Source organism: Armigeres subalbatus, chromosome 2, assembly GCF_024139115.2.
Source record: "Armigeres subalbatus isolate Guangzhou_Male chromosome 2, GZ_Asu_2, whole genome shotgun sequence".
NCBI classification, from domain to species: domain Eukaryota; kingdom Metazoa; phylum Arthropoda; class Insecta; order Diptera; family Culicidae; genus Armigeres; species Armigeres subalbatus.
In genome coordinates, this window is record NC_085140.1 from 215946798 (window position 1) to 216090976 (window position 144179).

Genomic DNA, 144179 nt, shown 5'->3' on the forward strand with positions numbered 1-144179 from the left:
ACAACTTGCACAGTCGGATAGTCTATGTATTTCGGAAATGAAAAATCGGAGAGCTTGAAGATCGATTAATTCGCCGCGAATGTTCTTAAATAAGATTTTATCAATATTTCAAAAGAGTCGACTGTGTATCAACAACAATGTACATACCGCCAGTGAGTCTGTGTTGAAATCTCGTAAATTTGTTTAGTTTTGATTGTGATATGGCGCTAAAGAGACGAGGGGACCAAGTTTCCTTAGTATCCCCTACAGTTAGTCTAGAAACTTTAGCATTGATATGAGATTCCCTTTGATAAAGCAAAGTAACTAACAGTGTTATAACACCACACCGAGATGTAAAAGCACCATACACGAATAGAGCATACTTACAATACATTCTAAAGATTTTGTGACAAGCTTTCTGACCTTTCTGGTGAGTCCGCATCTGATCGTGTTTCCTTCAATACGCAGAACGATCGCGCGATCTTTGAAATAATTTGTTCTACTTTGTGCGGATGAGTAAATTAATCAGTAAGTTTTTCTTATATCACGCAGATCAATCGCGCTATCATCCAAATTATTTGTTCTGCGCTACGCGGTCAGTAATTTAATTAATTAGTGCACGTTCGATTATTAGTTTATTTAACTTCGATCAAAATACACGCTACACCCGGCATACCGTTTACCAAAACGAGCCCTGCTACACTTCCTACCCCATATATCCAACATCCCTGTGATTTCTCGTGGAAGTGCAGATGACTCGTCGGCTTCCATTAAAGCGAGTATCACGTCAACATTTTCCTACCTATTCCCTAATTGACCTGCATTCGGACACGGCCGGCGTCGGTATTGCCTTAAATTTTTGGTTACCAGTTTTTACACATTGAGGATGATGTTAGTCCCAAACATCATCTGTTGGTTCTCTGTGTAATTACAGCTGACCTGGCAATAACGGAGGAGCAACCGTGGGCGGTCAATCATGATCATGATCATGATCATGATCAAGTACTTTATTGATTGTTTTACATTTTTATTAGCAAATATTGCGAATCATTCGACATCCGGATAGAACGGAATCCGTGATATCTATGAATAGTGGTTGCTTTTGTAACAGCTGTATTCAGGGAGAGTTTCAATGAGTTGGAAAGGCGTACTCTTCGAAGTACTTCGTGTCAAGTACGAGACTGTATTTTCCTGACCTCGTACTCCAATTGGACAGCGGCCAGCAAGTTGAACAATCCTGTGGGTTTGGATGCTTTGATGTCCTCGAAATGCTAGAATTGTGTGCATTACATTTATGGACAACAATCGTGACATAACCAGACTTACCGAGTAATGAGGCGATGAGAATTTCATCATAGAATAAAAAGCATCTGGATATTGGTGGGTAACCCCCAGCATGGAATTCAGCAAACGAATCGCTGGATCCTTGCTCCAATTTTGTAACTCCGTGAAGCTCCAATAACATTGGCGATCCCAATCAAATATTTGACGATCTCTACAGCTAGATTGCTGAAATCCGGTGGGAATCGGTCTTTGGTTAAACGCGCGAAGTATTAGTCTATCAGGACACTCGAGAAACAGTGACGTTATGAGCTGTAGTCATCGAACGACCATTAAACCACATTAAACGACCGGTGGTAATCGGATTTGTTCTAGATAGATCTGATCTTGTTCTAGATAGACCTTGGTAGATCTGTTAGGCGCGTTCCAGTTCCGAGAACGTGGGCTCCGAGAAGTCTGGTATGTATTTGTAAACTTTCGTATTGAGATATCCTATACCGATGTATATGTCGTAATATAGAAACAGCTCGTTGTTTCTGAAATAGTTAACAATTCGATAAGTGAAACAAGAAGCAAATATTAGGTACTTTGTGTATGTGGCAATATGGGCTTGCAAAACTAAAAATCAAAAATATAATTGAGGCAATTTCAGAAGCAGCCTTGGAATAATTTTTTGGCCCAAAAATATTGAGAAAAAGCCCATATTAATCCACCTAGCGGTGATGCAGCCTTTCTCGTGTGTAATAAATATAGTATTTTGGCCATAACTTCTAAGTTCATAATCGAATCCGGTCGATTTTCAATACGAAACAATGAGACAGGTTAAAAAAATTATTTTGATCTTTTTAGTGGAATGTCTTCACTTGTCATAAGACGAGTTTGTACTATCCCATTTAATTCCACCACTTGCTTGTATCTCAACAGATACGTATTTCGACCTCAACAGTAAGGTCGTCTTCAGCGCCTCGTACTTGACTCGACTAGTGGAAGTCAAGTACGAGATACCGAAGACAACCTTACTGTTGATGTCGAAATACGTATCTGTCAAGATACAATCAAGTGGTGGAATTAAATGGGATAGTAGAAACTCGTCTTATGACAAGTGAATGGGATAGAATTCTGCGTCGAATGCAACATCAACAAAGAATGATTAAATCTAAACTATAAAAGTATACTCACCTTCCAGTATCTCGCATACAGTAACTTCCCATTACCGCAGGTACTTGTCTCGGGTAAAGTTTTGTTTTGCACTTCCGAAGCAAAGGTGTCAAACTTTAACACATTCACGTTCAAATCGCACAAGCCTTGGCGTAGCGCTATAGTAGCTGGTACAGAGCTGGGTGGTACGAATATAATCGATTTTCTTATCAAACTGAAGCCAAAATAGTCTATTATGCCGGAGCCAAACATTGAAGATTGTGTTTATGTTCGTTTCAGATCAGATTGAGAAATATTGTTATTATTTGGGAATAAAATAAAAATAAATTATGTTTAAGTTTTGTATGTTTGGTAACAACTATTTTTCCATTATATTTCGAGCGATGAATTAGTAGGGAAACAAATAAAAATCCCTTGTTACGAAAATGTACGAAATCCAACAGTCAGTTAAAGCGGGAATGCAAGCAAACCATAGTTAAGTCATGTAGAGTCTCGCGCATTTGTGTTCCATCATGCAGCATGAAAAGAGAAATTCGAAGAGCGGGAAATGTTTGACAGCCAAGTAATTTCAAACTAATTTTGCTTATGGGATTGGTTTCAAAATATCCCTCTACTCGCTTGACAACAAAAAAGCGTCTCTTTCCGCAGCACCCAGGTACAGAGGGGTTCGTGCAGTGGTTGCTCTGGTCCAGTTCGCACGTAAGAAATTCCGTGTCAAGTGACTTCGCCAGCATAATTTCAACGTCCACCACTGTGAACCATTTCGGGGGTGGCCGTTTCTTTGTTCCTTATTTCTTGAAGCTTCGGATACAGCGATAGTTGTTTAATGTAATTGGTTTCTGGAGTGAGTCCAACGGTGGATGCTTCCGCTTCAAATATTGGAGCCGACGGAGCAATCGCTTCTACAGATGCAAGTCTTTCTTCGCTATCCATCCAATGCCTTATGATTATTTTACTTATGAAATTATAAATTTGTCCTACAAAAAAAAAATTCATAGCACAAATTGAATAAAGTATGTAATTCCAGAACATCTCTGAACAATTGGTCGGGGTTCAGCCAAACCGCACCAAGCGGCTTTTTGACTGACTTGTAATATTTTGTTCACACAAGGAAAACCGGAATCATTTCATATCAATTCATACGTATATTTGATGTATGATATCCTCAGTAATGGGATTGGGGAATATTCAATATGATTTGCGATCAATTAAATCCACTAAACGAAAGCTTGGGCAGAAAATTGGCGATTTTTTTGTTGGCGCTTGGTGTGTTTTGGCAGAACCCCGATCAATTAACAAAGTGGCTCCAACACATTGTCTAAAGTACTAGTTGTGCTAATTCATTTAAATAAAAAAAAATCCTACACTACAGCAGGACTACCCCGAACTCGGAGATTATACTGTTATTTTCAGGTACTTACCATTTAAAACCGTCTTTCCTCACCACTTCGAAAGTGAAGTTGGCCGGAATGTGAACAAGGAAATACGCAGCGTCATATGAAAAACAGCGTCACGTACAATCAGAATACTTGAAAATAAAATAAGTTTTACTGAATTTAATTTAAACTTTAGAATATGGCTTATTATATTTATTTACGAAATTTCGGTGATTTTGATATTTGAACAATGAAAAAAGGGCAAAAAAATCTGTAAAATAATTACCAAACAGTTCTGCTATTGAGTTTTCGGTGAAATTTCTTGAATTATTTATTTTTCTGTTTAATGTTTCCGAATCTTATTGTTGGTAAATTTCTGCTTCTTCTTGCAACTTGACATGCGCGATTGCAGCCTCTCGTCTTGAAAATTTATACTTGTCCATAGAAATACGGAGCCCCCATTCGAATATTAAGATACTGTCAATAAATTCTGTATACTTTTAAAATAAAAAATCTATTATGAAATATTTTGTTATTTTCTAGCTCGAGTGACGATATATGACCTTTCAAATATATGCTAAAAATATGATTATTTGCATATTACTCTATCATATGACGCTTAGGGCATTTTTGGCACATTGTGAAAATTTAGAATCAGTTCAAAAACATTTTTTATTTTATTTTAGATTATTTTATGGAAGAATATTAAGATTGATTTAAAAAAAGTGATATCTCATAAAAACCTGGGGTCTTCCCATATTCCTCCTACAAACACCTTTTGCAATATGTGCATCACACGAGCATGGAGGCGCATGATTACTTACTATGGTATTTTTAGAGCGGCCAATCAATAACATTATTTTTAGAAAATTGTATATTCGTAACGGCTTATCCGACATCAGACATCTAAATCGCCGTGATTCGTGAATGGAGCACTAACAGCAACAGCTTTCCAGCGTCCAGCAAACTACTGGTTTCACGACACATTCGGTTAAAGTGTCTATGTATTACTTGTTACATGTTTGTGATTTTTCTGCGTCTCGTATGAGATAAGGCGCTTCGAATGAAGTGAGAATTGTCGATATATCCCATTTGAAATATACGGTCGTCTTACGTGAAACGTGTCAAAATCGACAATTCTCGAGTCATTCGAGACGTATAATAAGCGCATTGTGTGAATGAACAATACAAATATACATGATATTCATGTTATTTTATCTGTGGATGAGCTAGGCAATTATATGTCCTTATGAGGCATGTGAGGCGCGGATCAAAGACTAAGCTAAAGGACTAGACTAGAACTAGAAGTTTTGTCCTGAGAATTTCACGAGATGGTAGTTTTGAAAAAAAGTGTGTTGTAAAAACGATCGATTTGTTTTCGACAGACTAAAGATATAGTGATTACAAATATTTACCCTTTGGAAGGGTTATCAGCATCTACGAAACACCAAGGTTCGAAGTGCTTCCAGCATAATCTTCGATGCTGGAACTGACTGACTTTTCGCTCTCTTGCTCGTAGATCTTCGTCACATAGAACAAGCCATTTTCCCTCCTGTAAAAATAAAATAGGTTTTAATACGCTTATATTATACTTCTTTATCTGGGCAATTCCATATGGTAGTGTTGAGCAAATTTAGAGGATTAAGAAACATTAAAGTTAAAGTGGCAGATCATTCTACTCAATAAATATTGTCAACATCAACCGTTGGCATTGCACACGTTGCGCCCTGAATTTGAAACTCGTAATTCGGGACTGATTTGCGATTTGGGCGTAACTTATTTTGTAAACAAACATTGCTTCATGGATTCCGGAGAATTCAAGCGTTTTCATCCTAAACTAATTCCCTTATCTGGTAGTGGAAAGCTTAATCTGTCGGATCCATACCGCGGTTTCCTCATGAAATGCTTGTTTTAGCAGGAATTCGCCTTCCAATGTTTGTTTACAAAATAAGTTACGCCCAAATCGCAAATCGGTCCCGAATTAATAGAATTCAAGCTACGAAGTTCATGATTGATGAAATATGGTTCATTAAAACCGATTCACTTCATCTATTGAATTTATAAGTATGCTCAGGGACCCTATGTTAAGCCTTTCCAATCGACTAACAAAATATACCAGAATTTATTAGGGGAGATTACCTCACAGGATCATGCGGAAACCTAAATAATGAGCCTGGTGCTTTCTGGTTGCATCCAACAGCCGCACATATTTTCCCCATCGTAATCTTCGGAAAGTGCTTCTGCTTCTAGAATAGTACACACTTCTGCAGAGGAATTCGAATTTTTCTCTTGAAAAGGCAACAGATGCCAGCAAACATTTTCGTTGTTTATTATTGTAAAATGTTGCCATGACAAACCTTGTACTAAAGTGCGTTCATAGATTACGTATCGTTTGTTGAGATGACATTTCTGGGTACCGAGGATGGTCCATAGCTTGCGCAACTGGAACCACGAAAAAATCGCTAGTTTCTAGTATCACTCCCACTAGTATCACTAGTATCACTCAGTGATAGTCACTCCCACGCAAACCAACACCACCAATAGGTAGCCGAAGGCTTCCCCTACCTGTCTGTGGTGATGGTTTGCGTGGGAGTGCTATCAGATTGGACAAATCGACGTTTGGATCTTTGTTTACAAAATCACATACGTCCTTTTGAATAAGTACCCGAGATTTTTGTATATATATCGTTTACATCACTTAAGCGGGGGCCACAATGCTGCGTCAGCGTTGACTTCAGCGTCAGCGTTAACTGACAGCTCAGTTTGAACTAATGCAATTTAATGCAGCAACCCACAATGGTGCGTTGCGTTAAACGCACCCATGTACTAATAACGCTGACGCTGTGCTAAACTTTGAAAATATTCAAAGTTGACGCAGCGCCAAATGCGAAGATCGGTGTCAGTTTCCGAAATTTATAAATTAAAAACAAAAAAAATGGCTTCTTATGAAGAAAAATTAATTCAGCTGGTCAAGCAAGAGCCATGCTTGTATGCCAAATCTACCAAAGCATATAGAAATAACAACTTAAAAGAGAAAGCATGGGCATCTATTGCTTCAGCTTGTGACAAATCAGGTAGGTGAAAATTTAAAAATATATGAACTATGTCTTCCTAACATCATGCTTCTTCGCAAGTCGATCAAGTGAAAAGTCGCTGGAGGAGCTTGCGGGACCGCTTCGGGAGCCTGAAACGCAAACTGTCCAATGAGTCGCGATCAGGGGCGGCTGCCTCATGTAGTCCTGGATGGCCACTTTACAATGAATTAGTGTTTCTGGATTCTCATATGGAAGCACGGCCGTGAGTATCTGCGTTTACTATTTATTTCGTGAGGTCATAGTTTCGAATCCCTATTCCTATATTCTTCCTATGAGATTGAAATAGTGATCCAAAAAAATATACGAAATTGTTTTTTTTTATTTGCAGAACTTCATCGAACTACTCTTCCCCGAGCATTTCCCAGCAGATATCGCCATCGATTGATGAAGAGGAGACGGAATATGTGGAAGATGATACTGATGTCAGCATGCGAGCCGATAACAACCAAGATACCGCCAACGAAGCTACACCGCACAATAAAGAGGCGCATCAAAAACGGAAGCACGTTTCGGATGCAGTGGACGCCCAGATGAACAACGTCTTGAAGACTGTCCAAGAATGCGTAGAGAGCTGGGGAAGAAAACGTGGACGACACGAACGCTTTGCACTTTATCTTGGCGAACAGATGGAGCAGTTGCCGGTGCAAATTGCTCGTTCGTTAGAAGTAGAATTTATTGCCAAAGTAAATCACATGAGTACGAGAATTTGCAGTTCGATTCAATTGAAACAACAACCTAAAATGAAATACTAATCACTAATCCTTGAAAAACTAATCACTAATCCTTGAAATACTAATCACTAATCTTATCATCAATAAACTATAGCATATTTTTTCGAAAAAAAAAAACAATGCTAAAATCTTATTAATGTATAGCCTTGAATCATGCTTGCTTGAATCATCGAAAACAATATAATCATATGGTACTTTCTTAAATATTATTTCTTCCGGAAAAGTTAATAGGAATGTGTTCTGAGAGCATTGGGTCCCCCTGGTCACATTCCGGAACATTCTGGGTTGCTGCTTCCGCTTGGGGAAGTGGCCACTTTTGATCAGTTCTGAATCTTGGCTTGCGACGTGTCTAACCTCATGATTTTGTGAGAGAAATTCATTGGAATGTATTCTGAGGGCATTTGAATCATCTGGACACATTCCGATTGGATTGCTGGTTTGCTGAGAGAAGTAGCCACTTTTTCATCAGTTCTGAAACCTGGTTTGCGACGTGTCCAACTTTATGATTTTGTGGGAGAAGTTCATAAGAAAGTGTTCTGTGGACATTTGTCAATCTGGCCACATTCCGGGATACCCTGAATTGCTGTTTCCTTCCGAAAGTTCCTTCAGGAATTCATCCAGAAGTTCCTTCCGGAATTCCTCCGGCAGTTTTTAAAGGAGTTCCTCGAGAAATTCCTTCTCGAGGAATTCCTTAAAGAAACTGCCGGAGAAATTCCTGAAGGAACTTTAGGAGGAGTTCTTGGAGGAACTTCTGTAGGAATTCCTGACGGAACTTCCGGAGGAATTCCTGACAGAACTTCCGGAGGAATTCCTGACGGAAGTTCCGGAGGAATTCCTAACGGAAGTTCCGAAGGAATTCCTGACGGAAGTTCCGGAGGAATTCCTGACGGAACTTCCGGAGGAATTCCTGACGGAACTTCCGGAGGAATTCCTGACGGAACTTCCGGAGGAATTCCTGACGGAACTTCCGGAGGAATTCCTGACGGAACTTCCGGAGGAATTCCTGACGGAACTTCCGGAGGAATTCCTGACGGAACTTCCGGAGGAATTCCTGACGGAACTTCCGGAGGAATTCCTGACGGAACTTCCGGAGGAATTCCTGACGGAACTTCCGGAGGAATTCCTGACGGAACTTCCGGAGGAATTCCTGACGGAACTTCCGGAGGAATTCCTGACGGAACTTCCGGAGGAATTCCTGACGGAACTTCCGGAGGAATTCCTGACGGAACTTCCGGAGGAATTCCTGACGGAACTTCCGGAGGAATTCCTGACGGAACTTCCGGAGGAATTCCTGACGGAACTTCCGGAGGAATTCCTGACGGAACTTCCGGAGGAATTCCTGACGGAACTTCCGGAGGAATTCCTGACGGAACTTCCGGAGGAATTCCTGACGGAACTTCCGGAGGAATTCCTGACGGAACTTCCGGAGGAATTCCTGACGGAACTTCCGGAGGAATTCCTGACGGAACTTCCGGAGGAATTCCTGACGGAACTTCCGGAGGAATTCCTGACGGAACTTCCGGAGGAATTCCTGACAGAACTTCCGGAGGAATTCCTGACGGAACTTCCGGAGGAATTCCTGACGTAACTTCCGGAGGAATTCCTGACGGAACTTCCGGAGGAATTCCTGACGGAACTTCCGGAGGAATTCCTGACGGAACTTCCGGAGGAATTCCTGACGGAACTTCCGGAGGAATTCCTGACGGAACTTCCGGAGGAATTCCTGATGGAACTTCCGGAGGAATTCCTGATGGAACTTCCGGAGGAATTCCTGACGGAACTTCCGGAAGGATTCCTGATGGAACTTCCAGAGGAAGTCGTGGCGGAACTTCCAGAGGAAGTCGTGGCGGAACTTCCGGAGGAATTCCTGACGAAACTTCCGGAGGAATTCTTGAAGGAACTTCCGGAGGAATTCCTGAAGGAACTTCTGGAGGAATTCCTGACGGAACTTCTGGAGGAATTCCTGACGGAACTTCTGGAGAAATTCCTGAAGGAACTTTCAACGGAATTACTGAGGGAATTTCTCGAGGAATTCCTTGAAGAAACTGCCGGAGGAATTCTTGAAGGAACTTCCGGAGGAATTCCTGACGGAACTTCTGGAAGAATTCCTGAAGGAATTTTCAAAGGAATTCCTGAAGGCATTTCCTAAGGAACTTCCGGAGGAATTCCTAAAATCCTTAAAGAAACTTCCGGAGAACTCTCGAAGAAACAATGGAATTCCTGAAGGCATTCCTCAAGAAACTGCCGGAGGAATTCCTTATATCCTTAAAGAAACTGCCGGAGGGATTCTTGAAGGAACTTCCGGAGAAATTCCTGAAGGAACTTCTGGAGGAATTCCTGACGAAACTTCTGGAGGAATTCCTGAAGGAACTTCTGGAGGAATTTCTCGAGGAATTCCTTAAAGAAGCTGCCGGAGGAATTCTTGAAGGAACTTCCGGAGGAATTCCTGAAGGAACTTCTGGAGGAATTTCTGAACGAATTTCTGGAGGAATTCGTCTTGGAATTCGTTAAAGAAACTGCCGGAGGAATTCTTGAAGAAACTTCCGGAGAAATTCCTGAAGGAACTTCTGGAAGAATTCCTGAAATCCTTGAAGAAACTGCCGGAATTCTCGAAGGAACTTCCGCAGGAATTCCTAAAGGAAGTTCTGGAGGAATTCCTGACGGAATTTCTATACGAATTTATCGAGGAATTCCTTAAAGAAACTGCCGGAGGAATTCTTGAAGGAACTTCTGGAGGAACTTTCAAAGGAATTACTGAAGGAATTTCTCGAGACATTCCTTAAAGAAACTGCCGGAGGAATTCCTTAAAGAAACTGCCGGAGGAATTCTTAAAGGAAATTCCGGAGGAATTCCTGAAGGATCTTCTGGAGGAATTCCTGACGGAACTTCCGGGGAAATTCCTGAAGGAACTTCTGGGGAATTTCTGGAGGAATTCCTTTAAAGAAACTGTCGGAAACTTCTGAAGGAATTTTCAATGGAAGAATTCTTGAAGGAATTTTCAATTCCTGAAGGATTTTTTGATGGAATTCCCGAAGGAACTTCCGGAGGAATTCCTCCGGAAGTTCTTTCAGGAATTCCTCTGAAAGTTTCTTTAGGAATTTATCCGGCAGTTTCTTTAAGGAATTCCTCAAGAAATTCCTTCAGGAACTCCTTTTAAAGTTCGTTCAAGAATTCCTTCGGAAATTCCTTCAGGAATTCATCCAGAAGTTCCTTCAGGAATTCCTTTGTAAGTTCCTTCAGGAATTACTCAGGAAGTTTCTTTGGGCATTACCTCAGCTATAACCAACCAGATAACCAGGTAGGTATATATATAATAATTACCTGTGGAAATTCATTAACATTTCGTGTGATGATACAGAAAAGATAATAAAACAGTTTTAATTTGCTTATAAATATATTTAGGACATATGCTTGCAATTCGAATTCAATTAAAATGTATGCCAATTAAATGTGTTTTATTATGCAATTGGATGGTTGAAAATGTAATTTGCAAGAGCATCACGGTTTCCAAAAGCAGATCTCTCAGCGTTGTTACCTTTTTGTAAAGACGATGCTGGGATGCCTCTTAATGGCTGTTCCACGAGAGTGCGCCATTCACCCGGGACGTCAATATTGCCATCTCTATCAATTATATCAATGAAACCTGGCGGGCAATACTCAGAAGAGGCATGTCGTTTGACAAAGTTATGTAGAATGACGCATGCTTTGACAACTGCTTCTGCCGAGTTGGGTAACATGACTAATGTATTTTTAAGAATCCTCCACCTGGCGACAAGTACTCCGAAGCTGTTTTCTATAGTCCTCCTTGCTCGAGACTGGCGTTTATTGAACGTTTCTTGTAATGGAGGCAGGCGTAAACCGGGATATGGACGAATGAGATTTTGCTTCAACGGGAATGCCGCATCCCCCACAATATAGTGAGGTAACATTTCACTCGAATCAGGCAATTCACAGGGAGGCGGGAAATGGAGCTGGTTACTCATCAGTCGTTTTCCAAACTCGGAGTTGGCAAATATGCCTCCATCGCTATTGCCGCCGTAGCCTCCTACATCAATAGCTATAAAATTATAATTGGCGTCGCAAACTCCCAGTAGGTTGATCGAATGGAAATGCTTGTAGTTGAAATACAATGACCCACTGTTTGGAGGGCATTGTATAGCTACATGTTTGCCATCTATTGCACCACAACAGTTCGGGAAGTTCCATAATTCATAGAACTCACTGCTGTACTTGTTCCAACCATTTTCATCGACCTCGGGCATGTAATCAGACACCAGACACTCCCATAGGACACTACACACTTCAAGAGATATCATTCTGACAGTGGAGACACCCATACGGAATAGTCTAGAAATGACGTATACCGACGAACCGTGCGCGAGATACCTGTAATAGTAATAAAAATAATATAAATATATATTTTTCATTCAATACTGCATTGAACTGATTAGTAGTTCTTAGGTTTAATCTGCGTTTAATAAGTGTTAAATGAAATCATATCTTAAAGGAATTAAAATAGATGTTAGTGCTTTTAAAGTTCAATTGCAGTTTAGTTACCTGCAAGAATTGAATGTCAACTGTATAATAATCTATATATTAGCAAACATATTAAAACTATGCATAGCAAAATAGAACACTCACATCAATGTCATAAACAGCCTGCATTCCGCAGAAATAGGTGTACGAAAGGAAAACTTTTGAAGGCGGTCGCCAACTTTGCTCAGAAGCAAGTCGAATGATTCCGGATTCATTCTAACTGACTTTACGAAGTACTCCGGGTCTCTTCTCCTCATGAGCTTGTAGTCGGTTTCAAAAAACCCCTTCTTGTCCCGGTCTTCATTGGACGGTCGGACCCACCATCTGCAATACGAAATTATCACGATAAATAAGACGGAAATAATTCCAGTAAAATTACTTACCTCCGTTGAACTCTGCTTGTGCCACTACGAATTAACTTCCGTAGCTCGTTCACCACGGACAGTATTTCAACAACTTGCGGCACCTCTTCAATGAAATCCATTCTTTTTTCGGATTTGTTGGATGAAATTAATTATATGTAAGCTAGGAAAACCTTTCCCAGTTTTTTAATAAAATTTTTAGAAATACTTTACGCAGTAAAATAGTTTGCACAAAATAATATGTAAACAACACAAGATGCGATGACAGATCAGCAGACAACGCAACGCAACATTGTGTGCGCTCAATACGTTAACGTATCCGTCAACGTTTTTAGTACTTTGAAGGATGCGTTAAAGCTGACGCTGAAGTCAACGCTGACGCAGCATTGTGGCCCCCGCTTTATAAATTGTTCTGCAGACTTTTTAATCTTGCTAATTAATTCAGTGAACAATTTTGTTTACTTGTGTACATTGTCAATGTTGTTTCACAGTCATTTTACCTCCTTATATACATTTCATTCGTAATATTCTTTGAAGTCAAATAATTTACCATCTTCGCAATATAGTGTTGACCCGATTTGGTCTACCCTGATTTTATCACATTTTCGACCCGATTTTACAACCCCATTTTTTTTTTTTTTTAATTTCAGTCGTTCTTTTTGTTTTCGTAAATAATACAATACCGTAAATAATACAAACAACAGTGATTTTCATGAAATAACTTTCACCGCTTGTGGTTAATTGTGATTCGTCTCTAAGTGCCTGTCCAGGATTTTGAAAGCATTTCGAGAAGAAAATACTGGAACCGTACACGCATTTTGCCTTTATAATGCATAAACTGGTTCATATTTGTAAAATGAATTAAAAATTGTTTTTTTTTTCGATTTTGTCACATTTTCTATTTTATAACCCAAAAATCGGGACATTACTGTATTATTTACGTTCTCATTTTATTTCTCATACAAATGTAATTCTCATCCATTTTGTAAATATATACATTAAATATTTTCCGTATACTCTTTACATCCATTTTATTCATGTATTTATTTTTATGACTCCAAAATCATTAATTCATTTTTTATTTACTTGTAGAGGATGTTTAATTTTTACCAAAGTTTTAAAGCTGGAGCTGAACTAAGCTGAACCGATTTGACTGCGGAAGCCACAACAGCCACAACGGCTACAGAAACTTCCATAGCTACGAACTCCAATCGAACCTTTGAAGCTGCCAAATCGGCCACAGTTAGTTATGTGGACCACTTCCGATAGAAGAAAAGAGGTACTAAACGCATTGTTATCATGTCATTGTCTCGGATATTCATGATGCGTCCTGTTCAATTTGGAGCTATTTTGATAGTGGATAAACTGGTGAGCATGTTCCAATTCTTTCTTTTCTTTCTTTCATTTCCTTGTAAATTTAAAAATTGAAAAATTGAACACTAAATACGTACAGGGCATAGTTTGTTACTATCGTCGCGAATATTGTAGGAGTCCCAGGTATCCAGTTCACGCTTTAGTTAGCAACGGTGGCTCTTCTCGACCTTCTATTCCCTGAGTAGTTAGTACGAATAAGGACGTCTTTGTGAAATTTTGCTGTACCTGTTATGAATAACTTACATGCCGTTCCCTTCACTTCCTGAAGCAACTTCTTGCTTCAGGGGTGAATCCTTTGTAGTACTGGTCTTCGTAATAAAAAGGGAACCATTACGGAGCATGAGATATGATCTAATTATTCGTAGTACTACTTGATCAACGCCCCAGTTGGGTGAGGGGTAGAGGATGACACACACACACACAATAACCAAAATAAAATGACACATGTACGTACAGGGGGAGAGGGGGGTCAGTGATTTGTGACAGTTTGTGACATGAGGGGGGGAGGGGGGTTGAAAATGCCGAAAAACGATGGACGTAATTTTTGAACGATCCCTTAATGATCTACACGGAAAAAAATATTTTAGTAACATCCCGCATAATGAAAAACGACATGCCATATAGTCAAAATTACATATGCGTTATAAGATATATTGTCACTATTCACTTCGTTGTTAGCATACAATTTTAAGCTTGATTCACCATACCAAGCCTACATCAACACTTACTGTTAATACATAACATGCTGTCGATGTGTAATTATATAGTTCTTGAATTGTACATCTACCAACTGATGTATGGTACATCGAAAATTTTGTTCGAAAAAACGACCAGATTTAAATGTTAATTATACTTAACCGCCCATTACTCATATGGTAGTTTGGCCGTTTACCATCTGAGCTACTGTTGAAACAGTATATGAGACTGTCTATTTATAGTTAACTACTATTAGTGAGACCATCGCTACAATACCACTTATTCTCTTCAATTATAACAGATGCGGTCTACGTATGGTCCATGATTATGCGGGATTATTCTCCATTCTCGCTGTCCGGAACATCTTTTGCTGGCGGGGAGGGGATCTATACGATTTGACAGTTAGATCTATACGATTTGACAGTTAGGTACCACGCATGTTTCGGACAGCAGATCAAAGGGAACCGAAGCGATAATCTTATCTGGGTAACTAATGTCGTTTTCGTTTATTCCGGACGGTGTACATTATTGTGCAACATTATTGCCACCGCAAATACGAACGGTTCGGGTGCAACTTTTTGACTGCCAACACATGTTTTCGATAGTGTTGGTGTTGTCGTCAATCAAATCCATCAAATATCATATAGCGAGTAAATATTATTGAGATTTATGCAAGGATGTAATATTTGTAAGGATGTAATATTTTTGTCTTGTTTTTAATGTTTTTTTTTCTAAATATCTACTTTATATTGCACAAAGTATTACACAAATTTTGTAATTTATTTTGCAAATTGAAAACGTATAAAGTAGTTTCTTATGCGTTTTGTGTATTGTTTGTAACATATTTAAATGTAGAAAAACCTTCAAAAAAACAAAGGGCCCTTGTAGAATTTGATAAATTGTGAATGTTAGAAATTCATGAAATCTAGCCGTTTATATTTATTTGAAAACTATTAAAAACGAAGATCGATTAATATACCGCCATCGGGGTTAAGTTGAGTTAAGAATGAGTCATCGCTGTTACTGGCAGCCAAGAGGTCGATAACAAATCGTTGGAAAACGACTCTTATGGTTAATTAGTTTTCTTGCTACTAAAAACATTTTAAGTTGTTGACAGTGACCTATTTTCAACCCCATTTGATTCTTTGTCACCCCCAATGACGGTATCAAAATCGGAGGTCGTAGGCCGTAAACTATTTGTTTGTGCGGTGTACATTCCTCCAGACCGAACTCGAGACTTGGAACTCATAGACACGCACTGCCGATCAGTCTTCTTTGCGTCGGAAATAGCGTCTCCCAACGATGAAATCATCGTTCTGGGCGACTTCAACCTTGCAGGAGTCGCGTGGGTTCCAACTCACAACGGTTTCCTACGCCCTGATCAGGAGCATTCCTCGTTTCACCCGGGAGTTCTCAGGTTGCTGGATAATTACAGTACTGCAACGTTATCTCAAGTTAATTGCATCGTGAATGAGAATAATCGCTTGTTGGATCTGTGCTTCGTCGGCGGTCGTTACACCGCTCCATTTATTTCCACTGCACCTGTTCCTTTGGTCAAGGCTTCCCCTCATCATCCATCTCTTGTCATTGGAGTTGATAATGATGACGTCCATGACTATGTTGGTACTTCAACGGCTGTGTCATATGTTTTTCGCAAGGCGAATTATTGCAGTATTGCCGAAGTGCTGTCTAACTTGGATTGGCAGAGTATCCTCGACCCGGCCGATGCAAATATCGCTGCACAGACTTTTTCTCATGTCTTGGCATATGTCATTGACAGACATGTTCCAAAGAAGATTGCCCATACCGACTCTAAGGTTCCGTGGATGACAAATGACCTTCGTTCGTTGAAAAGGACAAAAAAGGCCGTCTTGAAAAGATTCACAAGGTTCCGCACTCTTCCCTTGAAGCACCATTATGATAGGCTGAACAACGAATACAAACGGTTATATCGTTTCTATTTTAAACGTTACCAGCGGAGGATACAGCAACGGCTTAAAACCCATCCGAAATCCTTTTGGAACTACGTAAACGAGCAGCGTAAGGAAGTAGGTCTCCCATCGTCCATGGTCTACAATGGAGACATGGCTTCAACTCAACAAGAGATTTGTATAACCTATTCTCGGCCAAGTTTGCTAGCGTGTTTGTCAATGAGCGCCTCTCCAATGACTCCATAACCAGCGCAGCGGGTAATGTACCCTTAACGAATCAAACCAAGGGGTAAACCACTCGGCACAATGTGCCGGCGGCACATTCGGCACACTTTCGGCACGTCTGGGCACCATTCTTAGCGTTTTTCTATTTTGACAGCTGAGCTTTGTCAGCTTTGAAGTGTCAAGCAAGAGTGTAAAAGCAAACAAAAATAAACCATCATTCGCTCCTTGGCCGTTGAAGTAGCAACATCGTGAAATCAACGAGGCTTGTGAATTTGGTGCGCGAAACGTGATTTTTCCAAACAATCTTTTGAAATACCCAAATCTGTAAATAACTGTACATATTGTAGTGATAAGATCATATCGACATAATAGCAAGTAAGTTAAATATTCTCCATTTGTGATTTTTCTAAGGTTTAAGTTAGTGAGTAGTTATTGAGGTCAAGGTTAAGTTGAAAAAAAAAAGTACAGTCGCGAAAACACATGGTAATGAGCAGATGAATTGGGACGACGACGAAGATGACAATGGAGGAGATCCACAATTGATGGCTCCTCCAACAACTGCAATAGAAAAAAGGAAACTCCGATCGAACAAAACTTCAGGGAAAAACGACAGTGACGAGGAAACAAATAAAAGTAAACGAAACAAGACAACGGACAATGAAATGCATAACGGAAACAAAATGGCGGATTTGAGCAAGACCAAACGTGATCACTCGTTGAATCAAGCGACGGGCGCCATTGCAAAAAACACAGGGAAGATCGCTAGAGCAAACAAAGACAAAATAGACGGACAATACATAGACAACTGGACCAAGAACCAAGAATCTACACAACATTTATAATTGAAAAAAGAAAAAAGACGAAAATGGAACTGAAAAGGAATACAATCAGAAAGAAAAATACCCACACCCAATGGAAGTAGCAAAAATGCTGCAGAACATTGGCGTTAAGAATTATCGAGAAATGAAGTCAGTAGGACGAGGTCGATTTCAAATAACATATGACAAACCGCGAGAAGCAGAACAGTTAATAAACTCTAAATTGCTCACAGACGAATTCGGATACACGGTATTTGTTCCAGGTCGATTCAAAGAGAGTATTGGTGTGGTAAGAAATGTGCCCCCAACTCTCAATGAAGATGAGATCTTGAACAACATATCCTCCGGTAATATACAAATTCAGAAAGTGGAACGAATAAACAGAAAAGTAGCTGATAACAAATTCACTCCTACATACTCGATAAAAATTTACGCGAAAGGACAACATCTCCCAGATTCAATAATGATCTACGGAATACCGGCGCGATGTGAACCATACATTTTTCCATTGAAGGTTTGTAATAAATGCTGGCGATTTGGTCATGTGGAAAGATTTTGCAAATCACAGAATCCAAGGTGTAACAACTGTGGAAATGAACATACAGAAAAAGAATGTCAAAATGAAACAACTACATGTGTGAACTGCAAAGGCGAACATAAAGCTAACGACAAGGAATGCCCAGAAAGAAGAAGACAAGACAAAATCAGAGTTGACATGGCAGTAAACAAAACCTCATTTTTCGAAGCAACTAAAAAATACCCCAGAAATAACATAAGCACAGTTCAATATCGACTGGAATCAGAGAAACAATTTCCGTCACTCCCCGAAATTGAAAATGAAACGCTCTCAAAGAACTTTGCTCTTCCAAGAAAAGACAAAAAGAAAAACATACAACAAAAATACACATTTCCTCAAGCAGAAATTATCCCTGAACCACAACACACTTTCGAAGAAAACCCACACAGAACATCTGAAATAGAAAGAATCACACAACACATCCAAGAAGAAATAATCAAACAATTGAATTTGAAAAACATAGTAGACAAGATTAAAGCCATACAAAACAACATTAGTCAGAACACACAAAAACAGATACAATAGAACAAGATTTGTTAATAATAAATATCAGCAATGAACTAAATGCAATAATTAATCCAGAAATAAATATCTAAACAATCTAAAATGGACTTACAAAATAACAGAAAACTAACAATCATCCAAAATAACGTTACGAGTATCCGGCCGATGGATACTCGTGAAGTGATCAAACAATTTATGAACCAAGAAAAATTGACATTGCTATACTTAACGAGATATGGTTAAAACCAAATGAAACATACAAATTTACAGGATATACATTCATAACAGAAGTACGACCTACCGGTTATGGAGGTTGGATTCCTCATACATAAAGATATCAGTTTTAAGCAAATTAAATTACCGGATCTAAAACCAATTGAAGTAATAGCTATAGAAACTATAAATACAATACCTAAAATGCTAATAATTTCTATATACATCCCACCATTACCCGTTAATAATACCGATATAATACCGAAAATACTAGATATTATTGAACAAGTAAATAAACCCACGATACTAGCAGGAGACTTTAATGCTCATAACTTAATGTGGAATCCATACCATCCAAACTGCCCGAGAGGAGAACTTATAGAACATTTAATGGAAAATAGAGATTTGACTATACTAAATGACGGCACAAGTACACTCATTAAACCACCGGATACAATACCTTCAGCAATAGATCTAACTTTTGCAACATCAACACTAGCCAGTAAAATAGAATGGAAAGTACTGAACGTAGATTTTTTTAGCAATCATAAAGTAATCAAAATAGAAATAGAAAGCTCGAATACACCACAACAACACAATGCACAATATCTAAATAAGAATCAAGCAATAAACAAAATAAACAATCTACAACCGCAAATGATCCACACACCAGAAGATCTCCTCAACTCATAGAAGAAAGTATCCAACTATCAAAATTTACCATAGATAACCATAAAAACCAAACACACCGAAAAAATGGTGGACAAAGAAAATAGAACAGCTATGGAAGGATAAAAATCAAAAACTAGTAGATTTTACACAAACCATACATATGATAACCTATTGGAATTTAAGAAAACAAGAGCAATTCTTAAAAGAGAAATAAGAATCGAAAAAGAAAAAGTTGGAAAGAACTAACAGAATCAATTAATCCGGAAATGCACCAGAGAAAATTATGGGATACAGTAAAATGATAAATGGTGGTAGACCCTCAAAAATAATAATAACCTACTAACGGATAAACAATTGGCATCACAATTCATAACAACTAACTTTCCGAAGCTAAAAGAATTAAATTTCATTCCAACACCAACTAACAGACAAATAAAATAGATTTTTAGAAATCGATAAAATCATTAATAGCAAAAAGACCATTCAACTCCCGGAGTTGACGATTTTCTTTCTATATCTTGAAACGACTGAATTTGAACATGAAAATCAGAATAACAGAAATTTTAAACGAAGTATTAGATACCGGTAGAATTCCAATTGAATGGCGATCCATAAAAATAATTCCAATTTTGAAACCGGAGAAAGACCCGAATTCACATGAATTTTACAGACCCTTAGCAATGTTAAATATTCTCCTCAAGCTCATTAACAATATTGTTAAAATAGATTGGTGGATTTCTTAAATACAAATAATATAATACCAATCAAATCATTCGGATTTAAAAAACACACATCAGCTCTAACATGTGTCAACGCATTAATTTCTGAAATACATCAAGCAAAACGAGAAGGAGAAATTATCATAGCCACATTTATTGATTTGACAAAAGCATTCGATAATGTGAACATCAGTAAATTACTAATAGCACTGAAACAATATGAAGTACCAACTGAAATAATAAACTGGATATACTATTATTTAAAAGAAAGAAAAGTAATACTGAAATTCAATGATAACACAGAAATAACACAAATAACAAACTCCGGTCTCCCACAAGGTTGTCCATTATCCCCAATACTCTTTAATATTTACACAAAATAGTTAATACAATAGTTAGACAGGACGAAATTTTAATACAATTTGCAGATGATTTCACAGCAATGACAAAAGGTTTTAGTACAGGAGTAGCAGCTAACAGAATGAATAATTTTCTAAGACGAATCCACGAAGCGTTTAAAGACCTAGGATTAGAAATCAATCCAACAAAGTCTGCATCCATAGTGTTTAAAAACAAATTTGATCCTAACATAGACATCAACATAAATAACAGCCCGATAGCTATCAAAGAAAACCACAGAATATTAGGTATACTAATAGATCACAAGCTTAACTACAAAACACACATCAAATCTACAATAGTAAAGGCTAAAAAGAAAATTAATATACTGAAAATGATCAGCAGAAAGAAAAGTGGAGCACATCCGGAACAGATGTTACGGATCACAAACGCATTAGTCAGACCTCAAATAGAATATGGAATAACAATAATAGCAGCAGCGTCCAAAACAGAATTTAAAAAACTAGAAACGGTTCATCATTCAGCAATCAGGACCTCGCTGAGGCTATTGCAATCAACTCCTAACCATGTCGTTCTATACGAATCAGGGGAATTACCACTAAAGCTTAGAGCTGAACATTTAGCACTCAAAGAAATAGCAAGAACAATCTTCTATGAGAATAGTCCAATAGTATCTAATTTATGGGAAATAATGCATATGAATCACATTCCAAAACACGCCTCATACTTAGAAAAAACAGCTTCAGTAAACAATTATAACTTTTTACAAATGGGAAAAAGTTGAACTAAAACAGGAAAAAGATCAGATAAGGAATAAAATTATTGTTTACGACGAAATTAAAGGTCTAAAAAGAAAAACTTACCAAAAAGCATACAAAAACAATAGTATCAGAATTAATACAAACTAAATACAATACAGGTTACCATATTTTTACAGACGGATCAATAATAAATTCACTAGTAGGAATTGGTTACTATGATCCACAAGAGAAGATATCATACAGTGGAAAACTTAAAACAGGATTCACGATCATGAACGCAGAGATTGTTGCTATACTAAAGGCAATAGAATATTGTAAAGAAAAGAATATACAAGAACTGAACATTTTACAGATTCAAAAGTGCATGCACGCTGTTGAACAAGGAAAATGAAACGGATAATTACTTAATAGAGGAGTTGAAAAGTAAAATATTGGAATTAGAAATACAGACAATAAAAATTCAATGGATACCAGGACATATAGGTCATATAGGAAACGACAGAGCAGATAATGCCGCGAAATTGGGAATTACAAGGAATGTAGAAGAAAATTACAGCTACACTATAGGTGACATGCAACAAATATTCAAACAAGAAACATTAAGAATGTGGCAGGATAAATATTCACATGAATCAACAGAAAAGGGAAAATTTCACTATACACATGCCAAGACAGTTACACTAAAACCATGGTTTAAACACTTTGACCTCCAAACGTTAGATATAATAAGACTAACAAGAATTAGAACCGGACATACTGCAACTAAAGAACGACTTTACAGTTGGAATTTGATAAGAGACGACCGATGCGAACATTGTAACACGACAGAAGATTTAATACACATGCTGTATGACTGCTCTAAACATAGCTTAACTAGAAAATACCATCACATGCTTGAACAAAAAATCGATTTACCAGTTTTACTAGCTGACCTTAACGTTGATAACTATAAATCACTGGCCAAATACCTGAGAACAATCAACGCAAATGTTTGAGAAGTATAAATAAATAAATATACAAAAAAAAAACAAATGTAAATATTATCATTTATGTCGATAAAATGAGCTTATCGAAACAAAAAGTACAAAATTTGCCACATGGGATATCAAAAGTCGTGGTCGATATTCGATAAGTGTGACAGTTGATAACACATACATTCACAAGCCTTGGCTGTATGGATCGATAGGTCTGAGCCAAAAACGAAGAAAAGAAAAAAAAAAAAAATAAACCATCAGATTCAGCCGATTTAGCCTTAATCATAAAGGAAATTGAGGACTTCCATCGTATTGGTTAACCGTTGGCCACCTTCCCGGAGAAGCTTTGAAACCCCTCCCAACAAATATGTGGCTGATCTAACGATCTAACTTGTACCACCAGTTAGAAAATCAATCTAGTATTGATTGCAAGGGATCAAAGGACTGAGCTCTGGTCACTTCCATCAGCAACTTTAGCAGACTTTGGGTACCAGCGGATCGACGGAGAAGGAACTGGCCAATGCCAATGATAAGAATCAGTCGGAACCAAAGTGCAGCGAGCACACCTAGTAAGCAAAACGATGTTTTCAGACACCACCCGACATCAGTGCTGAAGATCTAAGTTGAAAAATAAAGTGTATCAGTAGGAAGATCGAAGAAATTAAACGGCCAAGCAGTATGAAGAAGTGTAGGGCAACAGATGGTACCAGATAATCCAAGCGTGTCATTGACTTCTAGGAGAACTACGACCCAGCGGAAGTAAGTCATACGGGTTTCGGACTAATCCTATCTTGAGAAATTTAAATCAAAACCTTGTGCTTTCTGTACTGGAGTTTGGTTTTAAACGATATACTGTTCTGTGCTTGCTGTTGCGTCAGTATCGAAGTAGTGTTTTAGTATTTTAACACACAATCAGTATAGAATTTAGTATTTTCTAGTTATATCCAAATGTATGTATTTAAATAAGCTATAAAAATAATCCTTAGTACCTAAATGCATTAAGTTTGGCGCGGCAACGCCCAACCCTGGACGAGTCCGTTTTTCTTGGTATGTAGTGGTTTTAGTGGCATGTAGCATAGATATGTACAAACGCAATGGTCTGAACCGTCACCTTCTGTTTTTGTCTTCCAGAAACAATCCTATGTTGGTATTATGTAGCAGACAGTAGCACAACAGGAAACTATGGAGGCACCGGATTTATTTATTGGAGGAATCAAAGTTTATTTTTTGGACACTATCCTGCTGATAGAATGGATTGTGCTATATACTACAATATGGAAAAGGCCGGATCAGGTAAGCAATCTTAGGTTAGATTAAGGAGGGAAGGCTATGTCATCACTATCACAGATTATTCGAAATCTGTCAAAGAAGAAAGGACAGAACATTTTCTACACACTTATTGTGAACGAGCACCCAAGATTGATATCTCTGTAGATCTACCGGATTAGGCAATTGTGAGTAATATTCAGCATGCAGAATAAAAGGCGTGGTTTGCTCAATCACTGCAACTGGACGAATTAGCTATCCGAATTCAGGCATCAGGTCAACTATCTTCGGGGGAAACGAAAAAGATTATCAGATCCCGAACACGTTCCTTCGTCTGTTTTTCGAATTGTATCTAATCCGATGATTTCCAATTCTACACCGGTATCTTCTGTTGTGACTCCTCGATCTCCGACAGAATCAGCAAAACAGTGGACGAAAGGGATGGCTATAACAAACTGCAGCAGCTGTTGATGCTCTTTTTAATATCATGGATGCTTTACGCAAGGCCGGAGAATAGTACACAAGCAACTTTTCGACAATAAAATTGAAGACCACGCTCAGTCTTGGAATGTTGGTAAACCACAATTCCTTTTGCTAGAAAACCGAACGAACCTGTATTTGGACAATAAAGGAGGTTCGTTCACCCACCAGGTCAACATCAGCCCGCTGAATGTAATTCTACAAATTATATAAATCTAGACAAAGCTGCAGCGTAGCCAAGCAAAGATGCAAACATCCGCCGGTAAAAAGTCTACATTGCTGTTATGGCTCCCATGGAACACACTAGTTGAGCAAATTACAATTCCTGGTTCCTGTCATCAGGAAAGCAAAATTTTATCTAACTTGTAAACGAAACTTCCCTTGAGCTGCCTTGCTGGTTACATTTAAACTGCGTAGGCCTTGTTAACTCTTCTTAGGTTAATCTTAAACCTGTAATATAATACTTGGGTTAATACTAAGATCACCATCCTGTGCTGGTTCACGACACAAATCATCATGAGGCCCCAAACGCGAAAAGGTTTTGGTAACGGCAGGGTTTCATGCCGATCCAAAGATCCGTCCTTTCAAATCAGAAGCTATGCACGCGTATGCTTATGGTTTCTCTTTCACATTTCTTTATTTCTTTCACAACGTGTAACAAAAAGGCTATATATAGCTATATATAATATAGTTTATTTTATTTCATTAATTTTATTGGTGGGTAGTCGGGTACAGGCTATGTTTGTGCTATAACTCCACTCCAGAAACGAAGTTTTGATTGAAGGCACGGATGCCCGACTTTATTCCAATCCACTTGTTCAAAAATCCTTATAAAAATTAAAGTTGAAAAATTATTGGATAGAGAATTGGCAAGAGAATGCGCTTGGTTTTTATTAAAGGTCATTAATTTCTTATTGTATTCCTGCCACAAGGGACGAATCAGATCCATAAACAAAATATATATATGGCTTTTCAAATTTCTCGCAGGATGTCTATCACTATGAATCCAGTAAATACTTAAAGTGTGATATGGAGTTGGGTAGTTGAAAATCATATTTTTGCGTAACGCAATGATATTTTTGATTTCGAAATTTTCTCATCATTCATAGGCATATAGTATTACACTCTTCCATTTCAACGAACAAGATTATTCGATGCATCGCTTTATTCAAGAACAAATCCTTATAAATCCTTCTTCTTCTTCATTGGCATTTTTTTATTGTCTTTATTAATGAGGTTTTCGGCCCTTGACCGGTTCACCTCAAGGTTCATTGGCATTACATCCCCCACTGGGACATTGCCGCCTCGCAGATTAGTGTTTCATTAAGCAAACTGCGAGGTTTCTAAGCCAGTTACCATTTTTGCATTCGTATATCAGGCAAACACGATGATACTTTCATGCCCAGGGAAGTCGAGACAAATTCCAAATCGAAAATTGCCTAGACCGGCACCGGGAATCGAACCCAGCCACTCTCAGCATGGTCTTGCTTTGTAGCCACGCATCCTACCGCACGGCTAAAGGGCAAGCCAGAGTAGACGCGACGAGCGATGCGACGCGACACGACACACGTAAAAGAATAACAATCATTATCAACAGGCTGTCAAATTGCACTGTCGCGTCGCATCGCACGTCGCGTTTACTCTGGCTTGCCCCTAAGGAGGGCCGTTATAAAACCTAAGCCTTTCTAAATGTTTTAAGTTTCCGCTTGGAAGAATTCGAATATGCCTTTTCAAGAAGTCCCCATCGTCATGGTTCCATGTTCGAATGATTCTTGCAACCGGGCGAGCTGTTAAACAACAGTGGTGATCAAGTATACAATCAGAGACTCCTCAACCTACTAGCCACTTTGGCAACATATTTTTCTTCAAAAGATCCTTTTTGAATTGTATGCACTTAACTCCTGGGCGGACTAATTGGTCGTCCTCTTCTCACCGACAAGATAGGTGTCACCAACAATGATGGACTTGGTTTCGAAAATGCCGTCATTAAAGAACATGATTGATAGATTGATGCATCATAGGTCCCATCCCATGATAAACGTTACGTTTACCATTGGCCTTCTTATCTAGACCGTAGGGAATTGCTTATTTGATGATACCTGATGATCATAGATGATCATTGCAGTAAGGCACTATCACAACAGCATTGGACGGCGTCATGTGCGAGTAGGTTTGGCTTAAGGCTGGAACTGATTTCCTCTGGCAAGTTGCATTTTGATTTGTCCATTGTACAACCTAGGTCCTTGGCTTTTCTTGGCCGAGACCACATCGTTTGTTATAACCGGATCCTTGCTGGTCTTTGTAATTTGTTTATTTTATTGGTCTTTCCAATCAGATGTTTAATATTGATGCGCTCCACGCATGGCACTTTGTTTTCTGGAAAGAAAATGTTTCCTTCTTTTAAGAAAATCGAAACACAAATTCTCCATAAAAAGATATTGCCGATTTCACTAATTTGAAGAGTTATGTGTAGATTGTGATTTGCCGGATTCTTTTCACACACTCATGGGCCATACACAATTGATACGTTTGCGTGCGTTTTGACAGTTTTCCCATGGAAAAACTGTCAAAACGCACGCAAACGTAATTGTGTTTGACCCATCACTCTCATTCAGGTTGATCGATTTTGTTACTGAAATTTACCCTATTATAACCAATTACTCGTGCGTCACATGTAAGCGTGTACACTAAATCGATTCCCGCCATGATTTGACGTCTGTTTGTTTTCAGATTGAGCACTCACACAAATATTATACACGGAAAATCAAACTTGTTTGAGTGTATTGAATGTGAGAAAAAGATGAGTGTGAAAAAAATCTCGCTAAACTCTTATAAAGTGCAAAAAGCGCAATAAACAAACAACATATTTTTTTTTCCGAGATGCCATATAAACATAAAAACCAGTGCAGCCAAAACAATTTAATTTTTGTTTCGGCACATTTCGGCACAGTATACGGCACACTGGGCACAATCAGTCATTTTTGAAGTGTGCCGAGTGGTTTACCCCTTGAAAATATCTTTTCTATAGATAGTAGAATCTATAGATGAGCGAAAGCATGGCTGAGTCGATTTTTTTGACTGTGCCCACGCGCATATGACGTCACAGCCCTTAACGTTTCCATTGAAATCGTGACGTCATGCTCGTTTGGAGACACGTTTGACAGTTCGTTTGGAGACAGAGGATTTATCTTCGCTCATCTACATATTCCACTATCTATAAGAAAAACTATGTTGAGCTTTTAGTGGAATTTGTTTACTTGTCATAAGACGAGTTCGTACAATTCCATTTAATTCCACCACTTGATTGTACCTTTGGCAGATACATATTTCGACCTCAACAGTAAGGCGTAGCACTGTTACTTGAATAATAACCATTCCATGAGTGTCCGATACAGTCGGGATTCGCTGGTTGGGATCTTAATAGATATACTCGATTTAGTTGAAAACCGGAATACGGGACTAGCGAAGTTGGATTTTTCTAGCTTGCGCACTACTAGCGACTAGCGCACTACTAGCGAAGTTAGGTTTAACGTACGGATTGTGAGAAAAATCCATCTTCTATAGTCCTCCATTTCGGTTTTCTATACTTGACTAGCGATCGATACTTGGGTCACTTTTTAGTTGGGCCTCCGCTGGTCAGTTGACCCAACTAAAAAACCGAATTCGTTAGTTGGGCCGAGGTCGTGGCCCAACCAGCGAATCGCGACTGTACTAAAAAAAACTGCACTAAAATGACATGCGTAGCGTGATTGAAATAAATAATATTTATTTTAATACCCCCGCACCCGTCTATGAGACGTTTGATTGAAACTCTATGTCCAATTTGTCTCAGTGTATGAAGAAGGCAAAAAACCTATTCAAAATATGATTAACAGTGTAAATTCTGTTTTCAAAATGTGTAAAATTAATTTTGCGTTTAAGTATGACATGTTATTTGAAATGTCAAACAAAATTTACTGCAAAATCTAGAGAAACATGTAAAAACGTCTACATATTATTTATTATGTTTCAATTTAAATAGGTATGATTTTTGCGTACGAGCACCGAGCAAGCAACTAATGTTTTAGTAGGAATAAATAATACACACAAGTATTACATAATAAACATAAATGAAAGTAAAAAAGGTAAAGCAAGTAATGACATAATTTATTGCGATTTTAATATTAATTGATACACTATATATTATTTATTGTTAGTCTAGTGTCGTTATTTGTTGCAGTTTTTGCAGCAGCTTTTTTGCTGGACGTTTGCTGTTTCATCGAATTCAATTATGATAAAGTTCTAATTATTTTGACTAGAAAAAGTGTTTTTATACCATAACGATTACGATAAATGTCTCTCTGTAATCGTACCTAGAGAGGATAATGAATTCCGTTGAAGAAGTAACCGTAGTGGACGTGTACGATTTAGCATCGGATGTCGGCAAAGAGTTTGAGAAAATTATCGACAAAAATGGACCTAATTCGGTGGCCGACCTAATCCCCAAAGTTATCAACATACTGGAACTACTAGAAACACTAGCGGTCCGCCGAGAGGGGGAGTGTGCGTTAGTTCAGGAATTAAATGATAAAATTTGTCAGCTTGAAAATGATAAACAGGAGAAGGCTGAGTTCAAGAAAAAAATCGATAAGGTGAGTTTGTCGATACGCAATCCATGAGTCAGATGTTGTCCTATTTATATACCTACTTTACTTAACTTGTTATTCTCTAGAGATATTGTGATTTCTATGGTGTTTGAGCATCGCCCACGTCGAGAATACTCCTTAAGATAAATGATAAATCATACAAATATGCAGGGCTGGAAGCGAGCAATTTTTGCAGCGGAGAATGAAAAAATACATATCAAAGATACAATATTACACATTTCTATCTTTGAAATGTGTTATTAAAATCGAATTGTGTTTATTCGAAGCAAGATTTTTCTTTTTTATTCAACCTTTCTATTGAAGGTAACGTAACGTAAAAACTGGAACACATAAGCAGTGCCATGAATACTTTTCAGTATTTGGAATGAATTAACGGTGCTATGTAATAAAGAACTTGGAAGATTTTGAATCCAAACTTCGAAAATAATTTATTAATAGCTGCATCACAAAGAAAAGATGGAACATTTGAGTCATGTCTTTCTCTCACAGTAAAAGGAAGTAAAAAAGCTAAACTAGTTCATAAGTTTAACAATGGGTTGGTTTGTGTTTGAATACCTGACTTGAAAACGGCTTTTTCATTCCTTCTACAGTGTTGTTCATTTTGTAATTTATTTATTGTCATAACGGAAGCCTACAGGTTACCCCATATTTTAGGTCAAGGAAGATACATTAATATTGAAAGAAACGGTCGGAATATAAGACAGAGTAGGAGTGCTAATACAGTAGTTTAACTAAATCTAGGTTCTGGTATCGGGTGTGTTATAGAGTCTAGCTTCTGTAATTGCGCGATCGCCCACGTCGAGAATACTCCTTAAGATAAATGATAAATCATACGAATATGCAGGGCTGGAAGCGAGCAATTTTTGCAGCGGAGAATGAAAAAATACATATCAAAGATACAATATTACACATTTCTATCTCTGAAATGTGTTATTAAAATCGAATTGTCACTTGTCATAAGACGAATTTATACAATCCCATTGAATTCCACCACTTAATTGTATCTTGACAGATACGTATTTCGACCTCAACAGTAAGGCCGTCTTCAGTGTCTCGTACTTGACTCGACTAAGTCGAGGGGGCACACCACTCGATACGGATGTAGAATAAAGATAATGTTACGAATAAAATAATGAAAATAAACTGATTTGTCGCTTAAGAATAATAAACATATTATTAGTAATAAATTAATTTATTACTAATAATATGTTTATTATTCTTAAGCGACAAATCAGTTTATTTTCATTATTTTATTCGTAACATTATCTTTATTCTACAACGGAGGCGGCGGACAACTGTAATTTTTGTTGATTCAGCTTTGCTACGTCGCAGCATGCGTGAAAAAATAAAAATGACAGTTGTGCGTTGCTTCCGTATCGAGTGGTGTGCCCCCGAAAACGCGAGCACTTTGAAACTTGGATTCTGTCAGGAGTGACCTTAACGAATAACTGTCCACAGATCTCTTCAAATTTTATCGATATCTGGCAATGTGGATAGCAATGGCTTACTCCACGATCGGGTGGTGATAATAAAAAGGGAGAGATGATGTTTTACGACAGCATAATTCTTCCATGCAGGGTTCCTGGTGACTGATTATGGCTGTAGATCTCCTATTTGGTAGGTACTTCGGTCAGCCGTGCTCTCCCTCGTCTCTACTGTAGCTACTCAGTGGCTATCTCTCTTAAGATATCAGATTGACGAACAATTGAAATCGGTCCAAGGTTCTGTTCTGTTGGGCTGTTCTGAGTGTAGTGTATTTGAACATGGTAAGCATTAGGTATATGCTTTTATTTTGTATGGAGACTGTGAGGTCCATTGATGCTCCCGTGATACAGTGACGGTCTTGTGTAAAGTTACAGGCTCTCCGGTTCGACTCTTTTGACGTCCACGCTTCTTGTTCGTAAAGGACCACTGGGGCCTCATTGCGCATCTCCTTCCGACAGCTCTTTCGTATGACAGTTTGCATGGTTTGCTCGTTTCGAGTCGAGGTGCGCAATGCCACCCCTGGTAAATACAGAGTGAATTTCAATACGTCTTTTCACTTCACGGGAAACGTCATTGTTACATGTTGTCACAAGCGTTCCAAGGTAAACAAATTCTTCATCAACTTCAAACACATCTTCAACAAGTACTACCTCAGCACCGACACCACTATAGGTCTCTCGCTATCCCCGAACAGGATAAATTGGCTAAATAATACCTAATTCTGTTATTGATACCATACTCTGTTATGAACTAGCCCTGCATAAAAGGTAAAATACCAAAGGAATAATACCAAAAACTAATATGCACAATACTTGAGCCATAACATACTCAGCTATTAAATTGAATTTCAATAACAAATGCGTAACCAATTATTATTCGTTTGGTATTGAAATACCTAAGCATATAAGTTTTTGGTATTATTGTTTGGTATTTTACCTCTTATGCAAGGCTAGTTCATACCAATTTCTGTTATCGAGGTCGTCGCTCCTGCTTCCTGCTTCCTGCTTCCTGCAACTATGTACTTTTTCTTAGGTAGAGTTAAAAAAATTGTAATTTTGTACGCCGAGTTCAGAAGGGTGATCGCTCTGTAATTCGCACACTCTAGACTGTGCCCTTTCTATAACAAACGAGGCCACCCAACCAGCCGGTATTCAGTTTTTCATGTTCCCATTTTTTTAATAATGTGGAGGATCAATTGATGCAGCTTCTCACTTCTCGGTTTAAGAAGATCGACAGGGATATCACCCTTCCCAGGAGCTTGACTGGTTTTCAGCTCATTAAGAACCTTCTTAATCTCATCTAGCGTATGTGGTTCCACGGCTTGATAGTCGCCGACTGTGTCCATCCTGCTCCTTAATACACCTTCGTTTTTAGCATTCTACAAATCTTCGAAGTGCTCCTTCCACCTGGCTGCCACCATGGTCTTATCTGTCAGCAAATTCTCTCTCGGTCATTACACATGGCGAACAATGCCGCAGTCTTATGGCGCTTGTAATTGGCAGTTGCCTAAAACCTCCGTATTTCGTTTGTAATCATGTTCTCTTGCCTTTCAATTATCGCATTCTCTTCGTCCTATCTTTTCTTTCTGCGGTGGATTCGTTTCTCTTCTGCGCTTGCTGAACGGGGCCGCTCTCTTTTGCTACGGGTATAAGCCACTAGCATTCGACTCCTCGCAGCATTTTTCTCGTCCGTTACTCGCTGGCACTCCTCATTTCGTGAATTCGTGACGTTGGATAATTTTTGCAACTACAAGGTAGTGATCCGAGTCAATGTTTGGGCCTCTGAAGGACTTTACATGTATAGCATCCAAGAAATGCCGTCCGTCGATTAGCACGTGATCTGATCTGTGAGCAAGTGTCGCTACTTGGATGCTTGCGGATATTCTGACGTGCAAAATAGTTGCTGCTGATTGCCATCCTTCTAGCAGCGGCAGCAAAGGTCACATAAGTCGTAGACCATTATCGTTGATAGCGTGACGAAGGCTTTCCGGACCAATGGCAGGGCGATAGCACAAGGCATTCGGTATGAGACGATGAGTCTACATGTCCTTTGTTAAGCTATCCCAATCTCGTTGTCATCTGAATAGAGATGCAGCCATCGAGGTCCTACTAGTGTTCCTGGCGCTCCATATGTCGTAGTATTTTGTATAATCCTTAACGACCATGGGTAAAATGTCTACGATTGCGCATGCTGCGTCTTGCAATACGGTGGGTATAGAAGCGCGTTTACAGGACGTATTATTCGTGGTTGCTGAATATGAGTTTGTAGTCGATCATTATCCCGAGTTGGTTCAGTGATCTCTTTGAAACTATCTTGCAATAGTCGACGTTAATCGACGTCTTCTACATCGACTTACATTACGATCGATCGATATGATACTGCTACCTGACTACGAATTCCAGGCAGACAGCCTATTGGCGAACAAACGTTGCATGAAGAAGAAGAAGCATAGAGATGAAATTCGAAAAAAATTGCACGGGGAAGCATAACGAAGAAAATTTTTAAACTCTTTTTAAAAAATCTAGAACCAATTTAATTAAAAACGGTTAGCAGTACGGGGTCGGAAATTTCTTAAACTGTGCATAAAGTGCAATATCACTAAATAAACTACCTGATGGTTTGGTAGCAGCACCATTTTCTACCACTTCAATATATCCGGCAATGCGCGTTCATTTAGGCATCTCTGTATGGCTTCCTTAAACATGTCAACATCGTTCGTCTCACTTTCTAAAAAAAGATCGTTTTTCAGTTCAGACACTATTCAGTCAGTTCAGACACTATAGTGCATCTTCCCTCGTCTTAATAATGTGCATATGATGCTACAATTGTCATTGGCGATCTTGCCCACTTTCCCTTATTAGGTAACCTAGAGACAGTTATGAGAACTAGAGCCATAAATGTACTTTAAGTAATAAACTGAAAAATAACTGCGATCAAATTATCTTGGAAAGTCCTCAACCCCTCAGATCAGAGGTCTTTAAGTACTTTTACAATTCATACTCTATAGTCCTGATTTGAGACCTCGTAACGAACAGCTAGGGCTGGTTTTATTTTCTATTTTTGGAAGATTTTTTTCAGTAACACTATTTTCTATCTTTATATCAGGAAATGGAGTCAATTGAAGAACAATGGCGCATCGAAACACGGGATTTGCTGCAATTGATAAGTCGTTTGCAAAATGAAAATCGGCGACTCATCAAAGCTCAAAGCAATGATACATTGTCTCCTAAAGGTTACCAAAGCGATACGCCGAGCGTTGATAGTCAATCAGGCAACATGTTTTGCACGACTTGTGATTCGTCTACTATATCTAAACTGAAATCGAAAATCAATGAACAAAGCGATGAATTAAAGCTTAAGGAAAGGGAATTTCATGAAAAACAGTCGGAAATTTCTAGCATGTCTACACAGATTGAAAGACTGAAAAATTCATTGGGAGAATGTCGCAGGAGACAAAAATTATCGCAAAACCAGATTATTAATTTGTTTGAGGAACGTGCCGATTTTCTGGCTAAGCTGCAGGATCAGAGTCATGAAATAACAACGCTGCGCAAGCGGCTTGGGATAGCAGAGAAGGAAAATGAAGACTTGACAGACTTGGTCAAGGAAGATGAAAAACCTCGCTTTTCAACTGTGGAGCTGAAGGAAGTTTTGACAGAGCGCAACGAATTGAAGCTGAGGGTCAACGACTTGGAGCAGGAACTCCTTGCGTGCAAACAACCAACTGTAGTCGATAGCGAAAACGACGTAAGTTCCACTTCAATCGAAGATCTACCCGTGCAGGGTCCATTGCCATATGAACCAGATGACGCTCCCTGGAAGAAGCACTCCGAAAGCGGCATCCGTAAATTGTAAGTATGATCTATAAACTAGCATGCTCTTTAAACTGGAATTTTTATCATTTGTAACTTATTTGTTTAGTTTCCATTATGCACATGGTTGTAGTCCTGGAACTACTGACTAATATATCCGCATATTATCTTGGTTCTAAGCTCATTTTGCTTTGATTCTTACACCATATGTTCTCGCTGTTATCAACCATCGTTTTTTCTGCTGAATTCCATCGAATTATTGATTCAATTATTTATTCCAGTTTATTGAAGACATACATTTTTGATATGTGCATATTGAGTAACGAAAGCATTGAACTTCAACAGTTTTGTACGTTTACAGCTTCCGAAAGTTGTTCTCTGATGTGAACACCGATACTGCAAGCTTCCCGCGCCGTTCGGTTTCTACTTTGACTAAAATGGCTTTATCATCTGGACCTCACAGTGACATTCCAATATAAATTATTTTATTACTACCATCAGTATTAGTAACTTGTTGTGATGTTCATTGTTTCGTTTGAGTAGCATAAGGTTATAACGTAGTGGAAGTAGAGGGATATCAATGTCAAAAACAAAAACGATATCACACTACAAGTGGCTTACCATTCGACTCCATAATAAGTTTTTTGTCGATAAGTCATGGTTTGCCACTTGAATGTTACGTATTCATTTATTGAGAAATCCTTAAAGAACTTAATTGACTGATATAACTTACTTACTTATGGATCCTGTACACCTCCGGTGGTGCAAAGGGCCGACTTGAAAGATCTCCATCCTGAGCGTTGCCCGGCTATCGCTTTAACCTGTTGCCAGGTTAGATTTCGGTCGACTTCTTTTATTTCTTTATTGAGGCTTCGCCGCCATGAGCTTCTGGGTCTGCCTCTGCTGCGATGTCCCGCTGGGTTCCAGTCTAATGCTTGTTTACAGATTTCGTTTCCGCCCCTACGTAGAGTGTGACCAACCCAGCCCCACTTCCGATCCCGAATTTCTGTTGCTATCGGCCTCTGGTGACAACGACGATGGAGCTCGTTGTTTGAGATCCAGTTGTGAGGCCACCATGCCCGAATTATATACCGCAGGCATCTGTTAATGAACACCTGCAGCCGTTGAGTGTTCTCCCACTGATACACACCATGTTTCGCTAGCGTATAACAGCACAGATTTCACGTTAGAGTTGAAAATTCGTATTTTGGTGCGTTCACTTATCTGCCTGTTTTTCCAGATATTTCTTAAACTCGCAAAGGCAGCCCTTGCTTTCTTGATCCGTGCGCCTATGTCGATCTTGGTACCGCCGTCTGACGCCATTTGGCTACCAAGATATTGGAAGCTTTCAACATTCTCCACTGGTTGCCCGGCTACTGTGAAACTGGAAGGAGTCACCGTGTTTACAACCAACGATTTGGTTTTGTTGACGTTGATGACTTGTTGAACCTGCTGAAGAGGAGCGCTCGGCAAGGTCGTTGAGCTTACTCTGCATATCAGAGCTCCGTTGCGCGAGGAGTGCAACATCATCCGCCAATTCGAAGTCATTTAGGTGCTCCATGGTTATAGGCTGCCATAACAGCCCGTTTGGTTCACGGTCAATCGCATCTACCAGAATCTCGTCGATTACGATGAGGAACAGTAACGGTGATAGAATACATCCTTGCGTCACACCAGCTACGACCCGGATAGGGTCGGACAAGACCCCATTGTGCAGCACTCTACACGAGAAGGCCTCGTACTGTGCCTCGATGAGGCCGATGATTTTCTCAGGAACTCCCTTGCGTCTCAGGGCGCCCCACATATTCTCATGATTGAGACGGTCGAAAGCTTTTTCGTAGTCAATGAATACCAAGTAAAGGGACTCTTGGAATTCGTTGACCTGCTCCAGAATGATGCGGAGCGTGACAATATGGTCCACACAGGATCTTCCGGCACGGAATCCGACCTGCTGCCTCCGGAGAGTTGCATCGATCTTCTCCTGAATCCGGACTAGGATAATTTTGCATAGAACTTTGAGAACGGTACACAGCAACATAATGTCTCGCCAGTTATCGCATACAGTCAGGTCGCCCTTTTTGGGCACCTTCACTAAGATACCTTGCATCCAGTCGACCGGGAAAGTTGCGGTGTCCCAGATATTACGAAATAAACGATGCAGTAGTTGAGCGGATGTCATGGGGTCAGCTTTGAGCATCTTGGCTGATATGCGGTCGACCCCTGGGGCTTTATTCGATTTCATGCTTTGGATGGCTGTTTGAATCTCTAGCTGTGATGGAGCTTCGGTATTGACGCGTGTTATACGTCGGATCCTAGGCAGATCATGCCGAGGTGGTGATGGCCTGGCTGGCACTTGAAAAAGTTGTTCGAAGTGCTCGAACCAGCGTTTCAGCTGGTCAGTTGGGTCGGTCAATAACTGATCATTCGCGTCTTTCACAGGCATCGTTGCATTCATCTTCGCCCCGCTTAAGCGTCGTGAGATATCGTAGAGGAGGCGAATGTCCCCGGTTGCGGCGGCTCTCTCTCCTTCGTCGGCCAAAGAGTCTGCCCACGCTCGCTTGTCCCGTCGACATGAGCGTTTTACTTCCTTCTCAAGAGCCGCGTATCGTTGACGGGCTAAGACTTTGGCTCCTCTGGTTTTCGATCGCTCTATCGCGGCTTTGGCTTCTCTTCGCTCCTCTATCTTTCTCCAGGTCTCATAGGTGATCCATTGTTTTCTCTGGGTGCGTAGTTCGCCTAGATTATTCTCGCTGGTGGTGATGAAGGCATTCATGATGGCGGTCCATTGGTCTTCCACGCTGCCACCTTCCGGAATATCTGCAGCACGCGTCTCCAGTTCTTCAACGAAGGACCGTTTCACCGTGGCATCTTCCAGTCAGCGTGTGTTGAATCGTCGCCCAACTCTTTCCTCCTGCCGACGAATCCGCGCAATGCGCAGGCGTATTTCGCCGATGAGGAGGTGATGATCAGACGCGATATCGGCACTACGTTTATTCCGTACATCAAGAAGGCTCCGTTTCCATTTTCGGCTGATGCAGATGTGGTCGATTTGATTTTCTGTAAAGTCGTCACGGGAGACCCACGTGATATAACATTGTTGGATATTTTCATTGTAGCTTCAGCATAAGGTTGAAACAAATATACATCCCTTATTTTGTCCTATACTGCCTATGATCGCATATCAATCCCATCTTTGCTGGCTTTCCTATTCACATGGGACAAATATGTGATTTTGGGCAGTATAGGGGTATAATAAAGGGAAACGGTGAAAAATCAAACCGTTTATTCTACACTCCACTGCGAAGAAACTGTCCTCGTAATTCGTACAACTATCCATGGTGGAACGCCGAGATTCGACACTGGCGTAACGTTCGTCGTAAAGCTCACCGACTTTTTCTTCGACATCGTTCTGATAAAAACAAGACAGTTTTTTGAATACTTGAAGCAGAATATGACGATTGTTTGTCCTCCTCTTTCCGTGAATACATTTTTCGTGTTGAAGATGCGGTTAAATCAGATCCTTCTTATTTTTGGTATCACATCCGTAGTAGGCAAAAAAAACAAACAACATATGCCGCCGGATATGTCTTTCGGTGACGAATCTAGCATATACGAATCCGACTCTGCCGAACTCTTCGCAAAATTCTTCAAATCTGTCTACAACACTGACTCTCCACGAAATCAGCAAATAAACATGCTTCCATCCTACGACATTAACCTTCCATGCCCATCATTCACCGTAGCAGACGTTGTCAGATCATTGAACTCTGTCGATGCTTCCAAAGGTCCGGGATCGGACAAACTACCTCCCGTATTCATTCAACGATGCGCAGATGCTCTCGGAGCTCCGGAATGCTTGTTATACAATCTCTCGCTGGCGGAATCATTTTTTCCGGATGTGTGGAAGTTAGCAGCCGTTACTCCTATACACAAAGCCGGAAACATTCGTCACGTTGAGAACTATCGTCCCATTCTGTGTTGCCTTGCCAAGGTGCTTGAGCTTTTTGATCCACGATATGATGTGCTCAGTTGCGAGACCTATAATTTCGTAATATCAACACGAATTTGTAAAAAACCGTTCGACCACATCTAACTTAATGGTGTATACTAGCACGCTCAACTGCTGCTTGGACAAACGTTGCCAGGTCGACAGTGTCTATAGGTGGATTTCTCCAAAACTTTTGAAAAAGTGCATCACGTTTTAACAATAAGAAAGCTCGAAGGGTTAGGGTTTCCAGCATGGCTTCTCAACTAGTTGCTCTGCTCTAAATTTATTTGGAAGCTCTGCCTACGTGAAACTAATGTCCACTGAGTCAAACCGCTTCGCCATTCCTTCCGGTGTTCCACAAGGAAGTCACCTTGGGCCTCTGATTTTCATTCTGTTTGTCAACGACCTGAGTTACTGTCTGCGCTGTCATCACCTAATGTGCGCCGACGACTTGAAAATCTACCGTGACTGTGCTGCTCTACAGCAAGACATCGATGTCATAGCTAATTGGTGTATTTCGAACGGGATGGAAATGAATGCAATGAAGTGCAAGGTTATAAGCTTTACCAGAAGTAGGAGGCAGCTGAGATTTAAATACGCTGTAAACGATGCAACATTGGAACGAGTATCATCCATCAAAGACCTTGGTGTAATTATGGACAGCACCATGCCAAGAAACGCACATCACTAGAATTGGAAGAGTTCAACGTTGCTTCCTCCGTTTCGCTTTACGACGACTACCGTGGAACAATCCAATAAGGTTGCCCCCGTACGAAAACCGGCTCCAGCTTATACGATTGGAGTATCTACGAAAACGACGCATATTTCTGCAAACAATGTTCGCCTTTGACACAATTAGCAACCGAATAGGCTGTCCCGATCTTCTACAGCAGGTGAATATCTTTGTTCTCGCTCGCCGCTCCCGCCAGCGTTTGCTGTTTTGGACAGCACGCCATCGTATAACCTTCGGACAAAACAACCCGCTTGAGAGATGTTTTGCGCCTCTGAACGGCGTTGAAGGCTATGATTTTAATGTGAGTAGAGTTTCTTTTAAATGTTTGATATTAGGACAAATAGATATGTAAGTTTTAATCAGTCTGTACATAGCTGAAGACAAAGTGAAAAAAATAAATTGATATATATCGAAGAAAACCTCATCAAATAATCTTGTAACTCTGAGCTTCTATATAAAGAAGTTGGAATTTCAGTCAAAAAGTCTAAAATAGGAAGCCGAAAAAATAATGTTCAATTTATTATGGACAACCGACCACATTTGCTGACAACCTCCAGGAAGCCCCGCGTGTCTGTCAACGATCAAACGCGCATAACTTCATTTCATCACCAACTATAATTTTCCATAGCAGGGTTGTCCGAAGCAGGCAGAGTTTTTGGAAATCCGGAAGAAGGCTTCAACCTTGACTGGGAATAAAACTGTCCCACCGGATGGATCTGCTCCGCTCTTCGTCATCGAGGCTATCGGTGTCGAAGTTATCACTTCTGTCGGCACAATCGCGCTCGTCGCTTTTCGAAGGGACATCGTTAAGTTAACGCGGAGGCAAGGTCAGTGCATCATTGCCGGTGACCTGAATGGCAAACATCTATCCTGGGGCAAAAGTCGTGGCAATCTAAATGGCACCATCTGGAGAAACGCAAGGGCGGAATGCTACTACACGATACTGAGCCCGGATTCCCCCAATCGATTGAGTCAGTCAGGAGTCCAAGCAACAATCGACCTGTACATAACAAATATGAACGACCATATTTCGTAGCCGGTCGTCTACTAGATGCTCAATTCAGGTCACTACCCGGTGGTTGCGGAAGTGGGCTTTTCTCTAAATCGGCATCAGCAGTCCCGGCGAAACTATCATCGAGTCGACTGGTGTCGGTTCCAAAGGTGCATGGACGACAACATGGATTACCAGCGACAGCGACATCCAATAACACCGGAGGAAATCGATGAGCACCTGCACGCCATCCAAGAGACGCTGTTCCAGGCCCGTAAACAACACTTTTCCACGCCTGGCCAGGTAAGCAACACCCTAACCATTCTCAACAAATAATGCTGAACAAGCTAGTTTTTTCTTACCTAAAGAAGGCTGCTTTTGATTGAATAAGAACTCTATCATCTTCCAATGTTTGTTGAGTTGATACACTCACCAAAGATTCGATCCGTCTACGAAATGTAACTCGCAGGCAGTACCAACGTTGCAATCGCTTGACAAAAATTATCCAGGCCAAAAGGGTGATAACTCCTGCAGATAAGGTCGCCGGAATAGGTCGTCATTTCGTTAGCTCACACAATCTTGAACAAGACATCGCTTGGCACATTAGGCAGCCGTTAACGAGTATGCGAACAACGTTCGTCTGACTCCCCAAGGCTACACGGACGAGTTGGACATCTCAGCTGGTGAAGGTGTAGGCTTCGACAGCATCCTGGATCTTGAACTTAAACGCATAAATGCTCCGCTTTTTGAGCACCTCTTGCTGGTCTCTAATCAGTGCCTTCATCTCAGCTACCTCACATTGTCCTGGAAGTCCGCCAACGTCATGTCCATCCGGAAGCCTATGGGAAGAATCCCTTCTTTCTCAAAAGTTTTCGTCCCATCAGCCTTCTCTCAAGGTCATCCGAGTTATTTGAAAAGGCAATTCACCCCCGTCTACTTGAGCTTGAGCCTGCCGAACATCGCAACATCTTTCTTGAGGGACAGTTTGATTTCTGACGCTGTCGATCAACCGTACACTAACTGACCCAAGTTACCAACGTCCTCAGACGGAACAAGTTTGTCTCAAAAACTTCCGCCATGACCGTACTCGGTGTCGAGAAGGCGTTCGACAATTTTTGACATGAAAGCCTGGTGTACAAACTATTACGCTACCTGGTACAAATCATCCACAACTACCTGTCGGCGTTCCTATGCGCACGACCTCGGGCCCTGGTTTTTTAACCTGTTTACCTTCGACATGATATAAGCTAAGAAAAGCGGCATTCTGTCTCTTTTTGCAGATGACATCTCTCTCGTCTACAAAGGTAGGATACATAGCGCTAGTGAAAAACTCAAATTGTATCAACGCGGCGAAGACCCATGTCATCATTCCCCAAACATGTTCCGCATGATGACTGTAAAATCACCCTTCATGGCACGACAGTGGATGGACCTCGGCCCTCGACAGCAAGCTTATTTTCAGGTGACAGGTTGACAAAACGGTGACAAAGTGTAACGTTTCGTTAAAACTACTGTACTCTTTAATCAACCGTCGGTCGTCATTGTCCCTGAAAAAATAATCTTGCTATCTACAAGCAAATCATACTCCAGAACGAAAAGAATAGTGTTGTCGCGAAGCTGGCATGTATGTGCATACAATTTTATGTTTTGGAGAAGTGAAGAGCTATCTGAGGTGTTATTGTTAAGGTCAAAAATGAACATTCTTTGCAATTTCATTCGACTGAGCATAGTCAGGAAGGTTCAGAGAGTCATTCCACGGGAGCTGTCGTAATGCGTATGAGCGTCAAAAATAAACATTCTTTGCAATTTCATTCGACTGAGCATAGTCAGGAAGGTTCAGAGAGTCATTCCACGGGAGCTGTCGTAAAGCATATCTGCGTATCTGCGAAAAGAGCGTTGAACTCTTTCCATTTGGAGAATTTGGACTGAATGGTTTTTTGCATTGAGCTCCATTCCGTTTTTCGTGAGCCATCTTTGAAGATCTTCAATATCATTCTGGAGAGCCTGGCACAGCAGTAAAGGAGGAAAATCTTCCATGTTTTTCCAGCTCAGAGGTCTCCACAAAAACCTGTTGACCGGAGAAGGGAACCCCCTCACAAAGAATAACAACTAGAGTTCCCTCTCACTCCACGGCAGGCTACTGACTGATACTTCTGCCAGCAGCTGCAGTTCTCTTTATTCAACAATAGGTATATACAATAATCCATAACAAATTTCCTTAATCTATACCAAAGAGCAACTACAACTAACCGGCGCCCGCTTCTTATCCATCTTCGATCTACAGCGAAGCGTCGCACAATACCTGATATTCCAACACTCCTTCTTAGTGTGCACGCCTCGCAACTCTTCTGGCTCCTTCTAACACCGAGCCTCCCGTCCAGAGCTCCTTCTCGCCGAACAATTCCTCCTGGCCCAATCCGTTGCCCGTACAAATGGCCTCTATCCGACGTTTGCACAGCACGCTCTGTTGACCAGCTCCTGAATGTTCCGACGCTCCTCCTGGACGCTGACCAGCCAGCATCCTACCGAACGTTCCAATCTCCTGATGAATTCCGTCCGGCGCTACCCAAGACTTACGTGGCTGATCCCACTGCGCCACGCGACCGATCCATGATCCCACTGCGATAACGTCGACGGCCATGACATCCCACTAAGATGGAGAACGGGAATCGTTCCTGGGCACATAACCTGTTGGCCAGAAAAGGGAACCCTCTCACGAAGAACAACAATACTAGAGTTTTCTCACTCCACGACAGGCTACTGACTGATACTTCTGCCAGCAGCTGCAGTTCTCTTTATTCAACAATAGGTATATACAATAATCCATAACAAATTTCCTTAATCTATACCAAAGAGCAACTACAACTAACCGGCGCCCGCTTCTTATCCATCTTCGATCTACAGCGAAGCGTCGCACAATACCTGATATTCCAACAAAACCTTCATGGTCTAATCGTCGGTTACGCGCTGTAAAACAACAACGATCAGCTACCCTTCGAGTACCGTACTACAAACGGCAATTCAAACTTGCATGTAATCGCTTACGTACCTATAATCTTCTCTGCAATGGCTCACTCGTTCAATTAGCCACCAGCTAAACAAGTGTTTCAACCTATTTGATTTTAATGTTTTTTCGAACGTATTTCATCAATGGATGCTCAATCTTGCACTGCTGATCGTTTTCTGTTAGGTTGAGTTTTATTCATTGTTTGTTGGATTCTAAATTTTATAAATACAAATAAATAATATGAATGTTTCGACCTGATAGCATATTCAGCTATAGAATATCAAGTCGAAAACTCAGATTAATCCACCTAGCGATGATGATGCCTTTCTCGATGCAATTGTTTGGTTTTGCCTTTAATGTGATACACATAAAAAATAATCGCCTACCTTACAGCTTTTGCTAACGCTTTATAGCGAATCATCCAACCAACCTTAAATGGTTTAGAACGTCTGCGTTACTTTCAAACGCAATGTCCGATCGTGATTATTTTCTAGGGTTTGTTCCCCGTCAAATGTAACTTGTTGCGAGAAAATCGGTTTAGAGTTTACTATATGAAAAGTGTGTTCTTTCGGTTTTCGTGTGCACACACATACATACACATGGGCAGACAGACATTTGCTCAGTTCGACGAGCTGAGTCGATTGATATATAACACTATGGGAAGGGAGCTAAAAAAAGCTCAGTTCTATAAAAAGTTTGATTTCGGAGTGAAATGATAGCCTTGTGGTAAAACTTTGTTGTACGAGAAAGACAAAACACGCAATCTGAACAGGCTATGAAAACATATTTAAGAATCAGTGATATTCAGTAAAACAACACATATGCATTAGACTCTTTAAATATGGTGTAAAATATTTATATGTATTTCATGGCTAAAATATAACTAGAAAATTTGGCATCGAAACTATTAAGTCTCTCTTGAATGTCAGTAACATTAAATTAATGAAATAAACTAGCATTACATCCAAGTGTAATATACATACATCTTAACATACAATTCTATGCTTTTTTCCCTATCAATAAACAAATTATAACAATAACAACATTAATTATAGATTTTACAGAAGATTTCCATTTAGAGATTCCTTCATTTTGTTGCATGCGGTTCGATGTAGACGACATAGTCGTAACGTCATTGATCGTCGGTAATCGTTTGATTTTCTCGTACATATTCCTTGGGGAAGAATCCAACCTTAAACGAAATGATGGTTAATATCTAGATCCTAGAATAACTGAAGAGCAGAATTTGACAAACCTTTTCTAACGTTTTCCCCCTCCACCAGCCTTTACTGTCGCCCTCCTTCCCTATTACAATTACGTGACACCCTTGCCGCAATGGCAGTTGATTAGGTTCGTTCGGTGAAAAATCGTACAAGGCCGTCGCTATAACTTCTTTAAAGGGCCATTGCAGCGATTGATTGAGCCTGAAAAATGGTTAAAAGATTGTTTCAATTTGATTGGTTAAATATCATTGAATATAATATGCCAGTGGAATGAAGACAACAAAACCATGAAATTATCTGAAAAACCTTGCCTTGATTGATATGTCCCATGACTAATTTCGGCGATTTCTATGAAGCAGCAAAGGAATTTCTTCGGACGGTGTCCATTTTTTTAGTTAGCAAACATCCGTTTAGCATGATTGGGTCCTGAGGTATAGAAGGGTAGTAGTACCTCTAACACATTTCTCGAATTGAATCTTCTGTACTACTCATTGTCATTTTCCACAAAATATTCATCATGTTCAAAATATTGCTAGATTGCTGATTATTAGCTGTAAGCTAGAGAATTAACTTTGGATATCAAGTGGCACTTCACCGGTTGACCAAACTCAACTATTACAACGACAGCTTCTTCTTCAATGGCTCAACAGATCCAGACATAGCCACTTTTCACAATTATTGATAGCTTGTCTGCCTGTCATTACATGAATATCATCTAATGGATATACTTTTCGCCCAAAGAGTCGGGAATGTTTCTTACAAGATCTTGCACGGTTTAAATTTTCGTTTATTGTTGACCACTCGTGGTCGGATGCACAAATCGTCAACGGAAAGTATTAAGATTAGCGGGCCTAGATGGCTACCTTGGGGCACACCAGATAGAGTTGCAAAATGGTTGGACGATGCTGTATCAAGTGTAGAATGAAGCAAATATTGTAATTCGTATAAAATACGGCAGACATCAGTGGGCTGGTCACTTAGTGCGAATGTCAGCAGAAAAAAGAGCGAAAATAATATTCAACAGAGAACCGGATAGAGGCCGACGACTTCGTGGAAGGCCACGAACACGCTGGCTGAACGCGGTGGAATCGGATCTGGGGACCCTAAACGTTCGAAGAAACTGGAAGAACTTCGCACAAGACCGACACGATTATTGTGCTCTACAATAAGCCAGGCATAGGTGTATAGACCCTGTCGCCAACCAGGTATCCAGGTTGGTATTCTTCAATATTTAACTCACTAACATCCACAGGAGCAGTCCTATTAATAGGACGCTGGGATAATATGGGTTAAACATAATTGGGAGGCTGACAACAATACTTATCAGCTGATGAATTATTACAACCCTTTGCCACCCACCGGTTTGTAAACAATGTTTGCAAATAATCATTCGTTTTGAAAACTTGTGACGGAGGTTTGCTCGGTAATACAACATCCACTAGTGCTGCGTTTTGACAGGGCAAGTGAATTGAGCAACTCAGCTCAATTCAATTTGCTTGCCAAAAGTTGACATATGTTCAACTTTATTTCGTTCAAGTTAATTGAATGAAGGTGTTTACACGTTCAATTCAATTGACTTGATCAATTCACTTGCCTTGCTTAAACATTGCATTATGCACATTTGTGTTAAGGCAACATTACACCTCGGGGATCTTGTTCACGAGTTATGTTCCTGTGTAATTTTATAGGGCGGGATTGACTCTACGAAAAATAAATAATTTGGTGCCATTTAAAATACACGAGCTTAAAAATCCGGAGAAAATTTTCCCGTGGTCAGGCTACCCCTTTATTCAACGTTTAGACAAGGCAAGTGAATTATTGACCTTTTCCGTCAAAAATTGTATCTCGTTTTATTGTCTCAGTCGATTGTTTGGCTTATTTGAGGTCAAATTTCCCAAAGAACCAATATTTTTTGAAGCTTCTAATTATTTTTAAAATCGAAATCAAAAATCGAAAAAGTGCTGTTTTTTTAAGATTGGCCCGATTTTGAACGAACATCGGGTGAATTTTTCAGGCCGGTTCACACGTGCAGCACTTTTTCGGTTTTTGTTTCCGATTTTAAAAATAGTTAGAGGCTTCAAAAATATGGGTTCTTTGGGAAAGTTGACCTTAAATAAGCCAAAGAATCGATTGAGCGAATACAAATGTTTGACGGGAAAGGTCAATTGAGCAAGTCGCTCGAGTTGAACGTGAATCACTTAAACTTCTTCTTATTTACATTAAATCTCCCATTGGGACATTGCCGCCTCGCAGTTTAGTGTTCATTCAGCACTTCCATAGTTATTAACTGCGAGGTTTCTAAGCCAACCTAAGCTAACCATTATTGAATTCGTATATCATGAGGCTAACATGATGATACTTTTATGCCCATGGAAGTCGAGACGATTTCCAAACCGAAAATTGCCTAGACCGGTACGGGAATCGAACCCAGCCACCCTCAGCATGGTCATGCTTTGTAGCCGCGCGTCTTACCGGTGGGCTAATGAGGGCGTAAGGAGGGTTGCCTAAACACTTGTAAAAGAGGGGGAAAACGTGAGCACCACTTTAAACTCTTGTCATTGAATTGAAGAAATTTCGAAGCAACTTTGCTGCTTGATACTGCAATCTTTTCAAGTCAGCTGCACTGCTAAGGAACTTTCTTCAAATAGAGACGTTCCTTGGTGGAATACCAATCTCTAAAATATGCGAAAGAAAACCCGGAAACTTTTTAACAGAGCTAAACGTACACAACAGTGGGATCAATACAGAGAATCCCTCACTACTTACAATAGAGAGATTCGTAGATCTAAATAGATAAACTGGAGGCACACTTGTGAAAACATTGAAAGTACTCCACTTGCTGACAGACTGCAGAAAGTCCTTGCTAAGGATCACACAAATGGTCTTAGGACTATTATAAAAGATGATGGTTCTTTTACCAAGACCACTTATGAAACATTAGAAGTAATGATGCAAAAACACTTCCCGTGTTATATCATGAATTTACATGAAGACCAGATTGTATCTGTATCGCAAACTAGTGTAAATGAAGCCAGGCGAGATATTCAGCAAACGAATAAGGTCACTGGGATGAATTGCACTAGGAGTGATGCTAGTACTCAGGCCAGTGAAATATTTACTGAACAGAAAGTGGAATGGGCGATTGATTCTTTTGCACCCTTCAAGGCGCCAGGTAGGGACGGAATTTTTCCTGTACTACTACAGAAGGGAAAAAAATCTAAGCACCCATTCTGACTAAGATGTTTAGATTCCGATTCCGACTGCATGGAGGGGAGCGCGTGTCACATTTATCCCAAAAGCTAATAAGAAGGATAAATCATCCCCAAAATCCTTCATACCAATTAGCTTATCGTCCATCATATTAAAAATCATGGAAAAACTAATAGATGAGCATATAAAATCATCCTATTTAACGAAAACTCCTCTGAGCAGAAATCAGTTCGCGTATCAGGAGGGAAAATCTTCAGTAACAGCGCTTCACAAGCTAGTTACAAAGTTTGAAAGATCTGTTGAAGCTAAAAAAATCTCTCTTGTAGCGTTCCTTGACATTGAAGCAGCATTCGATAACACATCTCACAGTTCAATGAAGAATGCTATGTTGAAACGAGGTTTCGATGTATGTGTTGTTGATTGGATTGGCGAGATGTTATCAAAGAAAAAATATCAGCCAACCTTGGAAGCTCATTAATTAACGTAAGAGCAGTAAAGGGTGTCCCCAAGGAGGCGTACTATTGTGGTCTTTAATCGTTGATGATCTTTTCAATCAACTGGAGGCTCGAGGCTTCGAAATAGTTGGCTTCGCGGATGATATAGTTATATTGGTGAGAGGAAAATGTGACTGTGTTATTTCTAACCGAATGCAAATTGCCCTAAATTTCATCACACTATGGTGTGAAAAAAGAAGGATTAAACATAAATCCTTCAAAGGCCACATTGGTGGCGTTTACAAGGAGAAGAAATTATTCTTTTCCTACTTTAAAATTGAAAGGAGCAGATTTGAAACTTTCAAACTAAGTCAAGCATCTTGGAGTTAGAATTCACAGTAAGCTGAATTGGAATCTACATCTTGAGGAAGCATTGAGTAAGACTGCAAATCCTTTATGGATAAGTAAGGCGACATTCGGTAAAAAGTGGGAACTGAAGCCAAAAATGATTCAATGGATCAATGGATTCAATCGCCGTTGTGAAACCCTAAATTTCATATGCCGCATTATTATGGTGGCCAAAAACAAAAGAAAGGGTGGTTCAGAAAAAGTTGGAAAAACTTCAAAGATTGGCTACTCTTTCAATAACTGGTGCAATGAGAAGCACACCGAATAAACCGCTAGACCCATTGTACCACGTGCTACCATTGGATCAATTTATTCAGTTAGAAGCAGAGAAGACTGCTTTGAAGATCAAAAGAGGTTCAAACCACTTCGAAGATGACCTAAAAGGACATCTTAGTATGCTAAACAAAATAAATATCAACTCACTTTTCACAAACAATGATGACTGGATAAGGAGAAGATACAATTTTTATCGTCGTTTTGATGTAATTAAGCTTGAGCGAAATACATGGGCAAACGGTGGAGCAAATCTTCGCTCAGGATCAATTGTATTTTACACCGATGGTTCAAAGCTGAACAATCAAGTTGGACCAGGCGTGACTGGCCCAGGGATAAATATTTCGATTCCCATGGGCAAATGGCCAACTGTTTTCCAAGCTGAAGTTCAGGCTATTCTTGAATGCTATAAGTTATGCTAACGCAGAAATAATAGGCATTCAAATATTTGCATAATGTACGACAGTCAAGCCGCATTGAATGCTTTGAAATCAGCAATATGCAGATCTAAAGTCGTTTGGGAATGTGTTCAGTCACTCCAAACCTTGGGTAGTCGTTAAAAAGTTAACCTGTATTAAGTTCCTGGTCATTGTGGCATTGAAGGCAATGAACAAGCTGATATGCTGGCCAGACTTGGTTCATCTCGACAATTCATAGGTCCCGAAACATTTTGTGGTGTATCTGCGTGTTCTCTTCGAATGGAACTCAAATCTTGGGAACATTTTAAAATAGAAGACATCTGGAAAAACACCTTGATTGCGAGGCAGTCTAAACGTTTCATCACACCAAACGTTTTTATCACTCGCAAAATTTTAGATCTTTCAAAAAAAAGATCTTAACACATACACAGGCCTTATAACAGGCCATTGCCCGAGCCGATATCACTTGAAGCTGTTAGGAAAATTTTAAGATGTCGTTTCTGCGCCATACATGTAAAAAACTCGGAACATCTGTTATGCCATTGTCCGGTAATTTTTAGAAAGAGATTACAGTTCTTCAACAAGAGGTTGATAGAACCCTCAGAAGTTTGGGGAACAAGTCCCAACAGCAAATATGGTAGTACGATTCATCAGAACCATAATACCGCATTGGGATAACGCTAGTAGTCAAGGTCAGTGTTGTAAAATGTCATTTGCACTCGTTTATATAATTTTCCCAGAACTTTTTCCAGAAGGTAGCTATCAATTCGTGATGTATGACGAACTCATAGCGCTTAAGTGTGCCTACAACTTTGTCTAACAAGACATGGCTGTAAATATGAAATCTGGGGCGTGGGAGGCAAAATGTCATTCAAATGACATTATGTCAAATGACACGTGACATTTTGGAGAGTTTTCACTCTCCAGCCTAAGATGTTATATTTAGAGCAATGCACCCTTGGACAAAAATATAGCCCTACTCAAGCGTTATGAGTACATCTAAGATTATGCAATAAATTCGGCTTCTAAAGAAAGTTATGAATAAATTAGTCAAATGACATGCAGATGACATTTTACAAGCCTGGTCAAGGTAATGCAATTGCTCTAAATAGTAATGATGCGTCAACTTGACAAAGCTAGATCAAATGGGGCATATATCACAATAGATTTAATAAATGGTCGCAGTGATTAAAATACCCAACAAGGGAAATCTCAGCAATTCGTTCAACTTTTACCGAGATTCGCACAGCCAGCAAACATGTTTTTGCCGAGATTTCTGTCAAAGTTGCTGAAAATCAGCAAATAATTTGCCGAAAATCAGCTTACAAACGTCATTTGTGCCGGGATATCAGTTTTAATTTTATTGGGCACGCGGTTGTGCGGATTTTTGCCGAGCTGTGGAGTTAAAAACTGAGTGTGTAGACAATAAACTTTGAATTAGACAACCTTTGTACACTTCAACATGTGTATAGTACATCCGGTTCTTTTTTTACACTGGTGGGTTTTAGTTGATTGTGTAAAAAAATATTGGGTGTACACGTTCACATTAGCAGGAGCGTGAGTATTTAAATTGTATGGCGGCTACACATATTCTTCATCAGCAACTGCACTGATCAAGTAGAGGTGCTATATTGTCAGTCGGCCGTCAAACTCAGACCCAACCGCATTGCGGTTGTCTGATGTTTTCCTGAGTCGATTTGTATATAATGCTATGGACACAGAGAAACAGACGTCTCACTTAGAACAAAATGCAATTAAAATCCACGTCACGGAAACATTACCGCCCAATGCTAAATGCACTGTACAAGCTGTACAACAAGCGTACTGTAGGTGGACAAGCGGCAACCAGATGGCGGTAGTGAGCAAACGCCAAACACAAGCAAAATCGATGGAAGCGTCATCGGTAGCCGATCGACCATCTACAAAAAATTGAACCCGTCGTTAAAAAGATGAACGATGGAACATGTGTAGAGTGAGACGTCTGTTTCTTTGGGGTCTTCCACGAAAGGCTGAATCACATAAGGCTGAAAACTCGTAAGGCTGAACACGAAAGGCTGAAAAGTAAAAATCTCACATAAGGCTGAAACTCGAAAGGCTGAAAAATCGTGAGAAACCAATATTAGTGGAAGAATTCACATTTGACGTTAAAAGGGGCACAAACTAAAATGATCCGCAACCTTCTTGTGACTTCTTGTTGTCTTTCAATTTTTATACGGAATTCTTATTTTGTAGTCTATACAGCTCATAAAATTTTGAGGTACTGTCGTCGGGGGTGACAATGGGTCAATTGGGGGTGAGAATGGGTCACTGAATGAATGCTTGTAGAATGCATTGAATGTATCTGAGGGCAAGAAGACTAAAATATAAGAGACCTTTTTGAACGATTCTTCTCTACGACCTCCAGACTGCCGGTGAGAGCGATGACCCATTATCACCCCCAGACCCATTGTCACTCCTGATGGCGGTAACATAGAAGGGAACAAGACTTAATTGTTCTTGGTTCTTGTATTTAGTTTTTGATTCTTGCTAGATTGCTTTCTTTTTTTTCTTCATTCTTCTCTCTTCTTCCTTCTTCTTTTTCCTTTTTTATTCTTCCTTCTTTCTTGCAACTCCTGTTTTCTTCTTCCTCCATTTTCCTTCCTTTTTCCTTCTTCTTTCTTTTTTCTTCATTCTTGTTTTTTTCTTCTTCCTTCTTCATTCTTCCATCTTTATCCTTCCTTCTTCCTTGTTTCTTCTTGCATCACCGTTATTTCTTCTTTCATCTTTATCTTACTTTTTCCTTCTTCCTTCTTCTATGTTCTTTCTTCAATCTTTCATCTTTTTTCCTTCTCCCTTCTTCCGTCTTCTTTCTCTCTCCTTCCGTCTTCTGCCTTCTGCTTTCCTCCTTCCTTCGTCTCTGTGAAATTTTTATTCTTTATTCTTTATACTTTATTCTTTATTCTTTATTCTTTATTCTTTATTCTTTATTCTTTATTCTTTATTCTTTATTCTTTATTCTTTATTCTTTATTCTTTATTCTTTATTCTTTATTCTTTATTATTTATTTTTTTATTCTTATTTATTCATTATTCTCTATTCTTTATCAATTATTCACTATTCAACCACTCAACATAGTTGGTACAACATATCGTATGGTTGGGATTCATTTCATCCCATCAATTTCAGCCTTTCGATACGTTTCAGCCTTCTGATACTTTCAGCCTTTTGAGACTTTCAGCCTTTCAGGATTTCAGCCTTATGAGCATTCAGCCTTATGTGTTTCAGCCTTTCGTAGGACACCCGTTTCTTTGTGCTATGGGTCTCCGAGGCTTCTATGAAATGATAGCCTTCCAGTAAAACTTTGTTTGTTGTACGTGAAAGGCAAACATATTTGCATTGCGATAGAAATGATGATGATTTGATGATTGTGGGTTAAGTATTCCTTGGTTGAAAACCGCTGTTGTATCAGAATCGCTGACAAATGTACATACCCAGCAAAATTTTCTCCGAGGTCGTTGCGTTCGTAGAAAGAAACCAGTTCCACGATAGTTTTGAAATGCCTCCGGGTTGAAAGGTAATACAAAACACTGAAATTTTCTTGCTTCTGGTAAATTTTCATATGCTTTATTATTTTATTATCGGTTCTGAAAAAAATACGAGAAAATAATTAATAATAATGACTATTATGATTCTAATCACTATAAACATACTTTAAACTTAATGCGTAAATTGTCTCATAAGCGTTCGATGCTCCTTGTGGACGGACGCGTAGTAAATAGGTGCCAACTTTTTTCTTTTCTAACTTATTGGTAGCCGTGTCGCGATCCATTGCCCCGACGAACCAGTTGAACTCCGAAAGCAATCGATCGCACACCGGTGGTGGAGATTGATTCTGCTTGCACCGCCCCGTTGACGATATGCATCCTTTGTGCACCACTATTTCGCAGCTTTTGCAGCGGTAACCCTGGTGAATTTTTCCTTTCAGAAATTTTGAACAATGTCTGCAGATGATGGGTGCGTCGAAAGTGCAGACATTGAATCTGTGGTCTGTATTACGACACCCTATTGGATCTATGACCTCCCTGAAAAAGCACATAATTGTTTTAGGATTGATTCCGATTGAGCTGTTGACTATGTGAATTGAAAGGAGACAGCAATGCCACAAACATAATAATTCTTCTTTAATTGTCTTCTTGGTCTTTAGATAACAATAGGGGGTAAGAAATAGAAAATCAATGCATAAATTAAAAAAAGGGTAAAACACATCAGATTTCTTGATGAAAAAGTTCAATGTTTTATTATTTTTCCAATAAAAATTAGAATCAACCCCACTTCATTTATGAAATTCTCAGAAAAATCGAAATGATTAGGTGGGTACACATAAGAAAAAATGATTTTCCGGCCAAGACAAGATGAGAAATGCGGCCTAGTGCTTCGCTATTGAAAATTGGGCCGTTCGGCCATTGAGTTCCGGAGCGACAAATAAAATTTAAAAAAAACTTAATAAATAAAATGAAAAACCCCTTTGCCTACTCACATCGCAATATCGAGGGCCCTTTTCCATTTATCCCGTTCTTCTTCTGTTTTCATGTACAAGGTAAATGCAGTAGATTGGGTCTTTCGTGCCAGTAATAAAGAATACTTCAGTCTACCATCGCGACCCAAAGTTCGTCTGGAGTGGCAAATCTCGACACGGTAGTCCTGTAAGTGATGTGCTTCCCGGAACACATATTGTCCTTCCTAGAGGGTCGCAAAAAAAAAGCAATATGTGTGTGAAAATACCTAATCGCAATTTATGAACTTACCCCGATTTTTGTATTTGAATTTTTCACTAATATCATAACCTTTTCAAAGACAAAGGCATATCGATGTTTCGTTTTCTGATCTTCATGAGCTTTTATATTTAGATCACCATCTAATAATAACCTACCATACTGTTCCAAATTGTTGCCATTTGGAAGATTTAAATCTAAAATACTTTCCTGAAAAATTAAGAAAAAGTTAAAACAATAGGTAGTCCATATATTAAAATATTGAGCTGGCTGACGTCTAATCGCCTTTCTCTTTGACGCGCACAAGAAGAATAGGATTTGAAAGAGAAGATGATTAAACGTCAGCAAGCTCTATATTTGATCGATGTATTGCGCAATTTTGAATCATGCTGTTACATTTTGGCGCCCAAATAAGTTAGGTAGAGTGAACGTCATACTTACTTTAACCTTTTGTATAACAACCAGGTGTTCTGAATCTCGTTTAACTTCGTTGGAATACTGCGCTACATCTACCATTGCCTCTTTGGCTCGCTCAAGGCCACGGAAATCTTCGTGCGACTGAAAAACACCAATAATTATTATAGTTCATGAAGATCCCCCAAGCTTTGCTATACATACCGGACTCGTTTCTTGTACTAATTTGTCTAATAAAAGATGATATTTCAAGATCCTCTGCATAGGAACAGATAGTATGTCACGCAGTTGAAGTCGACCGTCACTGTGCTCTTTTTGACTTTGCTATGGAAATATTTAAATACTTAACTTAAATGTTCTTAAATGCACGCTTTTACAGTTCTCTTACGTTAACGATTTGCTCAACGTTGGAAGATTTCTTACAAACATCTCGAAGCATATCAGAAGCGTTGGTCATACTGGAACAGTAATCACCATAGATTAAAAATGGTTCTCTAAATTCTAAAAATACTACGCTAAGCTTTAGTTTAGAATCCACGGCCACTGCTTCCTTCAACTTGGCAAGGAACTTCTCGTGAATGTCAACCAGCTCCTTTATGCAGGGAAATATTATGCGTAGCACCTCTTTTGCCAACGCCCTTTCTAGTGGTTGCATAAATTTATATTTCAGTGCCATCAGGGCATCCAGATAGTTTGTTTCCGTGTCGACTAGTTCTTTGATGACGAAATCTCTTTGTTCGAAACTAGCTGTCGAAGCAAACTGAGCGAAGAAAACGTTATAAAATTTGAAAACAGTATGAAGTAACTACAATAGGAAAGTATAAACATCGAGGGGAACGAAACACGACTTACCTGGTTTCTTGAAATATTTTGTATTGAACATAAATCTTGGTAAACTTCTTCTACTTTGGTATCATGTTCATCATGACCACTGCAAACAATGTGATTGACGGTTCTAGTAACATGCAAAAATGAAAAAAAAAATACAAAAATAAGAATAAAACATATCACATTTTCAAATAGGGGGAAACGACAAAAATATAACATATGCATTACACGCGAATTTTTTGATCATGCGAATACTAACGGAAAGAAATTCTACCAAAGAAGGGAAAAATCTATTTGCTCAGTATCCCTCTTATTAAACTAGCAATTCTAATCGGAAAATGTTTCCAATTTCTTATAAATGAAATAGCACTTAGACATTTGAGGTAAAAACGTTTAATTATTTCACGTCGGCATTAGTTGCTCATAAGGAAGAATTATTACTGATGCCATGGAGACGACATTATAGGAATTATATCAAGAGGCGACAATCCTTTAATAAACAATACTACATACATTGGCGTAGCTAGCCCCGATGCCCAGGGGGGGCTATAGCCCCTTCATCTATTTTCTCTATTTTGAGCTTCTTTTCAAAAATTCTCAAACAATTTAAAACCTCATTCTATCTTACTGGTAATGTGATGAATATCAGAACGTCGGCTCAGGAGGCATGTTTTTTTCTGTTGTAGCCCACAGTGTCGAAGACCAATTGTTTACCAGCCGATGATTACTACAACGACTCAAATTGATAGCTATTGCTATTGCGACTAAGTGTTGTAGCGCTCGGCTTGGTCCCGCACACTGTGACGGATCGCTGCCATATTCAAACGTTTCAGGGATCCCAATGAGATTCTGATTAGAATTCTCCAGGAATTCCGACGCAAATATTCCAGAAATTCCGATGGAAATGTTCCAGGAGCTCCAACGGAAATGTTCCAGACATTCCGTCTGAAAACCTCCAGGAATTCCAACGTGAACGTTCAGGGTTTTCGTAGTGAATGTTTCAGGGATGTAGAAGAACATCGTCGTAGGATTTCTAAACAATCTATCGACGGATCCAGAAGCAAATCGTCGAGGGACAGTAAATTAATCATCTAAGGATTCCGTAAAGAATCCTCCAGCGATTGCGAAGGGATGTTGAAGCAAATCGTAGAGGGATTTCGAAGCAAATCATCGAATGATTCCGAAGCAATTCATCGAGGGATTCCGAAGTAAATCGTCGAGGGAGTCCAAACTAAATCTTCGAAGAATTCCGAAGCAAACCGTCGATGTATTCTGAAGCGAATCGTCGAATGATTGCGAAGCTATTCCTCGAGGGATTTCAAAGCAAATCGTCAGAGGGATTCCAATCGGCGAGGGTTTCCGAAGCAAGTCATTAAAGGATTCCGAGGCAAAATGTCGAGAGACTTCGAATTAAATATTCTAGGGATTCTGTAGAAAATCGTCGACGTATTCTGAAACAAATCGTCAAGGAATTCCGAAGCAAATCTCCAAACGAAACAAATATTCGAACGACTCTGGAGGAATACCGAGGCAATTAACTAGAGATTCTGAAGAGAATCCTCTAGGAATTTTGAAGGGTATCTCCCACAGATTCCCAAGGGTATCAACGATACCGAAAGGAATCCAGTGTGAGTTCTTCTGTATTCCGGATGGAATAATTCGATGATTCTGAAAGGAATTCTTCAGAGGCTCCAATGAGAATTCTTCTCGGATTCTGATGGGAATACTTCTCGGATGCATATGGGAATTGTGGAGATTATCATGCTGCTAGGCAAGCGGAGGTCTGCTGAAAATCTTTTACTCTAGTCCGTGATGGTTGACCACATATCTTTGACTGCTAACACGATTGCTTTGATTGATATTTTGGTAGCTCTCCATTGTTGTTCATATCAAGCTTGCTTTGATGCTTTCAAATCAAGTAGATATTGGCGAAAAAAGGTTGCATGAAGAAGAAAAAGTCGAAGGATGATATTAAAAAAAATGCACCGGAGAGCATACGGAAATTATTTTTAAAAGTCTCAAAAATTCTAGGAGCAATTTAATTAAAAACGATTAGTGGTACGGGGTTGGACTCTTCTTATACTATGTATAAAGTGCAAAATCACAAAATAAAATTCAAAATCGAAATGATGTGTTTTTATACAATATAAAAAAAGTTCAACCCCGTACTGCAACCGTTTTTAAATATAATGCTCCTAGATTTTTTGAGGATTTTTCAAAAATATCCGTCTGCTTCCCGTGCATTTTTTTTTCAAATATCATCTTTCGGCTTCTTCTTCTTCTTCTTCTTCTTCATGTAACCTTTATTCGCCAATTGCCTTTACATAATTAACACCAAGTGCAATTTTAGTGCCACACAGGAATCTTTCTCAGAAATGAGAAAAAAAAACTCATTTGTCTGCCACTCATTTCATTATGACAGGGAGAATATGCGAGATAACTCATTTGTCTTCAAACTTTTTCAATAATTCGCTATGCTACATGTTGAAAACTGATATCACTGCTAACTACTTTGTCAAATCCTAGGGGGGGCTAATTTTTTTCTAGGGAGGGCTAAGCTCCCCCTAGCCCCCCCTTATTTACGCCAATGACTACATATAAGTTTATATATAGGCAATGGCGAAATCGCATGACTCTTTGATCTAACAGAGTTAACCGTGGTACTGATTTACCAATAAAATGCATCAACGAGACTTGAAGGACTTTGAGATATTTGAAAAAAAAAAGTTGAATGGAATTGCATCAGTTGTTTGGAAAACCATCCATCGTTCACGCCTCGAAAATTAAAAAAATGCGGTGGGCTGGGTACGTAGCCAGAACGTCGGCCAATAATGGTTACAAAAAGTCAAGGTGCACTGTGAGAAAGGTGGGCTGAAAGGTACCGTGCAACGTACAGCTATGAATCGAGCTGTATAGAGACAACTTTTATTTATGTTGCGTATATTTTTTTCACAGTCTGGTATTACTTTTGTTCATTATTTGTATATTTACGTTTACGCCGGTGTAACCTATATTTTGTTTATTTCTTATATTGCAATTTATCCTGGTTTAGGTAAAACATGCCACCATCAACATATTCAATCGTAACGTAATGTTTATAATTATGGAACATTCACATAACGTCCCAAATCATAAACTAAATAAAAAAAGTGGAACAAAAAGGTACATTTAATAAACAATTCGAGCATTATTTTTCAGAACATTCTACAAACCTTAATAAATATGCTAATTCTATTCAAACTTGTAACAAGCAATACTATAAAATATCAGAAAAACGGTAATCTACATAAACCTGAACAATTGTTAACCTGCGGTGAAGTAGTTGAAGAGATAGTAACGTAACACAGATCCTCGTAAATTTTACCGCAATCATTGGCGATGTTATCGTAAATTTCTCTTTGGTCGGAATCTATTGCAGATGATAAGCAGATTTATTATGACGAAGCTATTGCAAAATTTCTGTTATGTTACCCAAGTTAGAGTGATGATCTGTAGGCCATGTCACTCCGTAAAACTGGTTTACGTTGTTTGTGTTCATTACACCCCTAATTTCCGGCTTAGTAGTAGTATAAATGTTAGCACTGTAATTCAAAATAGAAAATTGAATACAATTGGATCGCGTGTTATCGGACTTATCAGAAAAAAAAAGTTTAGTGAAATAATCAAAACAAAATACTGGCTGAGATTATCCATCCCTATCTAATCTGCCGTTGTGCCGCTTAAAAATGCCGTCTGTAGGCAGTTAGATGTCATTTCCTGAATGCATTTGCTCTTTGCACGAAGTTTGGATACGTATAGGATAAGAACAGCAAAGTTGTATCTAACAAAGTTGAAAAAGTATTAAAAAAAATCTACTCACGATCCGTGTAAATCCTTATAGATATCTTCATCAGAGTGGCTCTTATCCGACTGCGATATTTGATAGTTAAAACCGCTGCGAGAAAAATGTTTACAACAATAGCAAAAGTTAGATCATATTTTGTGAAAAAAAAGAAGTTTACTTACACGACATTTTGCGCAACCTGCGCTTTGCGAGACTGTGAAAGCTTTGACAATGTTATAAGCACTCGATGGAAGTTTGTGAGATCATACAGCATGGTGGGATCAAACAGATCCGAATCTTTTAGGCCGAAATTTGTTTTACATATTTCGAGAAATAGCTTGATATTTTGAATGCATAAGAACTGTAAAGAAACGAATAATGTCGTTATTGCATTGGTTGAATTTAGAAATAACTCGGAGAACATTATTTTATTTAGTAACTAGCTGCATTAGCACCTCCTCTCAGATGAGTGGTCTGGTTGCGATAACACTGAGATCGAAACAAAAGACATATCATTTTGTGATGGTATCGCGTGGTATCACATCCTGAGTAACCAAAAGTTTATTTAAAACTACGTTTTTTGCTTAACCCTCTCCCGCCCATGGTGTCTGTAGAGCACCTTCAAATTTTGCACCTTCCCTTCATTGAATCGTTTCAACAACAAAAAGCAATATTTGGCACATATTAAATTTTGTGGTTCCATTAGACTGCAAATAAAATCAATTTGAGAACAAATAGTTTAACTATTGAAAACAATTAATTAACTATTGATCTAAAATCATGATTTACAATCAACACCTTTTTTTCGTTTTCCACTAATTTAAGCTATGCCAAATAACTTTTGTTCTGGCACTGCGCAACTCGATCAATTTGATTAAGCGAAAAACGTACTTTTAAAGGAACTTTTAATATTACTTAGCATTTTTTATTTTTTGGAAACCCCATATTTTTCTGACCACTTTGTCTCAAAATCGGTCACCTTAGTAGCAAAATAAAAAAAATACAGGTACTTATCTTTGGGAAGGATTGCTTTACTTGATTATAAAATATTACAAAAATTGGAGAGATCGCATGGCCTAAAATTGATTAATTCCATGATTTTTTGGCATTCGCATTTTTTTTTTGAAAACGTTCAATAAATCGATTCTCCAGAAGGTGGGAGGTCTCGAACCACTATAACATTTATTGTCTTCGAAACCCTCCACTTGGTAAATTTGGTTCTAATTGATTGATTAGTTCCCGAGTTACGAAGAAATTTCTGTCTTATTTGTATGGGAACCCCCCTCTTTCTGAGGAGGGATGGATCTCGAACCATCAAAGGAACCTTTCCCGGCTCCAAAAACCCCTACACCAGGGATGGTAGCGATCAATGGCTAATCAAATAGTGACCTCAGTGACCAACGATGGCGAAAAAAGAGACCAAATAGTGACTTTCAGTTGAAGAAAAAGTGACCAAATAGTGACTTTTGTTTTGGGCACGGCAAATGCAGGGTAAAGCGTACCATTGGTACTTCGCGTACCTGAAGGAATAAAATAGTGGTCCTTAGCCTCTTACCCAGCTACTCCTATCCCTACCTACCCGGGTAACTCGGTTCGTGGAACTGCAAATCTCTCAACTTCATCGGGAGCACACGCATACTCGCCGATGTGCTCAAAGACCGTGGATTCGGCATCGTAGCGCTGCAGGAGGTTTGTTGGAAGGATCAATGCGAACGTTTAGAGGTAATTGTAACATCTTGTTAAATAGGCAAAAAAGGGTGATATGTTTTCTGGTACAAAATAAGGAACAAGTCTAATCGGCTCCATGGTTAGGAAATAACTACTTTATTTGATTCTCAGATCGTACATTCAACACAGTACATTTTATTACATCTCTGATACTCTCTGATTATCAACAGAGAGATAAATCTTATCTCTTGGGTTTTATCGAAAGTGGGGCTGTTCAAGTAGCCACCACAGTAATCATACCATCTAGAGCTGTGCGCCGCCGCGCCGCGGCCGCCGTCGTTTTTAAGCGCCGCCGCCGCCACCGTTTTTGACCGGCGCGCCGCTGGCGAATTTTGAGCGAGCCGTGGACATAATTTAAGTTCTGTAGCCTGGGGATAGTTTTGGGAATTTATCCGCCTCTCCAATTTGTTAGAAGACAAATTCCTTATACATTTGAAAAATTTCGGCTGCGCCGCTGAAAAGAACATGTACACTCAACCGTCTTTTTATGTCACTTTGTTGTTGGGATGCAAAATGATTTTTTGTTAAGATCACTTGTTTTTCATTTAATTGATCTTCGAATTCTTTTAAATATTATTCATGGCAATCCGCGGACCCAAATTAAATTGATTAATTAACTATGTTATCGACAGGTTCGTTTCAGGTCTTCCAATAATTTCCTGGAGAGATCTTCACGCGTAAACGTATCTTACGGTCTTTATATCAATATTATTAGTGATTTATGAATCAAATTGGACATTAGGGTGGTTCAAAAAATCGATTTTGCTCCACAGTGCTCATCTGATTCTTTACCATGTTCTGAGTGTCCTCTGAAAATTTGAGCTCATTTGGATCAAAACTGATTTAGCACAAGCCGTTTCAAGTTTGCATGCAAATTAGTATGGGGAAATTTATTTTTTCATTATACTGTTAATGACGTTTCCCCATTAAGCGCAGGTTAAAAGGAAACCTACATAGCTAAAAGCGATGCTCAACAGCTTTCACCCAACGAAAACTACATGTTGATTAATCGTCCCAATAATTAGTAATCGATTTTAAGACAGGTTGCGAATCTTTAGTCATGATCGTTAAACTTCTTTGAGGGCATCACTGAAATGTGCAGTGCAACATAGTAGCCTGAATTTGTGTGTGCTATCTTTCGCGCCACGAGCAGCAATGTTGCCTGTTGATGAGTTATGCAATTAGCTCTAGAAAACCACGGTATAGATAATATTCGATTACTAATTATTGGAATTGTGAAAGCTGTTGAGTATTCCTTTTAGCTATGTAGGTTTTCATTTAATATGCGCTTGATGGGGAAGCGTCATTAACAGTATAATGAAAAAATAAATTTCCCCATACTAATTTGCATGCAAACTTGAAACGGCTTGTGCTAAATCAGTTTCCGTTTCAGTTTCCAAATGAGCTCAAATTTTCAGAGGACACTCATAACATGGTAAATAATCAGATGAGCACTGTGGAGCAAAATCGATTTTTTGAACCACCCTATTGGACATACATTCAACATGTTTTCCATTACAGGTAACCCAAGAATTCCGCGACCTTAAAGTCTATACGGGTAATGAAAGATCTATTAGCTCCTTCTTGAAATTTGACCTCTTGTTTAACGGTTATCCAATTTGGTTATTTGGACATATCTAAGATCCAATAAGGCGTAAACTCAAGGAAATTCTTGGAAGACCTGCAGTAAAATAATTTTTGAGCGGATATCCAATTTGGATCTATGGAATACAAAGCGCACCAATTTTCAAGGTTTCCCCTAAGACGCTCAATACTAATTAAGCATCCATTTTGAAAAATAGATAATAGCCTTTTGAGTGCGCGAGCAGACCTTCATGTCTTAACTCCAGGGCATTCTTGGATGAACTGGGATGGAAAACTCTCATCAAATTCAATTCTATGGACCACAGTCAGAAAAAAAAACTAGCAGCCGTCAAGGAGCTCAAGGCCTATACTTCAGGCAATTCTTGTATGGACTGGGATGCATATTTTTTCTATCTCGGTAGGGATGAGTCTTTTCTAATTATCTTAAAAATTTGAAAACGATCCGTTGCGCTTAATAGTTTACTTGCTCAAGAGCAGCTTAGGAAATGAAAACATTTTGGATCATTGTATTTGAACGGCGTGGGACACAAAGTCGGGCATAACATAATTCATAGTTGCTTATTAGTACGTAGTATTAGTACTCATAGTACGCAATTTTAGAAAATATGATTTTGTAACTGATGACAGACATGATGTAATGTGCCATCAAATGGTTCGATACGGTGAACAGCCTAGCATTTCTGACAATGACAAAATCATCGTTGAGCCATTTTGTACATAAGAGAGCTAGAAATATTTTTGAGCATCTTTTTTACATAACTAGTAATATAACGGCCCTGGTGGTCATATGGCTACCACTTCTTCCTTATACGCAGAAGGTCGTGGGTTCAGCCCCAGGCCTGTTCCATTCCTCCTACTTTGTATCTTTTCATATATTTCTCATGTTCTAGCAATCTCTAGAACTGGAAATGGACTTTCATACCGTTTCCATCTTCTATCCCTAAACCTACAACTTGATTAGTTCTAGCAGTTAACCGTTAGAATTCGAAATGAGAAAAAAAGATCGTTTCGGCATCCAATTAGAATATACCACCAAGAACGAACCTCTGCCATAGAACCTAACCCCTAGATTCCAATAAAATTCCACAGGAACTCATGGCGAATGCAGATGTGTTCTCAGCTTGTAGTGGGCGAGTGATTGCATCATCAATTCCTTCCCATCCCCGATAAACCGTGAGGATGTGGCGTTATCGACCATTCAGAATAAGAGAGCTCTCGGACTGTGCACATTGAGGTTAAAGAGTAAATCCCATGCTTCCATCTATTGGTTCCTTGTGCAATTGCGATTGCTCTGGTCAACCACGGAGTAGCAACTACGAAATGCACGGCCATCATGCTCGTGCTTTCAAGATAACTGGTAATCCTCCAGGTACATTTTTAGCTAACCCTTCCTAGGAAATTTCATCTCCCGGAACTATGGAAAATTCATTTCTGGGATTCTGAAATTTCTGGAACTCCGCCACCAGCGATTCCTTCTGCAGAAGTTCTGGGGATTCAAGACTCCTCCAAGAAGTCGGAAGTTCCCACACTAAGAGTTTTGAGGAATTGCTCTGTTAAAAAAAATGGATTCTTTAATTCAGAGAAATTCTTTTCGAATGGGTCATTTGGCCGAAAGGGTCATTTGGCCAAATAGGACAATTGGCAGAAAAAAATTTGGCCGAATAGGTTATATGAAAAGTGAGAAATTAGGAGTAAGAAGAAAGACGTTTCAATTCTCATACCTTATTTATCACTTCTAACTGTAATAAATTAGAAGCGCGAAGTGAGCAGTGAGAGGTCTCACTACTTATTTCACGCTTCTCACTGATTTCGCGCTTCTCACTTTTTACAGTGACAAGGAAAAAATGAAGAGTGAGAAGCGAGTCGTCACTTTTCTTATTCCTAATTTCTCACTTTTCAATGACCTATTCGGCCAAATGACCCTTTCGGCCCTCCTTAGCCGTGCGGTAAGACGCGCGGCTACAAAGCAAGACCATGCTGAGGGTGGCTGGGTTCGATTCCCGGAAATTGTCTCGACTTCCCTGGGCATAAAAATATCATCGTGTTAGCCTCATGATATACGAATGCAGAAATGGTAGCTTGGCTTAGAAACCTCGCAGTTAATAACTGTGGAAGCGCTTAATGAACACTAAGCTGCGAGGCGGCTCTGTCCCAGTGTGGGGATGTAATGCCAACAAAGAAGAAGAAGACCCTTTCGGCCAAATGACCCTTTCGGCCAAGCGACCTTTTCGGGCCAATGACTTTTTCGGCCAAACGACCCTTTCGGTCGTTATTTTTCTTTAATTTTGAACAATTTCTCTATGACTTTAGGAAATTCCTACTCCATGAATTCTGGGAAACTGATTTTCCAATCATTCTTGGTTCTTCCATCTCAGGTGGTCTGAGAACTTGTCCATTCAGGAATTATGGGGAATAAATCCACCCAAAAATCTAAATAAATGCAACACCATCGCCTCCCTTCCAGCAACGCAGGTATTCTTTTCTCTCGCTGGAAATCTCCCCCAGCTATTTTGGAGAAATTCTCCTCCAAGAATTCTAGGAACTAAAGAACTCTAAGGAACTCTAAGATTAGTATTTTTGGAGAATTCCTTTTTCAGAAGCTCTGGGATATTCCAATTCTAACGCAGTGTTCCATCTCTTTGATTTTAATTCAACGCCAGCTATTCTACAGCGACTTTTTGCAGCACACTTTCGAGGCACAAATTAACACAAAAATTGAAGATTGATATGTCCTGTTTAATTGTATTGATGTGTTTCTTATGAATTCTGATTGCTGTATTATGAGCATATTTGTTTGTACATATGATAATTAGATTTGGGGTTTTAGATAAAAATGCTATCCTTATAGTCATTGACACAAAAAAATATAAATAAATAAATAAATAAATAAATAAATAAATATTTCTTCTACAATAATTCCTTCTACATAAATTCTCCTAAATACTTATTTAGGAATTTTGCCCCACGAAAGGTTAGGGCAATTTCTCTCGCACGAACTTTGTGGAATCCCTCCCCCAGAAATTAAGATGAATTCCTCCTAAAGAAATTTGAAGGAATTTATCCTCCTAGAATCCTGTCGAATTATTCACCTCATCCTAACTCTGGGGAATTCCTCCCTCACGAATTATATCTTCTCCTATGAATTATTGGAAATTTCTTCTCCTTGTATTCTGGGAAATCTTTCGATAGGACTTCTAAAAAGTTTATTCTACAAGAATTTCTGTGAAATTGTGGTAGGGGGGGTGGGTTTGGTTTATACTCCCTGTTTTCAATTCACTCCGAGAATTCCATATCTATGAGTTTTAGGGATTCTCTTGTCCAGAAGTTCCAAGGAATGAATAATACGTTCTGTATGGGGAACTCATGAAAATTTCCATCATCAGTTACTGTATATTTTTGTAGGGTTTTCTGACCTTCAGGAATTTTCTCATCTGTCTCTTTCTGTATCGCAGCTTGGTGTTCATCAAGCACTTCTACAGTTTAAAACTGCGAGGTTTCTAAGTAGATTCACTTTTTTTTTGCATTCTTATGTCTAACTGTGACACTAACACGATGATGCTCATATGTATAGGGAAGAACCAAAAAAACTTACACTGTGCTATGAAATGGATCCAGTCACCTTCTATACGGCCTTGCTTTGTGGCCGCCAGGCTAAATAATTAAGGATTTTGATTGGATTTTCACTAGGAATTAAGATTTATGAAGAGATTTCAAGAAGAATTTCTGGAGAGAAAGTAATGAAATTCCTAAAGAAATTATCTGCATTATCTCACTATATTCCTGAAGAATTATTCAACAGCGTACAACATAAATTATGCTTATTGTCATTAATGCAAGAGACATGCAAATATTATTCCAAAAACAATTGTTCTTCAACACGCGCCGATCCGAGCCGCCGCCGCCGCCGCCGGGAGCATCCGCGGCGTGACGCCGGCTAAGCCGCCGCCGCCGATAGAAAATTGCGTTCAAGCCGCCGCCGATAGAAAATTGCGTTCAAGCCGCCGCCGGTTCAAAGTGGATACCATCTACCAGAGCAGCGGCAACACACACGAGCTGGGAACAGCTTTCATAGTGATGGGCGAAATGCAAAGGCGCGTGATCGGGTGGTGGCCGATCAATGAATGAATGTGCAGGTTTAGGATCAAAGGCCGGTTCTTCAACTTCAGCATGATCAACGTCCATAGCCCACACTCCGGCAGCACTGATGATGATAAGGACGCATTCTACGCGCAGCTGGAACGTGAGTACGACAGCTGCCCAAGCCACGACGTCAAAATCATCATAGGAGATTTGAACGCTCAGGTTGGCCAAGAGGAGTTTTGACCGACTATTGGGAAGTTCATCGCTCACCGGCTGACGAACGAAGACGGCCTACGGCTAATTGATTTTGCCACCTCCAAGAATATGGTTATCCGCAGCACCTACTTCCAACACAGCCTCCCGTATCGGCACACCTGGAGATCACCACTGTAGACAGAATCACAAGTCGACCACGTTCTGATTGATGGACGGCACTTCTCCGACATTATCGACGTCAGGACATATCGTGGCGCTAAAATCGACTCTGACCACTATCTGGTGATGGTTAAACTGCGCCCAAAACTATTCGTCATCAACAATGTTCGGTACCGACGACCGCCGCGGTACGACCTAGAGCGACTGAAGCAACCTGATGTCGCCACTGCATACGCGCAGTATCTCGAGGCAGCGTTGCCGGAAGAGGGTGAGCTCGATGGGGCCCCTCTTGATGACTGCTGGAATACAGTAAATGTAGCCATTAACGACGCAGTGGAGAACAACGTTGGGTATGTGGGACGAAGTCAACGGATCGATTGGTTCAACGCAGAGTGCTGACAGTTTCTGGAGGAGAAGGACGCAGCGCGGGCGGTCGCGCTGCAGCAAGGTACCCGGCAGAACGTTATAGACGTAAGCGGAAACAGCAGACCCGCTTTTTTCAGGAAAAGAAACGCCGCCTGGAACAAGCGGTGTGCGAGGAGATGGAACAGCTGTGCCGTTCTCAAGAAACACGCAAGTTCTATAAGTAGTTCAACGCATCCCGCAGATCATCTTCCGACGTCTGTCACCATTAGTGAATGAGTTTGTGGGAAGTTATCAAACCGGCTTCGTTGACGGACTCGACAACGGACCAGATCTTTACTGTACGGCAAATCCTTCAAAAATGCCATGAATACCAAGTCCCAACGAACCATCTGTTCATTGATTTCAAGTATAGACCGTGTAGAGCTATGGAAAATTATGGACGAGAACAGGTTACCTGGGAAGCTTACCAGACTGACTAGAAGGTGTCATGTGGAAAGCCGGGTGTAACAGCCAAAGTACGATTTTAACAGATCCAGGCAGTTTATTTGTGTCGCGGATGACATGAACATTATCGGCCGAACATTTGCAAAGTTGGCAGAACTGTACACCGGACTGAAACGTGAAGCAACAAAAGTTGGACTGGTGGTGAATGCATCGAAGACAAAGTACATGCTTGTGAGTTTGTGTGGCCACCTTCGAGGTGGTCGAGGAATTCGTCTACCTTTTTTTTTTATTCATTTATTTTTATTTAAGGCTCGCCCGCCGTTTCCAGCTTTACAGAGCCGATTAACAAAGTTTACAATTTGTTGTAACCATTCTTACCACTTATATTTTTTTGAACAAAACTTTTTCCTTCGAAGAGTTATTGACAACTATTTTTTCTGTCCCGTGTTTGAGAAAAACTGTGGAGAACACATTTTTTTGGTTTCGATCTCATCTAACCTCCGCTTTGATTTTCGTCGCTTGTATGTAGCCTCAACGTACTCTGTCGATGATCCCGATCCATTGTCTTCAATGTCAGTCCATTCGTCGTCGTTTGGTTGTTTTTCGTCTTCAGCTCTAGGTACGTTTGATGCAGGTTGTGTTGGCTGCGATTCGTCGTTCAATGCTGGAAAGTCACCCTGAATAAATAATTCTTCGGATGGAAACGGTGTGGAAGTTTTCTTATTATTGCTTGTTACGTTAGGCTGAAGACACTTTTGACCCGGATGAACGGGTAAACAGCATTGTCGACACGATTTAGGTTGATTTAAATAGGAGACCATCGTTGTTTCGTTGGCAATTGTGATACATCACGAAGGGATATGCCGGAGCAGATTCATGCGTAACACACGCACACCATTGGATATACCCGGGAAGTAGTGCTTCCAAGTTTCGCTTCGAATGGAGATTACCTCACCATACTTTAGCATGAAGTCCCCAATCACAGTGTCACTCATTGAAGGGGGAAGATCATGCACTCGAACAGTTACCGCCTCGCAATCCATGTAAACTGGGATGCGGAATTCTTTGTTTGAGGAAAGCACTGCGCTCCAGAAGAAACTGCGGTCAAAAAATCGTCACCGCACCAAATGTGTCATGTACAAGACGCTGATAAGACCGGCATGGACATGGACATGGACAATGCTTGAGAAGGACTTGCAAGCTCTCGGAGTATTCGAGAGACGGGTGCTTAGGACCATCTTTGGCGGTGTGCAAGAAGACGGTGTGTGGCGGCGAAGAATGAACCACAGGCTCTCCCAGCTCTACGGCGAACCCAGCCCAGTATCCATAAAGTAGGTAAAACCGGAAGGGTACGATAAGCAGGGCATGTTGCAAGAATGCCGGACAGCAACCCCGCAAAGATAATGTTCGCTTCCGATTCGGCAGGTACGAGACGGCGTGGAGCACAGCGAGCAAGGTGGGCAGACCAGGTGCAACACGACTTGGGGAGCGTGGGGCCTTGAACCGTGTATTGTGGCGTCAAATGGTTGATTTAGTGTTATCTTTTTAGATGTAACCTAAATAAATGAATGAATGGGGCTTCCATGATTGAGATTTGAGCATGATTGTACCAACACTGCTTAGCATTAGCATTAGCATTAGCATTGAGCAATTCGCACAAATTCGTAGGTGGCATATGCCAAGACTATTGTATGAGAGTAGCATCACTTTCATCCGTTACCACAGATATTGATTTGGGACTAATCACTCTCTTAGATGGAAGCAATGCACTATCCAATAGTCAAGATCTGTCCTGGCCACGTCCTTGCGAATGCTGTGGAAGGGGAAGGATGGCTAGTTGAACACCTACGTAAGAAAGTTGCAATGTACTCTACGACCTTTCATAGGCGCAACGGGAGGTTTTGGGATTGTGTGGAAGGTTATAGCAGTAGGAATCGTTTTGGTAGAACGTGAAACACAGAAAGAACTAAGATAGAAATACAAAGTAGGAAAGGGACGAGCCTGGAATTGAACTCACGACCTCCTGCTTATAAGCCAAAAATTTTCAAGCTAATCGGCTCAGTAGTTTTCGAGTCTATAATGATCATGTGTGGCCCCAAATGGCCGGAGCGAATTGTTATGACAGCAGCTCTCCGTGGGTGCGTGTGCACGCCACGGAGGTCTGGCCAGAAGAAGAAGAGGCCGAGTCATGGCTTGCTGCGCACTGATCGACACGCTGAGGTGTTAATGTATAATCACACGCTGATGGTAACTTACTCAAACCCCACATTTCCCTTCTTCTCTCATTAAAAAGGCAAAAAAATCCTCTAGCATAGAACGCAATGATTTTTTTAAAGTTATTTACGCGAGACGAAAATGAACATATTACTTTTAAAAACGAACAGTGGGTAATGTCTGTGACATAACCGCTAAGTGGACGTAGGACTTGACTTGACCATGCCTTTAAGATACATAATATGTCCAAATTTCTCCCATCAACTATTTTGGATAAATAATCGGCGTTGTATACCATTCCTTGGCAAAATCTTCTCATCAAACCGACACAGAAATCAAATCTACCTCGAACAAGAATCATCAAAAAAAAAATTCAGGAAGTATCTGTCCGGTCACGGAATATTAGCCTCGACAGTGGCAACCTTCCCACTGAAGGACTGCCTGAAATAAGCCACAAGTTGGCCCAGCAGGGGATGTAGGGCCTCCTAATCCGTGCAATAGCGACTGAATGAGAACATTATTTTTAACTCTTAGAGCCTTGAAAAAGGCTGTTTGCTTCGGCTAAGTGCAAAAAGTAAGAAAACGATCTTTTCAACTAACCGCGAATTTCTAGTGGTGGTATAAAAAAGACTGAATGCTTTGCGAGCGAATGCATTTTTCTTTTATACCTTATTTTGAATCTTCTCTGCTTCCCAATTGGTGGGCCAATCAGCTAGTGTCTTGTATCCCGCTTCTTTGTCAGCCAAAGCGTCATCATCATCAACGCGTTCGAGAAGGGCTTCTTCTTTTTTACGCTTGTTGCTCGCTGCTGGTGTCTATTTCCTAACGGGACTTTTCGCTTGATACAGGCCAATAAGCCGGGCAAGCGTGCTTAGAATTGCAGTTCAGGTGAGAAGTACGTGTTATTTTCTGAGACTACATTGTTAGGGGATTTCGGGTGATAAGATTTAGAATTGGTAAAATGGGACGATCATTCAGTCACGTTCGCTTTGTGTGCGGTCAGTATCAAACAATGTTTATCTAGTTTTGATAAGAAAATTATTTTGAGCTTTTTAGTGGAATGTTTTCACCTGTCATAAGACGAGTTTATACAACCCCATTGAATTCAAATGGCCGGAGTGAATTGTCGAGTCAAGTACGAGACACTGAAGACGGCCTTACTGTTGAGGTCGAAATACGTATCTGTCAAGATACAATTAAGTGGTGGAATTCAATGGGATTGTATAAACTCGTCTTATGACAGGTGAATGTTTATCTAGATATTTCTTGATCAATGCCAAAAAATCGAACATTTGATGAAAAATCGATTGATAGTTTATTCATGTTTAAGCTGTTATCGGTGTTTTTTTTATCCAAATAAGATTATGTGAGAGATTTGGACATCTCATGTTTTTTTAGGCATGGTCAAGCGAAGTCCTTCGTCCACTTCGCGGTTAAATCAGAAAAATTATCCACTGTTAGTTTTGACGCTATTTATGAAAATAACGCATAAAATTTTATCTCTAGAATATTGGATTTGGCACCCAAGTACAATTTCTATCCCGAAGGGTATTGAAAGCATTGATATTGATCTCTATTATTGGCTCTCTGAAGAACCGTTTGTTTTTCGTTTCCGTTTGTTGCCGGCCGGTGTCGGATCGACTCTGCTGCTGCTGCCGGGATCTGCTTAGCATTGCTGCTTTGTCGGGTCTGAAGGGTGGACTGCTGCTGTACTGGCTAGGTTTCGGCTGATGATGGTGGCTTCGATGGTGTATTCATTCCCTGCTAAAAGGTGTGAGTGCTGTTCAATCGATGATGCGGTTGCTTCGCTTGTCCCGGTCAGAATGAAAGGAAAAAATCGCGTTACGCTATTTTATGGCTTCTCGGCAGACCCAGCGGCTGCTCATTCGCTGGTGTCTGCACCAATCAGAACGTGGTAATGGAATGATGCAAGAATTATACGGTACCCATATTTATAGGTTCCCTTGATCTCAATGTTTTTCATTGAAAACAGTTTCATGCCTGTTGAAACAAGTTTTTCGGGTCTTACCAAGCATGGACATGAAAGGCATACTTGAAATCTGTCGATTGAGGGGCTTATCGCAGAAATTCGTCCACTGAGACGACCGCTATTAACTTTAAAAATCTTTCAACACAGCGTAACGCGGTCGATTTGAATATTTTGAAATGACACCCGGTATAGTAAAGAGAGACGTAAGTCCTACGTCAAAACCGATAATTTCCTTTGAAAACTCAACTTGTCGGATCATCGTGGTTTCCAAACGCAGAACAACGAAATGTATCATTTAAATGTTAAACTAAATTGGTACCTAATGTTATGGTATTGATCTCACAAGAAACATTTTATATTGTAGCAATAATCTAAATATCTTATACCGTCCATTAAATCCAACTATCAGCTTCATATTTAGTAATACCAGTAAGCTGACCTTCAACATATCGATGTTGAACTTGCAAATCCTATCTAAATCCGTTCTAAATCCAAATCCAATCAAATGCAATTCTAATCCAAATCAAATCCAATCTTCTTCTTCTTCTTTTTAGCATTACATCCCCACACTGGGACAGAGCCGCCTCGCAGCTTAGTGTTCATTAAGCACTTCCACAGTTATTAACTTCGAGGTTTCTAAGCCAGGTTACCATTTTTGCATTCGTATATCAAGAGGCTAGCACGATGATACTTTTATGCCCAGGGAAGTCGAGACAATTTCCAATCCGAAAATTGCCTAGACCCGCACCGGGAATCGAACCCAGCTACCCTCAGCATGGTCTTGCTTTGTAGCCGCACGTCTTACCGCTCGGCTAAGGAGGGCCCCTGTCTAATCTAAATCTGTCCAATCCAAATCCAATCCAAATCCAATCCAAATCCAACCAAAATCTAATCCAAATCCTATCTAAATCCGTTCGAATTCCAAATCATTTCCAATCCATTCAAAGTAATATAATGATGGGATATGAAGCAATTCATAATGGTTTGTTCAATCTAACGTGAACTCATTTTTATCCAAATTCTAAAAGCCAATGTGGGAGGGTCGCAAGCAATATGCGATTCTGCTAGGTGGGTCGCATGTACAAGTAGTTTGTGAACATCTGGCCCAAGATATGATATTTACCACAATCCATTTTCCAAACCACAATCCATTTTCCAGCGGTCTTCCAGACACACTTTGTGATTTTCCAAACCACAATCCATTTTCCAGCGCTCTTCCAGACGCGCTTTGTGATTTTTCAAACCACAATCCATCCAAACCACAATTTCCAACTCGAAAATGTCCTAGACCGAACAGGGAATCGAACCCAGTATTCTTCAGCATGGTCTTGCTTTGCAGCCGCGCATTTTACCGCACGGCTAAGGAGGGCCGTGAAATAATTCCCGCCAGTAGAAGAGCGTTTAGTGCGGTTTTACAGAACCCCGACCAATTGATAATGAACGACGATGGAAGAGACACGTTATAAACTTCCGTCAATCACAACAAGCTATGAAAACATGTTTATTGCAATCTGATTCAAATGCGAAAAAAAACAGAATCTGAAAAGCAGTCCCCACCGACAAGCTATGATAAAACGCTTCGTTCTCACTCAATTGCCAATCATGATTATCAAAACAATACATAATGCATCATCAGAACCGATACTCCCCCCCCCCCCCCCCCTACGCACTAACTGGAATTTATCATAAAGTATATCCCCCCGAATCAGTTCATTATCGTAATCGTAACAACTTGCGAAAATCGTCTCTTACGATAAGCTACATATCGTGAGTTATACAACAGCGATGACAAGTGTGGGATTTTTCGTGAGTTTTGAGATTTTTTGTGAGTATTTCTCTCTGAATTCAATATCCGGACACTAGTAATACTGATGTTTATCTGTCCAGATTGCTACTGGAAATTCTTGATTGTAATCTAAGGAGAAAATGATAAAAAGCATGAGAATTACTGGTCCTGTCAATGCCCACTTTTCACCTAAATGGACAGGGAAGACAATGTTGTTTTAGTACTTCATACCTAAAGAGTGGCTTACTATTCAGAGACACCCTCAGAAGTAGCACAGAGTTATTTGTTGGGTCGGGATTCACTTATAGCCAGCAAAGTGATCATGGAAGATCTGGCTTCCTAACACATCACGTGAAGGTGTCTCCATCAACGTAAAATGATATAAAAGCAATACATAGCTTGCTAGTACAAGACTTTTGATTAAGTCAAAGAATATTTCTTATTGTTGTATTGAGCTGGTATTTAATAACGACAACGAGTAACTAGTCATACAATACTCGATGAAGGATCGTTGTTTCAACATGCCATTCCAGAAATAAGGAGGCTGCCCGAGTAGACGCGACCATGCAAAGAAAAACAATTATTATTAATACCAATTGTTTGGGGAATCTCACTATTGTGTCGCATCACATCGCACGGTCGCGTTTATTCTGGCTCCCCCTTATAACAGATGGACATCAGCCGAAAATTTAAAAAATGTAAGCTTTATTTTCCTAAAATTTAATGTCGTAATCTACTCACATGGGCCATCTGTGGTTTCCGGTTGAAATCTCTGGTTTCAAATGCACTGGAGTCTAAAAAGTTCAACAGATTGCAGAGCAGCACCCCGTCCCGCAGGATTGCGGCCAGCGTCTTGATTTCGGAGTCTAGCTGATTCGCTTTGTGGTCTGCTGGAATAATTTTACACCGAGTGAGCCAGGCAGCGCACTCGCGCCAAAGATCGTCTGCCATGGCCATTTTTGCGAGCTTAATGGGAATTACAATAGTCTGGTTAGATGAATCAATACTTTTTTTCAGTAAACACCGTAAACACAGATTAATTTTGAACGCACAGACACTAATTTTTCATAAAGTTGTTGAGTGACCCTGATGGTCGATGGTCTTAGCAGAATTTTGATACTTGACAGCCAGAAATTTTGCACTGCACTGCTCACTCCTACTACAAATATAATACAAATTTTACCAAAATATTTCTGATGTAGCTATCCTGCTCGCTCTTACAAAAGCGAAGCGAAAAATCTGGAAAGCTGTCAAACAAAATTATTTCGATCTTATTTCGATATAACACAATAATACAATGGAAGGCAAACTTGAATTGTTGTATACCCAAATCGTACGCTCATTAACAATGTGTGCACACTGCACACGCACATTTCACTCACACTTTTACTCAGTTTGTTTGCAACTACGAGCAGCTGTCACGGCAAAATCAAATAGGATTGTTTGCAACCACGAACCGTGCGTTCAACTTGGTGAGAAATGTCGGCGAGACCCTAATTGTTTACAACCGCTGAACAGGCCCGCAACCCCGAAGCTGTTACTTCCATAGAAGAACTGTCAGTTGACGATAAAATCAGCTGTTTTTAAACGTCTCGTGAAAAGGCCCATAGCCCAATTCTAAGAAAAATGACTTTTCTATAGCATTTAATCACAAGCAAACAATTTGTATTCAAAGCTTAGTTTAATTTACCAAATAAACAAGTCGGGACTGATTTGCGATTTGGGCGTAACTTATTTTGTAAACAAACATTGCTTTATGAATTCCGGAGAATACAAGCTTTTTCATCCTAAACTAATTCCCTTATCTGGTAGAGGAAAGCTTAATCTATCGGATACATACCGTGTGTGTGTGTCACATGAAAAGGCCTATTGCCCAAAAGTAGTTTTGGGTAAAAACAACCGTCTTTTGGGTAGTTTTATTTTTTTAGTGTATGTATGGAAAACAAAAATGTATTTTCTAGTGTGTGTGTGTGTGTGTGTGAAGCGATATCAAAAACGCTATTCTAGAAAGAGATGAGGAGAAGCACCAACGAAATAAAGTGACAAATGAAGTTTAGTGGAATTTTACGGGGTTTCGGTTTGAGTATTTTCAAATGCTTCTGAATATTTAGCTTTTAGTGGACAAGTTCAATAGTATCTGATAAAATAGCCCCTAAACTGCTGCATTTGTGGAATTTGTGATTTTTCACCTCCGTTTTCTGCAGTCCGAAAGGATCCGCCTTTGGTTCGGTAGGTTTGATTTCCTGGAATTCTGAATATAAATGATATTTTTTAAATGGTTTTTGACGTATGAATAAGTTTTATTCTATTCGATTCCAGGAATAATACGTTTCGCTGGAACTCGTAAACAAGGCGCACTACTTAAAATTCATCAAAATGATCTCAAAAATGATTCTCTTATAAATTCCTGGAATTAATCACGGTGAGTGCTTTGTGTTGGTAGATGTATGATTGTTGCGTTGCTATAGTGAAATGGGTGAAATGCATTTCAATAATAAATTTGTTTACAACAATATTTCGTGCCCAAAAGCTTGGTTCATTGAACGAATGTCATAACAAATTTGTTTTAATTATAAACGATCAGAAATCAATGTCCCATTTAAATTAGGTATCCAGAAAGAAGTTGGTGGAACTAATCAATTGAGCATAGGGAGTTTTGTGCTTGTTTCGAGGAAATGCAGTTTTAGTTGTACCTATTTACATATGTTCAAAATGTTGAGGATAAAAAAAGATTGCGTACCGTGAGGAACCGAAATCCGCCTACCTTATGATTTGTGAATAAATATGAAAAGTTTGATAAGAAATTTATTTTGAGCTTTTTTATGTATTCATAAGATAAGTTTGTACTATCCCATTTAATTCCACAATTGTACCTTAAGCCCCAAACGCAATACAACGGAACGGCGACGGAAGCGGAAAATCTGACAGAAAATATATGGGCTAACTGTCAAATTTGCCGTTTCCGTTGCCGTTCCGTTGTATTGCGTTTGGGGCTTTATTGTACCTTTGACAACTACGTATTTCGACCTCACCTTCAATGTCTTCAATGTCTCGTATTTTTATTTTTGTTTTACGTATATTTCTTTTATTCTAAACGTATTTTTTACCCTTCTTACACCCTAAGAAGGGTATAAAGATCGCTTGAAAAACCGACTTTTTATCCGAGGCTCGGAGACCCAAGTCGTATATACCAATCAACTCAGCTCGACGAATTGAGCACATGTATGTATGTGTGTGTGTGTGTGCGTGTGTGCGTGTGTGCGTGTGTGCGTATGTGTGTGCAAAAATCTCACATTAAGATCTCAGCCGTCCGTGGACCGATTTGCACGATTTTAACACTAAACGAAAGCTATGACTTTGTCATTGTACGAGTTCAATTTTTTTTGCAATCGGACATTTGGTTCCAGAGATATGTGAGAAATACGAACATGAAGTGCATTTTCAGAAAACTAACATAATAATGTCACATGAATATCTCAGCCGTCTGTAAACCAATTTGCATGATTTTATCTTTAAACTAAAGCTATGACTTTGCCATTGAACCCATTGTATTTTGTTTTTGCAATTAGACATTGGGTTCCGGAGATATCTCTGAAATACGAACATAAAGCATTAGACGTATCAACTTCACACATTGGTAAAATATGTCCCAACAAGATCTCAATCGTCCTTGGACCGATTTGTGCGATTTTATCTTTAAACGAAAGCTATGTTTTTGTCATTGGACTCATTAATTTTTTCTGCAATCGGAAATTCGGTTTCAGATATATCTGTGAAATACGAATATGAGACATATTTTCAGACTACTAATGAAAAATTGTCACACCAATATCTCAGCCGTCTATGACCCGATTTGAACTATTTTGGGCTTAAACAGAAGCTGTAATATTGCCATTTAAGGCGGCAAATCAAATCTGCAGTCTTTTTGTATTTTTAAAATTGTTAAATTTTCAGAAATATCCCTTTTACCCTTCTTACACCCTAAGAAGGGTATAAAGATTGCTTGAAAACCGACTTTTTATCCGAGGCTCGGAGACCCAAGTCGTATATACCAATCAACTCAGCTCGACGAACTGAGCACATGTATGTATGTGTGTGTGTGTGTGTGTGTGTGTGTGTGTGTGTGTGTGTGTGTGTGTGTGTGTGTGTGCGTGTGTGCGTGTGTGCGTATGTGTGTGCGTTACAAAAATCTCACATCAAGATCTCAGCCGTCCGTGGACCGATTTGCACGATTTTAACACTAAACGAAAGCTATGACTTTGTCATTGTACGAGTTCAATTTTTTTGCAATCGGACATTTGGTTCCAGAGATATGTGAGAAATACGAACATGAAGTGCATTTTCAGAAAACTAACAAAATAATGTCACATGAATATCTCAGCCGTCTGTAAACCAATTTGCATGATTTTATCTTTAAACGAAAGCTATGACTTTGCCATTGAACCCATTGTATTTTGTTTTTGCAATTAGACATTGGGTTCCGGAGATATCTCTGAAATACGAACATAAAGCATTAGACGTATCAACTTCACACATTGGTAAAATATGTCCCATCAAGATCTCAGTCGTCCTTGGACCGATTTGTGCGATTTTATCTTTAAACGAAAGCTATGTTTTTGTCATTGGACCCATTCATTTTTTTCTGCAATTGGAAATTCGGTTTCAGAGATATCTGTGAAATACGAATATGAGACATATTTTCAGACTACTAATGAAGAATTGTCACACCAATATCTCAGCCGTCAATGACCCGATTTGAACTTTTTTGGGCTTAAACAGAAGCTGTAATATTGCCATTTAAGGCGGCAAATCAAATCTGCAGCCTTTTTGTATTTTTTAATAAAAATTGTTAAATTTCCAGAAATATCCCTTTTTTTATTTTGAAATTGTTAAAAGCATGATAATATCAGTTATTTTACATTCAATTGAAGGTCATATGCATAGAAATTGTAATATGCACTGGGCACACACAATCATTCAAAAGTGTAAGAAGGGTTGCGTTCACTGTAGGTGGATTAAGTCGGGTTTTTAAATCTTGTTTGCAGGCATATAAAGATTGGAACGATGATTTGTTATGTCATAATCATTATCAATGTTTATAGTAGGTATATGGGTCATTCCATACCAAGTGACCGAACCACCTGTAATCGAGTTTCACCGATTTTAATCAAATTTCGTGGATTTGTTTATCTATCGATTATATGTAAAAATTCAAATTTATTTGATAATTGGACAACCCCTCGGCAAATGGGAGCACCCCCCGTTATTGACGATTTATAAAAACCATATTTTTGAACAACTCATATCTCGGACAGTTTTTAAGCTACAAATAACTTCTTTTTATGTATTTTGAAAAGAATTCTTCAAACTTTTTGAGAAAAATATCGATTTTGAGTGGAAGTCTATTTTTTTGCGTTTTAAGTATAAAATCGTATTTTTCTGCCAATGAGTATATTTTTATTTGAAAAATAACACCAGCATCGTGTTCTCCAGAAAATTTTGTATAAGAATCACTCGAAACCCCAAGGTACTGTGAGCCGTTCTCGAGTTATGGAGTTCTGAATATTATATGATTCATATGGAACTTATCAATCACATAAGATTTTGTTATGCATACTGAACCTTTACCTTTTATGGAATTGCCAATAATTCGAAGATATTGTTTTCTTCAAATAAATTGTAAAACATGTAACTTGAGCTCTTGAATAGAAAATAATGTACTTGGCAACGTAGTCACTTTGGAAGGAATAGCTTTTCTGTATTGTTGTAGAGCGTAATATTAAACTATTACTCACATAGATGCCATATTATTTCACCTGCTAAGGATAGATTTTTTTTTAATTTCGAAAGCTCTCGGCTCATATGCCGTTGAGCGTTACGGAGCCGAAATCTTTATACTATTTTATTCTTACAAAATAACGTTAGATTAAGTGAACCGAAAGACTCGTGTTTCAATCTGGATTAGGGAATACAGTATCACAGTAGGGAAGGAGGAAACGAATAATACTAAATTTATGACGATGATGAAAACATTGATGAACTTCTTGTTTCATTACTGTTACGGGACATAGAAATGAAACAAGAATTTTATCACCGTTAAACAAACATTTTCTTAAAAACAACAAAGGACAGACATACGAGAGGCAATTACGATAAAAAAAACCCAGATTAATCCACCTAGCGGTGATGGTGCCTTTCTCGTTCGTTCAAAAGGTTTGGAAAAATCTCAAATAACACCAATATGTGGATTGGTCTTATTTTTCATATTTGTTTATATGCATAAAAAAAAATTCTCGCCAAACGCAATTTGTTGCAAACAAATCGGATGAGCATAAGAGCAAAAAATGGCATTTTATTTAGTAGTTTTAAAATGAGTATTTTCGCCATAACTTTTGACCCAATTGTACGATCCGGCCAAGTTTCTATAGGAAACAATGGGACAAGATTCTGCGTCGAATGCAATCTGTTGCGAGCGACCTGAGAAGCACACATATTGCACATCAATCACAGTAACTTATATATGACCGGATTCAGTCACAATATGGTTACTGCAACCAGATTTATTGAAATTGTGTTGCTTGGGGAATAGATGAAGTATAAGTGCTAAGAAAGTGAGCTGGACTTTTTTGAACTCTCTTTCACAATAAATAGTAATTTGACCATAACATCTAAGCCCATAGTCCGATCTGGCTAATTTTCAATAAGAAAATATGAGACATTCTACGTCGAAATCAACTTGTTGTGAGCAAATCGATTGAGGATAAGTGCCCGGAAAATGAGTGACATTTTTTACGCGATTTTTTCGTATGAATTTGTATTTTGGCCATAACTTCTGATCCCATAGTTCGATCTGACCAATTTCAAATAGGAAACAATGCGACAGGATTCTGCGTCGAATGCAACTTGTTGTGAGCAAATCGGTTGAGAATGAGTTCCCGAAAAATGAGTGTCATTTTTTACGCGATTTTTTCATATGAATTTGTATTTTGGCCATAACTTCTGATCCCATAGGAAATAATCCAATAGGAAACAATGCGACAGGATTCTGCGTCGAATGCAATTTGTTGCGAGCAAATCGGTTGAGAATGAGTTCCCGAAAAATGAGTGTCATTTTTTACGCGATTTTTTCGTATGAATTTGTATTTTGGCCATAACTTCTGATCCCATAGTTCGATCTGACCAATTTCAAATAGGAAACAATGGGACAGGATTCTGCGTCGAATGCAGCTTGTTGCAAGCAAATCGGTTTTTTTCGTATGAATTTGTATTTTGGCCATAACTTCTGATCCCATAGTTCGATTTGACCAATTTCAAATAGGAAACAATGGGACAGGATTCTGCGTTGAATGCAACTTGTTGCGAGCAAATCGGTTGAGGATAAGTGCCCGAAAAATGAGTGACATTTTTTACGCGATTTTTTCGTATGAATTTGTATTTTGGCCATAACTTCTGATCCCATAGTTCGATCTGACCAATTTCAAATAGGAAACAATGCGACAGGATTCTGCGTCGAATGCAACTTGTTGCGAGCAAATCGGTTGAGGATAAGTGCCCGAAAAATGAGTGACATTTTTTACGCGATTTTTTCGTACGACTTTGTATTTTGGCCATAACTTCTGATCCCATAGTTCGATCTGATCAGTTTGAAATAGGAAACAATGCGACAGGATTCTGCGTCGAATGCAACTTGTTGCAAGCAAATCGGTTAAGGATAAGTGCCCGAAAAATGAGTTGCAATTTTTTTCGCGATTTTTTCGTATGAATTTGTATTTTGGCCATAACTTCTGATCCCATAGTCCGATCTGACCAATTTCAAATGGGAAACAATGGGACAGGATTCTGCGTCGAATGCAACTTGTTGCAAGCAAATCGGTTGACAATAAGTGCCCGAAAAATGAGTGACATTTTTTACGCGATTTTTTCGTATGAATTTGTATTTTGGCCATAACTTCTGATCCCATAGTCCGATCTGACCAATTTCAAATAGGAAACAATGGGACAGGATTCTGCGTCGAATGCAACTTGTTGCGAGTAAATCAGTTGATGATAAGTGCCCGAAAAATTTTTTACGCGATTTTTTCGTATGAATTTGTATTTTGGCCATAACTTTCGATCCCATAGTTCGATCTGACCAATTTCAAATAGGAAACAATCGGAAAGGATTCTTTGTTGAATGCAACTTGTTGCGAGCAAATCAGTTGAGGTTAAGTGCCCGAAAATGAGTGACATTTTTTACGCGATTTTTTCGTATGATTTTGTATCTTAGCCATAACTTTCGATCCCGTAGTCCGATCTGGCCAATTTCAAATAGGAAACAATGGGACAGGATTCTGCATCGAATGCAACTTGTTGCCACCAAACCGATTGAGGATAAATGCCCGAAAAATGAGTGACCTTTTGTTGAATAGGTTTGCGCACATACACACACACACACACACATACACACACACACACACACACACACACACACACACACACACACACACACACACACACACACACACACACACACACACACACACACACACACACACACACACACAGACATCACCTCAATTCGTCGAACTGAGTCGATTGGTATATAACACTATGGGTCTCCGGGCCTTCTATAAAAAGTTTGTTTTTGGAGCGATCATATAGCCTTTACCGTATACTTAGTATACGAGAAAGGCAAAAACGATATGGTTATCTAAAAAACCCTGATTAATTTACCTAGCGGTAATGGTGCCCATAATCCCAACCAGTAAAATTTTAATAGGAAACAATGGGCCAGGATTTCCCGTAAAATGCAACATGGTGCGAACAAATCGGTTAAGGGCAAGCCCCTAAATAGTGGATGAGACTTTTTTACGCACACACACATACATACACATACACACACAGACATCACCTCAATTCGTTGAGCTGAGTCGATTGGTATACAACACTATGGGTCTCCCGCCTTCTATAAAAAGATTGTTTTTGGAGCGAACATAAAGCCTTTCGGTACACTTAGTGTACGAGAAAGGTAAAAATAAATTAGCTCATAAGGAAGTAGACTTTCACTATGTTATTGTGGAAAAATAATGTATGAAAAGGCAAATCATTATGTAAATGGTATTTGTACGTACAGAAGGAGAGGGTTAGTGATTTGTGACAGGTGGGAGGTAAGAGGGTTGAAAATGGCGAAAAACGTTGGATGCAATTTTTAAACGTATTTTGTAGCTATATAAAAAGGAGAAAAAGACCTTAATGTCAATACTAGTCCACTAGAGCAGAATTATCCACGGAAAAGTTTTTATCTTACTACTACTTTATCAAACCTACACTTCACAGCACGCAAATGTGATTTGACGATAGCTATGAGCTTTCTCTCACTCACCATGTAATCGAAAATTGTCAACTGTGTATATTATCAAAGTATGAAAATAGTAGACCAATAACAAACATCATAAAAATGGTCTTCTTTGAGATAATGATTTTATTTGCTGTATTTTGAAAATAAATGGATAATATTTGCTGTTTAACGGCTAATATACTTTCGCTATATTTTTTACATTTTTTACTCCTAGAGAAATCAGATTTTCGTTTATCATGTGACATATTGTTTTAATTTTTAATAGTTGACCCTAAGGATGTCGAAAATCTTTGCAGAAGAAGAAGCCTTGCTGGAACGACGACCAAAATTGTTTATTCTACCAGAACTGCCAAACTACGTGTACCAATAATTCAACTGAGAGTTACTTCAAAAAATGTAATCTTTTAGTGCTGAGGAACAAATTGTAGTTATTCAGATTAATTTTTAATGGAAAATTCCGGAAAGGGAAATGGTTTTTCCGTCTAACAAGGACAGTGGGATCAAAGCCCACCGAAGCGGCGGTTACCCTCCAATACCTTTTCCGAACTAAATCTATCACATGTTGTACATATGCATAATCGAGTTTCAGACATAGTAAGGACAGTTGACCAGATAGTGCTGGCAGAAACATTAATTTCTTGTATATGATTTCAACAATCAATCTTCAAAGCGTTGTAATATTTCCAGCAATGCTTATTCTTCAGCAAACTCTTTCAGCATCTCTCAGCATTGAGTCAGATGATTGAATTAACGATAAAATAAAGCCGCTAGGAGCAAAAATGCAAAAAATACATTTTTCCTAATTTCCATATAAATTTCAAACGTGATGATGTAAGTGGGGAAGCAACCAATCGAGCTGTGTATGTGTGTTATGTATGTGTCAATGCGTATATGTGTGTATGTTCGGATATCAGTAAAAAAATCTACAATGTTCACAGTGAAAAAAAGACTTTTCATTTTTTAAATCCTGTATCTCAGAATCGGAACATAGTACCTCGGGGTTTTAAGCGTTTCCAATGTAATTTCCTAAATAAAAATATACTGATTGAGTAAAAAATGCGTTTTTCACACAAAAACTTAAAAATTGTTCATTTGGCAACAAACATCAATAAATTATTTTTTTATAAATTCCTTGGAAAATCTTCTTTCAAATGGTTACCTTAGATTCATTATAGACCTCACAGTTCCAGAGATATGTACAAAACAATATGATGAGTTTCATACATTTGTTCGAAAAGGGGATGGTCTTATTAATTGTGGGGAGGTCCAACCACCACGAAATTTTGGTTTTTTGGGTATAACCCATACATAAACAATTGGTCAAAATTTCATTCAATTCTAAGGAATCGATTGCACGTTTGCATTTTTTCTCGGTCACTTCATATGGAATGACCCATATGTGTTTAACTTTTATGACTTAAAAAACCCGAACTATACGATTTCTTTTATCCACTTGCCCCACTGTAGCTTACTTTAAAAATTCTGAAAAATATTAGTAAAAAATCCCTGATTATTCCATCTAGCGGTAGATACCAAAAAAATATGATTGAGTGTTTTTAGCGTGTTTTATGCATTAGGAATAGTATTTTGGCCATAAAATCTGAGCTCATCTGATCTGGCCAATTTTAAATAGCAAACAATAGAACAGGATTCCCCGTCGAATGAAACCTGTTCGGCCAATGCTAAATTCTAAACAGTGTGTCTACAAAATTTTGTATACATACACACGTACAAACACGTATAACAGACATCACCTCAATTCGTCGCGCTGAGTCGATTGGTGTTTGACACTATGAGTCTCAAAACCTTCTATTAAAAATTTCGGTTTTGGAGTGATCATTATATTATAGAATATTTACGTATTTACGTATATTTATTGTCGGCGTAGCACCAACATAGAATTCGGAAGTCAGGACTTCCGAACCGAACTTTCTTCCGAAGATTTATTTGTCAAACTAATTGATGCGTTGTTTAGCGCATCTTTAGGCGAATTCACCGCACTACTTCCGAAGTTGGGAAAGTTGCCTGTATCTGGAGAAAAATCCAACTTCAGTATAAAAAGCGTTCTAACTTTGTTCCGGATAAACAATAGTATATGCAGGGTTGTTACGACTACGCGGATTTTGCGGTTTTCGCGGATTTGGCGCGGATTTACATAACGATTTTAGGGCTTCGCGCGGATTTAGTTTTAGGCAAAAATTTAGTAAGAGATCTAAGAACTTCTATTTGAGAATTAGTTTAATGTCTATCTAGATGGAGTTTATTTTCATTAACAAATGTTGTTGAGAACAAAACTTACGTTTGATGTCTATTACTTATATAATTTTTCGAAAATGTTCATGCCGTTATTAAATGGCATGCATTATATGGGGGGACACTTGTGGTATTCGTACCATGGTACAACATTTTTGAAATGAATGCCATACCAATTATTGTCTTCATCTACCCTTGAAATTATTTTCTTGTCGCCTTGTACCATGGTACGAATACCGCAAGTGTGTGCCCCATATTACACTATTGAATATTCCTTAAACAAATGTCATGAGAAGATGGCGCCACTTGTCATTTTTAATCCATTCTGAAATATGACGCATACACAACATGTCTATTGATGCACATGATCACCCATTTTCATCTTGCCAATTTCTTCGTAATTTCCAGATATTTTTCAGTTCTGATTGATTATTCCTTTTACGATGAACCACATAGCATGATATATGTATCATATGGTTTTTCGGAAGTTTTTTGTCATTCTTTCAGAGTTGGAATTCTGTATGTTCCTTTCATTGTATTCATATAGAATGAATAAGGATTTACAAAACAAATTGTTGGGGTTCTGCCAAACCACATTTAGCGGCTATTTGACTGACTTGTGATATTTTGCTCGTAAATGGGAAATGGAAATCATTTCATTTTATTAAATGATATCTCAAGTTAAGGGGTTAATAGCCTATTCAGATTACGCCATTAATAACATAATAATTGGCGTTTCAGGGTAAATACGCTTTATGATGTCATTATTTACGTAATATTCCATACATTTTGCGCTGTCAAAAGATACCCGCTAAAAGAGTCATGAAGAATTTATTACGAACAATTATTACGAGAGAGCTTTCGTTCTAACTGGAATGCAGCGAGAAATTCGACAAAACAAAACTGACAAGCGTCACGCTCTCTTTGCCAGAGAGAAAATTCTCTCTGTTTTCATTTCGTTTCGTAGTTGACAGTCATGCTCTTTCTGTCGCAGCAGGGTCGAATGCATGTTAGATGGAAATCTTCTGAGCGCTGAAGAATAACTCGGATTGTGATGGTTTTGTGGAAAGCATTTTATATGATGAAAAATAATGATGATAATTATTTATTCTTTACTTATTCAACATGAATTGTTTAAAAAACAGATGCTCTCTAGAATTAACATGAAGTATTTAACTTAAACCTGCGGTAAGACGCGCGGCTACAAAGCAAGACCATGCTGAGGGTGGTTGGGTTTGATTCCCGGTGCCGGTCTAGACAATTTTCAGATTGGAAATTGTCTCGACTTCCCTGGGCATAAAAGTATCATCGTGTTAGCCTCATGATATACGAATGCAAAAATGGTAAACTTAGCTTAGCTAGGCTTAGAAACCTCGCAGTTAATAACTGTGGAAGTGCTTAAGGTGGTTATACAACAAAGCCACAAATCGGCCATCTTGGAAACCACGTGCTTTTTCTAGTGATTTTTCAAGAGCACGAATTGAGAGAACAACAACACCCATGGGGATCGCAACATCTGTAGATCGTTTGATTACTCATGCTAAGCAATCGACTTTAATTTCAGCATTGTACAAAAAATATTACGCTGGTTTTGAACTTTTGATAATAGGAGTAGAAAACCGTGTGGTGAATTTGAAATTCACCACATGGCTTGATTGTATAATCACCTTAATGAACACTAAGCTGCGAGGCGGCTCTGTCCCAGTGTGGGGATGTAATGCCAATAAGAAGAAGAAGAAGAAGATTTAACTTAAACCTAGATTTAATAGAACAAATCGAATAAATTTTCAAAGTTCAAGGGCCAATGCGGAAGACAATTTAAAACGTAGGAATGGTTGTAAAACGAATATATTTGATGAATAAACATGATTTCATAAATTGTTTCAATTCTGCTCCTTGAATGGCTTAATATACTTTGGATTTCAACATTTTTCACGTGGGACAACTGTACGATTTGAATGGGATGTATATATAAAGTAGAATAACCTTAAATAAAACATGGATTGGTAATGCATTAATTCATCCAAAATCCAGTTTAAATTATATCACATTCACACGATTCGATTTTGTTAGAAGCTGTATCATTGATTGTCGAGTAGAACGCAATGGTTCAGTTTCCATTTTGAAAAAAAAAATTAAATTGCTGAGTTGCCCTTCATACATGGAGATACTGGTGGAAATACATTTTAGTTCGATAATATTTCTAGAAAATTGGTCCAATCGTCCTTTTTTATTTATTTGTGAGAATTCTCAAAAGTATCTAAATTTTCTATCAAATCTCCGTTCGATCATAGTACAGAATCAAAATACTTTTAAACTTAAAAATAAATTGAGGAATAGTCTGATTCCCCGAAGAACAGCGCACCCAACTAATGAATGTAGCTTCGCTCATAATCCTTAATGAGAGCTTCAAATATTCTTCAAAAATCCTTTTCATATTTTTTAAATATTTTTTTCGTAGAAACTTTGTTCAGAAAAAATGTTCGATTGTCGCCACACAAATGCTTGATTTCGCAAATTAAATTTTAAAACTCTCCTTGAATTCAACCCTGTATTAGCGTGCAAATGAGGAAACATGGAAACGTCAAGATATATTATCTTGCTGCAGTCTGAACACCTCGTAATAATTGGATACCCTCTCACTTAACAAAGTCATAAATAGCCCAATCTGAATAGGCTATAAGAGATATTCGGTACGATTTGTGATCAACAAAATCTGCCAAACGAAAACTTTAACAGAAAAATGGAAAAATTTTGGTTGACACTTGGTGGTGATTTGGCTAAACCCCGGCCAAGTGAAAACACAAAATATTCCTTGATTTGATGCAGACACTTCAATGTGAAAAATCGTTCAAAAATTAAAAAATGATTCTCAAAAGCTATTTCCGAAAAAAAACACTGTATATATACTGTATTTTTGGCGATATTTTCCACAGTTTCCACAGGAATTTCCGTAAGAATTAAAATTATGATTTTCTCAGAATTTTTTTTTTTTCGTGATCAATTATTACAATAAAGTTGCATAATTTATTACTTCAGAAGAAATTGCGGTTTCGGCAGATTCTTTATTATTTGCCAAGTTTATCTATAATCAATTATGATCAAATCTTGCCTGAACATTCTTCCAATGAAAATAACGGAAAACATCATAAAACCATCATCTCACCTCATCAAAGCGGTGCTTATTGAAATAGCTTTGATTGTTTACTTCTTGTACACTTAGCCTCAATACTTCTAGTGGTGAATTGTATTACTAACTACGGTTTTTCTAGTCCAATTTTTGATTTGGTACAAACATGTGTAAAGTTGCAGCTTGAAATCAGTAACATTATAAAAAACTTGAAGAGAATACGTTCAGTAAAGTGTGGTAAAAAATTGATATTTCACGTGGATTTGCTTGGATTTAGTTCTGGGTCGCGTAGAGTTGACGTGGAATGGATTTCATGTCGCGCGGAAATGGCGCGGATTTGATTTTAGTCGGATATTTCAAGGTCTCCGTAACAACCCTGTATATGTAGACGAGAAAAGCATAAAAAGCACGGCAGAGCTTTCTCTGGTTTACGGCACGATAGGATATTCAGCAATTTCGAAGTATCAGATTTTTCAAATTCTGAAGTCGCTCAGTATCTAGAAATCATCTCTGCGGTACATACTGCGTAGTTGGCCTGGCCGTATGAAAAGAAAAATGACGGAATTTAGAAAACCGTCATTTTCCAGGATGCTTTCAAGTATTGGCTGCGCAGGTATGAGATTAGATAGATTAGATTAGAATATTTTTCTGAGTCTAATATTTAGCTTATTCAGATTACGCCATTTATTACCTATAAAATTTATCGTGTAAAATATGAGAAAAAAATGAATGTTTGGTTTTGAATGTATGGCATTGTGTTACTCTTTATCATTATATGTATTATCATATATGGCGTAATCTGAATAGGCTACAAAGTAGTGTGTTATCCCAAATTCTGACAAATACTTATTGTCAGTGCAGAAATATAGTTATCGCATGAAAATTATTATGGCGAAATAAAACGCAATAAATGAAATGTATATTTTCGGGAACAGCTAATAAAAACACTTCAACACACATCTCAATAAAGTAGCAACAAGAAACTCACTTGTTTGTGGTGGTGGCAGGCCCCATGCTTACTTCCTGTTTTTAACTATACTAAGTATCGTAATAGACAAGCCACAGAGAACAGACATGGATGCTCGAACGAAATTTCGTTTTAAAACGCGTGTAAAGATTTATATCGCACCTCAGCACCGCCAACGCAGGCTGCCCGACATAAAAACTCAATTCCACTAAGTGATGGCATTGGCATACAGCATGAGCATGAACATGATTGACCGCCCACGGTTGCTCCTCCGTTATTGCCAGGTCAGCTGTAGTTACACAGAGAACCAACAGATGAAGTTTGGGACTAACATCATCTTCAATGTGTAAGAACTGGTGACCCAAAAAATAAGCAATACCAGCGCCGGCCGTGTCCGAATGCAGGTCAATTAGGGAATAGGTAGGAAATTGTTGACGTGATACTCGCTTTGATAGAAGCCGACGAGTCATCTGCACTTCCACGAGAGATCACTGGGATGTTGGATATATGGGGTAGGGAGTGTGGCAGGGTTCGTTTTGGTAAACGGTATGCCGTGTAGTTTGATCGATGAAAACAATACTATTTTTTTAAAGGCCGCACAAACAGAACAAAATTTCGGTGATCGGCTGATTGTTCTGCTTACCGCATAAAGCAGAATAAAACTATGATGACCGACCGATCGTTCTGCTTACTGAAGAAAACATGTCTAGACGCGATTTAAACTTTTACTTTCTAATTAGTTTACACACACGCACAAAGCAGAACAAAATTTCGATGACCGGCCGATCGTTCTGCTTACTGAAGAAAACACGTCTGGACGCGATCTCCGATCGTTCTACGTCCAATACAAAACGAACAATTCTGCACTGAACTGATTGTTTCACTTTCCAATTTACTCGCCCACATAGCAGAATAAAATATTTTTTATAACCGCGCGACCGTACTGCCTCCAATACAAAATACGAATACACTTGCACTCTTTACGATTTATCACCTTATATTTATTCCGTGGATTAATTCGCGACGAAGGAAAAATCTCACAAACCGACGCGCACTTCAACACGATCTATCAAGCACTCTACATTTTGTATCGCAACGATTGCTCCTAAATCTTACCCTCACCCACCTCCAGCATATAGGGTCGGTGTACCAATTGTCGCCATACTTAAGAACAACTATTTTTTTAAAAATAAGTAAAAGGCATGTGGGTGGACTTTATATATCAAGCGAAAGGTTTTACTTCATGCTCCTTAGAACAGCTGTGAAAAACACAATAAAATTTGTTATTACCTTCAAAATTGATTAATCCATAATAGGAACGCATGCACCAGTTGTGGCACTATTCTTAATTTTGGTTCCTTATTTGGCAAATTCCATTGTTTTCTTATGGGACTGGCCAAATAGGGACCACTAGTGCCACAACTGGTGCAAAGAACGTTAAAAATTAAGCAAAATCAATTTTTACAATTATGCTTTGCTTGTTTTGGAGGAAATCAAAGGTGTTATCGTGTCATATGAATATGCTTTATCGATATGAACTTGGTTCGCAGTGATTTTATTGGTCATTTCGCATATAAAGCACTAGTGCGACAACTGGTGCTATAGCCACAACTGGTACACCTAGCCTACTAAATATTACTCCACGCATTCTTTATTCTCATCCTAGTGCTCAATTACATACCTTACGCCACACTGAATACTTTATATGATAAGGTACATTCATTCTTCTACCGATAAAATATCACCATTAAGTACTGATTCCAGTATTCGCACAGTTTTATCAAGATCAATGTCAAGTCATATGTTGTCAAACTTCATTTTAAAAATTCCCGAATAATAAATGGTGAATCCGATGCTACAAACAAAAAAAGAAGCAAAAGCACCGTCTGATGTGGGTATAATATGGGGCACGGTGCCCCCACACGCGAATATTATCGCACTTTCATGAACCTCCGCGGTTTTCTCACGAAAAGAAAGCTTAGAGCACCAGGAAAAGGATACGGGGTGTTTTAAAATCTTTCATCGGTGAAATTTTGAATACGCCCTATTTTAAAATTGTATGGTTTTTCCCATATACATACATGCTAGCTGCAAAATAGAAATATACCCAAGTAACCATGAAGCTATATATGCTTGTAAAAAACACAGCCCTAAAAGTTGACTTAAAGTGGAAAAGGGCAATTATAAGACCGAATTAATGGTTCATTGCTTTGGCATGTTGAAATAAAGCACCAGTAATGCATCGCTGCATTCGTATTGCTGATTTAGAGTATCGTTGTCTGACAGTTGATAAATAAATGCAACAACACATCGTTAAAACAGATCTAATGCAATTAGCATTTAGCATGCCGATTTATGATTGATATATGTGCAATATTGTAATGCTTGGTGTTACTTGGGTATAGTGCTTTCCTTTTCAATAGTAATTGAATCAAGTATTATTAAAATGCCAGTAGTAATCCGAAATCTTCCAAATAGATGAATGTTCTTCGACATTCGGGTAATGTGTCCAGCCTACGTAGGTCTGTTCAACATTAAGATTGGTCGAACTATAAATCTTTTTTTCACTACCTCCTTCTGTAAGACGGTCCACACAACAGCTCTCACAAGTGTGCGAGCTAACACAGTCATGCACTCTTTAATTTTCTAAATTTATTATAAAAAGTTTGTTTTATAATAAAAGGAAAAATAATAATCAACTTCTTTGCCTTATTTCCATAAATTGTAATAATTTAGAGTTGAAAACTAGAATGTCATGTATTGTTATTGTAATATTTCTTCAAAAATAGCAATTTTGTTAAATGGGAAACTATCTGAATATATCCAGCTGTTTCCTTGTCTGCACGGAAGAAAAAAATCCACCCAACCTCGAACATCCGTACGGGAAGCCAAAATTGAGTAAATGGGGTCGAAGCAGTTTGCTTTTAATCTCAATCCCAAATTTATTTACCCAACTGGAGGTTTAATTCACTCAATTTTGAGCTCAGGAAATAAACTCAAAATTGGTTTCCCGTATTGACTAAGTGATGGCATTGGCATACACTTCATAAACAATGTAGTGCTGCCACCTAGGAGCGAGCCTGGGAGCAATTAGGAATGAACACTAGCGCTAAAAAGTAAAACACGGCAAATTTTAACCATATTTATCAGCACCGCGCAACGGGGGCATAACGACATACTTTAAAATGACCAGTACAAACTTTTACACAAGCACGCGAATGAAGATAAACATCTGTTCTCTGTGGTTGCGTTTAAAAGTTAAGAAGAAAATGGTACATCGAACCATAATTACCATATAAGGTTGATTTTTTGGCTAAATGCGAGAAATTGAATTATTGGTGAATTATTTCATTTAATTTATTTAGTCTATATCTAAACAGATAACACTGAATTTGACGCCACAATACACGGTTCGAGGCCGCATCTCTCCATCCTCGAATATGCCCCACGCTAGCCAAGTCGTTTTGCACCTGGTCTGCCCATCTCGCTCGCTGCGCTCCACGCCGTCTCGTACCTGCCGGATCGGAAGCGAACATCATCTTTGCAGGGTTGCTGTCCGGCATTCTTGCAACATGTCCTGCCCATCGTACCCTTCCGGCTTTAGCTACTTTTTGGATACTGTGTTCGCCGTAGAGTTGGGCGAGCTCGTGGTTCATTCTTCGCCGCCACACACCGTCTTCTTGCACACCGCCAAAGATGGTTATGTGCACCCGTCTCTCGAATACTCCGAGTGCTTGCAAGTCCTCCTCGAGCATTGTCCATGTTTCATGTCCGTAGAGGACAACCGGTCTTATTAGCGTCTTGTACATGACACATTTGGTGCGGTGGCGAATCTTTTTTGACCGCAGTTTCTTCTGGAGCCCGTAGTAGGCCCGACTTCTACAGATGATGCGCCTTCGTGTTTCACGACTAACATTGTTATCAGCCGTTAGCAAGGAGGTAGACGAATTCCTCGACCACCTCGAAGGTATCCCCGTCTATCGTAACACTGCTTCCCAGGCGGGCCCTGTCGCGGTCGGTTCCGCCCACAAGCATGTACTTTGTCTTTGACGCATTCACCACCAGTCCAACTTTTGTTGCTCCACGTTTCAGGCGGGTGTACAGTTCTGCCACCTTTGCAAATGTTCGGCCGACAATGTCCATGTCATCCGCGAAACAAATAAATTGACTGGATCTGTTGAAAATCGTACCCCGGCTGTTACACCCGGCTCTCCGCATGACACCTTCTAGCGCAATGTTGAACAACAGGCACGAAAGTCCATCACCTTGTCTTAGTCCCCGGCGCGATTCGAACGAACTGGAGTGTTCGCCCGAAATCTTCACACAGTTTTGCACACCATCCACCGTTGCTTTGATCAGTCTGGTAAACTTCCCATGGAAGCTGTTCTCGTCCATAATTTTCCATAGCTCTGTCGTATGCCGCCTTGAAATCAACGAACAGATGGTGCGTTGGGACCTGGTATTCACGGCATTTTTAAAGGATTTGCCGTACAGTAAAGATCTGGTCCGTTGTCAAGCGGCCGTCAACGAAGTCGGCTTGATAACTTCCCACGAACTCATTCACTGATGGTGACAGACGACGGAAGATGATCTGGGATATCACTTTGTAGGCGACATTAAGGATGGTGATCGCTCGAAAGTTCTCACACTCCAGTTTGTCGCCTTTCTTGTAGATGGGGCATATAACCCCTTCCTTCCACTCCTCCGGTAGCTGTTCAGTTTCCCAGATTCTGACTATCAATTTGTGCAGGCAAGTGGCTAGCTTTTCCGGACCCATCTTGATGAGCTCAGCTCTGATACTATCCTTACCAGCTGCTTTATTGGTTTTTAGCTGTTGGATGGCATCCTTAACTTCCCTCAGGGTGGGGGCTGGTTGGCTTCCATCGTCCGCTGAACTGACGTAGTCGTCTCCTCCGCTGCCTTGACTTTCACTACCTGTACTCTCAGCGCCATTCAGATGTTCCTCGTAGTGCTGCTTCCACCTTTCGATCACCACACGTTCGTCCGTCAAGATGCTCCCATCCTTATCCCGGCACATTTCGGCTCGCGGCACGAAGCCTTTGCGGGATGCGTTGAACTTCTGATAGAACTTGCGTGTTTCTTGAGAACGGCACAGCTGTTCCATTTCCTCGCACTCCGCTTCTTCCAGGCGGCGTTTCTTCTCCTGAAAAAGGCGAGATGATGCGCGTATGAAGTGGGGACATCAGGTTGCTTCAGTCGCTCTAGGTCGTACCGCGGCGGTCGTCGGTACCGAACATTGTTGATGACGGATAGTTTTAGGCGCAGTTTAACCATCACCAGATAGTGGTCAGAGTCGATGTTAGCGCCACGATATGTCCTGACGTCGATAATGTCGGAGAAGTGCCGTCCATCAATCAGAACGCGGTCGATTTGTGATTCTGTCTGCAGTGGTGATCTCCAGGTGTACCGAGTCGGGAGGCTGTGTTGGAAGTAGGTGCTGCGAATGGCTATATTCTTGGAGTCGGCGAAATCAATTAGTCGTAGGCCGTTTTCGTTCGTCAGCCGGTGAGCGCTGAACTTTCCAATAGTCGGTCTAAACTCTTCCTCTTGGCCAACCGGAGCGTTGAAATCTCCTATGATGATTTTGACTTCGTGGCTTGGGCAGCTGTCGTACTCACGTTCCAGCTGCGCGTAGAATGCGTCCTTATCATCATCAGTGCATCCATAGTGTGGGCTATGGACCTTGATTATGCTGAAGTTGAAGAACCGGCCTTTGATCCTCAACCTGCACATTCTTTCATTGATCGGCCACCACCCGCATCACGCGTCTTTGCATATCGCCCATCACAAAAAAGGTTTTCCCAGCTCGTGTGTGTTGCCGCAGCTCTGGTAGATGGTATGATTACCTCTAAAACCCCCTAAATTTCCGGTGAACCATGGTGCACAGTTTCACTTAGAGTCCCTTGCTGGCACTCGGACGATGATCAGCCGCCCCTAACATGGAGAAGAGACGCTGTTGTAAGCTGATCCTGACATGGAGAACAGACGCTCAGTAAGATTTGCACCTCCGGAGAGGAGCAAACCCCCCCTTCCCTGTCAGCATACGACCATAGCTCCCACCGGGGTTGGTTACCCGATCTTCCCTAAGGTTGCTCGTATCCCGGCCAGCACCACGGGGAGGTAGGGATAGGAGTTGCTGGGTAAGAGGCTAAGGACCGCGAGATGGGGTCTATTTTATTCCTTCAGGTTCGCGAAGTACCAATGGTACGCTTTACCCAGCATTTGCCGTGCCACTCGGTGAATTAAGTTGGGTTTTTAAATATAAGAAACAAATTCTGGGATATGATGCATTCTGGGGAATGTTTCATTCTGGGAAACGTTTTTTTTGGGAATGGCATTCTGGAGTATGGTTTTCTGGGGAATGTTATACTTATATATTATCATGTCATAAAACACGTAATCTGAATAGGCTATAAGTTGATTAAAAATTTCCATTACTATAATTACATGAGAAAATTCTTAATCTTTTCAGAGAAACTATGCTACGGAGACAAGTTTTATTACATTTAACTTTGCACTGCTGCATCTGTTCGGTATTCGGATTGGGATGTAAGTACAAAACTGTATTTTTCATCGTTGTGAATTAAGTAGCTTCACAACACGTTCTGTTTTTTAATTCATTCTAATGTTCTCAAATAAATATATTTTGTAGGGGTTCTGCCGGAGAAACCTATTGTCCGATTGGTCAACCAGTCGTACGACATAAGCTGCACATTAAACCGGTCGGATCCAGATACCGAAAAATTCTCGAGCAATGATTTGATGTTCTATATCATGAATGATACAGCAACAACGCAAAAACTCGTGCAGCACGAGCATATGCAACGTGAACATGTGAAGGTATGTCAAGTTATTGTGTAGCAGAAATTTGTAGTACACTGAAATACAAACACTGGGGGTATCGTTAATTGTGTTATACTTTTTTAGATCATTAACGATACTACGATTCAACTTAGTGTCCACAATGCGTCAGCAGGAAAGTTCCAATGCATTTGTAAGCTAAACCATACAAAAGGTGTAGGCATGCGAAGTGTCTACGTTGGATATAAACCCTATAATGTGACTAATTTCAAATGTCGTTCGGAGAATTGGCAGAATATGAACTGCTCATTCACGCAGAAGCAAAATCCAATTCCTACTGATTATAAGCTCAATTTTAAATTCGATCCGGGAACATCATTTGTAGACTACAATTGCCCACTGGAAGGCAAATCTGATACGTGGTCATGCTTGATCGATTTGGATTCATCATACCGACAGTCACACGAGTTCTATTATTTCGTACTAGTATCGAATAATTCGTTGGGTCGCAATATTGAGTATTTTACTATCAATAATTACGACAATGTCATACCGGAAGCACCTATGATATGCCAGGCCTCCAATATCACATCTAACAGTGCTGTACTGCATTGGGCAATATCGTACAAGCTGCAAACTTTTAAACGCGACTTTATTTTTCAAATAAAAATTCTTTCGAGCTTTGACAACTCTGTTTGGAAACCCATCAGTATTAGCAACATTGCCAAGTCATTAACCAACTACACACTCCCAATTGAGAACTTACAATTCGCGGACACAACTTATGACGTTCGAATCAGAATGAAAACGGCAACAGCGGAAAATACCGAGGAAATGTGGTCCAACTATTCCAGCTGTCTGTTCAACACATTGCCCCGAAGGCCAGATAATCCTCCAGAGGTGGTCATCGGAGGATTCGAAATTAACGCATACAATGACATCTTCGTCTACTGGAGGGAAATTCCAAGGAGCAAACACAATTCGGTTACAGGTTTCCGCTACAAAATTTCGGGAATTACCAGAAATGGGATACCAATCAGGTGGGTGCAATGGTAGACTTATGCACACATAAAATTATGAAAATTTTAAATTAAGATAAATCATTAACGACATTTAATTTCGTTTCAGCAACATCACTGAAGGTCGCAATGGAAGCTCTATGATTCAATTCAGAAACATGACGGATGGCAACTACACGTTCATCATACGCAGCTCTAACAGCGAAGGAGATTCGATACAGTCGAGTAATCTCTACATTCCTGCTAGACGATATCGGGCTCCAAAGCCGGAAATAACGAAATTACTTTCGGATGCAGGCAAATACCTTCTTTCGTGGAAACTCGTACCAGAGCATGCAACAAGAATCACTTCATATACGGTGTTTTGGTGTAATTCTAGCAGTAATTCACCAAACGATTGCAATGGATCCATCAATTTTGATCGTATTGACGGCAGCAGAGATAGTTACGAGCTAAACAACGTCAGCTCGACTTTAAACTTCGCTGTTGCTGCCAATTCCGGTAATCTCTCATCCGGTATGGTTTGGGCATCCTGCACAGCCACTCAAAAAAACGATATTGGAAAATTGAAAACAATCTGGATCCCTGCTATGCAGTCTACGTATATCGATCTGGAATGGAAATTGGAATGTGGAGACAGCGCGATTGTTGAAGGCTACAGTATAATATATTGTCCAATCAGTTCGCCGCGTGATCAAAGTTGCAAAGTTCCGGAGGAATCTCTGAACATAACTGGAACTACGGGGCATCGTATAACTGGACTGAAACCGTATGTCACGTACAAAATTCAGATTGCGATGTACTCTAAAACTAGAATCGGCCCTAGAAGTGACCCTCTGTTCAACACAACTCTAGAAGATGGTAAGTATTTTTTTAGGTTATTTGTATTGATGGTGTCCGGCATTTTGCGGTAATATATTTCATGGTAAACCATTTCAATGTGTACCATTTCGCGGTTTCCAATTGTGTGGTGTAACGGTTCGTTAGACTCTGCATACCTCTTTAACTTTTTGTCAGGTGTAGGCGTGTAGGGCGAAATGTGATGTTTTGCCTTCTTAAAATGTTCGAATTCGCAAAAATGGGTTGTATACTATCTCGTCGAAAAACATTACGCGGTTTTTCACATTCCACAGAATGTGCCAATTCTCCGAACGACATTTCGCGGAATACACATTTTCACCAAACGACATTTCGCGGAATGTCCTTTTCACCGAACAACGTTTCGCAGAATTCCATTTCTTTGGAGGCATTCAGCTAGAATAATTAACATTGAAATATTTATTTAATGTTACTTATTTACATGGTGCTAGTGCTTTGTAATCCGGTCTAAATTTATTTTTATTGTGGTTTGAAACAATGAAAGAAGGCAATGCTTTCTTTAAATAAACGCATCTGGCTGGTCTTAGGCAAAGTGATGAGATAGGGGTCCAGGGGGCATTATGAACACCCGGGGCAGATTGGACACCCCCAATATTCTTGTTAATTCAATTATTTTTCTTCTTTCAATTCAGCGAACTCTATAATCCTTTCATAAATAACACATTTATTTTTATTTTCTTAGCGCATAAATTTGACAAAGAATATCTCCCAAATGATTAAAAATTATAAGTTTCACCGCTCATAAAATAAGCTCTACTTTACCATAGAAGATGATTTCTCAATTGTTGGCCATGGAGCGATTGGCGTCTACCCTAGACTTCTTGCTACCCTCATTCGCCTGGGCATTCTTTTCGGCCCTTGTTATTATTTCACTCCCCTGGCCATGCATCCCCTCGGCACGGGTCGCTTAACGCTTTGGGATTAGGGGTTATGGACGATGGTCCCGGTCTAACTCGCAGTGGCCATGGGGAGGGGTCGTCAAACCCTTGGACAAAGTCCCTGCTGCCCCGTGTGTGTGTGTGTATGTGTGTGTCTGTGTATATGTGTGTATGTGTACAAATTTTGTAGACACACTTTTTGGAACTTAGTGTGTGGGGCGAGACAGCCCTGTTGTATACCACTCTATATTATATGCTGTTTATACCGTTTATGCCGTCGTGTTGGTAACGAGCATGCAGCCAAGCATCGTTCTCCCTCAGTCAGAGTCCAACAGTGATCCGAGTAAGGCGATACCTTCGCCGAGTGCAATAATGCGCAATGGGTGATTTCCTGGCGCAGCAGCAAGCTACACATTTGGCGACAGTGGCAGGTTTTACTGCTCATTTTTTGTTAGTATCAAGTGGAATAATGTTAAAACTAATGTGCCTGATAATAATACTGCGTCATGGAAATCACCCACTGCGCAATCTTAGAAGAAAAGGTAAATTTCTGAACAAAGAAGGATGTTTGCTTTTTGCAGTATTTACGTGGGGAACGGTGCTCCAAATTGGGAGAGTCGCGGTAACGTGTTTTTAAGTAAAACGGAGAAGATTCGAAATTGTTTGCGTGTTTTGAGGACCGCAATGGCGTGTTTGGCCAAAAAAAGATGAAATGATTGGCGAGTTTTGAGGACCGCCAAGAAAAGTGAGATTCTCACGTCCGAATGTGTGAGTGGCGATAAAGGGAAAACAAACACTCCCAGATGGTGCAACTCAGCAAAGGTTGGGTAAAAATGAGTATATTTCCATATAATTTTTGACTCTTTTGAAATCATTGTGATGACTCGATCATTTTTGAGGTTATGAGCAGAAGGAAAACAAACATGTTTTTACACATTCCGAATTGCACATTAGTGTGAGAGCGCTAAACGTCACTCATCTCTAGATGAAATGATTGGCGAGTTTTCAGGACCGCAATGGCGAGTTTGGAGGACCGCCAAGAAAAGATGAATTGTTCTGCGAGTTTTGAGGATCGCAATGGCGAATTGGAGGACCGCCAAGAAAAGATTAATATTGTTTTGCGAGTTTTGAGGACCGCAATGGATGGCGTGTTTGGAGGACCGCCAAGAAAAGATGAAATGATTGACATGTTTTGAGGACCGCAATGGCGTGTTTGGAGGACCGCCAAGAAAAGATTAAATGATTGGCGAGTTTAGAGGACCGCAATGGCGTGTTCGGAGGACCGCCAAGTATAGATGAAATGTTTTGCGAGTTTTTAGGACCGCAATGGCGTGTTTAGAGGACCGCCAAATAAAGATGGAATGATTTGCGTGTTTTGAGGAACGCAATGGCGTGTTTTGAGCACCGCCAAGTAAAAATGTTTTTTTTTCGGGTTTTGAGGGCGCTATGACATGTTGGGAAGACCACCAAGTAGAGATGAAAGAATTTGCGTGTTTTTGTACCGCAATGGCGTGTTTAGTGAACAGCCAAGTAAAGATTAAATGACTTGCGTGTTTTGAAGACCGCTAAGCAAAGTAAAAATGATTAGCGTCGTCGAGTCAAGTACGAGACACTGAAGACGACCACACAGTTGTGGTAGAAATACGCTGCCGTTCTACGCATAACTGTCCCATGTACATAGGAAATCCCAGCAAACATGGGACAAATATGCGTATGACGGCAGTACGTATCTGCAAAAATAACGAAAATTAACTGGTGGAATTAAATGGACAGTACTTAATTCGTCTTAGACGGTTGATGATTAGCGTGTTTGAAGGACCATAATGGCGTATTGTTAAGCTCGCTAAGTGAAGCTTGAATGATTTGCGTGTGAAAGAACTGAAATGTCGTGTTGTTGAGTTGAGAGTTGAGTTGAGATTTTTTACGTGTTTTGAGAACCGTAATGGCGTGTTGGGAAGACCGCCAAGTAAAGTTGGAATGATATGCGAGTTATGATGACAGACAGATTAATTGAATAGCTGAAGGTTTGCGAGTTGGAACACAGTTCAAAGCATGTCGTGGGCGATTTGAAAGGTCCGTTCATAGTTGAAATGGTTTGATGACGAAAAACACAATGGTGTGATAAAAGCACTAGAAAACACAAAGCAAGTTTCTGAGGAAACAACAATGGGGCGTTGATCGTAAAGTATCATGCTATGTTTTAACCGAGGTTTTGACAAGTAATATTTCAGTAAAATTCATTTGACTTGCCAAAGGTTGAACATGTTCAACTTTCTTTTCGTGCAAGTGAGTTGAACGGAGGAGTTCAGACGTTCAAGTCAAGCGACTTGCTCAATTCACTTGCGTAATCTAAGCTTAGTTCAAGATTACCAATGACTCACCTGGTCGCGTATCAAATATCTAGTTTACCTCAGCCTAGCAGCCAAAGTACCAGTACCATAAGTGCCAAATCGATGTTGGTGATAAAACAAAACACACACTACAACATAATGCATAATAATCTGCCAAATTCAGCTTATTGTAGCATGGTTCTACTAGGGATCCTACACTCAGAGATATGCGAAAGCGGCCATCTTGAGCCAATCGAGCATTGAGAGCTGTCAAAATCTGAGCCAAATGAACATTGATATTGTTGCGGATTGAAAGGTATTGTGATTGTAATGAAAAAGATTTTTCGAAAAGTTTTGTCGAATAAACAATTTGTTTTATATTGGAAAGTTAAAGTAGTCTAGTTTATGCATGGTACTTTGTTCATTTATATTGCACTTTTATTTTAGTGATAATGCACTGTTGGACGTTAGATAACGAAATCTGAAAATGCCATTATACGTAAAGTCATGTTCGAGCTCCAACATTTTGCGCCACGGCAAGTGCTGGCCGCGTTTGTTTACTAAAGTAACAGCGTTGCTAAATCGTCTGGAAAAGTATTCGCACATCTCTTAATATAGGATCGCTAGGTTCTACTAAACCACCGAATAAAAAAATGCGAATAAAAAAAACTGCAAAGGCGCGTTGTAAGAAAGTAATATTGAAGTTGTAGATGCCGCTTTTGAAGAGCCTTGATTTCAAAATGCAAAATAAAGTAATGTTTAGCAATTGTGATATCCCATCTATGGCTCTGCATTTCAACTTCGTATTCTATAAGCAGTGACAATCCTACGTTTTTGCTCACAAGGCTAACTGGAGACCCAACTTGGTGCAGCTAATATCGAATGTCAAGAATAATATTGAATGTATCTCTAACCATGGTGGTTAAATAATACCCAGATCGCTGCTTAGATCTTAATATTGGAGTCCTAATGTTTTGGAAAACTTGCTCGCAAATTTGAAGAAATGGATTATGCTTGAGTTTCAATTCATGCGAAATCACGATGTTTCGAGGTTTTTGTCTTATGAGAAGAACACTGCATTAACAAAGTAGAGCCTGAGCATGATAACCTTACATGTCGTAGTTGCTACTCCGTGTTTTATCAGAACAATCGCAATTGCATAGAGAGCCAATGGCTAGGGCATGGGATTCGCACTGAGCACCTCAATGTGCTCAGTTCAAAAGCTCTACACTTCTGCACTCGCCACGAGAATATTATTGGAATCTAGGGGGTAGGTTCTATGGAAGAGGCTCATCTTGATTAACAGGTTGCAATGGATGCCAAAACGGATGACGGATGGATGTCGCTCTTTTCGATTTCTAACAGTTACGGCTAGAATTAGTCAAGTTGTAGATAAAGAATAGAAGATGGAACCGGTATTCAGTCTTTTTCTAATCTTAGCGATTGCTAAAACATGAGAAATATATATAGGAGAATTGAACTTGGGATTGATCCCACGACCAGCTGCGTATGAGGCAGACGTAATTATCATATGATTACCTTCCCTTACATGTTATGAGCACACTACAGAATAGAATACTAAAAATAAATCTGTATCGTTTTGTTATGTTCGTTTGCTAGGGCATTTAATGCACGAATGTGAACTTTCCGATAAACTAACAATAATAGTTGTAACGATTTTCGATTTTTGCATTTGTCAACAAGTTAAGTTTAGTTAACATTAGATTTATTTTTCTAAACCAATGCAAAGCAAAACAAAAAGAAAGAGGAATTAATTTTCAAGAACCATTCATTATATACCTTTAAGTACTAAAAACTGCTGCTATGAAAGTTCATGAAATCTGGGATAAAAGCTTTTATTTTATGGTTATTACTAATTGAGTAGTTACGGGATTAAACGTAGATGGCCAATAAAAATAAACTGTGGTAGAATCTTATTTACTTCGCTGAAATAACTCAAGGCGACGTTGGAAAGGGGAAAAACGAGTATTTCAAATTACACGAACGCTTTCGATCATTTCGGGAACATTCAGAGAGTTACGCTTTGGTATGGAATAACTCTATTAGTATGATTTGTATAAGGACCAGATAGAGGAAACCTGCTACAGTCATGACCACCTGGAAAACTATGTACATGACAGGAAAATACATAAAAGATGACAATAATATATAGGCTAGAAACCCAACTTCGGACGAAGTGCGTTAGATTCTCATAAAATTGCACTAAAAAACGCATCATTTAGTTTGACAGATCAAACTCCGAGAGAAAGTTCGTTTCAGAAGAAGTTCGGAGCTGAAACTAGGGCGGTTATTGTGTTCGCGTACTTTGTTTGACTGCAGATCTACGGAATCAATATCAGCGACGACAGATCCAGTCAGTTTATTTGTTTCGCGAATTACATTGTCGGCCGAACATTTGCAAAGGTGGCAGAACTGTACACCTACCTGAAACGTGAAGCAACAAAAGTTGGACACCACCAGTGCATCGTAGACAAAGTACATGCTTGTGGGCGGAACCGAGTGCGACAGGGCCCGCCTGGGAAGCAATGTAACGATAGACGGGGATACCTTCGAGGTGGTCCAGGTATTCGTCTACCTTGGATCCTTGCTAACGGTTGATAACAACGTTAGTCGTGAAATACGAAGGCGTATCATCTGTGAACCACGAGCTCGCCCAGCTCTACGGCGAATCCAGTATCCAGAAGGTAGCTAAAGCCGCAAGGGTACGATGGCAGGACATGTTGCAAGAATGCCGGACAGCATTCCTGCAAAGATGGTGTTCGCTTCCGATCCGGCAGGAGTGAGACGGCGTAGAGCACACTCGGCGAGGTGGACAGACCAGGTGCAGGCCTCAAACCGTGTATTGTAGCGTCAAATTGTTGATTCAGTGCTGTCTGTTTAGATGTAAACTGAATAAATGAAATGAATGAACCAACGACGAAATTCGGAGACGCATCTGCAGGGATTGAGACGGGTATGGTAAATGACATAAACCGAATAAAGGGCATATATATTAGCATTAGCATTAGCATAGCATAAGCATTGTTACGGTGTAATTCGTAGATTGGACACTAGTGATACTCATGTTTTACTTTTGAGATCCTTATCTAGAATGCTATCAGAAATCAAAAAGGGAAGTGGTTCTTGATTCCAGTCCTAACAAAAATAACAAAAGCATGAGGATTACTACTCCTGGCCACGCCCATCTTCACCATAAATAGGGAGAGGAAGGAAGTGTTGATGTGGTACTTACTTAACGAGAGGCCACCGACTTAGCGACCCCCTCATAATTACCACAGAGTTGGATAATGAGCAAGGTCAGGATTTGCCTGTAGCTGGCAATGTAACCGTGCTAGATCTTACCCCGGAACACACCACGTAAAGGTGTCTACCCAGCATTACGGGTAACGAATAAAGGGCATATATATTAGCCATTAACATTAGCCCTAGATGGGAAAGTGACAGATGAGAGAGTGGAATATTTGGTAGGAGGTCGTGGCACTCGTGTGTTGAGTTGATGTGCTTCGCTCAGCAGCTGGAGATTGACGCGCCAAAATTGTAGTAGAAAATCGTACTTACAACCACCTACAATGGCCCTCTGCGATGGCCCTCTATGGCCCTCTATGAGTTGAAGACCAGGAAGACCAACGTACAAATTGTATCGTGGAGCATATGAATGAGGTGGATGTACAACCGTTGGAGGAAACTTCATCTATTGAAACCGGAAATATCTGTTCGTTGCCTGAATATAGGACAATATTCCGTAGAAAATGGTTTTCGATTTCCTTGGCCTTTGAATGGTGCCTTCGGCAAATAAATCTTTGTGGTGTTTAATTAAATATAATTAAATATAAGCTCAATAATACATTTACAATAAAAGAGAAAACCAAGGACAAGTTATAATTGCAAGAGACTAACAAAAAAGCCGGAGAGAAAGGGGGATGTGTGGGGCGAGACAGCCCTGTTGTATACCACTCTATATTATATGCTGTTTATGCCGTCTTGGTGTTGGTGACGAGCAAGCAGCCAAGCATCGTTCTCCCTCAGTCAGAGTCCAACAGTGATCCGAGTAAGGCGATACCTTCGCCGAGTGCAATAATGCGCAATGGGTGATTTCCTGGCGCAGCAGCAAGCTACACACTTAGCATTACCCGATTTACTCGCAACAATTTGCATTCGACGGGGAATGCTGTCCCATTGTTTGCTATTGAAAATTGGCATTTCGGAATGTTGTAGAGAAAACGGAAACGGTCATAGTAGGCGTAAGAATAATTATTGTCATTAATATTTAGAAAATAAATCATTCGCATTTGTTCGTTCATTCTAACCAGACGTATTTCTATCCACTGAGAGTTTACTCCTCACAAGAGGTTACGGGTCCCAGTGTTAGTAGTTAGTAATGGCGAATTCGAATCCCGGAATCGAACGGCTGGTCGGCAGAGAAAAATTGGACTACTTGGAAATTTGCCGTCAAAACTTATCTTGAAGTGGAAGACCTTTGGGAAGCCGTCGAGCCCAAGAAGAATGCAGATGGATCGTTTGCGACGGTGGACCCCGTGAAAGACAAGAAAGCGAAAGGGAAGATTATCCTGTTTCTGGAACCAGCAAATTATTACCACGTTCGGGACGCGAAGACAGCTCTGGAGGCTTGGAAGAAGCTCAACGCGGCGTTCGAGGAGAATGGCTTGACGCGAGAAGTTGGATTGCTTTACAAGCTGATTCGGACCGACCTGGAGTCCTGCGGAACTATGGAGGCCTACGCAAACAGGATGATTTCCACGTGCCATCAGCTGAACGAAATTGGGTTTCCGATTCCAGAACGTTTCGTCGGCGTTCTCCTGCTGGCTGGACTACCGCTGGTATCAGCCAATGGTCATGGCGCTGAAGAATTCCGGAACGGCCATAACGGGGGATTCTATCAAGACGATTTTGCTGCAGGAAGAACTGTTGCCATGTGAAAAAACTTCGTTCGTTGCTAGGGGTAAGTTTCAAACAAAACCACAAGCTCACCATGGCAACGAGAAAAACAGAAAAAATTCGGCGCCGCCCAGAGAGCCGCAGTGCAGGAAGTGCAAAAATTTGGTCACATCGCTAAGTTCTGTCCGGAGAATCCAGGAAGTAAAAGGCTGACGCCTTCTGCACGGTGCTGTCGACAATACAGGGCCAGGATGCGGACCAGTGGTACCTGGGCTCGGGTGCAACTAAGCACATGACGAGGGATCTGCAGCTGCTAGATGACGTGCGTAACGCCAGCGGGGTCTGCTGCCAACAAGGAGACGATGAAGAATGAAGCGTGTGGTACAGCCACTATTTACCCGGTGTGCCGCAAGGATCAAGATGGAATTCCTGTTCACGACGTGCAGTTCATCCCGGATCTGTCGACAAACCTTTTGTCGGTGGTACATATTGTGAAGAAAGGCTTTAAGATTATATTCAAATCGACGGGCTGCAAAATCTTCAACTCCGAAGGTAAGCTGGTGGCAACCGCAATCATCGAGAACGAGTTGTTCAAGCTTGCACAGGTAAGAAAACCCGACCAAGCAATGTTGAGCTCCGCATGTGCATCTACCGATACCTGGCACAAGCGGATGGGACGCCTCAAGTACAGTAACGTGAAGAAACTGGCCGGTGGAATAGCGTGCAGAATCCAAATTTCAAACGATAAGCACAGTGACTGCGTGGTGTGTCCAATCGGGAAGCATACCCGAATTCCATTCAGCAAAAGCGATCCAAGAGCTGAATAATTGCTGGAAGTGATTCACTCAGACGTAGCGGGACTAATGGAGGTATCGTCACCATCTGGAAGCCGTTATTACGTGACGTTCATTGACGATCGTTCGCGTAAAATGTTCGTGTGCTTCCTGAAGACCATATCTGAAGAAGAGGTGGATTTCAAAATTTCTTGAAGCAGATGGGAATACGGCACCAAACAACAAACGACTACACGCATGAGCAAAATGGGCTGGCAGAGCGTGCAAACAGGACGGTGCGGTGCACGCTATTTGAAGCAAACCTTCCGAAATCTTTCTGGGAGGAGGCAACGGCAGCGGCGGTTTACATAGTGAACCGATCTCCCACCCGCGGTCACGAATTGACTCCTAAAGAGGCCTGGAGCGGTAAAAAACCGGACATTTCCCACGTCAGGGTATTTGGAATTGGAACAAAGGCCATGGTGTAAGTACCCAAGCAGAAACGACGGAACTAGGATCCAAAATCGAGACCGTGCGTATTGACTGGATTTGAGGAGGAGACGAAAGGCTACCGCTTGTACGATCCCAGTACGAAGTGCTTCCTGAAAAGTAGAGAGGTGAGTTTCATCGACGAATGCACTGGCGGTTGTGCTCTACCAACGAGGCAGCAACGCACGGTGGTGCCGGTGGACTTCGGGAGTGCTCCAGGTCAAGTGTCAAATGTTCCGAACATTCAAGACCATGATGAGGCAGCATACGAAACAGCCGAAGAAATCTCTGAAGATGAAGACATCACTGACACTTCTACTGATACTATTGTTGAAATGACTGTGCTCCCTTCGCGAAAATCTTCAAATCCACCTTCTCAGTCAAAGGTGTTGAGGCGCAGCGGACGGGAGCACGTACTACCAGGCAAGTACCAAGATTTTCATATGCAAAGCAAACGACTTCCCGTACAAAACATTTCTCAGGTCCGGCCATATGATTCAAGCGACTTCGAGGGCTTCAGCGATGTGGATAGCAACCCCGATCCCAACCAGTGCTTAACTACAAATTCGAACCGAAGGATGACCACGAACGTTGGGAACAGCGAACCGAAGAACTACAGGAAGGCAGTGGCATCGCCGCACGCAGAGAATTGGAGTCGATTCATGCCAACAACACTTGGACGTTGGCTGATCTCCCTCCAGGACGGAAAGCTGTAGGATGCAAGTGGGTGTACAAGATCAAGCATGGCATCGCCGGAGAGATTGTACGATTCAAGGCTCGCTTGGTTGCCCAAGGCTTTAGCCAGCAATACGGATCGGACTACGATGAAGTGTTTGCTCCAGTGGTACATCAAACTACCTTCCGGACGCTAATGGCAGTTGTAGCGAAGAAAAACATGGTGGTGAAGCAGTACGACGTCAAGACCGCATTCCTGAATGGCGATCTTGAGGAGCAGATATATATATGCGGCAACCATGTGGAAGAGGAAGCGAAGGCAAAGTCTGCCGACTTAATCGAAGCTTGTACGGGCTAAAGCAAGCGGCAAGAGCGTGGAACCAGAAGCTACATGAGGAACTGGTTTGACAGCAATTCGAACGCTGTGTATCCGATCCTTGCCTGTACCGGAAGAAGTTGAAATGGGCAATGGTGCTACGTACTGGTGTACGTCGACGATCTTGTAGTGGTGAGCGATGATCCGTCAATGATTGAAGCGCTCGTGAGGAAGCTGAAGCGGTCTTTCGAGATCAGCGAACTGGGTGATATTCGTCATTACCTAGGGATGGAAGTAGAGAAAGATAAGCACGGGGATTACTTTCTGACCCAACAGAAGTACATTCGAGAGCTAGTCGAATCAAGCGGATTGACGGACGCTAAAGCATCCAAAACACCGTTGGACCCTGGATACATCAAGAGCGAGAGCAACGGGACGCCGCTGAAGACCAACACCGAGTACCAGAACACTAAATTAATGATTTCGTGTGCAGGGGCGTCTCGTGGACTTTTGCTACACCTGTTCTACCATCCTGGTAAAAATAATTCATCAATCTGAGTGGCTTCGAATGAAAGTTGTGCATTTAATCTAATATTACAACCTTTTCTTGTACAACTTAACCAAATATTACAAAAAACAGCCTTTGCCCCGTAAAGCTGGTAGATCACTTTTACGTAGTGTTTTACGGTGTAAGATCTACCAAACCGAGCCCTAACTTAATCCATTCTTCAAGCTAGGGCAATAAGTTGTGGTATTTCAACGATTTATCGAATTTAGTCCTCTCTACCAATTGCAGTTTTTGAATTATAACAAAATTAACTTTACCCTGCACATGGTTGAAAGACTCAAATTCCTCTCGTTTGATGCTAAATTGTATGCAGCGGAAACATATTTTCTAGCAATTAGTTATAAAAACCAGGGCCCATCGACCTATACTGAACTAACTGCTGGAAAAATCGAGTTAGGGTTCTATGGGTACTAACTCTTCATGAACTGGTAAACAATGTTAGTTCGAGGAACACACGGAAATTCTTGTTACTGAACAACTTCTCTAGATTGAAATGGTCTTGTAGATAGAGCTTAATCCCGGGTTTATAGCTTTACTGGTGATATTCTAGAAGCAAGACAAGGATGTGGCTAGGGATCCAATGTATGGCCAATTAACAGTATTACTGTTCTGTTTTCTCAAGGAAAGATTTGATAAGGGGCGCGCCTTCAATGAGAATGCTCTCTGTGAAGGGTCTGAATAGCGTGACCGTGTCATGTACTCTTGGGAATAAAACAAGAACTGTATCGAAACCGATACTTTATTGCTTCTCAATAGTAATGAAGTAATTCGACATGCACTTAAACACTAAGTCACTTAAACACTCGTCTAAAATCTAACTTGGTAACAGTTGGCAATACATAACTGGATATTTCTCAGAATAGAGATCTTCTAAATCGGCTCATTCCACCATTCGGGGTACACGGGACCCATCGCCGCTAATATTTAAACTCTCACATATTTTGTTGCTATGAAAGAAATGTTACCATTATTAGTATAATTGTTTGATGCGGCCCCAGATTGTGACGACCAATGAGTCACATTTAGAAGCTGAAAAGTGTTCCAGTTATTTAATTTTTCAAATTTAATGAAAACTATACCTTTTTCTCTATGTTGATTGATTTTCAGTATTCGTAAAAAAGCATTATTGAATGTATCTTTTGAAAACGCAAACATTAATTTAATATTGTTCTTGATGCATTGCATATTCATCAGGAGAAAAAAGAAAAACAAACTGTTTCTAATCATCGGAGTATGAACGAAAGCGTGCGCGGTGCGCCTTTCGACAAAGCACAGCCCGACACTCCGACCGAGTCTAACCGAAGGTGCGTCGCGTCGTTGATTGTTCTCGCAGCGCGTCGAACGGGTTTGACTCCTGCGCGCATAGCAGAATTTGCATCCAAACGTGCTTGCTTCGCATGCGAAAGAGGATGATGTCAGGAAACGGAGAAAGCTGGCAACGCTCACGCTGGTTCTCTGCGCGCGGAGAACGAGTGAGCATACCAAGGAGGAAATTATTTCAAATCATTTGTCATGGCGAAAAACTTTAAATATGACTTCTGGCAGCGCTGCTGTTGGTTCTTCGTTATGGATCGCACGACTGGCAAAACCTTTCTATGTGATGGGGTGTGGTGTATCGGAGAAACACACATTTAGCTGCAATTTGACTATACGCGAAGCATGTGGCGTTAACTTGATCTGCCTACGAAATATTTTGTTTCGTTAGATATTAAACCATCATTGGAAATATTACGTGAAACTTTGTTCGCCCTAATGATTAATTGCTAGGAAATTAATTGTAAGTACATTAAGTTTCTTACTTCTGAACTAAAAATGGTTACCTGTTCCATGAACAGGTAGAACGTATGGACGAGGCGCCTCTGTTCGTGTGTATTACTCCTACGTGTAGTTAAACGATTAACAATGATATGGAAATGCTAATATCATCTTCCAAACTTGGACGTACATGTTCATGATAGCATTAGAGGCGAAAGTATAGAATTGATAGTTCCGTTAGGATACGGCAGGCATGAAGAATGTTGTATAGAAGTGGATTTGGAAGCGAGCGGAGGGCAATATTTGTGATGAAATAAATCTCACGACCTTTCTTCTGCCAAACTTCCGTATGGAGTGGGAGAAAAGAGTATCAGTGTGGAAGCTGATATATCTCCACTGGCAAAAGGAAGGAGGTTTGACTTGCTCATATGCCATCGCGTGCGGAAGGATTTGCTATCGACGAGTACTGTCTCCAAATTTCTAATATGACATCAGCATTTAGTCGAATAGGATTTTTATTGCACAGTTCTGTTCTCTCATTGCGTCCGTCTCGTCGCAACCGACTTGGCTGCCTCGGAGAGAACAAAGCAGAGAAAGGCACTGCTGCTGTACCGTCGACCAATAACAGCTGAGGGGGCATCCATCAATTCAGCTGTTATTGGTCCTATTCGACTAAATACTGATGTCATATTAGAAATTTGGAGACAGTACTCGTCGATAGCAAATCCTTCCGCACGCGATGGCATATGAGCAAGTCAAACCACCTTCCTTTTGCCAGTGGAGATATATCAGCTTCCACACTGATATTCTTCCCTCCCCCTTCATACGGGAGCTTGGCAGAAGGAAGGTCGTGTGATATGTGCCATCACAAATATTGCCCTCCGCTCGCTTTCAAATCGACTTCTATAAAAACATTCTTCATGCCTGCCGTATCCTAACGGAACTATCAATTCTATACTTTCGCCTCTAATGCTATCATGAACATGTACGTCCAAGTTTGGAGTACCAGAATCTTATCGGGAAAGTGTTGTACATAGCTGTGGACACCCGACCCGACATTGCGACTGCGGTATCCATTTTGAGCACGAAGACGAATCGGCAAACCCAAGAGAACTGGATCAAGCTGAAACGTGTGATACGGTACCTCAAGGGTAAAGCCGACTATCTACTACGACTAAGCAGGAAAGGTGAGACCGGTACCATCATCGGCTATTCTGACGCCGACTGGGCGGAAAATCGAGACAACCGAAAATCCCATTGCGGTATTACGTTCAAGGTCAACGGAGGAACGGTAAGCTGGGCTTGCCGTAAGCAAACATGTGGAGCACTATCAACAGCAGAAGCCGAATTCATCGCACTTGCTGAGGCGGCACAGGAAGCACTTTGGTTAAAGCTACTACTGCAAGAACTGAACGACGAGCAGCGGGTAGTCATCCACGAGGACAACCAAAGTTGCCTGAAGATGATGGAGAGGGAGAATCTAGCAAGGAAAATGAAACATATCGCAACGAAATTCCATTTTACGATAGATCTGGTTGAGAAGCAAGAAATGAAGTGCGTGTTCTGCCCATTTTTAACGTTGAGGTGCACAAGACTAGAGAAGTTAGTCAAGTTGATTGGACTGACTGTTGCCGTTTAGGAGGAGTGTTGTAGAGAAAACGGAAACGGTCATAGTAGGCGTAAGAATAATTATTGTCATTAATATTTATAAAATAAATCATTCGCATTTGTTCGTTCATTCTAACCAGACGTATTTCTATCCACTGAGAGTTTACTCCTCACAAGACGGAATTATTTAAAAATCATTGTTTTTCCCAAAGGTCCCCCCTTAGAAAAAAATTTCAAAATTGAAAGAATTTTTTTTTTCAAAGATGGTGGCAATGCATAGTAATTAATGTAAAAACATACAAAATTATAGAAAAGATGCGATCTATTCCCCTAAAGTCTTTTTTTACTTATGTGATTTTTTCAGTACATTTTACGATGCATGAGAAAGGCATCATCGCCGCTAGGTGGATTAATCTGGATTTTTTAAATTTGTAATAGATAGAATGCTTATGAAATATGCAAAAAAAAAATTCCACTGCCTACTGGTGGAAACCTGACGGTGATCCGTCATATATTGTCCCTAGGCATCGGGGCTGGTTACGCAAATGCTTTCAAGTTTAATTTGAATTAATTCTCCAAATGAGACAGACCCTTAGAAATCGTCTGGTATATAATACTATGTTCGCACTACGGCATGAATAACATGTTATTCAAATTATCGACAAAATGATGAGCTTTTCAAGACAGCCGAATAACATGAGACAAGGTCCTAGTGCGAACATAGTATAAAATTATAGAAAATCTTTTTTTTTAGAAAAGGAGTAAAAAAATGAGCAGAAGAAAACATCGATTAAATCAGACATTGTCACTGTTTAACGCTATTCAGACCATTCGTAGAGAATTATCACAATTTAATTATGATCGGTTTTTCATTTTTTTTTACTTTCCAGCACCATCTCCACCGCGGAATTTGATGTTGAAAGACGTTCGCAATGATTCGGTTATTCTGCACTGGGATCCACCGCTGCAGATCAACGGAGGTAAAATGAACTACGAAGTGTGGTACAATCATCAACATAAAAAAATTGATCCCGAAAATTATACCGATCACGTTACGTACACCTTGACCGGTCTGGAGCCGTTCACCAATTACAAAATCATTGTTCGAGCTTACACAATAGCTTATTCCAATAACTCGAATTCAGTGGATATTACAACCGAGATTGGAACACCTGGAATAATGCAGCAACCGGGTTCTGTGGATTCAAACAATACAAGGTTGTCTATAATATGGCAGCCACCGGATAAAAAAGCTGGCTGTATGGAATATTTTGAACTCAAAATCAAGACAAATACCCAAACTGAGGAATCAGCTATAGTTATGCGGGTATCTGGCACGCGTTGTACCTTGAAACGGTCCATTTGCTTGGGTGCAGCAGACTCAAATCGGACGGACAAGTATGAGTTCTCAGTTCGGGCGGTGAATGTTATTCTGAGCCCTCATGCACCAAACTACACCGAGTGGAACAAATTGGCTTGCGACCAGAAGTACTCTTATTATCTGAATTATGGTGTGCCTACCACATATAATTACCATTCGCATCCAAGCGGATTGGAATGCGAACCCAATGGTCATAATGTCCCTTTCATTGACTGGATGAAAATTGACCAGTATGCCACCATTTTGCATGGTGAATGGTCATGGCCATTGACTCATTGGTGCAATTATGGTCCGAGCAACACCGAAGCTATCATATTCTTGACGCTTGTCACATGTTTAGGAATCATCAGTCTCTTTATTTGCACATATATGAGCTTGAAGAAAATGAAGCACATTAAGAATATCAAGGTTGTTCTTCCTGACGCGTTGAATGATATTGTAACGTCCGAGAAACCGGATATTTTTAAAGGCGATAATGATAGCTACGTGAATGAATATTTGGAGAAAAATGCTGGTGAAACCTTGCTCTCCTACTCACCAAGTCATCGATATCACAAGAACAATTTGCATACCCTTGACGATTCTACAAGTATTGGTTCCAACGACGACAACATAGATCACGAGGATGGAGTGGTAGATGGCGAAGTGGATTTATTATCGCTGTCGGATGATGGAAAATCTGTAAGTTTGATTTGTAAACTTAGAATTGAATGGTTATTGTCTAATTTTTGAAGATAATATTTTATTTGGATATTGTTTTTGTAATTGACAAGTTTCACATTCCAATCGGTTTGAATGTATATTTTTCTAATTCACAGCAACAATACTTACCCACGGAAAATGATTTGTGTCAACCGACGCAACAATTCAGCAACACTGATATAATGGATATTAAGACTAATAATATTAAGGATAATGTTTTAAGTTTGCCTTCAACAGGATACGTTTTAGCACCTGTCGTAAAACCGAGCTCAAATGGATATGTTCAAGCACCTTTAGCCAAGGTATAAACCATTTATAATCCAAGTTTTTCAAATTATTTTTAATATAAAATTTCTCTTCAGCCCCCCGTCACGTCCAACTACATACAGCCAAGTGCATTCTCTGGAATCAATAATCCAAGCCTTTCGAAAACATCGATTATTGTGTCCACAACGGATGCTGATGGAATCTCTGGTAATGGTTCATATAATTGTTAATGGTATAAAGTATTTGCTAATCCCTTTACTTTAAATTACAGGATACGTTACACATAAGCAACTCTCTGATTACGGTCAAAAAATGCAGTAAATATTATCAATGTTTAATAAAATTGTATTTAAATATGTAATGTTGTACTGTATCGAAATGTCTGTTATTTTATCACATGTTTAAATATTGACGCCTGGATCAAATTTCATAACAATAATGTGTTCAAATCAGGTTTTATCCGGCTAACTCTGAAAGAAATGAACCAATTCAACACTTCCCTTATCACAACTGTTTTCGAAGATTTCATTAGGATAGAATAACCTTTGAGAAAAATGCTAGAACAAAAGTTATTTGATTTAGCTGAAATTTGTAGCAAACGTCCACCGCAGTCTTCCGATTTTCGCGGTGTGAATTCTTCTATATGCCCGTAATTGGATGGGTAATTATCTTGTGTGGCAAGCACAATGGATACACTATGCCCAGGTTGTCGAGAATGTTTCCAACCCGAAAACATCCTAGACCGGACCGAGAATCGAACTAGCCATCTCCGGATTGGCAATCCTACGCCTTTGTTCGCAAGGCTACTGGAGACCCCAATCTACAAATCGCCAAAAGATTTGGATAACATATCTCTTGACAGAGCTTTCGGAGTGTTCGAGCGTAAGTTGCTGCGGACAATACTCGGCGGTAAAAAGGAGAACGGTATCAAGCGGCGTCGCAAGAATCACGAGTTGTACTAGGTATATATAGGGCTGGATATTGCTGGATATTGACTACGGTGCGCTGGACACGTCGTTCGTATGCCGGAAGAACGTCAAGCAAAGATAATTTTTAGTAGAGAACCCGGAAGAGGCCGCAGGCTTCGTGGAAGGCCGCGTACACGATGGCTTTGTGCAGTTAAAGAGGACCTTAGGGCGCTCAATGTTCAGGGCGACTGGAAGCGATTGGCCCAGGATCGAGTCCAGTGGAGAAGAATACTCCATTCGGTGTAGGTTCATCGAAGAGCTGTAGCCCATCAAGTATCAAGTAAGTATCCCTTGACATAGGCAAGCGGACATTAGTCAATCAGTCAAGCTCTCTGAGGTCTAGGCCATTTGTTTTTCGGATAAGGTGGGAAAGGGAAAGTAGCGGAACTATCGTGTCAATCGTCCATCATGCCGAACAAATGACGTGCTGTTCATTCTCAACAAGTTCCCAATGTATATCTATAGATTCGTGAAGAACCCACTTGATCTAGTACTACATTTGAGGTCGAGGTAGTAGTAGTACTGCTAGAACAGAATGCTACATGATTTGAATCTGAGCTAGTTGTAGTAGATGATAAGTTTCTTTTTAACTGAATTTATCAAATAAAATCCCTCCATGTTAAGCGCTAGAAACCGATAGGTACTCCATGATTGTATTCCCCCCATTTGTTGAGCAATAAAAGTGAGTTTCCGACAGTATAAAAGTTATTCGTGATAAGAAGAAGTGACGCCTAGTGGGACAGCAACTCTTCGAGCTTTGCTGTTACGTTAGTACTCATTAGCATACATAATTAGTAGAATAACATAAGTGTGCAATCGATAATTGTATACTTCCCTAAACGTCAGCTGTGCGCGCGAACAAGATGTGCCGCAGGGGCGCAACGAAAAGGTGGCGAAAATGAAATGCCACTAAAATCAGCGAAAACCATCTGTCATCGGTCGTCAGCGAAACTCTACTTCCGACAACGGCATTCCACACCAGACCTTCCGCAGTCGCCAGAAAAATAGTGAGAGATTGTAAAAGTGGCGGTTCACTGTCAATCCGATTGTAAAGTGTGCGCGAGTACTACGAGAATAATTCCTGCGGCCGACGGAAGGGTGAGCCGACATAAAGTGGACAAACATCACATGCAATTGTTGACACTGCTCGTTCTTTCTCCCAGACGATCGCCGTGATCACCATCGCACGTGGGTGGCAGAACAAGATTCCTCGGTAGAAGGCCGAGAGGCAAATTCGGGCTATCGAACGAAAGTACGGGAAAGACCACAAAGGTGAGTTGTTAATGGCACCAGACAGCATATGAGCGGATTCCTAATGGTGTTGATTTCCTATAGGGTGTGTCGGAAAACTCTGGTCAAAATCCAGCGTGAAACATAAGACGTGCAACTGCAACAAGTCGGCACGACAAGTCGCTTGAGTGCCAATCCGGGGACGTACAGAAATCAAGTTGAATAAGGTGAGTCAAACTGCGATAATGAGGAAAACATTAAGCTCACCGATTTGTATCGACAGCCCTAGGACCCGCAACACACTTATCGGCATCCACACTTTCACCACTCGTATTCGCAAAGCAAAGGCCTCCACAAGGAGTAAGTCTGTTCGAATTTGAGCCTCAAACAAACAACTAATGGATCCATACGTCAGGGCCTTTTGTTTACATTACAGCTCATCAATTACAGTGATTGGTCGCACCCACCTGAGCAGGAACCGCAGTGCGAGGTTCGCGAAGCCATTCCGAAGGCTATTCCTTCCAAGGAGAAGACGAAGCGCGAAGCATAACGAGCAGAACGCGGACAGGAATCATTGTACGATCGGTGGCCAAATCATACTTCTCCGGAGGCACGATAAACTGGACACAGTAGCCGATGAGTGGGCGTCGAATGTGGTGGCCCGAAGTAGCATCTGGCTCGTCTGTCGAAACACCGAACAGTTCGGAGCAAACACGTAAAACTCAAGTGTACGGAGCTTCACTATCCCCACCTCACTCAGAGCAGTTGGTCGAGATCAGATAGGAGGCACGATACAGTCGCTGACGATCCGGCGTACGTGAGTGCTACTTTAAGAAGTGAAACAGAAAGCAAAAGAAGAAAGGGCATGCAAGCTTACCAGGAGAGTAGGGGTACCAATTAAGCGAAATGATGTAAGGAAAAAATACAAAATGATTGCACATTATGTCATGCTTTGTGGCGTTTAATGTTGACTAGCCGGACCGACTAATCCCCTTTTATCACGGAGAGGTCGTTTCACAACATTGCATATAGTGAAATAGTGCGTTAGCCAATACCACCACCCCTGCGAAGCATAGGGCACTTTTACAGCCAGTGCCCAATTTATTGCCCAGAGGAATTTCATCGGAAATCACGAACCTGCCTCAACACGTGCCTCCGGTTGTGTCCGAGCCGACCTTCCTTAATCTGAGGATTCACAGGCACCCCTAGTGTTGCAAGGGCCGACTTGAAACATTCCATCCTGAGCGATGTCCAGTAGACTGGCCCAGCTTAGTATGGGGAGAAAAAATGTTGCTATCGGCCTCTGGTGACACCGGAGCAACACAAGTCAGACAAACATGGTTGCAGCAACTTAATTGTGACTGTAACATTAACAGTAACCTTTGTGGAACATGTGTGCTGCTAGGGAAGGATGATGGAGCTCGCTGTTAGAGATCCAGTTGTGATAACACCAGCTGTGTTGGTGAAATCTCAAATTCTCAAATGGCCCAGAGAATCGCTCATGAACAACGCTTAAGGCTCAAGACTCCATCACAATGTTTTGAAAATTAATGACTATATCACTTGTTTGTAATAGTGATGCATTTGGTACGGAAAAGTGCAGCAGCGATAAATAAAATGTTGTTTACAACTAGGGTGGGTGGAAATCGGGTGGTAAAAATATGCCAGCTGATTCATAATGTTGCCAGACTTGACGAATTGTTTATTTTATATCATAAAACATGTTCATGGTGTATTAAATATATGGGTATTTATCGGTTTAAAAAAATTTATACACCAGTTGGAATGTAATAGAAGCTTACATAACATGTTTAAATATTTATTTTTGGTTTTATTGTTCAATCCGACAAACAGCAATGATTTTTTCCGACAAATAAATCTGGCAACGGTGAAGAGATGATTATTTTCTTGTGTATGCACATCTTTGTTTGCGTGTTAGCTGGCGTATACGTTGTATTGTTCGGATTGAATGATGTTGCATCGCGTAGATTTTGTACTCACCATTTCACTTATTGCGCTAGTGAATTTGAGTCTTCCGCATTTTATTGCATTCACAATACGGTCGTCAAATTTGTCTCTCACTTCGATTTTTGGAAAGCAGTTTTCGACAGTTTTTGGGCGTGAAGTGAATTAATTAGTAGCCAAGATTGAAAAAAAAATGTGAAACTCAGTTAGTGAATATGTTTTAGGAGTGTTCAAATCAAGGAAACAATGGGAAAAGATCAAGTGAAAAATCAAGTGAGTGTGTATGTGTTTGATTCGAACGTTCGAACGTCAGTATGCGTTCGATAAACATACGAATATCGGCCAAGGTAAAACGCAGTTTTCATCGTTTTTTCAGCAATTCCTCAGTAATTGCTAGTTTTGATTAGTGAAAAATTAATATGGAAATGCAATGAATATATTATGATGGAGGGTAAGTCCGTAAATAGCCACAAAATATTGATTTATTTCAAAACTTTATTAGTATTAGTGCGGATTCGAATAAAATCATCGTCATTATCGGATTGATTACAGTTTATAGAGCCTTAAAACAATGGCTAATAAATCCATATGTAAACAAAACATACGCCTTGATTGCGTTTTGACGCTTTTTGGAGCGAAATCATTTTTCGGCGAGTGAGCAAAGCGATGCAATTCTGTTCGAGCTACTCAAGTGCGATGCTCTCCCTAAAGAATCGCGTGCATGAAGCTTCGATGATTGACCCGATTCTGTTTTTACACGAAATTCCCATACGGAATTTTTACAATTTTTACAAAGTTGTTCCATTTTGCATGATTTGTCAAGAAATCATTAAAAAAAAATTACACGGATTTTTAGATTTTGAACTGAAAACTTTTTTTTACACGGAACGCATCCCCCGTGTAAAAAAAAATCGGGTGTATGATTCTTCCAACGCTGACCACCAGGCATGAATAATTGTGTGCCGCAGATATCTGTTGATAACCACCTGCAGCCATTGAGAGTTCGCTAGCATATAACAGCAAAGATTTTACGTTAGAGTTGAAAATTCGGATTTTGGTGCCTTCACTTATCTGTCTGTTTTTTTTTTCAGATATTTCGTAAACTCGCAAGGGCTACTGCTTTCTTGATCCGCGCGTCTATGTTGACCCTGGTACCACCGTCTAACGTCATTTGGCAACCAAGATAGAAGAAGCTTGAAACATTCTCCCCTGATTGCCCAGCTACTAACTATGAAACTGGAAGGGGTCGTCTTGTTTACATCCAAAGATTTAGTTTTGTTGGCGATGACTAATCCTGCCGAAGAAGAGCGCCCGAAAGGTTATTAAGCTTTCTCTGCATATCAGAGCGCCGTTGAGCGAGAAGAGCCAATTAGAAGTCGTTTAGGTGCTCCATGGTTATAGCACAGACAAACAGCCGTAACAGCTAGAACATTTTCCTGAAAAATTCATCGTTCAGTTACTTCGCCATCATGCGCGCGCCTCTGGATGTACATATATTGTAGATCCAGTTGAAAACCGAACTGAGCTCTCGCGACACACGCATTTTCTCCCATTTCTGGATGTCGCAACTGCATCGGGAGTAGTGCGCATCTATGCCTGCGCACCACCCGCGATGCAGTTGCGACACTTGGAAATGGGAGAAAATGCGATTGTCGCGAGAGCTCAGTTCGGTTTTCAACTGGATCTACAATATAGAACTCGCAAAACAAAAACTGAATTTTAAAACGGCCGTTAAATTCATGGTGGATGGGAATTTCTGAAACTTTTTTTAATGAATATTGTTCGAGCCGTCCCTGCCGAATAAGATGATACAGCGTATCGCTCAACTGCAGCCTGCGATACATTTCACAACCACACGCAGCTGCACGAAGGAAGCAGAATTTGACGCAGCCACAACGCAACAGCGCGAAATGAGCGCGCAAGGAAAAAATGATGTTTTTCCACCCGAGAAGGAAGACACCATCATTGTACGCCGTGCTTCCCACTCGTTGAGACGTGTTGCAAATTTAAGAAGTGAAGTTGAATATCACCGAAGTAATGTAAATTAGTTGTAAATAAATTATCGTTGAAGTTAAATTAAGAAAAGGACTTCTTTATCCGGTATCCGATTTCCGTGATTTGGTTTTTCTCGGAGAGTTCCGTCGGTCCGGCTATGTTGAGGTTTCCCATACAGTCCACTCACGAACAAATATAAGTGAGGGTAAATCTGCGGATAAGAATAACAAGAATTTCAACAAGGAAAGAATATTATAACAAAATGTGATTGTTTCCATAAATGTGGTTGGCGTTGTCCATTGCTCCACTCATACAATAAAATAAATCCTGGCTAATTTGTAGGCTGGTTTACAGCTCGGACTGTCAGAGATTTCCACATGATTATATTTTAAATCGGGCCAACGGAATCCCATAGATCCCTGCACACATATGGAAGCGAAATTATCAGAAAAGCTCCTGATCTGTAAACTAGCCTTATAGTACGTAAGGACTGAAATCTGAACGAATTTTCCCTCGCTTTGCCTTAAACTTGATTTTGTTCGGCTCATTTAAAAACTATTTTTTAATGTCGTCGTTTTCAAAACAGCGGATGATTTCGAAATAGTCAGAGTTTTTCAGAAATATTTTGAATGATTCCTAATGTTTCGAAAAGAATCAAACGATTGAAAAATATGTGATAAAGCAAATTTGAAGAAAAATAGAATTACGCAGTGGGCAAGAAAAAAAAATGAAGATAATCTTAATCTGGAAATATATAGCATTCTTTTAAAAGCAACACTAATTACTTAACATCTCAAACTTTTTGGGTTTCGTCTACTTTCCTTGTATTTCGTTTTAGATTCCTGCCAAAACTATTCAATTAGTTTGAATAATATTTTGGAGATCTTTGGACGAATCAATGAAAAACGGGACAAATTGAGAATTTTTTAGATAACGACGGGACAGCCCAATAAGCTCCAAAACACGGGACTGTCCCGTTAATACGGTACATGTGGTCAGCCTAGATTACGGTCAATCGCACCTACCAGAATCTCGTCGATTACGATGAGGAACCGTAGTGGTGACGTAATACATCTTTGCCTCACACCAGCTATGACTCGGATAGGGTCGGATAAGACCCCATTGTGCAGCACTCTTCATGAAAAGTCTTCGTACTTTGTCTCGATGAAGTAGATGATTTTCTCAGGAGCCCCCTTGCGTCTCAGGGCGCCCCACATATTCTTGTGATTGAGATGGTCGAAACCTTGTTTGTAGTCCATGAAAACCAAGTAAATGGACTCTATGAATTCGTTGACCTGCTTCATGGCTACACATCGCCAACCAGGCAGTCTACGGAGGGCCCGCAAGTCATCTTACACCTGATCGATCCACCTTGCCTGCTGCGCACCTTGCCTTCTTGTGCCCATCGGATCGTTGACGAGAACCATTTTCGTCGCATCGATACGCCTGCCCCAGCCTTGACGAGGACCCCTTTCCGTCCTCGGGTTCGGAACCCGCCCGGTTGACCGACGCCGGTTGGCCACTTGTTCGATAAAAGGATCGAGTTCGACCACAGGGCATGACCACAGGTATGACCCATGAAGCCGACTCCGATCCCTTGGACCACCTCTTATTTGCGCCTGAACTAGCCATCCTTGAGTCCACGCGCCACCTTATGTGTAGCTCCGAGACGATTTGGACGATAGCCGATAAAACGGCGTTCCAGCCAACTTCATCTTTACACGTCCTCCGGACTAGGTTGTCCGGGGTAGTGTCCAGACCACATGTGGCAAGCATGTGGTCACCCATTGCGCTACAACGTGGGCACACGAACAACACGTGTTCCGTCATTTCCACTAAACCTGCGCACACCAAACACTCGGGCAAGGCCGAGCAAGCCAGCTGCGTTACTGCACTGTGATTTTGCAGCACGCTTAAGCGCCGGCCACTTCGAACCCTCCATGGGGTGCTTGCTGTTCACAGCTTTGCTGGAGCAAATCAAACAATTGGGAGGGTTCGTGCAGCATTGTGTCTTATGTCCCTCCAATCCGCAGCGTCGGCAGAGATTGCTTCTGATTATCTGATAGATTCACCTCCGTCATGAGTGCCCTCACCTTGACCGTCTCGTCTAGGACTTCCTCCGCCAACTTCTTGTAGGCGGCGCCCTTTTGCGAGACGCCCCGCTTCAGCTCGAGGATCATCTCGCCCATCCGAGTACGTCTTTTTCGACTTAAGACTCATATGGTGCGTCAGAAAGAGTGTCAGGGTGTGTCAGAGGGTGTGTTAGAGAGAGCACCCAAGTAAGACTCATACGGGATAAGTACCTGTGTGAGCGTGAATGAGCGAGGTATTAGTAGAGAGGGTAACTCAAGTAACCTTCTGTTGCTTGGGTGGGTTTAGTAGGTCCGGTGGGCTGGTCTTCTGCCTTCCGCGCCAACCCCACTCCCTGAGTGATAATTTCAGGTGTCTGTATGCAGATTTAACTTCATCCTTCTATAAAAAAGGCTAACACGATGATACGTTTATGCCCAGGTAAGTCGAGACAATTTTCAATCTGAAAATTGTCTAGACCGGCACCGGGAATTGAACCCAGCCACCCTCAGCATGGTCTTGCTTTGTAGCCACGCACCTTACCGCATGGCTAAGAAGGGCTTTGTTGTAAGATCACCTTTAATATAGTTAGTTGATAAATTATTCTTGTTCTAATTCTATCATGAACATGTACGTCTATGTTTGGAAGATAATATTAGCATTTCATGTTAGCATTAGCACCCACTGTTCCGAGCCTAATACCAATAATAGTTAACAAGAAGGTGCTGTAGTAGTGGATACACACCTTTTCATTTACTCCATTTGGTTAGAATTCTCGACACAGTAGATGCAATCGATCTTCACACACGTAGAAACAATCCACAATCCAATCCAATCCACTAAAACAATCCACAGGCAACGGAAAACTGGATAGATTCCTCTACCTTTGTCCTTTAATACTGGTGGGCTCTCATCGTCTCTTTGAGTGTATGTTGTGACTGTCGAGCTTGGATGGAAGATAGGATGGACCTTTTTTGGCACTTATCGTTGTTGCAGGCTGGACCGATCCTTAAATCCATTTCTGGAAAATTTAGATGGATTCGTCACGGGATAGTCTCATCCGGACAGATTAAATTGCGCCGTGGTCTTCTTAATAGAGAAGCGCTTAAGCCACGTGCTCTTTATGAACGGATCGCACCGTGCATTATGTTCCAGCTACAACAGGCCCCTGGAGATCATGTCTATGATTTACGATTTGGATATATCCAAATACGATGTTTTAAGTTCTCCAAATCACTGTGGAGTTCAAACAAATTTGTTCTTAGTTATCCAAATTATGCTGGATTTCAGACCATTTGGTCTACCTGATAAACTAGGCTCAGTTCAAAACAAATGGCAACCCATTAGATCAGACAAAATTCTTTATTGGTACATATACTCAAAGGTAGAGAAATTCGAGCCTACCATGTACCATATTACCGTTTCTATAGAATAGAATAAGAAGAATCACTTACAATTCAGTCGTGATATAGTATTTGTTCCATTATTAATAACATGCTCTTGTAAGGGACGATTTCGGCATAATCTGTGTTTTTTATTGCTGTCATGGTTGTTCAATTGTGCAAAATAGTAAAAAAGAAAAAATAACAAACTTGTGCAGTGTGCACCAATTCATTGCTTTTGATTGTTATCAATATGGGTGCGTTATGAATTCCCAGAGCAGTAATCTAATAACTTTTATATATCTACTAAAATAATACAGGGATTTTTGATTTTTTGGAAACATTTATCGTTACATATAATTACTTATCCAGTATAACATTTTCCACTTGACCTAAATGGTGCTTTTCTTTTCAACATTTTAGTGCTTCAAAATAATTGTATATGTGACTGAAGTTGAAACGATCTTTGATTATAATTACTTCTGGGTAAAAGATTGTTACCAGGTAGAGTTGGTCCATACGCATTGCATTGCTCATCGAACGGGCTGTTTTACGCGTGAATATAATGGTTTCGTCGCTTTTGGCACTTCTCGTAAGCAAGGTAAATCAATGCCAGTGTAATTAAAATGCCTGCAACGAGATATAAATGTTAAATACGCAATATAATGAATAACTGAATCGATATGCTATTCATAAATGGTCGGACATGTCATACTTGACTATTGCTTTAGCCCATGGGTTCCCAAACTGTGGGTCGCGACCCTCATGGGAGTCGTGGACTGATCAATGGTGGGTCGCGAAAGACAAATCTTGATTCATACTTTTATCACTATTCTGTCCAACAAATCTATACCAGCTTTTAGAGTAGGATCTAAGTAATTATTGGATGATTAGAGAACAACAAACTTTACGAAGTTAAGGGCCTTTATTGTTTTACGATATTCGGGCAAATAGAATGAAGTCCAATACAATAAAAAAAAAACATTCCAAAACTAAACTCAAATCCAATCCAAAACCAATCCAAATTCAATAAAAATCCAACCCAAGTGTAATTACATCTAAATCCAATCCAAATCCAATTATAATTCAATCTAAATCTAATTCATATTCAAAATCAATCCTAATCCAATCCAAATCTAATCCAAATTCAATCCAAATAAAATTCAAATGTAATTCAACTCAAATTCAATCCGAATCCCATTAAAATTCAATCCTTATCCAATTCAAATAGAAAAAAATAACGAGATTTTGGCAAAAACAATGATGGGATGTAAAAAAAATTATTATGATTTGTTCAGTCATGCGCGAACTCATTTTTATCTAGTTTCTAAAAATCATGGCATTAGATGCGTGAGGGAACATTCACAAATTACGTAACGGCAGAGGAGTCCAGTGAAGTAGGACAACCCATGCGAAAAATTGAGACGCTTCATACAAAAAGTGTGACATGGGGAGGAGGGAGGGTTTGAAATTCCCATTTTTTACGTTAGGTAATTAATGGATCTTCCTGATTCTCCAGCAGTATGGTATTCTACTAGGTAGGCCACATACACAAAAAGTTTGGGAACCTCTGCTTTAGCCGATTCATCGTAAGTATGCAATCGGAGAATAAGTTAGTCTACAACGATTGTTAACTGCAAAGTTGACAATGCACCACTGTACTGCTGTTCTATGCATAGCTGTCCCATGTTAGCGGTGATAAAAAATCAAACTAGCTTCAATTTGTCTCACTAATTTCAGAATCGATTGGATCTGCAAATTGTATTGATAGTTTTGGAATGTAATGACTCATTACTAATGAGCATAGGCAACATTTTTGCAGAACATAGTACGAATAACTACTTTATCAGTTTTTCAGTCTCCTTTATCACCAAACGACAACTTCATTGTTTCAGTGGGATAAAATAACTCGAGTTAGAGATTTTTTCATCAAAGGTGTTTAACATGGGACAATTATGCGTAGAACGGCTTTGCAACTTATGCATGCATAATACACATTTTAATGGGAAAACTGGTTATCACTCACCTATGGTAATTGCCATTCCAATGCTGATCCATATTATTTCTTCGTTTATCCCACCGTGGTAGGACCTGCCTATAATAGTAAAATGATATATTGTTACTAATGTGGGTCTATATTATACCATTAGTATGTAAAATTTAAAAAAGTAAACTAGTTGAGCCGAAAAACATGGATGAAAAGGAGATTTAATACTCCTGACAATTTGCAAAGGCACGCATAAAAAATTATCGCTTACCTCCACCGCGATAGTTTGACGAATATCCAATATTACCCGTTCCGGCCACACGTCCAACTGCCATTACTGTTATCCGCGGTGGTATAAAAGTTCTGGTGTCTGAAAAAAAGGTTACAGAAATATAATAGAAAATTATTTCAATATCTGACATATGTAACATTTGATCCGATGAAAAAAAAAACTTTTGTGTAAATTTTATGCTGAGAAAATTCCATTTTAAATAAATTTACATCATTTTTGGTCGAATCATCCACAAGTTTTTATTTTCTTCACTCATTTACGTTCGTCCAAATCGACAGCATGTTTCAATTGTTTGATATATTCTGTACTTAGATTCAAGGAATTGCATTTTTTTTTTCTTATAACTATATGGTTTCAGTTGTGGAAAATACTTTTGCTGAATAAACGGCTCAATATGGACCTAAAGAATTTCTTAACATCATTATAGTAGAATGTATCATTGAGGTAACTTGAACTAGACGAGAATTATGTTAAAACTACATTGCCCTTCTGCGCATAGTTGTCCCATGTTAGTTTTCGTGGATTTTGACTTTTCACCATAGAGCAGTCTATTTTGACGTATACTTTACTCTCTAACAGATTATGAACTTGGTTCAGAAAATCATTGAAAACAACATCAAATCTGTTTGTCCCATTGCTTAATTTCTACGCATAATTGTCTCGCGGTGATTAAATTAAACATTATTTCGGATTCTGTTATTTTATGGAACAACACACATTCAAATAGCATTTTCTGTTTAGATTTTCCAATATTAGCCTGTTCCACTGGTTTAATGGAGGAAATTTGTACAATCCACATTCTATGCGACATAATCACTTCAACCACGTGGATGGTTCCATGGATAAAGCATGTGGAGACATATGTCAATCGCAGTAGTCATTCGCGAAATCATGCACTGAACGGGGCTGATATGCGTAGAAACCACAAAACAAGTGCTCTATTTCTCGGCATAACTGTCCCGCGAAACTATTTTCATGATCGTTGGTGCAAATTCTATTTGTGGGTGAAAAAAAGAATGATTTCAATGAAATTAAGTCTTCTGAATGGTTCTGTGATGGGCTGCGAAATGGTGAGTTGACATCCGGCAAGGGGCGCCTAACATAGCTCTGGTCCTCACAATTTCCAATAATCACGCTTCCACGGGTCTTCCGATGACAATTGACCGCCAGCTAAGGGTTGCGTACTTAGCTGGTAGTGCAGCCTGGGCACTGTTGTCCTTCTGACATCAGCTAGAGTGAGAGGGTGCGTCCTGTGGGGTCTGCCTAGGATGTTGTGGGGTTCGACAGTGGGCTCTGTTGAACTTCTATAAAAAGCTGCATGTGTCCCCAAGCAGGCCCTGTCAAAGCGACCGTGTGCCGCTCAAAGCGCACTAGCCTGGTCCTGGTGTTGGGTGGGACTTTAAATAAATTTGACCCGACTGATCGAGCGTCTGTCCACCAAGGAGGTGCGGCTCCAACAGCGTCTGTTCTGGCATCCAGCGGCTGAGTATGAAATGCTATTCCCCGGAAGCTATACCTAAGATGGCAGCCCCATCCTGGTGGATAGGGAACCTTGGGCCAACAACCTACTGTTCCCGAAACATTAATTTGTTCGAGAATCCGATAATGAAAGAATACGGACTGATTTTACGGTGACGACTCTTAGCGCGAAACAACGGACACGAATAGGAACATGGAACGTTTTAACCCTAGCCCAGCAGGGTAAATTGGTATAACTTGCCAATGAGGCACGCCGCATGAAGTTTGAGATCCTGGGACTGAGTGAAGTCCGTTGGTCAAACTTTGGAGAACACAGAACGCCGTCGGGACAAGTTCTGTTATACTCTGGTTTACGAGGTGAACACCCCAACTAACATTTAATGTCAATGTAAATGTTATTTCAACTCGTCTATACGGCTTCAAGCTGAATATGTGTGCTATTCATATGATCAAGAACTTCTATTCAAATATTTTACCAGCAAATCTGGCGAATCTATTCAGCTGTTTTTGACTTGCCTGCACAACTACTTTACAGCAAGTTACACAATTTTTCTCAATCTCTACTAAACCATTCAGTAATATAAATTCGCTTCAATGACTTATTCAGATGTTTTGAATCTGTTAAATAAGTTTTATACAGCCACTGAATTCAATTTGATTAAATATTATTTGAGAGGAGAGTAAATTTCGGAGTTTATTTAATGTTTTTTTTTTGTGAAAACTGAAATATCAATTTTGCTGCTACCTAGATTCGAACTCCTGATCTCCTGATTCAATGCCTGCTGCTCTGTCATCACCGTCACTTTCACATATGTAAATAACAAAGAAAATTATGGATGTACTTCTTCGCATACCCCATAGGTTGTTTTACTAACGCTATTTTCAGATTCATGCTGCATAAACGTTATAAAGAGGCCTACATGTTGCTTTTAGCACATAAGCTTAAAAATTATGCTTTCAGCATTATTTCAACCATTATTCAAACATCTATCAGCATGTTCTGTTGGCTAACATTTATGCATCATCAATCGCTGAAATTGTTTCTAGGCAACATTTTCTCGATCTGTATAGATGCTACTCTGCTGCTAATCGTTTAACAGTAGCCGTTAACAGAAATATCGCTTCTAAATGACTTGTTTTCTATCTGGCAGTTGCTATAAGAGCATGAATACCTTTGTAGCTGCATTACAGAAATCAATAGATCATACACAGCTTCGGCAACAAAAATCAAATGTAAACATTGCGGTTTTGACATTCCATACTGATAAGCTATTAAAAGAAGCAATATAAGGTTTACTTAAACGTTGTATGATCTTCAAAGATACAGAAGATGCCTGAAAGTTTCGTTAGTTCATTTATAGTGCCATTACGCTATATTGTTAGTGCTATAACATCAGCGAAAAGGCTTTCATTGTGAATGCTTCTCACCGTAATATAAGAAGTTGCTAACAAGCAACTCAATTACATACATGAGCTCTTAACCGATAAGCTTTGTTGCTAATTCAGACAGAGCTGTTTTATGACTATATGAAAGCTGCATAAACGATAAAAGATGAAATATATTCGGCCCAAACTGACTAGCTGATAGATATTTGGGTAATAGTCGAGTTGAAGTTTAAGAGATTATTTGCGGAGGCTTTTCTTTTATTCAGCATTGGCTGCTTTTATTCAAATATTATACAGCTAAAGGCTAGAAGTTGAAGCTTTTAGCACCAAAATTGTTAGTTGGGACGCTCCCCGGCATCGCGGAGTTGGCTTCCTACTAAGCGCTCAGGCACACTCTGCGCTTATGAACCTATAACCCTAGCAGCACACATATTCCACATAGGTTACTGCAACTCATATGTAACCTGATTTAGTCACAATCAGGTTGCTGCAACCATTTTCGTCTGACTTGTGCTGCTCGGGAAGTGAAAGGATAATCGTTGCCAGATTTAGAACACGGGTCCGAAACCTTACTATAATCCAATGTTATGCGCCAACCGATGCTGCCGATCTGCAAGACAAAGAGAACTTCTACAGTCAACTCAATGCCATCGTAGATAGAATTCCGAAGGTTGATATCAAGATTTGTTTGGGCGACTTCAATGCGAAGATCGGATCCGACAACTCGAACCATGAGCGCATTATGGGACGCCATGGTCTCGGAGAAATGAGCCAAAACGGAGAGCTGTTCGCAGAGTTTTGAGGTAATAACGACATGATGATCGGGGGATCACTCTTCCCTCATCGACCGGTTTACAAGGTCACGTGGGTCTCCCGTGACGGCCTTACAGAAAATCAAATCGACCACATCTGCATCAGCCGAAAATGAAAACGGAGCCTTCTTGATGTACGGAATAAACGTAGTGCCTATATCGCGTCTGATCATCACCGCCTCATCGACGAAATACGCCTGCGCATTGCGCGGATTCGTCGGCAGAAGGAAAGAGTTGGACGACGATTCAACACACGCCGACTGGAAGATGCCACGGTTTAACGGTCATTCGTTGAAGAACTGGAGACGCGTGCTGCAGATATTCCGGAAGGTGGCAGCGTGGAAGACCAATGGACCGCCATCAATAATGCCTTCATCGCCACCAGCGAGAACAATCTGGGCGAACTGCGCACCCAGAGAAAACAATGGATCACCGGATGGATTTATATTTCACGACGCTTAAGCGGGGCGAAGATGAATGCAACGATGCCTGTGAAAGACGCGAACGATCAGTTATTGACCGACCCAACTGACCAGCTGAAACGCTGGTTCGAGCACTTCGAACAACTTTTTCAAGTGCCAGCCAGGCCATCACCACCTCGGCATGATCTGCTTAGGATCCGACATATAACACGCGTCAATACCAAAGCTCCATCACTGCTAGAGATTCAAACAGCCATCCAAAGCATGAAATCGAATAAAGCTCCAGGGGTCGACCGCATATCAGCCGAGATGCTCAAAGCTGACCCCATGACATCAGCTCAACTATGTACTGCATCGTTTATTTCGTAAAATCTGGGACACCGCAACTTTCCTGGTCGACTGGATGCAAGGTATCTTAGTGAAGGTGCCCAAAAAGGGTGACCTGACTGTATGCGATAACTGACGATGCATTATGTTGCTGTGTACCGTTCCGTGTAAAGTGTTAAGTTCTGTGCAAAATTATCCTAGCCCGGATTCAGGAGAAGATCGATGCGACTCTCCGGCGGCAGCAGGCCGGATTCCGTGCCGGAAGATCCTGTGTGGACCACATTGTCACGCTCCGCATAATCCTGGAGCAGGTCAACGAATTCCAAGAGTCCCTTTACTTGGTATTCATTGACTACGAAAAAGCTTTCGACCGTCTCAATCACGAGAATATGTGGGGCGCCCTGAGACGCAAGGGGGTTCCTGAGAAAATCATCGGCCTCATATAAGCACAGTACGTGGCCTTTTCGTGTAGAGTGCTGCACAATGGGGTCCTGTCCGACCCTATCCGGGTTGTAGCTGGTGTGAGGCAAGGATGTATTCTATCACCATTACTGTTCCTCATCGTAATCGATGAGATTCTGGTAGATGCGATTGACCGTGAACCAAACCGCGGGCTGTTATGGCAGCCTATAACCATGGAGCACCTAAACGACTTCGAATTGGCTGATGACGTTGCACTCCTCGCGCAACGGCGCTCTGATATGCAGAGTAAGCTCAACGACCTTGCCGAGCGCTCCTCTTCGGCAGGTTTAGTCATCAACGTCAACAAAACCAAATCGTTGGATGTAAACACGGTGACTCCAGTAGCCGGGCAACCAGTGGAGAATGTTGAAAGCTTCCAATATCTTGGTAGCCAAATGGCGTCAGACGGCGGTACGTGAAATCTGTGCTGTTATACGCTAGCGAAACATGGTGTGTATCAGTGGAGAACACTCAACGGCTCCAGGTGTTCATTAACAGATGCCTGCGGTATATAATTCGGGCCTGGTGGCCTCACAACTGGATCTCAAACAACGAGCTCCATCGTCGTTGTCACCAGAGGCCGATAGAAACAGAAATTCGGGATCGGAAGTGGGGCTGGGTCGGCCACACTCTACGTAGGGGCGGAAATTAAATCTGTAAACAAGCATTAGACTGGAACCCAGCGGGACATCGCAGCAGAGACAGACCCAGAGGCTCATGGCGGCGAAGCCTCAATAAAGAAATAAAAGAAGTCGACCGAAATCTAACCTGGCAACAGGTTAAAGCGATAGCTGGGTAACGCTCAGGAAGGAGATCTTTCAAGTCGGCCCTTTGCACCACCAGAGGTGTACAGGATCCATAAGTAAGTAAGTAAGAATGGTTCTGTGATGTAATAATCTTAAATTCTGTTCAGGTTATACATCAGCAATAAAAATTAGGGTTCAATTTCAAATGCCATTTTCTCATTTACCATTTTTGAATTTGGTACAAGCATGCGTAGAACGGCAGTACAGATTATGTTTTCGTAAATCTGTAATAGAACTTGAATAAATTTAAATAGAATTCAAAATGTTTATAAACAGCAGATTGAACCTAAATAGCAAAAAAACGTGCTGCCAAAATCCTTAGTAATCCTAACAGAGTTTTCTACTGATTTTGCATGCCATTATTAGCTATAGACGAGCTCGGTGGTCTAGCGGCTGCCGATTCTGCCTTATACACAGGAGGTCGCGGGTTCTGTTTCCACGCAATATATCATTAACCCTTATGCTTATTTTTATCATATATTTATTTGTTCAAACTTCCATATTTATTATACCTTATATTTCAAATTTTTCTATTATTATATTGTTATATTTGTCATATTCTCATGTTTTCATTTATACTGATTTTGATCGCTTCATATATTTTCAAACATCCTTATCTATGTCTATATATATATAATAAAGTTGGCATTTTACGACCGCATTCACGACAGCCCAATTTCTGCTAATTTATATCCGTTATCTTCCTCAATTTTTTGCACAAAATTCGCTGGGTCAACTAGTTTTCATGTAAATTTTGCGACAAACCTTTATCAGAATCCGAACACAATATGACAAGAATCATTTGCCTTGCATGCTCTGATATTTCCGAGAATACGATGCTAATTTTGTAATCATTGTTCGATTCTTGAATATTTCCATAAAAGCAGAAACTATGATAGCATAAAACCAAAATTTGCCCTAGAAATAATGCAAAATAACGGGATGAACAGTTAGCACCAAGATTGTCTTCTTTTTTGTTGCTGACAATTTTTTTCGGATCTTTGTCATTATTTTCTCCGACAAAAACAAAGCTTTGTCGTTGGTTTTCTTTTGTCGCTTGTTTTGTATGCGCATTCCAGAAAAATTGATTCCCTGTTACCAGGGCCAGATTTAGTGGGCGGCTGGGGGGGGGGGGTCATGGCCCCGGGCCCCCACAAATATTATGTACCAAAACCAACCTTTTATGTACATTTTGGGCCTCCCACAAGCTGTCGGCTCCGGGGCCTCCTTCCGTCTAAATCTGGACCTGCCTGTTACTAATAGATGTTGAACTAACATTCCTTCCCATCCTTCCGTGATTGTAATGACGTGGCCAGGTATACAACTGCTACTGTATAGGTAAGATTGCCCAATTGAGCATTGTAAAGCCCACCTAATTTTAAGTTATGTATAAGTTCAAAACCATTATAGAGCCTTTATAAGGCTATTCTATAAGACCCTTCACAAGGAAAATATTTAAACTACACGCAAAACTTCTATTACATTAAGATGAAGAGCCATGGTCAAACACTTACACTGTTAAAAAATTGTTAAAACACAAAAGAAGTTGATAGAATATAATTAATCAAGTCAATAGAACGGAATAAGGGGAAGGCACATTATATTTTTTTGAAAAGTGTGTGAAAAAAAGTGTCAAAATAATGGATAAGAAGGTTTGAAAAACCGATATTTTCCACATTTTGATGAAACATCCAATATTATTCGTTGAGGCAAACGCTATAGGGGGGCTAACCTACGTGTCTCCACGCACTGTCCGTCCATACCAGAATGCTGATTCGCCGATGCGTGGTGCGTTGTTCCCTAAAAACTGCCAGCTAGAAGGCGTTTTGCCTCATGAGTTTTCCCGGCAACGAAATATCACCACTTTATGTGAATATTATCAATATGATAGAGATTTTCTACAATTTTTAAATGGCATCAAAATTAACAATAACGCTTCAACAAAATCTTTTTGATGGACTTCCTACTTGCTTATGTGTGTACGCATTTAAAATAAAAACAATGAAGCTATATTGTTTAAATGTTTCATGAAGTAAAAATACTTATTAAAATCGTTACAGCTAAGACATCAAGCAGTCTTTGCTTAGCTAGGGCATATTACCCCTCCTTCCCCTATGTCGGTATATGGGATATTTCATTCAATTCGTCCATTAGAGACACTTTCATCGGACTTCTTGTTTGCGGTCCGTTTCATAGATACGTAGATACCTTATCTAATCTAATCTAATCGTTTCGTAGATACGTATATTAATAAAAATAATGGAATCAATTTCCCTAAAGTTCTATTTTGATCTATCTAATATACTTGTTTCAATACATTTTCTAATGCAAGAGGAAGGCACAATTTCCGCTGGATAGATTAATCAGGTTGATGAATGCAAAACATTTTACTCGGTTTCTATCTTCCAGGCATTTAGGCAAAATGTATAGCCGTTATACTAGCCATCATATGTTGAGGATCATTGGATAGAAAGGAAAACAGCTAATAGTATGCTACTAATGATGTCTAGTTAATATGTAGACATCTTGGCGCCCCGGCTCGATATCTTTTTCTTCCATATCCTTCGAGCTTGCACTATGTTCTATTTGCGTTTCATTCAATATTTGCGAGTTTTTCTCTGCTGGAATATTCGTTTCAGCGCAAATAGAATGAAATGACTGTACAGTTACTGAACCTGTTAGTAAGTTATATTAAATGTAATAATTATCAACTAGAACCCCTGACCCATTAATTCATCGGCACAGTCTGATATGTTTTCTTATTAAGTACTACTATGAAGTAGCTGCTTATCCATTATTTCGAAAGAAGAACATTATAAATTTGTTGTTTCGTTCAGCAATCGTGATTTTAATCACGCAAAACGCTGTCATATAAGTATACATAAATATATCAACCCCTTTTCCCATATGAAGTAGATAGATTCAATTACAATATGTTGGATATGATTACTTTTCACACATAGCATGTAACGTGGGCTTATCTATCCAATTGAAAGCAAAGTTTCAACAAAATCTTTTCGATGGACTTCCTAATCACATAAGTGTGCACGCCTTAAAAAGGAAAACAATGAATCATCATCCAAGATCCATTCCAGCTGATTTTTTTTTCACTATATTTTCGCATTTTCTTGGATGTTTACACCTATAGCTATATTATTTTCATTGATATTCATACCTTAGTAATTGGTATTCCGCGGGACTTGTACAATCCAAATACAAATCAGTATTTCACGTTTCACATTGTGTCACGAATTCATTCACTAAATGTAGTCCATTCTCCACTTGGTCGAAATAGTCGCAAATTATTAGCCACTTGTTAAGGATGTGAAATGGATCTTCCTTCGTTCACAATTTTTACCACACCTCTGGGATACGCCAAGCACGCTGCAAAAGGGGAGGACAGCGTTGAGATGGAGGATGCTGGGACTGGATATAAGGATGTAATTTCGTGTACTGCGCAGTATCGCATCTCTTCATTACATTTCACGCTCTGTTTGTCTACCCATGTTTATCCATTGCTTCGGTGAACTATTACGTATTTTATTGAAATACTAGGAATCATTATTTGTGCTTAGTTTTGTTTATTGGAGGTGAAGATGGCGAAGTTGTTCAGATTAATGTACAAAAAATAGATAGCGTACAGTTCTCTAATGTAACTTAAAATAGAACAGAAGGCTAATCCACATAAGGGAAAAAGTTAATTTTACATATTTTTCGAGCAACACATTTTTTACAGAAAAAATATGCTATCAATTTCTCCCTGTTGCTGCAACCCTGAATTATGATACTAGAACATAAAGGTTCCAATCTAAATAAAATAATATTATCTTTTTTTTGTTAAATAACTTGGCCACGCATGAATCCACGTGTCTTGGAGGGACTCGAACCATCAACCTACTACTCTGCAGATGGGCTCTCTTGACTGTGGATCTACAACAGTAAAGCTGAAAGCACATGTGACGATTGGCCAAATCAAGCATCTGAGAGATATTCAATTTGCAAAAAGAACTAACCGCGGTGGAGGTTGGTACTCGGTTTCTGATGGCTTTTCCTTAAACATGACCTATAAGTGGTCTTGTTGTGTAGGGGTCATCACGCATATCTAGAGAGTAGGAGGTTGAGGGTTCGAGTTCCTTCAAGACACGTGGATTCTTGGCAATTCGTGGATTGCCAAGTTATTTAACAAAAAAAAGTTACAATGTTATGAAAACTCATATGTGAATATGTACGTTATGTGGAAGATATTGATTTGGAAAATGTATTGGAGGTAACCACTTTCCCTTCGATGGGACTCGAACCCATGACCCTACAGTACGCTAGACTGGTGCTTTAACCAACTAAGCTACGAAGGACCTCCGTCGGCCTTCGCAACCTAGTTTTGGACTCTGTGATGCTTGTCCTTAATATTCGAATTTTGGCGCGTTGACTAATCTGTTTAGATTTCTAAATATTCGGTCTTAGATTCGCCGTCTGATACTAACTGGCTTCCAAGATATTGAAAGCAGTTCTGGTACACCAAATTGGAATTTCTCCAAATTTATAGACAATTTTGCTTCTCTTAGCCTATGCGCAATTTTTCGCAGCAGCTGTACGTGGTGCTCGAATGTCTCTGTTACCACAACGATGTCGTCGAGGTAAATGAAGACAAACGATTCCAAATCCCCGTGGCCCAGCACTCGGTTCATTAGCCTGGACAATGTAGCCAGGATATTGACCAGGCCGAAGGGCATTGAGGTGTATTGGGCACTCAGCCTTGCACATAGAACGCTGTATATTTCCTCGAGGCCGGGTGTAACGGGATTTGGAGAAACGCTTCCGAAAGATCTATCGTTGAGAGATAATTTGCTTTCGGAAGCTGGCCTAGTATGCGATACGCGGGCAGCAAGGGGTAAACGTCACGTACAGTCCGCTAGTTTATCTTGCGCGCATCTAACCAGAGGCGAACTTTATTGGGGTTGATCACTGGGACACAGTACGTAACTTTGAGAAGATGGAGCAAGCCTACATTAGCCCTTAAAGGCGCAAAGCGATTTTTTTAGAAATCGTCGGAAATATTTTTAACGTAAATAACCATTGAAATCATTAACATTAAACGTATTTTCGGTTTGTTGTTTTAAAACAACATTGCGCATTTAAGGGTTAGACTGAAAAGGGAAGCTAAACGGATTGGACTAGTCATCAATGTGGGGTTTGAGTTAAATACCTTCAGCGTGTTATAATAGATTCACACATTAGCGTGTCAATCGGCGAGCAGCAAGCCATGATTTTGCCTCTTCCAGTCAGACCTCCGCGGCGTGCACGCCCATCCACGAGGAGTCGCTGTCATAACTTCGTTCCGGCCATTTAGGGCCACACATTTTGGCGATCCTGCCAGTCGATTTTTTGGATCCTGTCGCTGATTTCATGAGGTGAGTTGAATTCAAGTGGTTAAATTGTGACGAGTGATATATTTCAGTTTGCAAAATCACAAGGCGCGTCTCGAAGACCTTCGGAAAATGGCTTGTGGGTTGCAAAATCACAAGACGCGTCTCGAAGACCGTCGGAAAATGGTTTGTGGTTTGCTAAACCACAAGACGCGTCTCGAAGACCGTCGGAAAATGGTTTGTGGTTTGCTAAATCACAAGACGCGTCTCGAAGACCGTTGGAAAATGGTTTGTGGTTTGCTAAATCACAAGACGCGTCTCGAAGACCGTTGGAAAATGGTTTGTGGTTTGCTAAATCACAAGACGCGTCTCGAAGACCGTCGGAAAATGGTTTGTGGTTTGCTAAATCACAAGACGCGTCTCGAAGACCGTTGGAAAATGGTTTGTGGTTTGCTAAATCACAAGACGCGTCTCGAAGACCGTTGGAAAATGGTTTGTGGTTTGCTAAATCACAAGACGCGTCTCGAAGACCGTCGGAAAATGGTTTGTGGTTTGCTAAATCACATTACGCGTCGTCGGGAATTTGTGGTAGCCCGTCTGAAAGACCGCTGGAAAAACGGTTTGTGGTTTGAAGAATATTAAAGCCCCGCCTGGGAGACCGTAAGAAATGGGTTTGTGGTTTGCAAAATTACAATGCGCGTCTGGAAGATCGGTGGAAATGGTTTGTGGTTTAGAAAACTATAAGGCGTGTCTGAAAGGTGGCCGAAAAATATGTATTGTAGTACATGAGACTACCGGTCGAGCTATTATATAACGAAATATGAGAGAAATGGAGAAATATTCAATGCTGTACTGTTCGAAAAGTCATAGAATGTCTAGATAAACATTTATCTTGGAATGTATTGACTTAGTAGCCATAGCGGGATTACCTGTAGGAGCAGATATCTTGGAATTTGAAAAATTAATAAGGTTGCCGGATTTAACAAAGCTATTCGGAAGTTCGAATTTATTATGATTGAGATTAGTTTGGAGTTATTAGCTAGCAGTGCTAGTTGATGGCAAATGGTTGATGGAGTACTTTACGTGAAATTGGATTTTGGATTTGGATTGGATTTGGATTGGATTTGGATTGGATTTGGATTGGATTTGGATTGGATTTGGATTGGATTTGGATTGGATTTGGATTGGATTTGGATTGGATTGGGATTGGTTTGGATTGGTTTGGATTGGTTGGATTGGTTGGATTGGACTTGGATTGGTTTGGATTGATTTGGATTGGTTTGGATTGGTTTGGATTGGTTTGGATTGATTTGGATTGGTTTGGATTGGACTTGGATTGGTTTGGATTGGTTTGGATAGGATTTGGATTGGTTTGGATTGGTTTGGGTTGATTTGGGTTGGTTTGATTGGTTTGGTTTGGATTGGTTTAGATTGGTTTGGCTTTGAATTGGTTTGGATTGGTTTGGGTTGGTTTGGATTGGTTCGATTGGTTTGGATTGGTTTGGATTGGTTTGGATTGGTTTGGATTGGTTTGGATTGGTTTGGATTGGTTTGGATTGGATTGGATTGAATTTGAATTGCATTCGGATTGGATTTGGATTGATTTTGATTTGAAATGGATTTGGATTGGATTTGATTGGTTTAGATTGGTTTGGATTGGTTTGGATTGGTTTGGATTGGTTTGGATTGGTTTGGATTGGTTTAGATTGGTTTGGTTGGTTTGGATTGATTTGGATTGGACTTGGATTGGTTTGGATTGGTTTGGATAGGATTTGGATTGGTTTGGATTGGTTTGGGTTGGATTTGAATTGGTTTTGATTGGTTTAGATTGGTTTGGCTTTGAATTGGTTTGGATTGGTTTGGGTTGGTTTGGATTGGTTTGGATTGGTTTGGATTGGTTTGGATTTGATTTGGATTGGTTGGATTGGATTGGTTTGGATTTGATTTGGATTGGTTTGGATTGGTTTGGATTGAATTTGGATTGGTTTGGATGGGATTTGGATTGGTTTGGATTGGTTTGGATCGGATTTGATTGGTTTGGATTGGTTTGGATTGGTTTGAATTGGATTGGTTTGAATTGGATGTGGATTGATTTGGCTTGGATTAGGTTTGGATTTGGTTTGGATCGGTTTGAATTGGATGTGGATTGGTTTGGATTGGATTTGGCTTGGATTAGGTTTGGTTGGATTTGAATTGGTTTGGATTGGTTTAGATTGGTTTGAATTGGTTTGATTTGGATTGATTTGGATTGGTTTGGTTTGGATTGGTTTGGATTGGATTCGGTTTGATTTGGATTGGTTTGGATTTGATTTGGATTGGTTTGGATTCGATTTGGATTGGTTTGGATTGGTTTGGATTGGTTTCGATTGGTTTGGATTGGTTTGGATTGGTTTGGGTTGGTTTGGATTGGTTTGGATTGGTTTGGATTGGTTTGGATTGGTTTGGATTGGTTTGGATTGGTTTGGATTGGTTTGGATTGGTTTGGATTGGTTTGAATTGGTTGGATTGGATTGGTTTGGTTTGATTTGGGTTGGTTTGGATTGGATTTGGATTGGATTTGGGTTGGATTTGGATTGGTTTTGGATTGGATTTAGATTGGATTTAAATTTGAATTTGATTTGAATTGGATTTGGATTGGATTTCGATTTGATTTGGGTTGGATTTGGATTGTATTTGGATTGGATTTGGATTTGATTTGGATTGGATTTGGATTAGATTTGGAATGGATTTGGATTGGATTTGAATTGTTTTTGGATTGGATTTGGCTTGGATTAGGTTTGGATTTGGATTTGAATTGGATTTGGATTGGATTTAGATTGGATTTGAATTGGATTTGGATTGGATTTGGAATGGATTTGGATTGAATTTTGATTGGATTTGGATTTGGATTGAATTTGGATTGGATTGGATTTGGATTGGATTTGGATTAGATTTGGATTGGATTTGGATTGGATTTGGATTGGATTTGGATTGGATTTGGACTGGATTTGGAATGGATTTGAATTGGATTTGGGTTGGATTGGATTTGGATTGGATTTGGATTGGATTTGGATTGGATTTGGATTGAATTTGGATTGGAATTGGAATTGGATTTGGGTTGGATTTGGATTGGATTTGGATTGGATTTGGATTTGATTTGGATTGGATTTGGATTTGGATTTGGATTGGATTTGGATTGGATTGGATTTGGATTGGATTTGGATTGAATTTGGATTAGATTTGGATTGGATTAGCATTGGATTTGATTTGGATTGAATTTGGGTTAGCATTGAATCTTATTAGTAATGAAGTTCAACGCCGCTTAGTTTTGGATTGCATTTGGGTAAGATTTGGAATGTTTTTTGGAAGAAATTATCATTGTATTTGACAAACAAAAGAATGCTTCAAAAATTTAAATAACCCAGGAGAAAAACAAGCATTGCATCATATGCTAGAAGATTTTTTTTTGCGTTTTTTAATGAGAGAAGAAGGGAAATGTGGGGTTTGAGTAAAATGCCTTCAGCATGTTATAATAGATTCACACATCAGCGTGTCAATCGGCGAGCAGCAAGCCATGATTTTGCCTCTTCCAGTCAGACCTCCGCGGCGTGCACACCCATCCACGGGGAGTCGCCGTCATAACTTCGTTCCGGCCATTTAGGGCCACACAATCAACACGTCGAAGACGAAGTACACGATAGAAAGAGGCTCAAGGAAGGACAAAGTAAGCCACCCACCACGAGTTTGTATCGGTGGTTACGAAATCAAGGTGGTTGAAGCATTCATGTACTTTGGCTCTCTGCACTGGTGACCTCCGATAACAATAACAGTAGAAACATTCGGAGACGCATCATGGCATGAAACCGTACGTACTTTGGATTTCGCAAGACGCTCCGACCATCGTCCCTAACCCCTAATCCCAAGGCGTTAAGCGACCCGTGCCGAGGGGATGCATGGCCAGGGGGTGAAATAATGAGCTAGGCCTCTAACGGAGCCTGTGGGGTACCTGGGCACCCTCCACAGTAATTGTCCCTTACCGCGTCATGCTGGGCTTTGGCGTGGTGGACCTCTTTTCCTGAGCAACTCGTGGGGCCAAAATGGAAAACCAAATCAATTCTTCAATTAGTGGTAGTAGTGTAAGCGACAACCCCTTCGCAAGAGGTGGGTTGTTCAGGTCTTCGTCTAGGAGGTCAGAAGCAATAGTCGGCAGCTCGGTGCGCAGCGCCAGCGTGGGTCACTTAACATTCTCCCCAGCTACGCCGGTAGTGGCCATCGACTTTGCGCCATCGAAGCATAATATCAGTAAGGACCTCAAGGCGAGCTTGCTGAAACTTCGAAAATCGATGTTGGACGCCAAGCTGGAGAGGGCGATCGGGACGTGCACTAGGCACCCGTGAAATCCGTGGAGTCGAGGTCTACCCAGACTGAGGCCCAAGGATTCGCGGACTCGGGCAAGGCCGAATCGACCGAGGGCGTGCCAGCGAAGACGGTGGTGCCAAAGTCTACCCAGACTGAGGCTCAAGTATTCGCGGGTACGTCGGGGGTGACTGCTCCAACGGAGCAGACACAAAAACGGAAGAGACAGTCTCCAGGGAATGAGCTCCCTGGAGGCCGCTCCAAAACGCGGAGGGTTACTACCCCGAACAAGGGTAGTGGGGCTAGGTAGGTAGCTCCAAAACCGGGGGAGGAAGGACTTGGAAAGGTCCGTCCACCCAGGAAAGACGATAGTAAGGGGTTACGGCAGGCTGAGAGCTCTCAGCCGCACCAGACCAGGGAAATAGAGGCGGATGACGCCTCCTGCACCATGGTCAAGAACAAGAGCAAACCGAAGGCGTCAAGGGCCGAAAAGAAGGCCCAGGCGAATGAGGGTAGTAAGAAGTCTAGGGTAGGCGCCAATTGCTCCAAGGGTGATGCCCCAGTCATCAAGAAGGACGAGGCTAAGTACTCGGCTAAATTCGATTTTGGAGTGAAATGATACAACGTTTCGGTACAACTTTGTTGTACGAGATAGGCAAAAATTGCGTATGAATTGTAATAATGGACTATAGTTATAATTATAATATATTATAATTTATATTAAATAAGCTCGCGGATATTTTCCAAGAACAACTATTCTGAAACATATATTTCGATTGATCTTCACCTTTTACCCATTTTAAGGCCTTTTACCAACATATCCCATGCACACAATTACTATAGGCACGTTACTCAATATGCTTTCAATAAATTTTACTGACAAGAAAGAAACTAGTTATTTTCACGAATGTTCCATGCTACGTTTTAGCAACTGAATTGTGCAAGTCGATTGACTTAAACGCGAACTGAATGCCCAAGCACCTTCGTTCAACTCACTGACATTAGAACAAAGTTGATATTCCAACTTTTGGTAAGTCAATCGAATTTAACCTATATTGATCAATTCACTTGCTCTGTTAAAACGTAGCATTAGTTATGACATAAAATAAAACTATCAGAAATTTTCTTGGGAATCGTCTATCGTCCTCGATCGCATCAATTTTTGGACATCCCTATATTAACCCTATGAGTACCCATTGATAGAATTATTTGTTCATTTGTGTACCCCCATACAAATACTGGAGAATTTAATTAGTCCAAAGCTATATGCATGAACGAACACGATATTACCAATGATCCAATGTTGCAACATCAGCATAAAATTTAAATCAACACTATTTGCAAATGCCAATCGGATCTAGCAGGTTGAAGCATTTTCTGAAGATGCATCGCACCGAAGAAGTGAACAGAGGATCGCATGACTTGCTCAATCTGCGCTGCCACATGGTGAAAGTTGGACGATCACAGCATCTCCCATTCGCTTGAGTTTCTCCCGTTTCGTTGGCCGATCGTAAAGGTTCTGCTCTTGGTCAGTAGTCAAAGAGTGGTGAAGCATATTAAATGCTCAATTGAAGAAGTTTAACAGAGGATTCAGGTAATTTTGAAAATTGTGCAGCGTGTCAAGTCTAGTGAAACGAATTGAACAGGACAGTTCTAGTTGGTCATGTCATAAAACAGTGATTAGCGGTGTTAAGTGATCTATATTGAACTAGAGTGTTAATTTCGAGCCAAATCTATGTTGTTAACGTGTTGCTTTTTTCATTTATTAATTTAAAATCATTTACTATGCATGAAATGATATTCAACGAATTGTTGAACAGAGCGGATATGATTGTAGCTAAAAGAATTTGTCACCCAACGATTTAGAGGGACAGAGTTGACCTGATGATCGCGCATTTGCGATCAGGTATTTGATAACGGTAAATCGTGTTCTTGTTATTTATGGGTACATCTTCCAGCCCAACGATATAGAGATTCGTGACCGGTGACGTAAAACAATGCGGTGATCCCATATGTTGGAAATTATAGATACCGTACTGAGCCAAACGGATTTTCTTCCTGTTTTCGATCTGTATGATTGTTATTCTACTTGATCAAGTAGATCAGTAGAACATCAAAAAATACTCTTCACCACTGTATGTTGGGTGTGGAAAACTTGCGGTTTGCTTAGGCGCATATAAGGCGAACAGTGTGCACACCTTTTAATCGGTTAAACATACAGATGCATGTGAATCGGGAGCCTGCTTATTTACGGTTGTAATAATAAAGCGATCTTGCATATGATTATCGGGGAAATAGTCATTCAACCCGTAATCAATATCATCTCAAGTTTCGATGCGCCGGAAACCGAAAGTTGATTATCCACTACCGAAAGTGGGGATATTGAGTTTTGTTTGCCTTTCTTCTCATCAAATGAGGTCAAAATGGGATGCCAATCAATCTCCAGACAATTGTCAGTTTTTTTTTTTATTTCCCATGAAACAACCTTACTCCAATCTTCGTTTCTCTGCCCTTTGGCTGAACACGGTTTTGTACTCTATTACCGGTATTCGCATGTCAGTTCAATTTAGTTTTCCATACGTGTAGATTGTTTTTTGGATTGGCGAATTGAGAACCTAATGCAAAGTTGAGTAAGAATTACCATATATAACGTGGTTTGATAAACATTTTAAATATTAGAATGTAAAAGATTTAACTAGTGCTTATTTCTA

General features: G+C 40.1%; 7 protein-coding genes across 11 annotated transcripts in view; 4 read left to right on the top strand and 3 right to left on the bottom strand.

Moving 5' to 3' along the window:
* Window positions 1-6618: 6618 nt before the first annotated feature.
* LOC134209546 (transcription factor Adf-1-like) lies at window positions 6619-7641 on the top strand. The gene is made up of 3 exons (XM_062685534.1): window positions 6619-6868; window positions 6929-7091; window positions 7218-7641. Exons 1-3 carry the CDS (start codon window positions 6679-6681, stop codon window positions 7639-7641), a joined length of 777 nt encoding a protein of 258 aa, XP_062541518.1. The 5' UTR covers window positions 6619-6678.
* Window positions 7642-11011: 3370 nt separating this feature from the next.
* On the bottom strand, window positions 11012-12838 carry LOC134215886 (uncharacterized). The gene is made up of 3 exons (XM_062694976.1): window positions 12540-12838; window positions 12262-12480; window positions 11012-12006 (listed from the first exon to the last, which is right to left on the bottom strand). The coding sequence occupies exons 1-3, from the start codon at window positions 12638-12640 to the stop codon at window positions 11079-11081; spliced, it is 1248 nt and encodes a 415-aa protein (XP_062550960.1). The 5' UTR covers window positions 12641-12838; the 3' UTR covers window positions 11012-11078.
* Window positions 12839-28288: 15450 nt separating this feature from the next.
* On the top strand, window positions 28289-34627 carry LOC134211639 (RILP-like protein homolog). 2 transcript variants are annotated; one of them, XM_062688719.1, is made up of 3 exons: window positions 28289-28719; window positions 33325-34070; window positions 34377-34627. In XM_062688719.1, the coding sequence occupies exons 1-3, from the start codon at window positions 28453-28455 to the stop codon at window positions 34411-34413; spliced, it is 1050 nt and encodes a 349-aa protein (XP_062544703.1). In that variant the 5' UTR covers window positions 28289-28452; the 3' UTR covers window positions 34414-34627. The 2 variants fall into 2 exon arrangements, with proteins under 2 accessions (XP_062544703.1, XP_062544702.1); XM_062688718.1 differs by having other exon boundaries at window positions 34393-34627.
* Window positions 34628-43590: 8963 nt separating this feature from the next.
* Window positions 43591-74265, bottom strand: LOC134211640 (protein vav). 3 transcript variants are annotated; one of them, XM_062688721.1, is made up of 14 exons: window positions 73863-74265; window positions 58716-58894; window positions 58570-58644; window positions 58182-58291; window positions 58019-58119; window positions 54271-54642; window positions 54087-54206; window positions 53910-54026; window positions 53502-53678; window positions 53234-53436; window positions 52407-52778; window positions 52188-52340; window positions 44006-44174; window positions 43591-43942 (listed from the first exon to the last, which is right to left on the bottom strand). In XM_062688721.1, exons 1-14 carry the CDS (start codon window positions 74076-74078, stop codon window positions 43883-43885), a joined length of 2424 nt encoding a protein of 807 aa, XP_062544705.1. In that variant the 5' UTR covers window positions 74079-74265; the 3' UTR covers window positions 43591-43882. The 3 variants fall into 3 exon arrangements, with proteins under 3 accessions (XP_062544705.1, XP_062544706.1, XP_062544707.1); XM_062688722.1 differs by lacking the exons at window positions 58019-58119; window positions 58182-58291 and adding an exon at window positions 54735-54837 and having other exon boundaries at window positions 73863-74263; XM_062688723.1 differs by lacking the exons at window positions 58570-58644; window positions 58716-58894; window positions 73863-74265 and adding an exon at window positions 54735-54837.
* Window positions 74266-75114: 849 nt separating this feature from the next.
* LOC134211641 (cytokine receptor-like) lies at window positions 75115-114548 on the top strand. Its single transcript, XM_062688724.1, has 10 exons — window positions 75115-75350; window positions 75441-75543; window positions 95302-95378; window positions 95482-95669; window positions 95757-96670; window positions 96759-97510; window positions 112728-113899; window positions 114037-114222; window positions 114283-114394; window positions 114459-114548. The coding sequence occupies exons 3-10, from the start codon at window positions 95309-95311 to the stop codon at window positions 114506-114508; spliced, it is 3444 nt and encodes a 1147-aa protein (XP_062544708.1). The 5' UTR covers window positions 75115-75350; window positions 75441-75543; window positions 95302-95308; the 3' UTR covers window positions 114509-114548.
* A 9459-nt stretch (window positions 114549-124007) lies between these two features.
* LOC134215888 (uncharacterized) lies at window positions 124008-135188 on the bottom strand. The gene is made up of 4 exons (XM_062694978.1): window positions 134946-135188; window positions 126056-126154; window positions 125824-125892; window positions 124008-124427 (listed from the first exon to the last, which is right to left on the bottom strand). Exons 2-4 carry the CDS (start codon window positions 126117-126119, stop codon window positions 124348-124350), a joined length of 213 nt encoding a protein of 70 aa, XP_062550962.1. The 5' UTR covers window positions 126120-126154; window positions 134946-135188; the 3' UTR covers window positions 124008-124347.
* Window positions 135189-142967: 7779 nt separating this feature from the next.
* The window catches only part of LOC134211642 (uncharacterized), a 22265-nt gene continuing 21053 nt past the window's right edge, over window positions 142968-144179 (top strand). The window contains exon 1 of one of the 2 annotated variants that reach the window (XM_062688725.1): window positions 142968-143062. The gene's annotated coding sequence lies outside the window, so the exon portion shown is untranslated. Of the gene's footprint in view, window positions 143063-143179; window positions 143388-144179 lie in introns of those variants that run through there. The other variant, XM_062688726.1, reaches the window with a different exon arrangement.

Excerpts from the sequence above, each read along its gene's own strand:
- LOC134209546 (XM_062685534.1), top strand. The coding sequence starts at position 6,679 with ATGCGAAGATCGGTGTCAGTTTCCGAAATTTATAAATTAAAAACAAAA. Across the intron at positions 6,869-6,928 it reads TTCAGCTTGTGACAAATCAG|TCGATCAAGTGAAAAGTCGC; the intron begins GTAGGTGAAAAT and ends CTTCTTCGCAAG. Across the intron at positions 7,092-7,217 it reads TCTCATATGGAAGCACGGCC|AACTTCATCGAACTACTCTT; the intron begins GTGAGTATCTGC and ends TTTTATTTGCAG.
- LOC134215886 (XM_062694976.1), bottom strand. The coding sequence starts at position 12,640 with ATGGATTTCATTGAAGAGGTGCCGCAAGTTGTTGAAATACTGTCCGTG. Across the intron at positions 12,481-12,539 it reads ACAAGCAGAGTTCAACGGAG|ATGGTGGGTCCGACCGTCCA; the intron begins GTAAGTAATTTT and ends TTCGTATTGCAG. Across the intron at positions 12,007-12,261 it reads AGGCTGTTTATGACATTGAT|GTATCTCGCGCACGGTTCGT; the intron begins GTGAGTGTTCTA and ends TTACTATTACAG.
- LOC134211639 (XM_062688718.1), top strand. The coding sequence starts at position 28,453 with ATGAATTCCGTTGAAGAAGTAACCGTAGTGGACGTGTACGATTTAGCA. Across the intron at positions 28,720-33,324 it reads TCAAGAAAAAAATCGATAAG|GAAATGGAGTCAATTGAAGA; the intron begins GTGAGTTTGTCG and ends TCTTTATATCAG. Across the intron at positions 34,071-34,392 it reads GAAAGCGGCATCCGTAAATT|CTTCCGAAAGTTGTTCTCTG; the intron begins GTAAGTATGATC and ends GTACGTTTACAG.
- LOC134211640 (XM_062688721.1), bottom strand. The coding sequence starts at position 74,078 with ATGGCCATGGCAGACGATCTTTGGCGCGAGTGCGCTGCCTGGCTCACT. Across the intron at positions 58,120-58,181 it reads AGATCATCACTCTAACTTGG|ATTCCGACCAAAGAGAAATT; the intron begins GTAACATAACAG and ends CATCTGCAATAG. Across the intron at positions 52,779-53,233 it reads AGGGCCCTCGATATTGCGAT|GGAGGTCATAGATCCAATAG; the intron begins GTGAGTAGGCAA and ends GTGCTTTTTCAG.
- LOC134211641 (XM_062688724.1), top strand. The coding sequence starts at position 95,309 with ATGCTACGGAGACAAGTTTTATTACATTTAACTTTGCACTGCTGCATC. Across the intron at positions 113,900-114,036 it reads TGTCGGATGATGGAAAATCT|CAACAATACTTACCCACGGA; the intron begins GTAAGTTTGATT and ends TCTAATTCACAG. Across the intron at positions 114,395-114,458 it reads GGATGCTGATGGAATCTCTG|GATACGTTACACATAAGCAA; the intron begins GTAATGGTTCAT and ends TTTAAATTACAG.
- LOC134215888 (XM_062694978.1), bottom strand. The coding sequence starts at position 126,119 with ATGGCAGTTGGACGTGTGGCCGGAACGGGTAATATTGGATATTCGTCA. Across the intron at positions 125,893-126,055 it reads GTCAAACTATCGCGGTGGAG|GCAGGTCCTACCACGGTGGG; the intron begins GTAAGCGATAAT and ends TTACTATTATAG. Across the intron at positions 124,428-125,823 it reads TGGAATGGCAATTACCATAG|GCATTTTAATTACACTGGCA; the intron begins GTGAGTGATAAC and ends ATCTCGTTGCAG.